This window comes from Diadema setosum, chromosome 17 (genome assembly GCF_964275005.1).
Source record: "Diadema setosum chromosome 17, eeDiaSeto1, whole genome shotgun sequence".
Lineage (NCBI taxonomy): Eukaryota > Metazoa > Echinodermata > Echinoidea > Diadematoida > Diadematidae > Diadema > Diadema setosum.
Window position 1 is genome coordinate 117,801 of NC_092701.1, and position 144,179 is coordinate 261,979.

Here is a 144,179-nt window from a genome sequence, read left to right on the forward strand (position 1 = left end):
GGAGTGAGGATTAAAGTATGGGATAGTGAAATGAGAGGTGAAAATATTGAGTTTCTGTAAATTGCGCGTAAAGTGGAGAAAGTGTTTAGCGGAAGAGCAATATTTCCACAGAAATGACGAATTTAGTTAAATCATCAGTTGTCTACCATTACGTACATGTTAAGAGTAAAAGCTTGATATTCTGCAATCACGTACACATGTCCCTTAAGATATTTCGTTAGGATTTTGAACTGAATCAGACCTTTGGAAACTATGTTAAATGGTATTCAAATGTATGTGCAGTACTATTCCTCACGGACGTTCGCTGCTCTGGACATGGTAAACTTCAGCGGTGAATAAAATCTTGTTCCTCTGGGAAAATCCTAGTATAATTGGGTTCATATTAAAGCTTGAGTTATACTCTTTCAGGTAAGATGAATGATTTGGAGAATTTCCTACTTTTTAAATTTTGCATTGTTTTGGCTCAATTGTATATCGTTCAAAATTCTGACCCATATATATATATATATATACATATATATATATATATACATATATGGGTACACTCAGCAAAAAAAGATAGTAAACATTTTTCGAATTTAAAATCTTTATGGAAAATTTTGATGAAAATCAATGTATTTTTAATCGTATTAAGGGTAATTGAATTGGCTATCAACCTACTAGATGAATACAAAAGGAAACCTTACAAATAAGTGAACACATTTGTTTTTGTCCTCCAAGGGACAAAAGTCAAAATTGAAAAAGACAAAAAACAAAAAACATATTGACTGTCATTTGCAAATGCCCTTTAAGATAAAAATGATAGCAGAAAAACAATTTAACACAATGATATACATTAATGAATAGCAAAATTGATTTTTTTTTTTATTCATAACCTAAAAAATAAAAGTGTTAAGATAAAGAACTTTCTGTCGACTCAAACTTCAAATGACATGCAGTATAGGGAGTAAGAACACAAAGTTGATTGAATGAACAGAATATCTTTATTCCATTCATTCAATTTATAGTAATTCAAGAATTGATAGAAAAATTCAAGAACCAGATATAATTTTCAATTTCAATAATTTGAGATATCAATTCAAAATCCCACCATTTTGTATACTACTTATTCTCTCATTTCATTTGAATTTGGATATGACGGAACATTTTTCATTTTCCTCTATTATTTTTGCCTTTATTGATCTTCTGGGCTTCGACGATATTGTAGACATCATAGGTATATTTTTGCAACTGAATTCGTGTTTTCATTGTGTTAAGTTTTTTTCTTTTTTAAATTGTAATATGGAGGAGCATATACGCATGAATGACTTGTTCATTTTGCACTTTTTCATTTTTGAGCCTTTGAAGAGAAAAACAAAGGTGTTCACTTATAAAAGTGCGTAAGGTTTTCCTTTTTCCCGATTGAATAATCTCTCATATGATATAAAGTAAATTACATTTTGCCAAAAGGTCTATGAGAAATATAAACTTGAAAAGTGTTTACTTTCTTCGCTTTTCTCATATATATATATATATATATATATATGACCGTGCACCTCAAAACGAACATAAAGTCGCACACACTGATTTTGCGTGAGGACTGAAAATAAGTGAAATGGGTCAACCTAGCCAAACTTGACTTTTTCATATTTTCTGAAAGAGCGGGTCTTCTTTTACATTATGCTAAAATTTGGTATCATAAAACGGGCAGGAAAGAGTGTTTTTTTACCAGTTTATCTCGAACATTTTTGGTAGAATAGTTTGATTAGGTGTGTCTTTAGAATCCCTTTTTCATTTCTGAAAAACCTTGTCCACACTCTTCACTTTCAACTCTAATAACTTTAAAAAAGATAGTGCTACTGCTTTGAAAGTTGGCATCAATTATGGACAGAATGTGTTAATGAGGCATGCTTAATTTCAGTTTAATCTGATAATCCCTTCATTGTTGTTACTCTGGTGGTTTACTTCCTGTTTTTTGTCCCATTCATCGCACAGGCAGCACGGTTTGGTAAAGATTAAGCGCTTGAATAGACACTGTACTTCAGAACCTCTTTTCTCAGTTCACACTTTTCCTGAGTTTGTGTTTTCTTTCCAATATTAAGATAGGTTAGGAGAGTCCATTTGATTTGAGTTATACATCATTTTAAAACTTAAAGCCTGCTCTTTCAGAATATGGTCTTAACTAAAAATTCATGTCTGGCGACTTGTAGTTTGTTTTGAGGTGCAGGGTCACATATATATATATATATATATATATATATATATATATATATAATTCAATCGCTGTGGTTATTATATGCAGCAACTACAAGTAGGAAGCAGAAGCTACCTCTGACAGAAATTGGCTAATTTTGGTATAATTATACCTTTACATGTATTGGATTTGCCACCACAAGTGAAAGTCAAAATACAGTAACAGATTTCCAAGCCTTTTGAATACACAAACTCGTTGTTCGGAATAACTCATTGTATGAAAGAAAGTCATTGTATAAATGTACTTAACATTATATCAGGCAGATTCATTTTCATCAATACATATCTATCTTTTCTGAAAAAAAGCACACATTTGAACGTGTAAAATTATGTTTACAATGAGGTTGTTTGTATGTGTCTGTGCACATTTTGTATCTATTTTGTGATTGAGGGGTTTAACAAACGAACGAACCAACAAAGACAAATTTTTAAAACAATCAATTTCGGTGCGAATTGCTGATTTTATCTGAATTTCATTTGTACATTAAAATAGGACTCGTGACCTAAACATATGTAGGAACACTGGGTTTTCATTTGTAAGTATTTTGAGTTTAAATTTAATTTCAACAAGGCACTATAAAAATAAATTTCTGCTGTCTCATTTCAATGATACGACTTTACTGTGACTGTGAAATATATATGAAATATTTACTTCTTTACACTTGTTCTGAAAGTGATCAAGTCTACTTGTATGAAATTCATCATCGGTGATTAGTACAACGAAGTTATGTTATGATAAACACATATCTAACTCACCAGAACTGAGTGTGATGCAGTAACAAAACAGATTAACACATAAAGTATGTTTGTTATTTCCCTCTACGATGTAATAACAATTCAGTAAAGCTGTCTTAAGAAAAAACAAATCGTAAACAATCAAGGTAAAAGAATGGTGATAAACCTAATGCTATATTGTTTATAATTATACATTGTAAGCTGGAAAACAACTTTGCTGTAAATATAGATATTTCGTGAGAAAACTTATCGCCCACGATTACTTATTTGGTACATGAAAGTTGAAATGCACCAACATTCACCAAATAAGGCCAAAGGTGAAATTTACAGTTCATTGTATAAAGTTAAAAGAAGCAAAAGAGAAGCAACCTTTATTGCTAATACACGATGATATAATCATAATGTTCTACAACTTCACAAGAATTATAATCCAAAATGCTCTAAAAAATACAGATATCTATACACTACTGTAATATAACACGGAAAGACAAAATCACAATTGTCGAGGTCGTTTTATTCTCCAAATTTTCCTACTTTTTACATATAAAGCGAATTCTTTACTTATAGTTTGCATGTTAAACATTGTAATTACTTAATTCTGTTGGAATCTTTATTGAAATCAAGCTAAATAAATCTACTTCTTGTAGACATCAAGCTTATGAGATTAAAAAAAAAAAAAAACTTAGCCATGGTTGACTTCGGAGACGATGTTTATGCACAAATGCAAGCAGAGAGTATTTAACACTTTCACGTAGGTCCTATTCTACAAGTTGAATGGAAAGAAGAGACACGTTTGGTTAGTACATATTGTAGTTATACTCATCACCATTCGAAAGCACACACAATGCACCGCGCATCAAATGCAACCTCAAAGTTGATCCACAGTTTCTTGTATATGTATTACATCCCGTAAGGAAATGAAAAGATGAAATGGGACGTTTCTAAACCACTTTTGACATGTGTAAGCACATACTTATTACAATGATAGTAAATTTATTGGCATATAAACATCAGTAAAGCATTGTCATAATGATGACACATTGCATTTACTAAAATGTTGCGCTGTAAAAAACAAATACATTTTTTACGTGGCTATTCCGTAACAAGTCATTTTTGGAGCTTTTGATGTATCAGCTCACTTCCTTTGCATCACATCCCATGGAAAGTCTAAGATTTGATTTAAATAAAGAGCTGTTTTTCGAACCAGCCATGACACAGAGTACAATATTCAAACGAAAATACATTACAAGGTGAAGAATAAAATTTTACATTAACATTACCTGGTTAGAACCGGTTCATTGTTGTAAATGCATTTCAAACAATAATGTTGCCTATTTACAATTCGTATTTATGTCATTAACAACTTTGCAAAAGATAACGCATACAATACGCAACAAGACTTGAACATAATTGAGATATACAAGCATGAAATGTTCAGTAAAATAAAGTACCAAAATATCCAAACAGTAATAATAACAAATTACTCTACTTTATTTTCTGTCAATACAGGACTTTCGTTATTATGATGTGCATGTAATTGCGTTCGCAAAACGCATGCAACAAACGCATTTCAAAATTGCGGGATAAGCACTCACGCGTCTCTCCACCGCTTTTACTTCAAAGTCTTCTACGTTGTTTTTTTTTTTTTTTTTTTGTCCTTTCTTTAGTAAGACAAAGAACATTTTGAGAAAGATATCAATAATGCTGTAATGATCCTTGGGAATCGTGATTCAAATGAGTAAAGGTCAAAATAAATGTATGACCTTAGCACAAAGAATTCGTAAATGTTGTCATAAAAGAGTACTTTAGGTGATATTTTTAATGTGCAGTTAGTGTGTAGTTGATCCACAATTTCAATCAACGATCAGATCTGGAATATCCCTTCGTTATATATGAAGAAGAAAAATGTAATGTTAGCTTTGCTACTGTTAATTCTAAGCGACTTCGCTCTATAAGCACGGATCGTTGTAATCGAATTCATCTTAAATGGATTACTTTACAAGGCAAGTGCTAAGGGGTAGCATGTATTGACAGTCGAGACAGCCAAATTCACCTGATCAAAACGGTACCTCATTACATTGTGGGGCTTCCGAGTAACATCAAAAACATTAGACATGTTAGACATGTTTAGTAACAAAATCTATTTTCCATGACAAAATAAATACCCTGGGCATCTAATAGATATTACAGTCTACGAAACAAAGAAATCAACTAGCAAAGAGGAATCAATAAGAATAAAGTGCATTGCATGACACGTGTGCGTAAACTGCACGTTTGCTTTCATGATTTTTTTTTTTTTTACTAGAACACAATTTAGAATGTATCTGTTCAAGTATCTTTCGTCATGTCCGTCTGTCAGCAAAAATGAAGTACATGGGAAACAACGGTAGGCCCGGCTATTTCGCCAGTAAAGAAAAGGGAAAAGGATTATGGTTACGGCAAGGACTACGAATCGTGCAGAGTAAAAGAGAAAAAAGAAGAGTTCCATTTTGTAAGTGCTCACCTGTTTTTCACTTAAGACTACATCTTTGCAATAAATAGCGTACGTACAGGGAAGTATATTTGACTAAAATGTTCCTTTAAAATATGCGAAAAAAAGGCGAAGACGCACCAACACACTTACATTCATTTACTTACAGCATTCGCACGTAAATGGACAAGAAATGAAATGAAATTTACAATACAAAACCACTTAGAAACATTCAAACATTCAGCGATATCAAAACAACTAATGGGCTACATGTATGCTTTAAAATACAACATATTTCTTGCTTTTCATTTTGTACCTTATCCCGTTGAGGACGAGTCGCGAGTATACTCGGGCAAGTGTCTATGGGAAATGCGTGTTGTAGCAAAATCAAACCGTCCTCATTGTCGTGTTTTACTTTATCACACATTTTCGATATTTTTCGCAAGCTGCTTTCTTACGAGACAATGTTATATCAGATTTAAACACATATTCTGATTTCTTGAGATTGTGGTTTTTGACGTAAACCAAGTTAACATTTAGGCAATAAAAGCAAAGTGACATGAACAATTTGAGATCGCATCTCCATTCATTACGATGAATCCGTTAACCATCGTATACACAGAAAAAGCGGGTTGCCTTTACACGTGGAAATTTCCGATCATCCCTCCGTATCTTGCATAAAGATAAAGTAGAAGGGAAAAACTCTCCCACACAGACACCGCATCACATTGACTGGGCTAAATGACAAATAATACCCAGAAATGAGCGTATGTACATAACATAATATCAGCATATTATGCTATTATACGAATTGAATAAGGTAAAAAAAAAACCCTGCAAATTAGAGTAACTTTTTTATTAGTGCACCAATGTATTCGATAACACGTATAAAGTCTGTTTGAAAACAAATTTACAGAAGAAGGATAGACCACCCTTTCAAACACCCTTTCAATAACATCGTGAGTTATGCTTATTTGTGTAATATTGAGAGTTTCACTGTGCATATCAAGGACATAATTGTTGACAAATTTAAGTTTTTACAAGGTTTGACAGATGTTTGGCCTCATATGGTCCAACGCTGATTGTGATATTACAGGAAGCGTTGTACATCCCAGCTATAGTGTTGAATACTTTACATTCAAAGGGGAAAGATGAGCCAGGAATATTCATTTGGACTGTTTTGAAAGAGAAAAGTTCACATCCTCTTCTCATGAAAGAAATAATCTTTAAAGTTTCAGTGGAAGACTATTCAAAAAAGGCTCAGTAATGACAATATTGTTCGTGTTAGACTGCATTTTCATTTCAGAACATTTTATGTCTGACTGGTAAAAAGTATTACCGGCAGTGACCGGTAGTCAAAATTAAGACAAAATCAGTGATATTGATATTCATAACATGTTTAGACATATGCTGCAAACTTAACAGTAGAAAACAGTTGTTATACGTTTAATCAATATCATTATTATGAGACACCACTTCATGGAGAAACGTCAATGAGCAGTGTGCTCAGTTGCAGAAGAAAATGAGAAAAAAATGTGAAGTTCTTTTGTTGTGTGTGTGCATTTTCAGGTATATTCCTGGTTCAATGTCTCTCTTCCAGTGCCTTTGTGATCTCGCTTGCCAACGTTTCCTCTCTTGCTTCTCCTCTACCTCTTCCAGATTCTTTTTATTTTGTTCTTGTTTCGCTTTTCTCGTTCGTCGGTCCTGGTTTATCAGTGTCCACATAACGTTTGTGACGTTCCAGATCTCCTGACCTGATTTCGTTCTCTTGCTTGTCTCTGTCATGAATATCCATGGTGCATGTCCTCTTAATACCTTCCTAGCTGGTCCTGGTGAGAAAGTACTTATCCGAACATTTGAGTATATGAATATAAGAACGACCCAAGTCCATGGAGGATCATTTCGAGTAAACTAAAAAAAACCTTATATATTTTTTATTTGTCCAATAATATTCTATTTAACTGTGATGGGAAGGCAACATTGTTTATGCAAACTAGAACATATATTATTATGACAATTAACATTTACATTAATTGTGGAGAGGCCATTTTGTGTGGTGGACTTGGGTCGTTCTTTGATTCATATGGACTTGGGTCGTTCTTTGATTCATATACATGATATTCTGCTATAGAGATGGGAGAAGGATGAGAGAGGGCGCTATTATATGAATGTAAGAATGACCCAAGTCCTTCATTCTTACATTAATATAAGATTTAACTCATTCATTTCAGGCACTTCCGGGGGTAATTAGGATTTATCATTTACACACAAGATGAGTCTATGCATAAGCTACAATTTCCCATGAAAAACTGAATTTGGCCAAAAATTGGACTTGGGTCGTTCTTATATTCATATACTCATTTCCATCTCTGGTCTTTCCAAGTTAGTAAAAAAGCTGGTAAATTTCCATGCCAAGTACCATTGTCTGTTACGCGTCTTTCCTGGTACTCTTAGTAGCTGCTTTTGCTGCGTCTCTGTTTGAGAGTGAGAAGCAATGATAAGAATGGTGAACAATACCACTAAAAACATCATGATCATGATCTTGTAAGATACAGGTTGCTATTGTCGATATAAAGGAAGACCTCTCTCTTAATGTTATGCTTGATATATTGTGTATCTGCGTATCGCACATATCGTGTATTTGCACAAGGCTGCGCAAGGCTTATATGTAACAAACCCAGGTTTTCAAGGAGTATTCCTCTTCTGAAAGACTTACACTGGCTTCCGATTCGTAAACGAATATTGTTCAAGATTTTGTTGATTGTGTATAAGTCACTCATTGGTCAAGCCCCCAGGTATATATCCGAATTATTAATAATCAAATCTCATAGACACAGTGACAATTTGCGCAGTTCTAAGGACACTCTCCTTTTACAAATTCCAACATGTAAAACAAAAGTAACACTGGGAGACAGAGCATTTGCCTGTGCTGCTCCCAAACTTTGGAATGATCTACCATTAGAAGTCCGGAAATCCCCAACCGTAGCAGTTTTTAAATCACGGCTAAAAACACATCTTTTCATTTAATTGTTTATTATTATCAAGCACATCAGAAGCTTTTGCAGCGCAGAATATATGTTTATAGGTTTTGCGCTTTAAAAATTGATATATTAGTATTATTATTATTATTATTATTATTATTTCAAGGAAAATGTATTTCACTGTAGAAATGTTTATAGGCTTTCATACGGCCCATGTGATTTTTTTTTTCTATCAGGAGCTACTTTCACTTAGAAATAGAATGCCTTTTCAAGGATCCTTTTGCACATGACTGAGTGAATCAAACCTTAAGTTTTAATAATTATTTCCAATGGTTCTATATCTAACTGTCATCTCATTTCAATTACTTTTTAATAGGCTTCGATTATCTTATTTTACAAGTTATTTTTTCTCTTTATCTGCCACTTTCGCACATCCGACTCAAGCGACGGCATGCGAACTTCGCATATTCCGCTGAAACGCAGAAACCCGCCGAAACCGATCGATAATCGCGAACTGCTGCAGTAAAATAAATACGTTTCTCGCGAATTTGTTCCTCTCACATATAGCTTGAATTTGATGTCGTGATTGACTAACAAGCACATTTTTTTCTATCACTGTTTTTTGTGCAAAAGTCACACCTTTACAATAATTTAGCTACTATAATCATTTGAAAGAACAAGGATCACATATTTGTTGTACAATTTACATCAAAGAAAAGCTTGGCATCTTTTCTTCAACTTTACACTAGTAATGTCCAACTTAACAGATATAAATAAAAGTAACACATATTTGAAATACAGAATGTTTTCTCAAAGCAAGACAACATTTGTGTCTCAGGGTTTCCACCATAGCATATGAATACATAAATAAATATATAAATATATATATATATACATATATATCTGTACATACATAAATATACTGTACAATTATATACATGTATATTATACCCTATGTGACCGTGCACCACAAAACGAACAAAAGGTCGCACACACTGATTTTGTGTGAGGATTTAAAATAAGTGAAATGGGTCAACCGATCCGATGTTGACTTTTTCATATTTTCTCAAAGGGCAAGTCTTCTTCTACATTATGCTAAAATTTGGGATCATAAAACAGGCAGGAAAGTGTGCTTTCTAGCCGTGTTTCTGGAGCATTATTTGGCAGAATAGTGTGATTGAGTGAGCCTTTAGAGTCCCGTTTTCATTTCATAAAAACCTTGTACACACTCTTCACTTTCAAGTCCTATAACTTTTCAAAGGATGGCGCTACTGCTTTGAAAGTTGGCATTGATTAAGAACAAAATAGGGTAATAAGGCATGATCAATTTCAATTCAATCTCTTCATTGTTGTTACTCCGGTGGTTTACATCCTGTTTTCTGTCCCATTCATTGCACACCCAGCACGGATTGGTAAAGATTTAAAAGCGCTTGAATAGACACTGTACTTCATAGCCTCTTTTCTCAGTTTTCTAGAATGTGTACCTTCTTTCCAACATTTAGATAGATTAGGAGAGTCCATTTGATTTGAGTTATACATAATTTTAAAGCTAAAAGTCTGCTCTTTCAGAATATGCTCTTAACTAAAATTTCATGTCTGGCCACTTTTTGTTTGTTTTGTGGTGTAGGGTCACATATACTATACAATATTGTGAGTTTTGAGCTGGAAAGTCACAAGTACTGTAGTTACGCGTATGTATTAAATACCTGAAACGGTTTGAACGAAACGTGAAAATTAAATACACGGTCACTGATAACAACCATTATCATTTCCAATATTTCCTGTAACAGTAGCACAGAACGTCACTCTAATTCAAACCTACACAATTACGTGCAACAACAAAATTCAGCCCCATTACAGAAATTTATAGTTGGTTTCGGAAGTTAACCGCTACATATTATCATTTATATTATTATATCCTTAACATGAAGATCTTGAAACACGTTGTGGAATTCACCATAACTGTGAATTTTAACAGAAAGCACTCCTCTATACTCCGTATATAAGTGATATGCACTGTAGTGTATAATAGTGTGAAGCAAGAGCATAGATGTCTTCAAAAAGGGTTTATAATTGATCGCCACAAAGGATGACTTGCTATTAAAGAAACATGTTAAACCCATGGACAAACACGTCAAATGTCGGCGGTCGATGTCAAAAAGTAATGGTGTCATTCTTTGGTTTTGGATATCATCTAAGATTATCCTGTTGGTTGTGATTTTTGTTAGGGAAAGAAATATTCTTAATTTTTACAGTCCCGTACATTTGGATAAAAACGTGGATGACTACATTAAATTTGATTCTTCCAAATAATGTATTATAACGAAACTGACCATTTTTCTAAGTGACGGTGGTCAATTAGAGAAAGGGGAAATAAAAAAAAAAAAACTTTGATAAACGGAATAGCATAAAAAGGTACAAGCCCAGACTGGTAAATTATATATATAAAATATATATGACGTGCATCACAAAACCAACAAAAAGTCACATCCTTGGATTTTCCCCTGATGACTCAAAAGAGGTGAAATAGTTCAACCAAGTCAATATTGAGTTCACATTTACTATGGACAGAATGTTATAACAGAGCATGCTCAGTTCCAGCTTAATCTGAAATTCCTCCATTGTTCTTGCTACGATGGTTTACATCCTCTGTTTTGTCCCATTCATCGGACAGACAGCACGGCTTGGTAAGGGTTAAGCTCTGGAATACACCGTATAGGCCTACTTAGGAGCCGTTTGTTTTTTTTTTTTCTCAGTTCACACTTTTCCATGGTGTGTGCTTTTTTTCCCAAAAAAAGATAGGTTAGGAGAGTCCGTATGAATTGAGTAATATACAGTATCATTAAAAGCTTAGAGTCTGCTCTTTCGGAATCTGTCTAAAAAAATATGTTTTTGTGGTGCAGGGTATTATTATATATAAATATAAATATATATATATATATATATATATACAATCAAGCCATCATGTTTAAAGTACTGCAAACGATGATTAGTATATTTTGAAGGTATGGTACACAAACTGAACCTATTTTTTAGTTTTGAAGCATACCCAACACGTTTCTGTCGATGAGACGATCATTTAGATTGCATTTTTATGTTGAGGTAATTGATTAATTTCAGCGAAGGTAATACAGTGTATTTCAGAAGATTTATGTTTTTATCACATCACAATTATCGTATGTATGGCACTGTATGATAGTGTACTTATTATATTATGGCACATTATGCCCCTTTATAGATAAATGTTGCAATGTCTTTTCCTTGTAGATCATGATAAAGATAACGACAGGCCGAAAGCGTGATCAAAGAGAAAAGTAGAGAGCAGCGTCCGCCTCAAATGCGCTTTAGACAGTATTACAATCAAAGTCATACCGTCATCCAAATAATATATATATGAGACATTACAATTTCTCTCCCGTTCTAATAATCTGTTGAATGGAAAAATATGTCATCGAAAATGCGTGAAATTTGTTCACGGTGTTTAGTTTATTCAATTATAGTACGTGCATTGTTTACAACCGAGGGTTTAATTTTTTACTTTCCTGTTGTTTCTAACTGGCTGTCCCAATAAAATATCTATCTAATCTTCAGGATATGATACACGACAAACGAAATACAATCTTCTCAATAATGTAAAAACATTAATAGACATAATTCAGTCTGATTAAGACTACATTTCACAATTGATGAGATAACATCAAAGCACCAAAGAACGGCATTTACCTGTGTGCCTTCCTTCCTTGCTAGTCAGCGAGCAACTCTCTTAACGGTATTCCGCCGATACTTATGCCCTTTATCTGTAGCATAATGAACAAAAACACAATAGATCTTTTAAGTTTCCCGTGGCAATTCAAACCAACTTTTATTTTGCTCTTAATGATCTCTTTTTTTAATCAACAACTAAGCAACACAGTCTAGCAATTACACTTTGCGTTCATGCTAATAAGAAATGATAAATCAAATTTACTGAAATGAAATAAATAAATCGGTAAAAATACCTATATATTTCGAAACATATTCTCCTAGTTAACACAAGCTTCAATGGATTATGGACGAATGACAGGAAGCCCACTCCATGTGATTATGATTTCAAGGTTTGTAAGATTTAACATGGTTCAATATTATCGTTGCAACGAAATTCTCGGGATTTCCTAGCGTTTTACAAAAGTTTCGTTATAGCTGAGCTGTAAAGTATATAAGGAAGAGATCACAGATTATGATTTGGGGACTCGAATTTGTCTTTTGCTGTAATGAAAATTCCGGCATAAACTTGTTCGACGTAGTGACGTACACCAGCTCCACTACTATTTCAGACAATAACATGGAACTACTATCAAATTGCATCGACCTGAACAGACGGATATCGGAAAATACAAAAATTAATCTTGTGTAATAAATGTTAATGTTTTGCGAACAGGTTACTGAGTACGTACATTATTCATCAATAAACACAATATACTATGTCTAATACTTGCTTTATTGTGTGTGTCATGTGAGTCCATAGTCGCGAAAAATATGTCAGGTAGGTTCTGGAAGTTGAGATCGGCACTTTCGAGATCAGGCAGACGACAAAGAAATTCAGCCAGGTTTGCTGATGCTGCTGGCATTGATTCCCAACTTTGGTGTGACATCATTTTAAGCGTGCGGATCTGCAAAAGGAGAAAAATAACAACAAACACGTAGATGTCTGAGGATGTTAATCTTTTAAGAATCAGTATCACTAATCTAAAATGCTTGCCTAAAAGAAACACATAAAGAGGTAATAATATCAAAAATATAACAGTTTAGTGCCGGGTGTATGGAAGTTCTAATTCTCCTGTTTTTGGTTTCTTTTCATTGTACTATTCAACATTCAATTGTTCAATATTTGTTTTAAATTAAAAGGGGAATAGGAACCAAAGAGAGAAAAAACAGCAGAAGTTGATATTTGTATTTTTAAAACCAAAGATAAAACAAACAAAGTCGTAATTTAATATACAATGGTTGTGGAGTCAAATATTTTGCCACATTACATTTTTTTCCAGTATCATCCCATATTGTAATTGTAATTCAACTTGCCGTCTTTTTGCATGTAAGGTACTTATAACAAGGACTAAAGGACTATCTGAACGATACATCAGAAGTCGACTCAATCCTTCTCGTCGTTTCAATGTATTCGGCACCTGCAATTCCCAGCATTATGACAATTCGTCAAATTTAGGGCAGAAAGTCCTTTCCGTAACAAATTTAAGAATACTTCGCGACATGGGTAATTTTTATACAGACTCCAACCCAAATAATTTCTGTAACTACTTGCTCCCACCTTGTCCACGTCGAACTTCATTTGAAAACAAAAGAAAAACAAACCAACACGGCCAAAAAAAAAAAACGCAAAAAAAGGAATGTCAAATTCGTCAAACAACAAGACAGGAAAAAAAAAGACGCATTTCTTATAACGTTGGTCGTGCGAAACGTGCATCCCAAATGGTAACCTTCCACGAGAAACATACATTTTCCTTACATTTTGGGGTATCGAATTTAATATAATGATGTTCACAAATCCTTCAGCGCAATTGTAAACTCGTAAGATAAGTAAGATCCCATTTTCTCCTCATCCAAAGGCCCGCCTAATCACATGAAGATGATTACGCTAATAACGTCATACATGACGTATCTAAAAACTGTCCCTTTTCTCCCTCTGAGTGCCCCGTTCTCTTGATAAAATAAAAAAAGTTGTGTTCTCATTCTGCTGATGGTCTCGCTTTCTTTGTGATGAGTATCATTTTTCTTCTGTGAGCAATGTCATTTCTCCAATTAAAACCCCCTTCCTATTTTCTAGGTGTCTTTTAAATTAATATTCCCTGTTACTGTTACTGATAAATACAATTTTCATCACGCATTCTCTAATAATCATAATTGTCATTTCTCTATGTATCATTTTCTTCACTGAAAGGGCTCCTAGTTACATCAATAAATTTTGTTCACTCCTTTACAAGTGACTTATTGTATGATGTTTAGAGAATTTTCTTGCATTATCCACAACTTATCAATTTTATTAAGATGAATGTTAACATACGTCATATTATGACTGTGCTAAAGTGAAAAAAATAACGACAAATACATCGCACATGCGAATCCCTGTTGCGATAAAGTTTTGCAGTATGTGTGTGTGGTATTTTTTTTTTATTAAAAAAAAATATTGATTACGGAAGCAGAAGAAAACTGACCAGAAATACATATAATACATCAGTGGAAAAAAATGAGGGAAGAACCATCGGGGTTCCAACCCGAGACCTATGGATTTCTAGCCCGTTGCTCTCCCGATTGAGCTATAGAAAGCCCTAGTTCGTCCCAGCAACCCTTAATTCTCATTGCTCAAATGGTCAGAAGCCATAGCTGTGTGCATGTGTGTGGCACACACGCAAACAGAAGGAAAGTGACCTAACTTATTATGGGAAAATGAGCAAAATGAGCATATCCTTCGAGATGCGAATTAAGGGTTTCTGGGACGAACACTGTACTAGGGCTTTCTAAGGCTCAGCTGGAGAATCGGGGCAGCAATCTTGACGTCTCGGGTTCGAAACAGAAAATAAACAAAAAATCGCGTAACAACAATATTTACACTCAGCAAAAGAAAGTAAACAAGTTTTGGAGTTCATAATTTTCATAGAAGATTTTGTTGAAAACTAATGTGTGATATACCATATAAAGGGTAATTATAAAATTGGCTATTACCTAGTAGGTCAATATAAAAAGAATATTGACATATGAGTAAGCATATGTGTTTGTATCCATCAAGGCACAAAAGATAGAATTGGAAAAAAAATAACATTAGAGATTGTCTTTCAATTACAAATGCCCTTCAGGATAACACTGATAACAAAAGACCAGTTTAACTATGAGAAACGTGAGTTAGTTTTCGTTCTCTTCGTCTCCTTATAACTTTTAACAAAATCAAAGTTGGGAACTTAAGAGAGAAAATCACAATTTTCTGTCAACTCAAACTTCAAATGACATGGGGAGTAAGGACACAAAGATGATTAAATAAACAAAGAATCGTTATATCCATCATTCAATATAATTATTTAAGAATTCATAAGAGAAATACAAAAACAAAATATAATTTACAATTCTCCTAATTCAAGTAATCCATTAACAATTCTACCATTTTTGCTACTATTATTCTCATTTCATTTTAATTAGGATTTGACAGAGAAAATTACTTATTTTCATATTATTTTAGCCTTCATTGATCTTTTGTTCTTGCAACTGAATTCATGTTTTGTTATTGTGTTTGATTTGGCTTTTGTTGTTAATGTTACATGAACGATCATGCATGCCTGACTGGTGTGGCTTGGAGGAAAAGAAAAGCAAAGGTGTTCACTCACACATGAAGCTTTCTTTTATATTGACTTGCCACATTGTTAGGGAATTAGATTTCTTTTTATTGGGTATAATGATTCATAAAAAGTTAACCAAACATTCTATGAGAAATATCAACTTGAAAAAGTGTTTACTTTCTTTTTTTGCGGAGTATAAATTGGTTTTGCAAAATTAAAGCATTTCCCTATTTCTGAGTAGTAAAAGTTCAAAAATCTTTGAACGATGTAAACACAAAACAAAAAGTAAATTCCCCCTTAAAACAAACCTTTGCAATTTATGAATCAGGAATCTTTCAGGAAATCTGAGTACAGGATCATGTAGCAATAATTCTCGGCTACCTTTCATTTCAGTTGATGGCAGTGCGCAAAGTCATCGGATTTCTTACTGCAGAATTTAAATTTATATTTTTCTTTTTTTTAATTCGCTCATCATTCAACCGTGAAATTACGTGAATTGTGTATAAAAACTATTCAACACACGAATTCAATCTGAATTAAAAGAAATTATCACGCTACACATGTCAAATTGGCCCTTTTGGTAATTTTCACCCCGTGTTCACTCAACCATGAAATTTTGTGCACAAGTCACATGATACGATAAGAAGCACATTAATTGCACGTTGCATGCCTTTCAATCCTGGAAAAATGAAATGTTTTCTCAACATCACCAAATCACAGATGCACAGTTGAGCTTGTTAACTTCAAGATTTGACCATTTTGACTTTCAAATGCATGCTCACTAAAGTGTGAAGAAATGATATCCACTTAATTTCACATAAATGGTAGCCGCATTCAGATTTCCTGAAAGGTTCCTGAATCATACATACAGAGGTTTGTTTTAGGGGGAACTCACTTTTTGGATGAAAGTTTCTTCACTTTGTCTCCCTCTACAAATTAAGTTTGTTAAGATCGCAACTGCTGATCTGTGAATTAACAAACATAATTGGAAAAAAAGGAACCAGTGGGACTCGAACCTGTCATACACTGCTTTCCGGGCAGCGACACTACCACCAGGCTGTCCCTGGTTGCCGGCAGTGACACGATAAACATGGAACAAAATACATACTCAAAAAATACTCCGAAATTCCGACATTGTTACAATGTTACCATAACAATGTCGGAATTTCGGAGCTTGGGTATTTGTTCCATGTTCATCGTGTCACTGCCGGCAACCAGGAACAGCCTGGTGGTAGTGTCGCTGCCCGGAAAGCAGTAGATGACAGGTTCAAGTCCCACTGGTTCCTTTTTTCTGACATGTTTGTTAACTTACAGATCAGCAGTTGCGATCTTAACAAATTTAATTTGTATTAGGAGACAAAGGGAAGAAACTCGCATCTGAACCTTCACCACTCTGAATGATATCTTTCTTTCCTTCAACTTACTTTTTGTTAAGTGTTTATTCACAATTGATTTCGTGAAATTTTCAAGTATAATGGAAAATGTTTTTTTTTCACAAACAGATATGGAATTAGTCATGGCCACTCCATATCTTCAGCAATGATAGATTTGAACTACACATTTGAAATAAGAGAAACCCTAAAAATAAGCATGAACTGATTGCACTTCATGAGTTCTCAAGGCTTTTTAACATTATGGAGGATTTCAATTCATTCAGCGAATAAAATCATTGCGGTATAATTAAAAAAAAAGGTATTTAGCAATCGAAACAATACACTACTACGATCACAACGATTCTATGATTCACTACGTATCACGACGGTCCGTAAATTTTCAGCTAAAAACACCCTGAAAAGAGCATTTCAGCATATTGAATTAGCTCTGGTGGGAGATCTTGGCGTAGTCTATCCCTGAATAATGGTTGGCTTACTGCTTTTATGAATTAATCCGAAAAAGAAAAAAAAATTCTCATGCACAAGTCTCTAAGCTTTCAAAACACAGCACAATTCAGCTGCTGTGAACCGGGTGCACGTCACGAGACCGACACCCACGAGTCATACAGCCCACAAGTTATACAGCCCACGAGTCATACAGCTCACAAGTCATACAGCCCACCAGTTATACAACCCACGAGTTCGACACTGAGTAAATAAAGCCCACGAGTTCGACATCAAGTAAAATAAGCCCAGGAGTTATACGGCTCACGAGACCGACACTACGCACAAAAGGCTCATGAGACCGACAGTAAGCAAACAAAGCCCACGAGACCGACATTACACTTAAAAGGTCCACGAGACCGACGCTACGCAAACAAGGCTCACGAGACCGACATTACGCAAAAGAGGTTCACCAGACCGACACTGAGCAATGAAGAAGGCCCACGAGACCGACAGGATGAACAGCGCCACCTATAGACCAATAAATTGTATGGGGTGTCCTGATAACAGCATACGAAGATATGAGAGATGGAAAAGAAGAGTTGCCATCTCCAGCAGGGTGTTACCCAATCAGTTGCCCCCCCCCCAAATTATCAGGATCTTTAATTGTTTATGCATGGGTGGGTGTTTGTGAAAAAAAAAGTACAGGGATAAAAGTGAGTAACAGATCTTTGCACAATAAACCTGCGAGGGTGTTGATTTAGTATTAATAAAAAATGAAAAATAACGTAATCGTCTATTAAAGTAGCATCAGGGATTCAGATAAAAACCAGATGCATCCATGAAAACAGCTATTGTATTTCACAATAAAATGTACTGTTCGGAGGAGAATAACACAAGCCACAAAATTGAGGTTAATCCCTGCGATATAAAACGTTTTAATCAGTAGAATTACATATAGTTACAGAGAAAATTATAAATGGATCTTACTGCAAAACGTCAAAGCAGGAGGGTAGAATATCTCAAATAGAATAAGCAACTAGTGAATCGGGAAAGAGAAGAGGTCTTGTCCACCTTCTAGCTAAAAACTGGGAAAGCTTATTAAAAATAGCACGATGACATTATCAAAGCTCTATAATTAAAGGGATAGTACAGTATTGGTGGAGATGAGAATTAGGCTATTAACTTTTTGGGAGATACCAAGAAAACACTTATGAAATAGTACAGAGCATACCATTTTAAGAGGAATTCAAAGTTTATTTAACGAAAATCGGGTTTGGAATGACTGAAACATCCAAAAACAAAGTGAAAAAAAAGCGATTGTAATAAAGCGTGGGTCCCACACTTATCAGAATTGCTCTATTTTGGATATCTCAGCCATTTCAAAACCAATTTTCATCAAATAAACGTTAAATTACTCATGGAATTACATGCTTTTTCATATTTCATAAGAGGTTTCTCATTATCTCGCCAAAAAATGTTAGAAACCCAAAATTTGGTCTCAACCAAAACTATACGATCCCTTTAATCCATACATCGTTATTGTCCTCTTTTAAATTCATTTGTGTGTGTGTGTGTGTGTTTTTTTTTTTTTGTTTTTTTTTGGGGGGGTCTCTTTTTGGGGGATGAAGAATACTAATTCTTCTTTTTTTTTTGGGGGGGGGGCATGAAGAATACAAGTCAATTTTCTACTTGATAACAATGTCGCTCCCTGACACACGTGCCCCCCTCCCCAGAAGTATGTAGAAATACATATTTGATGACGTTCATAATTATGTAGATGGTCACCCGCCAGTATGTTATTTTTCCGTTCATGGAACACACTGTACAGGTGATTGACATGTAGATGGCGCTGTTTATCCTGTCGGTCTCGTGGGCCTTCTTTGCCTACTGTTGGTCTCGTGGGCTTTCTTTGCTTAGTGTCGGTCTCGTGAGCCTTTTTAGCTTAGTGTCGGTTTCGTGGGCCTTTTTTGCTTATTGTAGGTCTCGTGGGCGTTCCTTGCTTAGTGTCGGTCTCATGAGCCCTTATTGCATAAGGGCTTTTTACACTTGTAAATTTTTGCTTAGCCCCGGACCAACGGTGGGGCTAAGGGGGGGCCTTAGCCCCACCGTTGGTACGAGACTATCCTTAGCCCACTTTCTGTTTACACTCGTTTTTGCCAAAGTGGGCTAGCCCCACCGATAGTACGGTACTATCTGGCCCTGCAAAATAGCAGGGGTTAGCACCGCAATTGCGGTGCCAAGCAAGTGAGTGTAAACAGAACGAAAAAATAATCCTGGGCTAAGCGACGGAGACGAAGTCCGACCCTCACTGACCAATCAGAAACGAGGTAATCAAGTGCTGCCGGTGCGTGCGTGTACGTGTACAGTACACAGCGTAATTATAAATATTCATGTGGTTTGGAAAGTCCGGGGCTAAGAAATACGAGTGTAAAAAGGTCAGTTTTCTCCTTAGCCCCGGACAAGAGATAGTACGGGACTAATTGGCGAGTGTAAAAAGCTGAAAAAATTGGTACGGGACTAACGATAGTCCTGGGTCAGAGAAAGTCCGGGGTTAAGAAACACAAGTGTAAAAAGCCCTTTAGTGTCGGTCTCGTGGGCTATGTTTGCTTAGTGTCGGTCTCATGAGCCTTTGGTGCGCAGTGTCGAACTCTTTGGCTGTATGTTTCATGGACCTAATATTGATGTCGGTCTCGTGGACAGTATGACTCGTGGGTGTCGGTCTCGTGGGATGCCCCCCTGTGAACCTGCCTGTGAACGTAGTGTTGATGCTATCAGCTGTGCGTAAGCGTCCCCATACCACGGCGCGCAACTGATAGGAGCTAACAGCTGAAATGAACGTCGCTGTGAGTAACGTCCTTGTTAAGGCACATTTTGGTAAATGTGCAGTTAAATACGACACGTTACGACACATTTTGATAAATTTACCAAAATGTGCAGGACATTGACGGCACATTTTTGTAACTTTCTGCTGCTCCTCAATCATCACAAAAACAAATTAAAACTGTATCGCAACCTATGACCCAGTATTATGAGTGTCATGGCAGCACAGAGACTGAATACGTTGACGTATTTATCCTAGAAAAATGCCCCCCCCCCTCAAAAAATTACTAGCACTGAACACTAGTGCTGCATTGAACAATTATTGATCACTTTGAATGAATGTTTACTCCTGGAATGCTAAATTTCCTACCAATGCACTTGACATACAATTACTTACAACTTTGGGACTATACCCCCTAAGAATGATCCTCACCAAGCTTGATTGTCTGAAATCCGCCCACTTGTTCTGAAGAAGATGAAAATGTATCCCCCCCCCCCCTCCCTTCCCGGTCTCCAAGGTTGATACCCTAGGTGTTCCCATAAACAAATAACAATTAACAAATTAATTCTTCAGCTGTAAAGATATCCACGTTCGATATAATCTTGTGTGTAATGTTTTTTGGCCTGGAACACAAATATCTTTTTTATTTCACGGGGGGGGGGGGAGGGGAGGGATCCCCATGGGGGCAATATGCCCAAGAGGAACAATCTTATTACCCATCCCCTTTCAGATGATCCCCCATAAAAACAAAAAGTGATCAAAATGTGAGCTAAAAAGTGTATTGTCTACCTTTACTGCAGGAACGTATCACATTAATTCCTTGATCGAACCGTATTTACTCTCAAGCCAATCCATGGATTTTCAGTTCACATTTTGGTAACAAATTTCATTTACCAAAATATGAAAAAGTCAAGTTCGGCTAGGTTGACCCATTTCACTTATTTTCAGTCCTTACGCAAAATCAGTGTGTGTGACTTTATGTTCGTTTTGAGGTGCACGGTCACATTTTTTTTTTCATTTCATTTCATTTCATTTCATTTATTTCCACATCCTGATAAAAAGCATTAATACAAAGGGTACTACGAACGATACATACACAGTATAACATTGGAACAAAGGAGGAAATGTTAAACCTATTACAATTACACAATAGACAAACACAACATAAAGCAATCATTTCAGTTTGTGGGGGGATCAACATAGACCATTGGTCTTTCTACGGCTGATCCCAAATATTGCAGCTAAAATAGATTACATTGATGCAATAACAACAGAAAAACTATACAACACAGAGAACACTATACATATAAGAAGGCAGGAGTCATCAAAGTGTGGTGCTTATACAATGAATAAAACTTGAAATGTATCTAATATCTTTATGAACAAGAAAGAATTTATAACTTCTTTTAAATATTGAAAGTCTATTAGACAACTTTATTGCATTTGGTAAATCATTCCATAAAACAGGTCCCATATATTTGAAAGTGTACCTTGAAATACAGTACTTAAGATTTGGGATATACAACCTATCAACCTGTCTACTATTATATTTATTCTAGTTTTGAATAAAAGAAGTATCAAGAAACCTTGGCAAAATGTTATTCATATATGAGTACATGAAGACAGCGAGAAAAAATTTATTCATATTACAAAAATCGTCAATAATTTATATTCTTTGAATAAAAGACCTGTGTGGCTTAAAAATGGCCTATTACTTATCATACGGATTGCACGCTTTTGTAAAACAAAAATACGCTTTAAAAGATACTTTGCACAATTTCCCCAAACTATGTTACAGTAAGATAAATGAGGCATAATCAAAGTGTGATATAACTTTAAAAGAATTTCAGAGGGCATGATTGCACGTATACTATTGATTGCACCTATTGCTCTGGAGACTTTACAGCATACTTCATTGACATGATATCTCAACGTTAAATGATCATCAATGATAACCCCAAGAAATTTGGTAGAACGAACAACTGGAATTTTAAAATCAGCAATCTTAACATCAAAATCATCCGTATTTACTACTTTATTTCTTGGTCTAAATATCATGCATGATGTTTTGTCAGCATTTAATTTCAATTTATTGGCTATGAGCCACTGATTAACTTTCTCTAATTCACAGTTTAAGATTGCACTGATACTTTGTGTATCTTTACATGAAATTACAAAAAAAAAAAAAATGGTATCATCTGCATATGAGATCAACTCCAAATATTTGCTAGCATACTGTAAGTCATTTATATAAAGAATAAAAAGTAATGGACCTAAAACCGACCCCTGAGATACACCAATATCTACATTCACACGGGGAGAATAAAACCATTATATGTTACATACTACTCACGATTTAAAAGATAACTCTTAAGCCAATTGAAGGCTGTACCTCTTATACCATAAAACTGCAGTTTACTCAACAACGGTGTGGTCAACGCAATCAAAAGCCTTCGACAAATCAAAGAAAAGTCCTACTAACAGATTTTTGTTCTCAATAGAAATTGTTATTTTGTCAATAAAGTCTAATAATGCCATATAAGTGGAGTATTTTTGTCGAAATCCAAATTGTTTGTTGAATAATATATTATTTTGGAAAAGATAAGACATAAGACGTGCATGAACAAGTTTCTCAAATATTTTAGAAAACACAGAGAGAATAGAAGTTGGTCTATAATTTGATAAAATTCTTTTCTCTCCTTTTTTATTATATTGTTATTATTACTATTTTTCATTATCTTAGATTTGCCCTATCTCCGCAACAAATACGTGTACATAATGGGAGATTTTAATTTAGACTTACTTGATTATGGTTAGCCACAAACACGTGATTTTCTTGATACTATGGTATCATCCTCTTTCACTCCTTGTATCACCAAGCCTACAAGATTATTTGGAGCCTCCGCAACACTGATTGATAATATATTTTTAAACAGCCATGATTATGATGATCAATGTATCGCTGTTATGGACATATCAGATCATTTTCCCGTTATAGTTTCTTCCATTTCAACTATACCTGAATCGCATAAACAAAAGGTGTGTAAAAATTTATCGCAATCACGAGTGTTCTCCGATCATGATATCTAGCTGTTCAAACAAAGTATATCCGAAATTGATTGGAATGAGGTTTTAATCCACTGATCCGAATGATGCGTACGACAGCTTTATGAATATTTTGGAACCTTTATATCAGTTGCATTTCCCTTTGAGAAATCAAAAAGGAAACTACAAAACAGTTCCGCGCTCACCCTGGATAACAAAAGCTTTACTTAGATCCATAAACAGAAAACATACTTTATTTTACAGATATATATCATGTAATACAGCTTTGAATAAATCAAAGTACATTAAATATCGGAATGCTCTCACGTCCCTGTTACGTAAAGCAAAGAAAGATTATTTTTTTCTCTGTTTGAACAGCACAAGTCAGATGCAAAATCTGCCTGGCATGTGATAAATAGTGTTATTCATAAACGTGTAAATAAGGGTAGTATTGGTAATATCTGTTGCGACACGGATTGTCGCCCCTACACGGATTGTCGCCTCCTGCTCGGGGCGACAATCCGTGACGGGCGCTGGCGGCACGGATTGTCGCCCCCGTCACGGATTGTCGCCTGGCGACAATCCGTGACGCTTGTGCAGTTCCCAGTTTTTGACCTCGAAGGCGACAATCCGTGTTGGTAAAAAATTTGTTGCGACACGGATTGTCGCCCCGTCACGGATTGTCGCCCCGGGCTCGGGGTGGTTACTCCGGTGTTAAGCTTTGATGGGATGGGTATGACTGGTAAGTTATGCGTATGTGTGTGTGTGTGTGTGTGTGTGTGTATTGTGAGCTGCATGATATGTGATGTGTATGATTTGTTGTGTGTGTGTGTGTGTGTGTTTGTGTGTGTGTTTGGAGTATAATAATACAATATGTAGAAACTGTGCATGTGTGGTGGTTACATAGTGGTAGTGGTTTGTTTGTGTGTATACGTGTGCCTGTATGCTTCCGTGTGTATGTGGAATATAGTGGCGCTACTGTGGCAATACATACGCCTTCAGAGTGTATGAGCACGTGTTTAAAGAATTCACACCAGCGTTGATCTAAAAATAGTATGGGTGTGTCAACCAAATGTCAGCGGTGAGGCGGGCTAGGCGAGAGAGAGACAGAGAGAAAATACATACGAGGGAGGTACCCTCCCCAAATGTTATTTGTCTTTGTTCATTTTTCCCTGCAGTCATTTTCTTCCATCAGTCTTATAAACTAGAACGTCCATACCACTATTCTTTTTCCCAGAATAGGTTTGGCATTCTTTATGCATGAGCGAATAATTTCCACACGGCGTTAAAAAATTTGTCAATCGTTACTTGATTTTAGCACAAACGAACTGCCATTGCACACCGCTAATACATACGTAATACAAACAAACACCAGCAAACACTCAAACAAACCTCATAATGCAAAGAAACCAACTCAACACTTTTTTCCTTGATATTTATTGATTTCGTTCAAATCATTCATAAATCGGCCCATTCTGGGTGCAACATGAACAAAGAAAGTTACAAATGGCAATTCGAAACAAAAGCAAATCCATTTGTCAATTTATACCACAAATAATCTCACTTCAACATAGATAACTCGATTAGACCAACCCTACTAATAATTTCTTCACGAGAAAGTTTTGACATGTATAGGGCCCTACCAAACCTATATCCCTTGAATGTATTGGTTTGGATCATGAAACACCTTCTTACTTACAAGGGCATATACATAAAAAAACACACAAATACATTACACAAATCTAGAATGAAATCAGTCATAAAAAACCCCACCACCCCCTCCCCTCCTAAACCGAAACAAATCTAGGGCCTACATCTATCCTAAATATTAAATCCTACCAACATCCGTCGTACCATTCATAACTATCCTTCTTCAAATCCAATCCCCAACCCACCAACCCCTGATTAAACAAAACCTAAATCATCCCACACCCACATTCACCGACCCAAATACATACACACACACACACACACACACACACACACGAAGGTTCGTTATTCCGAAGTTTCGTTTTTTCCGAGGCTTCATTTATCCGAAACACACAATTCCCTATACCTAGTGGTTCGTTGATCCAAAAATGAAATTCGGAATAACGAACCTTCGGAATAATGACCCTTCGGACGAATGAGCCTTCGGACGAATGAGCCTTCAGAATAACAAACTTTTGCAATAACGAAATGTAACCCCCTTCCCATATACCGACGCACAGCCGAACCGATACCACATCCTTCCTGATGAAACGATTTCCCAATGTTGATAAATAAGACATAATGGACCGTATGCAGAAAAGCAGCATCCGCCCGCACGCAAGCTCCACTCCGAATTCATATACAAATCTGCCAAACAAACTCATCAAATTCAAAGCTGCTGATAAAATCAATATCAATGTTTATGCCAGCAACAGCTTACTAGGTATCCCTCCCCACACGCAGCTAAAAAACACATACGCAAAAAACTGACATAATAAACACATTCTTCCATCACACACACACACACACACACACACGCACACGCACAAACGGACACTAAATTATCATGTGCACGCGCACATACACACTCCCTTGAAACCTCACCATGACTTTTTACATGGCATGTTTGCATGGATGTAGCCATGTAAGTTATGTGTTAGTATTTCAATGATTATGTCCAGAACGATTTTACCCAGCAAAATGTGCTTCGAGGGCGGGCGACAATCCGCGCCGCCAGCCCCCTACACGGATTGTCGCCAGGCGACAATCCGTGTAGGGGGCGACAATCCGTGTAGGGGCGACAATCCGTGTCGCAACAATATCCTTTGTGAAGGGAAGAATTGAACAGATGATGTGGAAATTGCGGAAGCATTCAACTCATTTTTTGTTAATATTGGTCCGAATCTGGCCCGCAATATTTCATCTGTACACAGACCCTTTCATTCTTACCTTTTAAATTCCAATCCACAGTCCTTATTTTTTCTCCCAGTACTTGAAACAGAGGTCGTAGATATTGTCAATTCTTTTAGCCCCAAGAAGAGTACAGGTCATGATGGGATTTCTAATCACCTCATGAAATGTATTGTAAACGAATTACTATCATCCTTAGTTCACATTTTGAATTTGTGACCGTGCACCTCAAAACGAACATAAAGTCGCACACACTGAATTTGCGTGAGGACTGAAAATAAGTGAAGTGGGTCAACCTAGCCAAACTTGACTTTTTCATATTTTCTGAAAGAGAGGGTCTTCTTCTACATTATGCTAAAATTTGGTATTATAAAACGGGCAGGAAAGTGTGTTTTTTTAGCAGTTTATCTCGAACATTTTTGGTAGAATAGTGTGATTAGGTGTGTCTTTAGAATCCCTTTTTCATTTCTGAAAAACCTAGTCCACACTCTTCACTTTCAACTCTAATAACTTTTGAAAGGATAGAGCTACTGCTTTAAAAGTTGGCGTTAATTATGGACAGAATGTGTTAATGACGCATGCCTAATTTCAGTTTAATCTGATAATCCCTTCATTGTTGTTACTCTGGTGGTTTACTTCCTGTTTTTTGTCCCATTCATCGCACAGCCAGCACCGTTTGGTAAAGATTAAGCGCTTGAATAGACACTGTACTTCAGAGCCTCTTTTCTCAGTTTACACTTTTCCTGAGTTTGTGCTCTCTTTCCAATATTTAGATAGGTTATGAGAGTCCATTTGATTTGAGTTATACGTCATTTTCAAGCTTAGAGTCTGCTCTTTCAGAATATGGTCTTAACTAAAAATTCATGTCTGGCGACCTTTTGTTTGTTTTGAGGTGCAGGGTCACATTTATCTTTATTGACTGGTATTGTGCCCATTAAAATGAAAATTGCTAAAGTTATCCCGATCTATAAGAAAGGCAGAGAGGATGAGTTAGGAAATTATCGACCAATATCGCTTCTGTCATCCTTTTCTAAATTACTTGAGAAGGTGATTTATAATTGTTTAATCAAATTTGTAAACGATTGTGATATTTTAGCTAATAATCAATTCGGGTTCCGGAAAAAACATGCAACCACCCATGCTATATTACTACAGGTTGAGAAAGTTGTAAGAGCTATAGACACAAAGTCGCATACAGTCGGTCTGTTTCTGGACTACTTCAAGGCCTTTGACACAATAGATCACGAAATTCTTTTGTATAAACTAAATCATTACGGTATTCGTGGAAAGGCCTTGGAGTGGTTCAGAAGTTATCTTACCGGTCGATCTCAATTTGTTTCCGTAAATAATCATGAATCTGATATAAACTCGATTTGTTGTGGTGTTCCACAGGGCTCCCTCTTAGGTCCTGTTTTATTCATTTTATACATCAATGACTTCCGTAACTCATCCTCTCTGCTGTCTTTTCTTCTGTTCGCAGATGATCTTGTCTCTTTTAATCTCACTCAGATCCTTATGTTTTGCTCGATTCTCTGAATAATGAACTTAAGTTGGTGTTTGAGTGGATTCAGGCAAATAAATTGTCGCTTAACATAAATAAGATCAATTATATGGTTTTCAGTAACACAATAAAATCTATGAAGTTCTCCCGTCGAGATGTTTTTGCCCTACATCGACGTAAATAAGCACTGAATTGATCAGTGTTTTAGAAGTAGCCATGATAAAAAATCATGGGCGTATATACTCGAGCAGGATTCGAACCCACGACCTCCTGATCACCGGACAGGCGTCATCTCCACTAGACCACCGAGCTTTCGCCCGATAGCAAGTGTTAGTTCTAATCCTTATAGCATGCAGCAGGTACTGCTTTGTTATTCAAATTTATGAAGTTCTCCCGTCGATATGTTTTTCATTGCAACTGATTGACAAATTACCCTACATCGACGTAAATAAGCACTGAATTGATCAGTGTTTTAGAAGTAGCCATGATAAAAAATCATGGGCGTACATACTCGAGCAGGATTCGAACCCACGACCTCCTGATCACGTTATTCACAAAGTGAAATATCTCTTCCCAAAGCCAATATTGCATTCTCTTTATACAGCTTTATTATTACCTTACTTGAATTACGGAATATTAGCCTGGGGGAATTGTTCAAAGACTAAAATTGAATCGTTATTTTTGGTTCAGAAAAAGGCCTTGCAGATTATAAATCGAGCACAATTTTTTGATCATACTGATGAATTGTTTGTTTCAAGTAAATTGTTAAAAATTTCTGATTTGTATTTATATCATGTTGGACTTTTCATGTATAAGTTGAATACTGGTGACCTTCCTAGTATATTTTCCTCATTGTTTGTGAAAAACAGTGATATTCATACTTACCCTACAAGACACAGTGAATCCTATCAGTTTTCTCGTGTTCGTACATTTTTAGCCCTTAAGACAATTACATCTACCGGCCCTTCTTTCTGGAATGAGTTAGATTCGGTTCGGTTGCACTCAAGTTCTTTAAGCTCCTTTAAGAAAAATCTCAAAGCTAATTTTCTAAAATCCTATGTGTAATTATTTTGCCGTAATCGCTTTTTTTTTTGCATATACTTCAATGATGCCTCGCTCGGATGACCTCATCAGTTTGATTAACTTGCTACTTTTTTAAGCATTTATACCATAAGTTAATCATAAAACATTATATACTATACTTTGTACATCCCATAAACATTGTAATATTCTCGATATTTCGAATTTTGCATGTTACGTCACTTCTGACTTTGATGTACTGTACTAAAACCCTATGTTATATTTTTTGGAACCCACATCCTACAAGCTTTGCTTTTGAGTGGGTTCCTCATATTACACGTTAATTATATGTCCTTATACATTTGTGCATTATTGGTTCAAACTGACCATTGTGTGAAAAACATTTCTGCTTCAAATGAAATGGAATATAAAACGTGTAAGAAATGTGGAATATGGAACGTGAATAAAAAATATATATATTGGTATAACTTTAGTTACTTTTAGATTATCTGGAAATACACCCTTTTCTATAGAAAATTTCATATATGACACAATGGTGTTATAAAATAATGTATTACTTCTTTACAACCAAAGAATCGATGTCACCAAAACCGCACAATCTTAACTATTTCGTCTATATGGATAGGCTTCAAGAAAAAATAATTCAAGAATGATAAATGTGGCAAGAAATGCAAAGGATTTGTGTCAGGTTCAGGTAGGCTGTGTGCAAGTTTGGACCCTATATTACTGAAAAATATATTAAAGGTATTGACAACAGTTTGAGGGTCAGATATAACTTCACCATCATGTTTAATTTCCAGGTTTTGCACATCCGTCCTAGTTCTATTCAATACAGTATTAATCGCCATGTACCTTTCATATCATTACGTACATTCTCAAACATATTACTACAATACTCTTTTTTACGAAAACGAATTGCACTGTTGACCATATTTCTATATTTAACATAATCTGATCTTCTATACTGTGAGTTTGACTTTTTATGTATTTTCTGTACAACATATTTTTTCTTCCTACATAATTTCTTTATGTCATCAGTAAACCACGGATTCATATTACTTCTAGGGGGTCTTTGCTCTTTCAATGGAAAACACTGATTATATACATTAAGAAATTGCTGCATAAATAAGTCATACATACCATTCACATCATTTTTAGCGTACACTGCTTGCCAATTCATATCAATAAGCCTTGATTGAAATTGACTTATATTTTCATCAGTTATTATTCTCTTATATACTTTAGGGTTTACATTCAAACTTGGACAGTTGTGATGATCAATGATTGTAAATATACCAAAATGATCACTCACATCAGCCATAATAATACCCATTTTCATTACATTTTTGCATCATTTGTAAATGTATTATCGATCAATGTTGCAGTATTTGCGGTAATTCTAGTTAATAATAATAATAATAATACATACAATTTCTATAGCGCCGTTCTCCACTTTGATTAAATGCTCAAGGCGCTTTACAATAGGTACATCAAGGCAAACAGATTGAAAATACAAGTACATCACAGTAATAGAAGAAGATGAAGAAGCAGAAAAAAAGACATGAAAGATAGTTGATTTTTATTATCAGCGGAAGAAATGAAAAAGTAGCTAATAAATCTAAGAAATGATTTCAATGTGAGTTACAAGAGGAACTCAGTAGGTCGACATTAAAATCCCCGATTAAGTAACATATTTTTCTTTCACGTGTCACCTTGGCAAGAAATGCCTCCAATAAATACATAAATTCAATGACACTTTGTCCTGGAGGTCTATAAACTATGGCAAGAATTGCATTTAAGTTATGATTGCACTGTATTTCGGCTACAATTGTTTCAATATGATCATCAAAAATGTCCAGGTCCTCCCGTCTCTTATATCGAGTACTATTTTGTATCAGACATGCTACTCCTCCTCCTCGCTTGTTTTTCCTACCTGATCCAATAAATGTGTAGCCAGGTATAGTAATTGATTCATGATTGCACAGCCATGTCTCTGTTAATGCTATAAAAGAGAAAGAATTCGATATACTGGCAAGAACAGTGGTCAAATTGTCAAAACTTTTCTTAATACTTCGACAGTTGAAATGCACAATAGATAAAACGTTCGGATTGCTTGAATACACATCATTGACAGCATTATCATACTCATGGGGCAAGATGTAGTTTACGTCCTCAATAAGGAGCTTGTACCTGTCAAACATGGGATTGGCATTTTCAAAACTTTCTTATGAACAGTTGAAGGGGTCGGTGCATTATAGTGTTAACCCACACTTTGGAGAAAAATGAGTTACATGCATTTACACCATCCCGAATCGCTGCTCTATAATCCCTCAAAAATTGTATCTGAAATTCGAGCAACTAATTGGTTTTTAATGCAGGCATCTTTTTGCCCCGGAAATTAATCATATCTTATAAGCAGGAATATAGTGTTAAGCCACACTTTTCAAGATGGCGACCTCCATGGTAGCAGACAGAAACCTGAACAGTGAGGAAACTTTTTCATCTACAAAAATGAGTGATTCGGCTTCATAACATAACGTGTACTCTTCTGCCAGTTATGAAAATGGAGATGAGATAAACATTAATGAAATTTTAAGCATTTAATGAGTATATTTTGTTAATTTTTGTACTGTTGGGGTTAGCACTATTTTCATGCTAATTCTACTGATAATGACATTTTCGCCAGTTTTTTTATATTTTTGTTGAACTTATCAGGAAAATACCAGAATCACTGGTTTTAGGAGTATTTTAGCATTGTGCATTATGACCTATAAGAAAATTAATCAACATTCATGGTTTGTCCCAGCACCTTAAAGTTTCTAGCACTTTATTCATGCTGACATTTCGCTTCAAAAGGAAAGCTTCCTCGAAATTAATCAGTAGTTAAATAACTGATGAAATATATTAAAGATATAAATCTTCATTTGTTATGTGTGTTTTTTCATCGAAATGGCTTATTGTAATAAGTGTATTGTCTCTAGATTTATGATTTTTTTTTTCCCGATGCAAGTGTGATCTGAAAACATTCATATGGGTAAAAAAAGAAAGGTACGGATAGCTGGATGTTTGGACATGTGCCTTATATGATAGTAAGTCTAACAGAGTTAGATCCCTAGTGAAACAACATTTGAAATTGTCATTGATTAATTTGTAACTTCTTTTGAATAAAATTCAATTTTGCTTTGCTTTCACAGCCATATTTAGGGGGATTAGCTATAGACAGTAGAGAATGGATGAAAACAAAATGCATTTTTAATATCGATTAATTTACCTCAAATTTTCAAAAAAAAAATTCCTGCCGCTGTCAATACAGCTGCGCTTCCCTGTAGTTTCCTACATAACCGAGACACGATACTTACATGTTTAATATCCTTTGAAAGGATGTTACATTTATGATATAACTGCAAACATTATTTTTCAAATCTAACGCTGTCGTATAAAATTCATAGCTCCACGTTGTTGATACCTCTATACGGTTTCTCAATCTAAATCAATAAACGTTGAAATCAATCAAAGCGGAATTTAAAGCATCAATGCTGACATTTTTTTAACGTAATTCAATTGTGAGACAATGGCTCCCTTTTTTCCTCTACTGAATTTACCCTTTAAACTCGGTATTTATCATTCATCTTTATGAAGAAGTCTCCATGTTGGAAAGAAAATGTATTTGCTGTATTCTGTTACAAATTTCAGAGTTGTTCTTTTTTTCACAGGGTTGTTTTCAAGATTGATTTACAAAAAAGAAAGTTTCCTTCAAATTAATTTGGAGATTTGTGATTGATAAAACTATTGAAAGCATATAGATTTGTCACTTTTTCGAGTATGTTTTTGTCACCGTAACAGCTTTGACATGAGAACATTTTTTTCTTGTTCCTAAATGATCTTCATGATCCTTGTAGTCTGAAAACATGCATATGGGGTAAAATGTATGTGTATAAAGACACCAACTTGGTATAATATGTGGACTATTTTGGTCTTATTGGGCACATTGTATTTCAGCATGTATGGTCTGCCCGAATATACGAAATCTATAAGTGTTCAGACTTCCAAAGAGATTTTTTCCCAATTTTTAGAAATTATCTTTTCATGGATTTTTGACCATTAAGAGTTAGTCATTCATTTTGTGATAAGAACTTTCCTGCATAATTTCACACAGCCTGCATTTACCAATGAACATGGAGAAGGAGGATTCATTGAGGCATGTACAGTCATAATTCTCATGCAACACTATTTTTTGGGTAAATTCGTTGTCATACAAAGAAGGATTTTAGAGTACTATTGGTGATTTTGATACCCTAAACAAGAAAACCAATATAGCTAAACAAGGCCTTAATGTCTACTTTATGATATTTTATTCCCGTTAACAAAAGACATGATCTCTGGAATAATGTTGATATGTACCACGCATTTTACTTCATTTTCTCTGATCTAGATACTCTAAATTCAAAATGCGTTATATGCATAATGCTGAAGAAGGGACTCTATCCCTGCCTTTAGGTACATGGAAGATGTAAAATCCTCAATGAGATATACCCCCTCCCCCCCCCCACAAATCATATTATTATTTTGTATGACGCTGAATCCTTTGTTTTTTAAAACTTGAATTGTTGAAATTGTATAATATCCACATTTCAAGATGTCTTTATGCGTATATGATTGATTCTGTGCGCATGTCTGCGTCTGAAATATATTCAAAGTTTGTCTTCATAATTCACACAGATTATACAATACAGACAGTTAAAAACAAGTATATCTTATTTTAATTTCACGTCACAAAGGAGGGAAACCCAAATATTACATTAATTTTCCATTTTTAGTGGTGAGATATTGATATTTTGTGAGTTTTCAAAAAATAAAGAGTATTTGTATACACGACGGATTTGGCTGCAATAAAGTGCTAAGCCACAAATTCAAAATGTGTCTTGAAAAATCCTCTTGAATCCACCAAAATATCAGTGTAGTAAATTTCTTCAAGACACTATTCAATCTGGAGTATGTAAAGGTTTATAAACGAACAAATTGGCCTTCTCGAGTCATTAACCTGATTTATAGATTTTTTCAAACTTTCAAAAGCGATTATCTCAAAATGAACATTGTGTGGGTTAGCACTATAATGCACCGACCCCTTCAGTTTATATATTCTTGATTATGATCACCAGAAATTTGCCTTCTACAAGTTACACATAAGTGACGATGGGTTGACGTTGACATCAAACAAATCAAACACATATCCCGGGACTTAATCTGTATACATGCGGAAAAAAAACACAACAACAACACACAAATAAGGTAATACAAGTGATGTATAGATGAAGACACTCAAACAGAAGAGGCATATAAAGACAATGCGTCTGAAACCAGTCAGTGTGCAAACATTAGGGAAAAGGAAATATCATACAATCACGCAAAGCACTACTATTCAGGGTCAGATGTCCTTCCAAGGAAGTGTATAACTGCTAGGTGACTATAAAATAGGTTGTACAGTACATGTATCACTTGTCACAAAACATGTTAAACATATATATCATAAATTACAGTGACTTTATTTCTTTTTCATTGTGGATCACTTTTGTCACCTTCTTATTTCCTTTCAACAGCACAATTATCCGACCATCCTTGCTCCAGGCATTTTCAACATACTTGTTCGATCTTGCAGAGTTCAACAGTTCCTGATTCTTTTGCGTCAGATCCTCGACCAAAACCATCTTTTTTTCCCTTCGGGTTCCTACGGTGGGCAATCATCTCCTGTCTCTTCCTGTATGCCTTGAATTTCACTATAATTCCCCGCGGAGATTCTGTGCAGTCCTTTCGCATTTTCCGTGTCCCTACGCGATGACTTCTCTCGATGTCTGACTCCCGCAGATCCACTTTCAAGACGTCCTTTGCCAGCCCGACAATGATCTCATCTGTGTTTTCTCCTCTTTTCTCAGGGTAGCCAAACAGACGTAAACAGGTGCGCCTGGAGTATTGCTCTTGTTCGTTCAGAGAATTGTTGACCTTCTGGAGGTTATGTTCTTGTCTCTCCAGTCTCTCTTTCAGACGTGCGATCTCCATGTCCTTTTTCTCACTTGCAGCTTGAAGATCATGTATGTCACCCTTTTGTTTCTCTATCTCTTCCTCGAGCTCTGTCAGTCGTCTATTTACAGATTCCTCGATGACCGAGAGGAACTGTTTATTTGTGAGGAGGTCTTTCATGATATCCTGAATCAGGGGCGATTGCGTAACTTCTCTCCCCTCCTTTGTCTTTGATCTGGTTGAGGGTGGAACAGAGGCCATTGCTATGTACTGATCAGGTGTGACCGATGTACACGTATTGGATCAACGAACATGGAGTTTAGGAATTCACTCCGGCATTCACTGGAGAGGTTGTTGTGCTGAACATAAGATACTAACAGGTGTGGTTCCGCGTCCGTTGTTCGTGCAGACTCAGAAAGCTTTCAGCATGAAGGGTACTGCCCTTTATGAAAATGGTCTGCACTCTAAAATGTTGAAAATCCCTCATCGGAATGGAAGGGATTGGACTAAGGTACTTACAACAGCCATGAAGAGAGGTCCTCCTTCTCAGACATCTGCACGTATTCACCCAAGATTCGAGTCATATTTGCTGAAAGGCGCACTCAAAAGTTTTCCTGGAAGTACTCTGTAATACACTGCTACATGATAACTTTCAATGTCCGCAGCATCAATATAATCTGGATTTTGTAGCCACAATGCCCATGTATATCCTCTCCTGTCAGTCAAAGCACACCGACGTACATTGACAAATATTATGTTTTGTAGCTCAGAATTCAATACACACTCTATTTCATTTACACCTTTTCCCGAGCAATACAACACAATATCTGCATTCAAATTTACTTTAGATCGTTCAATATAGTAAACCAAATCATTGATATAAATGATAAACAGCAATGGCCCGAGAATTGAGCCCTGAGGCACGCCGTGATTGACTTGTAATCGTGATCTCGACGAGTATATCTGAGTGCAAATATGTGGTCTCTTCAAATAACTTTCGAACCATTTTAAACTTTCCTTCGACACCCCTATTTTTCAAGCGCTTTACGTAGGTCAATAAAGACTGCACTGACATAGCAGCCGTCATATATGGTCCGATACCAGTCATCCGTGACCTTTAACAATGATGTGACAGTTGAGTGTCTTGACCTAAATCCAGATTGTTCTTGGTTCAATATGCTATTCTGTTTTAAGTAGAGAGACAGTTGTGACTAGACGATCTTTTCCAGAACCTTTGAGAGAGGTGAAAGAATTGAAATCGGCCTGTAATTGTTAGGCAGGGATTTGTCTCCAGATTTAAAAACTGGTATCATTTTTTTCACATTTCCACCGATGAGGCACGATGCCCTCTAACAGTGACCGATTAATAAGGTAAGTACATGTAAGTGAATGCACTATGCCAGATCCAGATAATTGTACAATTTTAACTGATAGACCATCTAGACCAGCTGACTTTTTCGCTTTGAGTCCTTTGATGGCTTTAAATACCTCTTCCTCATTAACCACATGCAGAGTCAATCTTGATTGTGCTGAAACTTCATTTACAATACATCGTTGTACATGAGGAAATTGTGATGCTAGACTTACACCAATATTTTCTATAGTAATTCTTGTTTTCGATTTCGAAATCAGAGAAGGAGCTTTGTTTCTTGTCTTGTATTCTTCCCATAATTCATCATAATTAGCTTCTAAAATATGTTTATGATTTTCATCATTTCCATCAAAAATACGCATATGTACCTTTTTAGCTTTTCCTTTTAACTTATCTCTTTTTCTTATACAGTAATCTCCTTAGTCATCCAGGGTGAGTATTCATTCCTGACACGTGTCTTTCTCGCTAGCAAGTGTTTATTCAGTACCTCAAGGAAAAGCTCTTCCCACACTTTAACAGCATCATCAATGCCTGAAGTGTCTTCTACAATACTGCAGTTTCGGTTTCTTAAATCATCCAAATACAATATTCAGTATCTACATTTGTCATTTTTCTGTATATTATCGTACGCGGGTTATGTTTAGTAGTTTTGCATCTCCATAACAAATAAGACATTGAGTGGTCGCTCAGACCATTATGAATGACACCATACGTACTAATCATCTCTGGGTTGTTTGTAAGGATATGATCTATCAGACTCATTTAGTTACGCGTTATTCGTGAAGGTTCCGTAACATTGATCTCATGTAATGCAAAAATATCATGAATTTGTTTTAACATTCCAGTTTGTATTGACGGTGGCGTTCTTGATAGATCGCAGTTTAAGTCCCCCATGATATTAATATCAGTACTGAAAGAATCAACGGAAAAGTCAGAAATTGTTCATACAAATCAAATGTATCATTTCCAATGTTTGGCGGTCTATACCATGTAACAGATGTAATTGCCTTTTCATAATCAAATCTTATGTCAATTGGTATTACTTCAAGGTTTGCTATTTATGGATGATTTAGCAATTCATTATTGTCTCGTATATACACTGCAACGCCACCTCCATTTCTATTTGCGTCTTTGCGAATCGGATTATAGCCTTCAACTTTGAGCTCATTATCAGAGATAGAATCATCTAACCATGTTTCATTTAGAGCTAAGACTTCCACATAATTTTCGAGTAATAAGTAACCTTATCTCACTTAAGTTTCGTAGTAAGCTACGGATATTCACTTGTAAAATCTTGACACTTTTGCCCTTCAGTTCTGCAAAATGCAATGAATTTTTCATTGGAGAATGAATCATTCCATTTTCATAATTATCAGACAATCCATCATTATCAGATAGTTCATCATTGATACTCTGCTCTTCTACTGAAGTGTTCAACGGAAGTTGGTAAGTATACACTTTAAACATTTCCAGTTTCAGAACTCAACATCTGGATTATCATAATCTTTAACACATATATACCAGCACATTTTATGTGTAGCCACTGAGAGCATCGTGTACGCTGAATTCCTTTTTGATTACTTCGAACAGATTTTTTGACAACCAACACATGGGTACTTGGGTCCCATAAAAAATAACAAAGGGAGCTTCTTTTTTTTTACTGCTATAAAACTGCTTTACAGAAAAAAGGGGGGTCTCAGAGTCTATTTAGGTCTTCCTTGTCATGAACTTGTCGTATCATTGTTCCATCATTCGTAGTTGGGACCAACGCTAGGATGCGACCGTCTGACGACCACGCGGCTTTGACTCGTTGTACCCTTTTCGGAGATTGGAGAAGTTGGGAGTTTTGCTTCGTGAGGTTTTCGTCGATTCCGATCCCTGTCCCTTTCAAACGTCGTCGCTTTGGCATGACCTGGCTGCGTGTCAGGTACGTTATAAACTTCACCATGATCGGTCTCGTAGGTGTCTTGCGACGATTGTTGCCTCCGCTTTTTTCCAGCCCTTGTCGCGGTTGGATACGGTGCGACCTGTCGATGTCATCAGCCTTCAATTGAATGCCCAGGTGTTGAATGCCCAGGTGTCGGGAAAATATGTCGCGGACTACCTCGGTTGTGTTCTCCGACTTTGATTCCGGTACCTTAAATACCATCAAGCAATTGCGTCTGGAGTATTGTTCCAAAGTGTTCAGATTGTCCTGCAGTTTGTTGACGACAGAAGCCTGTGTTTCAAGATTTTTTTGTGAGAGAAGACACCTCCTTTGTCCTCTAATCGAGCTTGGACTCCAAATCTATTATCTACCCCTCGGTATTTTCAAGTGGATCAACGAACTCTCCAAGCTTCTTTTCAATGGCCTTACAAACCGCTGACTCAATTGCCTCTACGAAAGCCTTGCTCTGAAAAGATTTTTTGACTACGTCACGAGCAATCTGCTCTATTTGTTGGACCGTAGGCTTCGATATCTTAGACATTGTTCCAAGACAAGATGGCGTAGAAATAAAAACACACACAATGTCAAAACATATATCTCTGTGGATATATGAAACACTCAACCAAAACACGTTATGTATTCCATCATAACGACAAGAATCACAAACAAGAGTTGAAGTGTTAAATGCCACACGAAGTATATAGTAGACTTTATCGTATCATCCTTTTCTGCCCTTGAGGTGAACAGTGAATTCGTTAACTTTCTAGAGGAATATATGAACAATCACTAATATGGTAATAAGACAAAACTGGATTGTGTTAAAACAGACTGCGAGAAAGCAGAACGCACTCATTAGAGTCAGTAAGGCGTGGCAATGTGCACACCCATCGGGCCAAGTCTCCTCCCATCGAGGAGTGATATTTACAATGTTTGTCACTGCTCTGAAAATGCAACGCCAGATTGCGAATCTGTACAAACGCAGACAAATAAAGCAAAACATGTCATCAGAAATAACAATATCATGTAAATAAGGAATAACTAGGTAGTTTTATTTAAACATAGGGATGCAATACAAATGAAGAAGATAGAACGCGCCTTCCATATTCGTGAAATTAAAGCCATCGGTATATGAGATAAACCAATCACTCCCTTCAACTCTCAGCCGTTCGTCGTTCATAAATCTTGTGAGAGTTCCTTTTTCTTAGGCTCGTAGTTATGTTTTGAATTAAAGCTACTTAAAAGCCGCATTGGCAGAGAATGTGAATAAGTTTAGATAGTTAAATGCGTTCCATCATATGCCAATCAACAAACTGCAGAAGGTACGAACAAAGTTTGTGTATATTATGAATACAACAATACCGCTGTAAGATTATTCCTACAATTTTGTTGAGAACTAATGGAGGTAAATATTGTTCATTTAACCAAAGTTCATGATCCCAATATTCAAACCTTTTAATTGCGTCAAGATCATAAATCCACAATGTCATTTATGAAAGGTTTGTCGAACCCCATCGGTTACATAAGCAGATGAATTCGAAATTGTTCTATGACCATATCAGCTCCGAACCCCTAACCAACAAAAAACGAAATGATGAAATGAAATATAACACAAAACAACGTCATGACAAAATAATACGGGTTCTTTTTTTGTTTGTTTTCTTGTGTTTTGTTTTGTTTTTGTTTACATATTCTGAGACATAATTTCTGGGGGGTTTCATAAACTGTTCGTAAAGTTACGAACGACTAGCAAGCGACTGGTGATCAGTTCTTGTGCTGTAATTTCTGATAGGTATAGCACATCAGAAGATACCACCAGTCGCTCGTAGGTTTATGAATTATGCATACTTCTTTTTGATTATACCTGACATGATGATGCTGAGTCAGCGGCTGTTGAGAAGAACTTTTCAGGCCAGAAATCGCATGTCAGATTGAATGTCCAAAGGCGTGGCAATGTACACACCAATCGGGCCAAGTCTCCTCCCATCGAGGAGTGATATTCAGAATCCTTGTCACTGCTCTGAAAATGCAACGTCAGCCCGGAAATCTGTAGAAGCGCAGAGGAATAAAGCAAAACATGTCCTCAGAAATAAAAACATTATGTAAATAGGGAATAACAAAGTATTTTTTAAACATAAGAGTGCAATACAAATGAAGAAAATAGAACGCGTCTTCCATATTCTTGAAATTAAAGCCAGCGGTATATAAGTTAAAGCAATCACTCCCTTTAACTCTCTGACGGTCGTAGTTCATAAATTGTGTGAGAGTTCCTTTGCTTAGATTCGTAGTCATTTTTTTTTTAATTAACGCTACTTAAAAAGCCACATTAGCAGAGAATTCAAATAGGCCTAAGTTTAGATTGTTTTATCTAAACATTTGGGAATAATCCAAATGAAGAAAATAGAAAGTGCTTCAAATATATTCGCGAAATTAAAGCCATCGGCATAATATGAGATAAAGCAATCACTCTCTTCAAATCTCTGCCGTTCGTACAGGTCTGTAGTTCTTAAATATTCCTCTTTCTTAGGTTCGACGTCATATTTTGAATTAACGCTCCCTAATTGCCGTATTGGTAGAAAATTGAAATAATTTCACATAACAAAGATTGTCGATAATTATGCAAATGAACAAAGGCAGAAGGTACGAAGAAAGTCTGTGGGGATGTCTTATACGCTCCCTACGTACAGATTTAGTGCAGCCAACTCATTCGCGAGATGGGTGTTAGTATTAGTCATGTTTCATGACCGAGGCAATGGCAGATTCTCGTCGCTCTGAAAACAGAGGGAGGTGCTTTGCTGTGACAGACATGTTTTTCAATAACATAAAGCCTATATATGACCTTGCACCACAAAACCAACAAAAAAAGTTGGCAGACAGTGATTTTCAGTAAGGGCAGATTCTGAAAGAGTGGACTCTAAACTTTAAAAGGACGTATAACCCCATTCAAATAGACTCCCCTAACCTATCTAAATACTGGAAAGAGCGCACGCATTCTGCAACATTCTGGAAATGGTGAATAGAGATGTAAAAATAGAATTATAATGCGGTAAGATTAGTTCTTCAATTTTGTAAAGGATTATAATGAAGGTAAATATTGTTCATTTAGCCAACGTTCACGATCCCAGTTTTAAAACCTTTATAATTACGCCCACATCATAAATCCACAACGTCATTAATGATAGGTTTGTCGAATGCCATTGTACACATAAGCAGATGAATTCGAAATTGATCTATGAGCATAACAGGTCCGAACCCTCTTGAAAAACGAAATGATGTAAAAGAATAGGCATGTATATATATATATATATATATATATATATATATATATATATATATATATATATATATATATATTACTGCATAAAAAAACAACATGTTTTCACCACATCCTGAAACAAGAATCCTGGGGTTGTTTCACAAAGCTATTCGTAAAGTTACGAACGACTTACGAGCGACTGGTGATCAGTTTTTGTGTTGAATATAAGAAAATGTTTGATAAGTATAGCACATCAGAACTGATCACCAGTCTCGTAAGTTGTTCGTTACTTTACGAACGGCTTTATGAAACAGGGCCCAGGTATTGTTTTCACGAACGATAATGATAACAAACAACAACAAGTTATCTCGGGATCATGTTTTTGAGTACAAGATTACTGTTACTATTTTTGGTTAAAAACCAAGCGGACCGTCTCTTTCTTACAGCTCGTGTGATTTTAAATCTTCAAAGAATTCCGAGATCATCAATATCTGTAAAGCTCTTAATAGTGAAGTCTTGCAAGTGTTGTTACATTGTGAAAATATTTGAATAAGCGTGGGATATTATCTCTCGATGTTCTCTGCAAAAAGCGTTGTGCTCATGGGGGGGGGGGGAACCCGTAACAATTCAATTTTCAATCCAATTTTTATTTTCCACTCACGGGTTGGAACACTCTCGTCAGTAAAAGGCTGGTTTTCAGAGGGGTCAACAACAGTGTTTGATTGCAGTAGGCTGAGGATTATTTTTCAATGCATTACTATCATCAACAAGTCAATTCAATACCTATCGAACGTGCTTTGTTTTCAGGCAATCAGTACACTTTCCAATGACTAAAAATTGACGAATTATTGAACCGTTCGAGGCACTGCAGTCCAGTGATTAATGTAGCCATATTCTTTTCTTTGCTTATAGTTAACAGTGAATTTGTTATCATCATTATTATTATCATTATTTATTCGGCTTTCAATCACAAATACATTTTTCGAAACCAGAAAAATGTACATTGGAGTGGTAACATTTTGATGAAGTATATGATCAATCATTAATTTAAGAATACACATTATTTGTGTGAGAAAAAAAAAAACATAAAAAGGAAGGTAAAGTCAGTGGAAGACGGTGGGTATGAAGTATATCAACACACCATGACATAACCCTGTCATCGTAAACACTGCATATATGCGATGCTCACTCTTCCGCTTCATTATTCAAACTCTAACAAGCATTTACCTATCGAAAACTTTTAATTTTCTGTTTTTGCTTTTGCTTGAGGTCTATCTTGAATGACCGTACAAATAATATTCAGATGAATCAAATACGGATCATAGGCATGGAAAATTTAAATTAAGCATACTTCTTGTTGATTATACCTGACATGATGCTAAGTTAGCGGCTGTTGAGAAGAACTTTTCAGGCCAGAAATCGCATGTCAGAGTGAAGTTCGAAAGAAGTGGCAATGTACACACCCATCGGGCCAAGTCTCCTCCCATCGAGGAGTGATATTTACATTCTTTCTCACTGCTCTGAAAATGCAACGTCAGATTCCAAATCTGTAGAAACACAGAAAAATAAAGCAAAACATGTCATCAGAAACAACAATATTGTAACACAACCGGGACCGTTGTGATCGAGGTCGGGACTCTCCTGTCTTGGCATACTTGAAGAATTCAACTCTCTCTCATACATCACCGCATTCGTACGTAAAAGATATCACAAATAAACACACCGGTTATTGTCGCGATAATTGAATTGTATATGGCACAAGCACTTTACTTGCCTTTATTTTCGGAGATGGGCGAATAACACATAGGAAAGTATCTCGCGGGGTGGCCCACAGCCCTTTGCAATCTCACCAACTGCTTGTATACGGACGACCCAAACACCGTCCTTACCCGGCCGTGGCTAGAACGCAACTGCTATTTGTCAATTGCCGTACAGACTCTTGTTCGTACCGCGCGCGTGTAAACGCACGCCCCGTCCGTACCCATATACTCTAAGAGAACGTGCGTACACGCACTATCATGACATCACTTTGTTACAATATCATGTAAATAAGGAATAACAAAGAAGTTTTATTTCAACATATGGATGCAATACAAATGAAACAAAATAGAACGCGCCTTCCATCCATCGGCATATGAGATAAAACAATCACTCTCTTCAACTCTCTGCCGTTTGCAGTTTATAAATTTTGTGGCTGTTAATTTTGTTAGTCTCGTAGTCATATTTTGAATTAAGGCTACTTAAAAGCCGCATTGTCAGAGAATTCAAATCAGTTTAGATAGTTATTACTCTCCATCATATGCCAATCAACAAGAGCAGAAGGTACGAACAAAGTCTGTGAAAATATAAATACATCCTGCAGCAACAATACTGCATGATTATTCTCAAAATCTCGTTAAGCATTAATGAAGGTAAATATTGCTGATTTAACCAAATTTCATGATCCCAATGTTCAAACCTTTTAATTGCGCCCAGATCATAAATCCACAATGTTATTAATGAAAGGTTTGTCGAATCTCATCGACATGAACCATAATTCCTGGAGTTGTTTCAGAAAGTTGTTCGTTAAGTTACGAACGACTAGCGAGCGACTGGTGATCAGTTCTTGTGCTGAATTATGTAAATTCTGATAGGTATAGCACATCAGAAGATATCACCAGTCGCTCGTAAGTTTTTCGTAACTTTACGAACAGCTCTATGAAACAGGGCCCAGGTACTGTTTTCACATAGGATAATGATAACAAACAAAAACAAGTTTTCTCGGGATCATGTAGTACGAATTGCTGTCACTATTTTTGGATACATACTATGGGATAAAAACCAAGCGGGCCTTCTTTTTTTTTTTGTCGCAGCTCGTGTGATTTTAAATCTTCAAAGGATCCCGTGATCGTCAAGACCTGAAACGCTTTCAATAGTGAAGTTCTGATAGTGTTGTTACATTGTGAAAACTATGTGTCGATAAATTGTTTATCATAAATGTCGTGTACAAAATCATATTTGATGCAACGGAATTAAGCAGAAATAAATCAAATCAAATCAAAATATTTGAATAACCGTAGGGAATTAACACATTTTCTACGCAAAGAGCGTTGTGCTCATGGGGTGAGGGGAACCATAACAGTGTTTGATTGCAGTAAGTTGAGGATTATTTGTCAATGAATTACTATCACCAACAAGTCTAATGACACAAGTCATTATTCAATTCAATACCTATCGAGCGTGCTTTATTCTCAGGCAGTCAGTACACTTTGCAATGACAAAAATAGACGAATTTTTGAATCGTTCGAGGCACTGCAGTCCGGTGATTAATGTAGCCACATTCTTTTCTGTGCTTTTTGTAAACGGTGAATATTCGTTAACATTCTATAATGAAGTAAATGACCAATCACTTATTCATGAACACAAATAATTTGTGTTAAAAAAAAAAACAGACTACGAATGACCAGAACCCAGTCAATTGAGTCTGTAATCTAACTTGTGCATTTCTCAAGATTATTGTCGCTTGTTATTCGTCTTTCCCCGTCTGTCGTCTCCCTTCCTTCTCTTTGACAGTTTCATCTTCTTTTCTTGAGAGTTAAGACGAATTACGGTAGTCGGCAAACTCTGACATATTATCCATACCAGTGTATACAGTAAGAGCAAGGACGTTTACATAAAAAGAAAGATTAAGTCAATGGAGGACGATGGGTATAAAGTATATTCATTGTATTGTCAAATTACCATGAAGTAACCATGTCATCGAAAACACTGCATACATGCGATGTTCACTCTTCCCGCACATTATTCCAATTGTAAGAAGCATTTAAGTAACGAAAATTTTTTGCCTTTCTGTTTGCTTTTACTTGAGGTATATCTTGAATGACCGTACAAATAATATTCTGATTGTAAATATTGTGATAAAAAGTCTTAAGAGTAGTGAGAAAAAAAAATGAATCAAATACGGATCATACGCATGGAAAATTTGAATTATGCATACTTCTTGTGGATCATACCTGACATGATGATGCTAAGTAAGCGGCTGTTGAGAAGAACTTTTCAGGCCAGAAATCGCATGTCAGACTGAACAACCAAAGGCGTGGCAATGTACACACCCATCGGGCCATGTCTCCTCCCATCGAGGAGTGATATTTACAATCTTTGTCACTGTTCTGAAAATGCAACGTCAGATCGTAAATCTGTAGAAACGCAGAGAAATAAAGCAAAACCTGTCATCAGAAACAACAATATCATGTAAATAAGGAATAACAAAGAAGTTTTATTTCAACATATGGATGCAATACAAATGAAACAAAATAGAACGCGCCTTCCATCCATCGGCATATGAGATAAAACAATCACTCTCTTCAACTCTGTGCCGTTTGTAGTTTATACATTTTGTGGCTGTTAATTTTGTTAGTCTCGTAGTCATATTTTGAATTAAGGCTAATTAAAAGCCGCATTGTCAGAGAATTCAAATTAGGTTAGATAGTTATTTACTCTCCATCATATGCCAATCAACAAGAGCAGAAGGTACGAACAAAGTCTGTGAAAATATAAATACATTGTACAGCAATAATACTGTATGATTATTCTTAAAATCTCGTTAAGCATTAATGAAGGTAAAGATTGCTCAATAACCAAATTTCATGATCCCAATGTTCAAACCTTTTTAATTGCGCCCAGATCATAAATCCACAATGTCATTAATGAAAGGTTTGTCGAATCTCATCGACAAGAACCATAATTCCTGGGGTTGTTTCATAAAGTTGTTCGTTAAGTTACGAACGACTAGCGAGCGACTGGTGATCAGTTCTTGTGCTGAATTATGTAATTCTGATAGGTATAGCACATCAGAAGATATCACCAGTCGCTCGTAAGTTTTTCGTAACTTTACGAACAGCTCTATGAAACAGGGCCCAGGTATTGTTTTCACATACGATAATAATAACAAACAACAACAAGTTATATCGGGATCATGTAGTACGATTTGCTGTCACTATTTTTGGATATATATGGGATAAAAACCAAGCGGGCCTTCTTTTTTGTCGCAGCTCGTGTGATTTTAAATCTTCAAAAGATTCCGTGATCGTCAAGGCCTGTAATGCTTTCAATAGTTAAGTTCTTATAGTGTTGTTACATTGTGAAAACTATGTGTCGTTAAACCGTTTGTCATAAATATCGTGTACATAATCATATTTGATGTAAGGGAATTAAGCAGAAATAAATCAAATCAAATCAAAATATTTGAATGACCTTCGGGGATTAACAAATTTTCTTCGCAAAGAGCGTTGTACTCATGGGGTGAGGGGAACCATAACAGTGTTTGATTGCAGGAAGCTGAGGATTATTTGTCAATTAATTACTATCACCAACAAGTCTAATGACACAAGTCATGATTCGATTCAATACCTATCGAGACTGCTTTATTCTCAGGCAGTCAGTACACTTTGCAATGACAAAAATAGACGATTTTTTGAATTGTTCGAGGCACTGCAGTCCGGTGATTAATGTAGCCACATTCTTTTCTGTGCTTTTTGTAAAACGGTGAATATTCGTTGACATTCTGATGAAGTAAATGACCAATCACTTATTTATGAATACACATAGTTTGTGTCTCCCTTCCTTCACTTTGACAGTTTCATCTTCTTTTCTTGAGAGTTAAGACTAATTACGGTAGTCGGCAAACTCTGACATATCATCCATACCAGTGTATACAACAAGAGCAAGGACGTTTACATAAAAAGAAAGATTAAGTCAATGGAGGACGATGGGTATAAAGTATATCCATTGTATTGTCAAAATACCATGAAGTTACCCTGTCATCGAAAACACTGCATACACGCGATGTTCACTCTTCCCGCACATTATTCCAATTCTAAGAAGCATTTAACTAACGAATATTTTTTTGCTCTTCTGTTTGCTTTTACTTGAGCTCTACCTTGAATGACCGTACAAATAATATTCAGATTTTACATAACGTGATCAAAAGTGTTAAGAGTGACGAGAAAAAAAAAATGAATCAAATAAGGTTCATAGGCATGGAAAATTTGAATTATGCACACTTCATGTTGATTATACCGGACATGATGATGCTGTGTCAGCGGCTGTTGAGAAGATTGTTTCAGGCCAGAAATCGCACGTCAGACTGAATGTCAAAAGGTGTTTCAATGTACACATCCATCGAGCCATGTCTCCTCCCATCGAGGAGTGATATTTAAAATTTTTGTCACTGCTCTGAAAATGCAACGTCAGATAGCAAATCTGTACAAAAACAGAAAAATAAAGCAAAACATGTCATCAGAAACAACAATATCATGTAAATAAGGAATAACAAAGAAGTTTTATTTCAACATATGGATGCAATACAAATGAAACAAAATAGAACGCGCCTTCCATCCTTCGGCATATGAGATAAAACAATCACTCTCTTCAACTCTCTGCCGTTTGTAGTTTATAAATTTTGTGACTGTTAATTCTGTTAGTCTCGTAGTCATATTTTGAATTAAGGCTACTAAAAAGCCGCATTGTCAGAGAATTCAAATTAGTTTAGATAGTTAATTACTCTCCATCATATGCCAATCAGCAAGAGCAGAAGGTACGAACCAAACTGTGAAAATATAAATACATTGTACAACAACAATACTGCATGATTATTCTCAAAATCTCGTTAAGCATTAATGAAGGTAAATATCGCTCATTCAACCAAATTTCATGATCCAAATGTTCAAACCTTTTTAATTGCGCCCAGATCATAAATCCACAAAGTCATTAATGAAAGGTTTGTCGAATCTCATCGACATGAACCATAATTCCTGGGGTTGTTTCATAAAGTTATTCGTTAAGTTACGAACGACTAGCGAGCGACTGGTGATCAGTTCTTGTGCTGAATTATGTAAATTCCGATAGGTATAGCACATCAGAAGATAACACCAGTCGCTCGTAAGTTTTTCGTAACTTTAGGAACAGCTCTATGAAACAGGGCCCAGGTACTTTTTTCACATAGGATAATAATAAGAAACAAAAACAAGTTTTCTCGGGATCATGTAGTACGATTTGCTGTCACTATTTTTGGATACATATGGGATAAAAACCAAGCGGGCCTTCTTTTTTTTTCTCAGCTCGTGTGATAATCAATAGTGAAGTTCTGAAAGTGTTGTTACATTGTGAAAACTATGTGTCGATAAACTGTTTGTCATAAATGTCGTGTACATAATCATATTTGATGTAACGGAATTAAGCAGAAATAAATCAAATCAAATCAAAATATTTGAATAACCATGGGGGATTAACAAATTTTCTACGCATAGAGCGTTGTACTCATGGGGTGAGGGGAACCATAACAGTGTTTGATTGCAGTAAGCTGAGGATTATTTGTCTATGAATTACTATCACCAACAAGTCTAATGACACAAGTCATAATTCAATTCAATACCTATCGAGCGTACTTTATTCTCAGGCAGTCAGTACACTTTGCAATGACAAAAATAGACGAATTATTGAATCGTTCGAGGCACTGCAGTCCGGTGATTAATGTGGCCACATTCTTTTCTGTGCTTATAGTTAACAGTGAATTCGTTAACATTTTGATGAAGTGTTTGAAAATCACTAATCTAAGAATACACATAATTTGTGTTATAAAAGCAGACTGTCAATCGAGTCATTAATTTAATTTTATGCATTTCTAAAGATTATTGTCGCTTGTTATTCGTCTTTCCCTGTCTGTTGTTGTTGTTGTTGTTGTTGTTCATTTTCCATCTGTGAAGATGGCTGGATAGCCCATATTCAGCTACACTAAGCTGGTCTTCCATGGGGTCCAGTTGGATGTGGGGTGGGACCACTTCACCGGGTTAGACACCCTGCTCTTTGCGATGAATGAATGAAGCGGGATCTTTTACGTGCATGAGCTGTGACTCTCTCATACACGGGACCTCCATTTTATGTCCTATCCGAGGGACAGAGTGTTTTGCCTCTTGCTAGAGGGGACGGTATGTTTACACCACATTGCTCAGTCCAGACTCGGGTTCGAACCCGGACCGCGTGATCGTGAGGCAGACGCGCTACCGACTGAGCCAACTCACCGTCTGTCGTCTCCCTTCCTTCTGTTTGACAGTTTCATCTTCTTTTCTTGAGAGTTAAGATGCACTTACGGTACTCGGCAAACTTTGACATCATCTATACCAGTGTATGCAGCAAGAGCAAGGACATTTTACATAAACAGGAAGGTTACGTCCGTGGAGGACGATGGGTATGAAGTATAATAATATCAACACCGTATGAGATAACCCTGTCATCGTAAACATTGCATGCATGCAATGTTCACTCTTCCGCTACATTATTCCAACTCTAACAAGCTTTGAATATTTAATATTTTTGCTTTCCTGTTTGCTTTTATTTGAGGTCTCTCTTGAATGACCGTACAAATAATATTCTGATTGATCAAAAATCTAAAGAGTGACGAGAAAAAAAATATGAATGAAATAAGGATCAAAGGCATGGAAAATATAAATTATGCATACTTCTTGTTGATTATACCTGACATGATGATGCTGAGTCAGCGGCTGTTGAGAAAAACTTTTCAGGCCAGAGATCGCATGTCAGATTGAATGTCCAAAGGCGTGGCAATGTACACACCCATCGGGCCAAGTCTCCTCCCATCGAGGAGTGATATTCAGAATCCTTGTCACTGCTCTGAAAATGCAACGTCAGCTCGGAAATCTGTAGAAGCGCAGAGAAATAAAGCAAAACATGTCATCAGAAATAACAACATCATGTAAATAAGGAATAACAAAGTATTTTTTAACATATGGGTGCAATACAAATGAAGAAAATAGAACGCGCCTTTCATATTCTTGAAATTAAAGCCAGCGGTATATAAGTTAAAGCAATCACTCCCTTTAACTCTCTGACGGTCGTAGTTCATAAATTGTGTGAGAGTTCCTTTTCTTAGGCTCGTAGTCATTTTCTTTTAATTAAGCTACTTAAAAGCCACATTGGCAGAGAATTCAAATAAGTTTAGATAGTTAAATACTGGACATCATATGCCAAACAACTAAAGCAGAAGGTATGAAGTCTGTGTTAATATAAATACAACAATAATGCTGTAAGATTATTCCCACAATTTCGTTAAGGATTAATGAAGGTATATATTGCCTCTTTAACCAACGTTCATGATCCCAATATTCAAACCTTTTTAATTGCGCCCAGATCATGTAAGACCATATTCTAAAAGAAAAGACTTTAAGCTTTAAAATGATGTATAACTCAAATCAAATGGACTCTCCTAACCTATCTAAATATTGGAAAGAACGCACAAACTCAGGAAAAGTGTAAACTGAGAAGAGAGGATCCTACTGAAGTGCAGTGTCTATTCAAGCGCTTAATCTTTTAACACCAAACCGTTCTGGCTGTGCGATGAATGGGACAAAAAACTGGAAGTTAACTACCAGAGTAACAACAATGAAGAGATTGTCAGATTAAACTGAGATTAACCATGCCTCATTAACACATTCTGTCTATAATTAATACCAATTTTCTAAGCAGTAACACTATCCTTTCAAAAGTTATTAGAGTTGAAATTGAGGAGTGTGGACAAGGTTTTTCAGAAATGAAACAGGGATTCTAAAGACACACCTAATCACACTATTCTACCAAAAATGTTCGAGATAAACTTCTAAAAAACACACGTTCCTGCCCGTTTTATGATACCAAATTTTAGCATAATGTAAAAGAAGACCCGCTCTTTTAGAAGATATGAAAAAGTGAAGTTCGGCTAGGTTAACCCATTTCACTTATATTCAGGCAAAATCAGTGTGTGCGACTTTATATTCGTCGGTGCACGGTCACATACAGAAACAAAAGCAAGAGATATCTGACTGGTTGGTACCGTAGAATCAGTCTTTCCACCCTGGAACTCAAAGTAGCCACATTTCACCCGGAAGCTTGAAAGACGTGGCATACTGGAAATCCATTTGGTCAAGTCTCCTTCCATTGAGGAATGACACTGAGAATCTTCAGTTGACAAGGTCAGGTTCTGAATCTATTAAAGAAAAATAATAATAATAAAGTGACATATTGAGGGAAAATACAGATTAGATACTGTCATCACGAATTCACGATCTTTTTTGTGAATAAAAAAAAAATATTCGTCACGATACAGTCTTCACAATCGAGATGTAATAACCGAAGATTGGAATACATGTTGAAATATATCTCCACGCTTTTTTCTCGTCACAGATATGCTAACTCATTTCTAAAAACAAAAAATAAAATCAATAAATCCAAATAATATATAACAAATATCTTCCAGGGTGTTTATGCATTACAAAAGAAAAAGATAGCCATGTTGTGAAGAAATCATGAGGTTCATATCGACTATTGTAATGGTTCAAAGCACTATAGTGTGGTTTCCTAAGTATTCTAGCATGTGTATTCGTCAAACTTGTGTTACAGTATGTGACCAGTCACTAGTGACAGAATACAAGAAAATAGTTTGAATTCAAATGCAAAATGCGAGAGAGCAAAACCCAGTGGTTAATGAGTCAGCTCGTTAAGTTCGGCATTTCGAATAACGTTTTTCTCAATTCCCGTTCTCTCATAAACAACTGGATAGATACAACATTCACCTAGAATGTATCGTTAAGTCCGAGGAGGACAAAGAGCATTCAGTATCCGCACAACATCGAATAAAATAATTCTACCATCGTCAACACCACGTCATTCTCACCCTAATACCCCTTTTACAGTCATTTTTTTTTTTTTGGAGTTCGTAGAGATTCGTAGATGGGGCACATATTCTTACGGCCTTCTTTCGTACGAACTCTCTTTAATTCGCAAGAACAACTAAAAACCTTTTAGAGAAACAAAATGATTTTCAGTTATACAATGACCATAGAATTCGTGCGTTTTTCATAAGAATGCTTTGAGTAAAGGCTCGGTCACAAATGCATTTACGAACTGCTACGAACGCCGTACGAACGATTTTTTAGACAATTTCGCAAGATCTTCTTAAGTCCGTAAGAATCCAGAGTTCGTAGACCGTTCTTAGACCGTTCGTAAATTCGTAGCCTGGTCGATGGTCTTGTCCATGATTTTTTTTTTTTTTAACTTCGTACGAAACCCTCTCTTCGTATATAAGACGACCGTATGAACGTCGTACGAACATTGTAAGAACTACGCAAGATTTTGTAGGGTCGAGAGACAATTCAAGAAGCCTTAAATTCTTACGATGATTGTAAGAACGCCTTAAAGCCCCAGTCACATAATGCTCTGCGTCCGCGGTTACGTCCAAAAAAGTCATTTTTGCCGCGGACCCCAGCGGATCCTTTGCCGTCACCAGAAATTTGTACAAAACATGCGGGCAAAAAATGCGGGCGATACGGACAGATATGACCAGATGCGAATACTTGCGTCCACTTGCGGATATTCTTACGAATTGGCACATAATAGTTCTGAACACTTGCGGAGAGTTGCGCATTTTTCGGATAGTTACGGATAGTTACAGATTGCTATGAATAATTATGGACAATTTGGTTTTCTCTTACGATCTCTGCTAACTCAGTGTATTATGACAGCAAGGTTATCACATTTTGAACTGTCTTATGCCCCAGTCACACAGTGCTTTGCGATGGGTTACGTCCGCCGCGGATAGATACGGATGAGTGAACGCAGGGGGACGCAGCGTGGACGCAGGCATCCGCAGGGACGTATGTAAACGTATCTGTCCGTAACTCATCCGTAAAGAAACGCACAATGACGGCGCCAAGCCTGCGAAATTTTGAAATGTTCAAAATTTCGCAGAGGGATTCTACGGATTCAGACTTACGCAAGTAACCGTAACCAAACGTAATTATCCGTAACTGAACGTAACTATCCGTAGTCTGGACGCAGACCATCCGCAAGAAATTTTACCTCCCGTCCGTTTGCGTTCGTTTACGTCCACCGTAAGAATCCGAAAGTAACCGCAAGTTAACGTATCTCAACACTTTCGTCCGCTTACGGATATTTGCGGACAGTTACGGATGCTGCGGACGATTACGTCCGTTGACGGTTTCCGTTTCCCAATCGCGTGTTAACACAGAGACTCATGGGAAGCCACACAACTCGTGTTGCCAAGCTGCAGCGCATTTACCTGAAGGAATGCTACAACACAGTCGGAGCAGTGGAGAGGCAGAACCGCCAGGTCAAATTATGACATTTCTCCCACAAAATGGTCATTTTAGGTTGCACCCATATACTCATGACATCGGTTGACCTTTGGTGCTAAACTTTTTTTTTCTTGCACTCTTTGAATGTATATTGTTTTCGAAAAGGCAATATTTTGGGTAGGGGATAGGATGACAGCATTTCACTCACTTTTTTGGCCGGGAAAGGTGTGTGACAGCGATAACTATATAGAATTCTCTATGTCAATGATATGTCAAAATTCTCTATGTCAATGATATGTCAAAATTCTCTATGCCAATGATATGTCAAATTCTTCAAACATCCTCTCTTTCTTATCATTTGCGGATGATAATAATGTGTTTTATTTGATTCTGATTCTGATCGATTATTGATACTTTAAACGGTGAATTAACGAAGTTACTCCATTGGATAAGAGCGAACAAACTGTCAATAAATTTGCAAAAAACTGCCAAAAAAAAAAATGCATGCTGTTCAGTAATTCGCCAGAAAATTTACCGAGAAATGTTTTCCTGGAAGACACGGTCATAGAAGAAGTCTCTTCCATCAATGTTTTAGGTTTGATTCTGGATAATAAATTTACCTGGGTTTGCATATTGATTCTGTATGTCGTGTTATTTCAAGGAATACAGGTATTATAAATAAAGTTAAATTGTATATTCCAAAAATGTACTTTTTATTATTGTTATATTATACTTTTATATTACCTTACTTAAACTATGGCATACTCCCATGGGGAAACAGTTTTTCTACTTATACAGACAGAATATTATTGTTACAGAAAAAAAAAAGCTCTTCGTATCATTTGTCACGAATCGCGGAGAAGTCATACTAATAATCTATTTCACGAAAATAATATTTTGAAAATTTTTGACCTTTATCGTTTGCAATTAGGACAATTCATGTATAAACTCACTAACCATTCTCTCCCACTTGTGTTTGATTCCATGTTCTTAAAGAATGAAACTGTTCATGCATTTCCAACCCGTCAATCCCATGAATATCATTTGCCTTTGACTCGGACGGTTTTTGCAAAATCTTTATTCTCCTTTTCTGGACCAAAATTCTGGAATTCTCTTGACAATAATATAAAAGAAGCTTTAAGTTTTAATACATTTTCTTTAAAGTTTAAGAATTATTTGAAAACTTCGTATGCAGCAAAATAATTCATTCTTTCTTTTTTTTTTACTTTTAATTTTCAAAATCGTTGCTGCGTCGGTAACCTCACTACTCTTTAAGTTTATCAGCGAGCCCGTGCTTCTGTGCCTCCAGTGCCCTGGTTATGACCCACCATTTCCCTCTCCTCCCCCCCCCCTCCTTTCCACCTCGGACTTTCTACATTCCTTACTATCTTTCTATCCTCTCATCAATCTTTCCTTATAAGAGAGCCGCTTTGTGTTTGTTAGTGTGTATTGGTATGTGTGCGTGTACAATTATGTGTGTATTACTCTGTCTGTCTTTTTTTTTTACTACCGTTTAGGGAAATTGTTGCTGTTGTAGTTGTTTTTTGCACTATTTTTTTTTTCTGTATGAGGGGACTGCATTCTACAAGCCCTGCTTTTTAGCAGTCCCCTCCATTTCCAGCAATATTGTTTATGCATTCACAGCAGTGACGTAACAGTTATTTGTATCTCTGTTGATAATGTACCTGTATCTCTTTTACAATGTTGTTCTGTTCATCGCATTGTGGTACTGATTTCCTGACATCTGTGTATTTCAGTGTTTCATTGTATTTCTAATTATTTTGTTTGTTGGAAGTGAAATAAATCAACATGAAAACTGAGAACGAATTTAGTATTTCTCTATAGTCTTACCCACTTTACGCTCCATGGAATGTGCATTACATGTTTTGTATATATATTGTACTTGGGTGTGGGAGGGTGTTTGAAAGTCTTGATGTCTTTGTTTTTTTCTCTGGAAATTTGATAAGCATTGTTTTATTATAAAAATCCCCTTAACATAACTCAATAAGTCATGAATATCGCTGCACAACGACAACGTAACCACAGTTTGTTTATTCCATGACTGTGAGTAATAATTTTCTTACTCTAATGCTTAACTTATCGATCTATATTGTATTACATTTGTGGTTTAATTACGTTTTATATTCTTTACATTTATGAATTTTATTCATATTTTAGTTGCACAAATAGAATTTAAACCTTAAGTTCAAAATTTCATATATCTTTTATCACTGTAAAGCAAATTAAAGGATTACGAATTTGTTCACATCTTGTACGTAATTCAATTTCAGTTTTCCCCAGTCATGCCAGTGTACAATGTAAGACAGTCCAATATGTGATAACCTTGCTGTCATAATATAATACATTGACGAAGCAGGGATCGTCACAGAAAACAATACTGTCCATAATTATTTATAACAATCTGTAACTATCCGTAACTATCCGAAAATATCCGCAACTCTCCGCAAGTGTTCAGAACTATTATATGCCAATTCGTAAGAATATCCGCAAGTGGACGCAAGTATTCGCATCTGGTCATATCTGTCCGTATCGCCCGCATTTTTCCCGGTATGTTTTTGAATAAATTTTCTAGTGACGGCAAAGGATCCGCGGGAGTCCGCAGAAAAAATGACTTTTTTGGACGTAACGCCGGACGCAGAGCATTATGTGACTGGGGCATTACATTTCACACCGGGGAAAACTGAAATTGAATTACGTACAAGCTGTGAAAAAATCGTAATCCTTTAATTTACTTTACAATAATAAAAGATATATGAAAATTTGAACTTGAAGTTTGAATTTTGTTTGTGCAACTCAAATATGAATAAACATCATAAATGTAAAGAATGTATGTGACCGTGCATCACAAAACGAACAAAAAGTCGCACACACTGATTTGGTGTGAGGACTGAAAATAGGTGAAATGGGTCAACCGAGCGGATCTTGACTTGGCTACCCTGGGTAAATAAGGCCTTATCATCATTATAATCATTATTGTTATTATCATTACTATTATCATTATTATTATTATTATTACCATTATTATCATTATTGTTATTGTTAATAATATCATTATTAGTAATGTTATTATCATCATCACTATTACTATTATTATCATTATTATTATTATTATTATTATTATTATTATTATTGTTGTTATCATTATCATAATTATTATCATTAATTTCAGTTTAATCTGATAATCCCCTCATTGTCGTTACTCCGGTGGTTTCCATCCTCTTTTTTGTCCCATTCATCACACAACCAGCACGGCTTGAATAGACACTCTACTTCAGAGCCTCTTTTCTCAGTTTACACTTTTTCTGAGTGTGTGCATTCTTTCCAATATTTAGATAGGTTAGGAGAGTCCAATTGATTTGAGTAATACATCATTTAAAAGCTTAAAGTCTGTTCTTTCAGAACATGCTCCCAACTAAAATTTCACGTGTGGCGACTTTTTGTGTGTTTTGTGGTGCAGGGTCACATATAACATCACTATTCTACAAATAAAATACAATATAGATCGAAAAGTTAAACATTAGAGTAAGAAAATATTACTTGCAGTCATGGAATAGACAAATTGTGGTTACGCTGTCGTTTTTTATTTCAGCGATGTTCATGACTTACTGGGTTATGTCAAGGAGATATTTATGATAAAGCAATGCTTATAAAATTTACAGAAAAAAAAAAAGACATTAAAACCTTCAAACACCCCTCCCACACCCAAGTACACTATCAGGTCATCTCTTGAAGTAATGTATTTTCTGTTTGAATTTCTTGTATGCATGTCATTTTGTAATGCGCACATAGTAGCTGCGCAATATATTATAATGTCCTTTATTATTATTAGTAGTAGTAGTACTAGTAGTAGTAGTAGTAGGTAGTATTGTAAAAAAAAGATGTAATACACATTCGATGGAGCGTAAAGTGCATGGGTAAGACTACCGAGAAATACTAAATTCGTTCTCATTTTATATAGTATGGATACATGTGCATTGTATTATCATTTCTGGGCACTTTATCGTTCCGCGGAGGAATATGAAAATAAAAGAGTTCGACAAGATGACCGAGATCGACCAAACACCTTGTTTGAGAGTCTGGGTATTTTTGGTGGTTATGATGGTTCGTTAGGCCAAAGTTAACCTCCCGTAACAAATTGGGGGCACGTTACGAGAGTTCGGCAGGGTTTCTGCGGACATGGGTGATTTGGTCGGGTTTGATATGATCCCAGGAGGGTTTTTTCTTTCTCGCTGGGCCGATGAATTTCGGTAAGTAGCGTGTGTAGCACTCTATGCTATGTCGTGGACATGGGCGATCGCGATACAGTTTACGTCGCGCAACTACGTATGTCGTTTGCATCATGATTGTTACAGTGTACTGTATGTGAGGTCTTACGATTTGAGAAAGCATGGTGCGTTTACGGCGTAGTGTGTGTGTGTCATAGAGATGTATACTAATAAATACATCTCTATGGTGTGTGTACACGGAGATGGACGCGGAGTGATATGTTTTACATTTTGATGTAAATCTGTCGTCTTTCTGTGTCTGCGTGAGGGAAACTCACGTTCGTATTTCTTTCGGGATCGAAAGGGTTAATTTGGCATGTGCGTAGTGTTGAGGATGGTTTAATCTGGGTACTAGTATACGCTGCGTGTGTGTAGTGTCTGCGTGGAAACGTTGGTCAAACGTTGGTCGTTGGTCCCGTACGTGGTGGTTCGTGTGTGGTTCAGCATACGGGTTATTCTACGGCGGTTTGTATGTGGTTTAGCACACAGGTGATTTCACGGTGGTTCGTGTGTGGTTTAGCACACGGGTTATTCCACGGTGGTTTGTATGTGGTTTAGCATACAGGTGATTTCATGGTTTTTCGTGTGTGGTATAGCACACGGGTTATTCCACGGTGGTTTGTGTGTGGTTTATCACACGGGTTATGCCATTGTTGTTCGTGTGTGGTTTAGCACACGGGTTATTCCAAGTCGGTTCGTATGTGGTGTAGCATACGGGTTATTCCCAGTCGGATCGTGTGTGGTATAGCATACGGGTTATTGCTTGTAGTGCGACTGGTTTTCTTCAGTTGGAAAGATTTTTTTTTTTTTTTTCAGCTGGCTGGCTGATGAGAAGTCAGGTTTTCTTGTTGCACTATTAACTGTACATTATTGGTGCATACTGGAGAAAGATCAAGATGTTTCCATTGAGAAGTTTGCGGATTCACCCACAGTTGAAGAGTTGCTAACCTTGAAAAAGATTGATTTGTTGCGTGTTGCAGAAAACTACAAGGTTCCTGCTGTGAAGAGCACAATGAAAAAGTCAGAGATTACACAACAAACAATCAAATTTCTTGTAGATGAAGAAGTATTTCCCCTCCAGGCATTGAGTAGCATATCAGGTAGTCCCCCCTGGTGATGTGCAAGGGAGTGTATAAGTACGTATGAAAGAGCTTGAACTTGAGAAAGCGAGAATTGAGTTAGAGAGACAGAGGGTTTCTCTTGAAAGGGCTCGTCAAGTCGGTGAGAGAGAGTATGGTGTAAGCGTCAGTGGTGGGCATTTTGATATCGCCAAAAATGTCAGAATGGTCCCTGAGTTCGATGAAGGAGATGTGGATAGATATTTCCTGCATTTCGAACAGGTGGCGGATAGCATGGAGTGGCCGAAAGAAAAATGGCCTCATCTTTTGCAGACGAAGTTAAAGGGAAAGGCATGTGATGCTTATGCTTCACTGTCACGCGAAGAAGCTCAGGATGATGCAACAGTAAAAAAGGCAATTCTGAACGTGTACGCCTTGGTTCCTGAAGCGTACAGACAAAAATTCAGGAATAGTAGAAAACTGGAGTCACAGTCATTCAGAGAATTTGCAAAAGTGAAGGAAATTGCCTTCACTCGTTGGCTGCAATCAGTAGGCGTGGATACTGTTGATGATTTGCGGGAACTTGTGCTACTAGAGGAGTTTAAGAGTTCGCTACCTCAAGAGGTGCATTCGCATATTGAGGAACGGAAAATGAAAACTTTGTTGGTAGCTAGTAGGCCACTACAGTGGCTGATGAGTATACTTTGTCCCATAGTCATGGAAACAGGTATGTAGGAAGCAAATATCCAGCTCCTAATCGTCTAAATGTTGGCAAGACAAATTCTAGCAGTAAGACAGAGGGGAAAGCTGGTCTAGTGGTAGAAAATGAGACTGACAAGAAAGGTAGGAACACTGAGAAGCCTATTTTGTGTTTCCATTGTAGGCAACCAGGGCATGTGAAGTCTAATTGTCCCATTCTGAACAAGAAAAAAAGAGGAAAAAGACAAAGAAAAGAAGTCTCATCCCAATGGATTGGTGAGTCGTTCCGTGGAATCGACAGGTGATTGGTGTGAACAAGTTCAGAGTGTGATTAAGTCAGCTGATCAAGACAAGATTAAGTCTCAGTATGAACCATTCACTTCTGTAGGCTATGTGTCATTGGTAGGGTGTGATGAAGCCAAAAAGATTACCATCCTGCGAGATACTGGTGCATCCCAGTCATTGATTCTTGACAGTGTCCTTCCTTTTGGGCAAACGTCGTCCACAGGCACAAGTGTACTGTTACAAGGAGTAGAAGGAGGTTGCGTTGAAGCAACTCTTCACACAGTCAATTTGCAGTCAGGCCTAGTTTCAGGAAGGGTGAGCCTTGGTGTTAGGAAGTCACTTCCTATGGATGGTGTAGCATTGATATTAGGCAATGATCTTGCAGGAGATAAAGTGACTATTCCAGTGGTCAGTGCAGTCCCTTTGGATAAAGAAGGAAATGAGACAGCTGCATTGGTTCAGGAATTCCCTAAAGTTTTCCCAACGTGTGTAGTCACACGTTCCATGTCTAGAAAATCAGAAAAGTCTGAAATGAAGGCTAGTCCAGAGGATATCGGTCTAGAAGGGAGTTTCTTCTGTCGGTTGGATGACGTAGATGTAAGCAAAACGGCAGCATCAAAATCACGTCAGATAGGAGATGAATCTCAGCCTGTAGATGAAACGGAGATAGGGTTGAACAAGAGCGCTTTGATTGATGCACAAAAGAATGATCCACAGTATGTTGAGAGAAGTGCAGGTGAGAGTGTGAAGCCAGTCATGTGTGTGGTAGGAGAAGAGTTGAATCACACAAGAGATGACCAATGTGCTGAACTAGAAAGGAAGTGTTTAAATGTGAAGCTTAAGAACTCGGATGCACTTTGTGATCTTGACAGGAAAATGGTTCATTTGTCCCATGGTGAGAGAGATGATGTGAAACAGATCATTGCAGATTTTCCTGAGTTGTTTCTAGATGTTCCAGGTCGCACAAGTGTGGTGCAACATGATGTGGATGTGGGGGAGTCAGATCCCATCAAGCAGCACCCTTATCGTGCTAACCCAGAGAAGATGCAACATTTGCAGAGTGAGGTGGAGTACATGTTAGAACATAACATTGTAGAGCCAAGCACTAGTGCATGGAGTTCACCATGTGTAATAGTTCCCAAGCCGGATGGCTCATATCGCTTTTGCACAGATTATAGGAAGGTGAATTCATGTACCAAATCGGACTGCTTCCCTATTCCAAGAGTCGATGACTGCATCGATCGTATTGGAAAAGCGAGCTATGTAAGCAAGTTTGACCTACTGAAAGGGTATTGGCAGATACCTTTAACACAGAGAGCAAATGGGATTTCTGCGTTTGTAACTCCACAGGGCCTTTTTCAGTATACCGTGATGCCGTTTGGCATGAAAAACGCCCCGGCTACATTCCAACATTGATGAATGAGTTGATTTGTGGATTGGATGGCTGTGAGGTATACATCGATGATGTGGTGGTTTACAGCGATTCTTGGGATGACCATGTGAGAACGGTGACGGAGTTGTTCAAGCGGTTGTCAGCGGCCAGTCTCACAGTTAACCTGGTGAAAAGTGAGTTTGGACATAGTGAAGTGCAGTTTCTTGGTCACGTCGTTGGTCATGGTTGAGTTCGTCCCGCAGCGGCTAAAGTCCAAGCAGTCCAAGATGTCCCTGTTCCCAAGACGAGGAAGGAGCTGATGAGATTCATCGGCATGGCTGGATACTACCGTCGCTTCTGCCATAACTTCTCGGATGTTGTGGCACCCTTGACTGATCTCCTGCGGAAGAACGTGAGGGCGCTGTTCAGCAGCTGCAGATGTGTTTTTAACATGCTCCACTTTCTTTGCACTTTTTTGCATTAAAATTTCATGTGTGGATTCGTCTTTCAACTTGAAATGTATATCAATGATGTATTTGGTGTTCATGGACCAATGTGAGTGATTTTGTGAATCATCTCGTGTCTTCGTTTACCGGAATTCTGTGTAAGTATTACCATGACTCGTCATCATTCTCTGCACACATGTCCGTGCACCGCACTCGGGCTTTGCTACAGCTCGCTGTCCAAGCTCAGACTGTCTGTCCTACTGACCCTTGCTGCCTTTGTAATGTCGACAATTGGCATGACCATGATCACAGCCTCGGACAAATCTTCGTTCCCGCATTCCAACTCTACAATACCCATGACTCTGGGAAGGGCTCCGTTCGATGAGACGTTTCGCTATTCAAGTTCGGAACTTTTGGAGTTAAGTAACAAGATCTCTGCCAGCAACGTCCGGATACCCCAAGATGTATTCACCAGCATACGCAGTCTTGGTATATCTCGTCAAAGAGGGCGTCGAGCAGGTAGAAAAACGCGACGCCGGATTTCAGTTGTTCAGCAAGAACTCCCGCAAGGACCATCACAAACTAAAAGAACAAGGACTTTACGCTAAATTGACGTCGAGTCCTCATACAGACCGAATGTCACACGGAGTGCCTGGCCTTCGCTTTTACTCCTGAATGCTAGATCACTGTGTAATAAATTTGATGACTTTGAAGCAACGATATCAACTCTGCACGACGACGTCCAAGTAATCTCAGTAACGGAGACATGGTTTTCTCCTGACAAACCATCGGCGTGCTTCAACCTGTCTGCATTCACACTTCATCGTAAGGACCGTCACGGACAGACTGGGGGCGGTGTAGCAATCTATGTAAGTGATACACTCAATTCAAACCTTGTGTTCACTGAACTTGTTCCCCAGCAACTTGAGATATTATGGATCAGAGTTACATCGTCGGGCATTGTTCATCTGCCTAAGCCAATGTATGTGTGTGTTGTCTACGCACCACCTCGGACTCCTCACCATCAGGCAATCACTGAGAACATCATCTAAACTGTCGACATTATCAATTCTATAGACAATGCAGCAATTTTTGTCCTCGGTGATTTCAATGACCTGAAAACTGATGTTATCGAAATAAATACTCGGCTCTGTCAAACAGTGCATGTTCCTACTCGCGACAACGCAGTTTTAGACAAAGTGTTGACCAATGTCGCAGAACGATACGCGGAACCCTGTACTCATTCTCCGATTGCAACGAGTGACCATCGTGTTGTGAAAGTTCGAGCAATCAACATGATCAAACCGGAAAGGGCGAAGACACGCTCGTTGAGACCATTTCGGGATTCTTCCGTGAGGGAATGTGGTCGTTGGATCACTCAGTTTCAGTGGCATGAACTACAACAAAGCGATGCTTTGTGGAAATCAATGTCAAGGTGAAATCTGCTGATAAACCTTGGTTCAATGACTCGATCCGTCGTATGATAGCAGATCGAAACTCCGCACATGACTGTGGCAACACTAGTCTGTTTCACCAGTTACGTAACAAAGTCCAGCGCACCATCCGACAAACCAAGAAAAAGTAAAGTCGAACATTTAAAGACAACTGAACCGGGTAAATGGCATCGACAGATTAAGGATCTAATAGGAGATAAGCCCCAATCACTCCGACTGGCAAATGACATGACACCTCGCGAAATGGCGGACGATTTGAACACCTACTTCACAGACGTCTGCACGCAGTTGCCCCCGTTAGACCCTCAGGCTCTCACGTCGTACCTCCCAGCACCAACTCCTCCTCCTCCTAAGATCAAGCAGTATGACGCGTACAAATGCCTGAAACATCTTCATGCATCGAAGGCATCACATCCCAGAGATGTACCTACGCGTCTCCTGAAAGAGTTTGCCCTGGAGATATCTGGTCCACTTACGACAATATCCAATGTGTGCTTGGATCAGGGACACTTTCCTAGGAGATGGGAGAATGCCTCTGTGTGTGCTGTGCCGAAAATTCCCAAAGCAACTACATATGATCAACTCGATCCGTCCGATATCTGTCACGTCCGTTCTGGCAAGGGTGTTTGAGAGCTTCATTGCGGAGTGGTTGACAGCTGACCTGAAACCAAACATCGATCCTTCACAATACGGAAATATGAGAGGAAGCTCCATCAACCACTACCTCGTTCATAATATGCTTGACACGATTCATCGAAATCTCGACAAACAGGGTCATTATGCCAACATTTGTACCGTGGATTTCAAGAAGGCCTTTGACCTCGTCAACCATACGAAGGTCATTGAAAAACTCATCCATTTAGGCGCCAATATCTCCACCATACCCACTGTGTGCAGTTTCTTGGCCGGTAGAACTCAAACCGTACGCTACCTAGGGCAGAGTTCCGGACCCCTCGACATAACATGTGGAGTACCACGGGGAACAAAGCTCGGCCCGATCCTATTCCTAGTTCTTGTAAATGATGCTGCCCTTACTACTGACCTGCGTTGGAAGTATGTGGACGATCTCAGTTTGGTTGAAGTACTCCACAAGTCACAACAGAGCTCCTTGCAGACACATGTGGATTCGCTCAGCGAGTGGTGTCAAGCCAATGACGTCACATCCAAACCGGAGAAATATAAAGTTCTACATGTCTCCTTCCTCAGGAATGCCCCGCACCCGCTTAACATAATCATCGGAAATGTCTCCTTGGAGAAAGTGTCATCACTGACCCTGCTGGGTATCACCATCCGTTCCGATCTCAAGTGGGATGACCAGGTCAGCCAAATGGTCTCACGTGCTTCTAGACGCTTGTACATACTCTGCACCTTGCGAAGCAATGGTGTCTGTGTCTCCGACCTCGTCCTCATCTACAAAATGTACATAAGGCCATTGCTAGAATTCGGGGTGCCTGTGTGGGGATCTAGCATAACTGCAGCCCAGAGCGAAGCTATCGAGAGGGTACAAAAAAGCTCCCTCCGGTGTATAACGTACCCAAACACCACTTCTTACAGCCAACAGTTGAATCACTTTGACATTCCTACCTTGAAGGACAGGAGGCAGGAATTACTATGTCGCTTCGGCGCTGCCCTTCTTAAGTCTGAGCGGCACCGCAACATGCTCCCACCAACTCGTAGATCTGTCTCTCGCTACAACTTACCTCTAAGAAACGCTGAACACTTGAACTTATCTTTCTGTAGAACTCGGAGGTATAAACAGTCATCTATACCTCATCTTGCTGCATTACTTAACTCCAATCTGTAATGTAACGTGAATATGAATGAGTCTCATACTGCTGGATATCAATATAATTCCATATCTCATACTTCTGGCAATTACAACAGAACCTAATGATGTTTACTCTGATTTGTCATATTATGTGATTGCTGTCTGCTCGGTTTTGATGTTTATACTTGATTACTGATAACTGGATATTCATGATACCCCAAGCAATGTGTATAAAGAGTGTACCGAGTATGTTGGTCATGAAGTGCTAATTATAAGCATTACACGAGGCGTGCTTCAGGTACTGTGCTACAATTTTTAATTCACTGTGCTGTCACTCACTGGTGTTAATACTCGCTTGGCCCTTATTCGTTTTTGATATATGGAATGACCGAGATGCCCCTTTTCCTTGGTTTTTTCTTAATAGAATGACCGAGATTTTTTTTTCCCTCCCCCGGTTTCAGTTCACGTATAATGGTTTTAGATGAAACTAGGCTTTTTGGCTGTAATAATTTTGCTGCTGGACAGTGTGACGTAGTTTTCTTTGTGAATGACTCGGTTTTTTTTTTTTTCATTGTTTCTTTTTTTTCACAAAAAAATAACAACCAAAAAGCAAAACTGGTATTAGATGATAGATATAATTATATGAAGAAATGATTTGAAGATATTTTTGTAATGTATTAATTTGAATTGCTATGGAGTTTTGCCTGTGGTGTTTGTCAGATATCATGGCTCTAATGCATTTGTGTGTGTGTGTGTGTGTGTGTAATTTGTAATGAATAGCGCCCCCATAGGGGAAAGTCCGAGGACTGGAGATCATCTGGAGTTATGAGTTGTTTTATCTGATATGTATAGCAAACTATGACAGTGATATGTGAAATGCATATGTAATATGAAATTGCAGAGGGAAATTATGATTTTAATGTATTTGATATGCATTTTTTTTCGTGTTGGGGTTGGTGGCGTCGTCTGTGGTTGACATTGAGAAGGTTAAAGTGTAGGGTTATTTAGATTTTGAGTTGTTTTATGTATGATTTAAAGAGATAGTTGTATAAATAACAATGTTTAAATAGTGAGGTTTTGAAGGTCTGAAATAGTTGGATGTTTCTAAAGTCAACGTGGTTAAGGGAAGACATTTGTATATGTGTGATATATGAAGTATTTGTTGGTTTGTTTTACTTTTTTGTTGTTTTATGGTATGATTCTGTATGCGTTTGTGATGCCATCTGTGTCATATTTCATGCCACCTCAATCGGTTATTTTCCCCTTTCATTAACCATGGGAAACACATCCTCACGTTTTGAATGGTATTGAAATTTTGATATGTCAACCGGCAATAATTTTTAGGTTTTCCTTTTCAATTTTATATCAAAATTTCGTCTCCTTTTTTCTATTATTTGAATATATTTCCCTTTTCTATCCTTTTTTTAAAAAATAATTTACGGATTTTGTATGATAACTAATATGTATTTCCATTTGATGTTGTGTCGATATCACAATCTTTATTTGTAGTTCTCATGCTTCGGTGCATTGACATTTTTCACCCACTTCAACATTTTACTTCCTTGCCCGCTCGTCTCCATCTTGCCATATTTGTTATTCTCTATGTATCTCTTTACCTGTTGTGCAATACTCTCACCTATATCCCATTTTCTGATGCCCGGTCTGATGTGTATTATGTCTTCTTCTTTTTTTTTAACATATTGCACGCATGCTTATCCTATCAATGTCATTTTTTTTTTAATGATTCCAATGTAAAGCAACCGTATCAGCCTTCGAGCTGCTGCATTGGTTTTTTTTTATACTTGCACAATAAACCATATTGAATTGAATTGAATTGAATAGTTATACATGTACATAGCTTTTGCTCATTGTTATAGTTCAATCATTGCCTTGGCGAAGGTGTCCAGTATTTCACAGTTGATCCAATATACCAACAGGCATGTATTTAAGCGAACTGTGTTATACAGGGATGCATACAGGTATACACACAGGTTATCATCGGGGATATCTCATTCAGGTTCATTTGATGCTTTGTTAGGTAGGTCATACTCTTGGTGTTTTGTATGTTGACGGGCAAGTTTTCAGAAACATAATTAGGGTATATGACATTTGTTGATATCTTGACATTTCAATAGATGCTGACACAACGTCTACAGGTATATGCAAGTCACATATCATGGAATATGATGTTTTGGTTTTAGGTTGTAATATGATTACAACAGTTGGAATATATGCAGTTACTTGTGGAAGAGATGACGTGTTTTATAATCGTTGTACACAGGTTAATCATTTGATAATGACAGTGTAAAAATTGACTTATGTTGCATGTGTGTTCTAACGAGGAAACCACATGATTTTGGTACAAGTGTATTGTTTGTACTGTATGCATGACATGATTGCATAAAGGTTAAGGTGTTGAGAAAGTTAACATTGCAGTATTCAGTGTTGCACAACTACATGCAATTCCAGTATGCTGTAACTCACAAGCAGCAGTAACTCACGAGAATGTAAGATTGGAACATGTTGAATGCTACTAAAGTCGTACATGTTTTATCACAGGTTTTGATGATGATATAGCCATAGCATACTTTGTTTATGTGTTCTTATAATGATGCAACCATGGTAAACTCATGGAGTTATAAGAGTGAATTGGAAGAGGAATGTACAATGCTGTTCCAAAATATTGTGCCAACGTAGGCCTACATAGAGTCAATTTGTGTTAAAACGTTACATGCACTCTTTTAGGGGGGAAGTGTTATGGATACATGTGCATTGTATTATCATTTCTGGGCACTTTATCGTTCCGCGGAGGAATATGAAAATAAAAGAGTTCGACAAGATGACCGAGATCGACCAAACACCTTGTTTGAGAGTCTGGGTATTTTTGGTGGTTATGATGGTTCGTTAAGCCAAAGTTAACCTCCCGTTACAATAGTTGCCCCTGTCCCACACCTTCCCCGGCCAGAAAAAATAATAAAATGCCGTCACCCCATCCCCTACTCAAAATATTGGGTTTTTTTTTCGAAAAATATACATTCGAAAAGAGTACAAGAAAAAAAGTTCAGCACCAAGAGTCAACCGATGTCATGAGTAAACATGGTATATGGGTGCCACTTAAAAAGACCATTAATTGTGGGATAAATTTCATAATTTGACCATGCAGTTCTGCCTCTCCACCGCTCCGACTGTGTTGTAGCATTCCTTCAGGTAAAGGCGCTGCAGCTTGGCAACACGAGTTGTGTGGCTTCCCACGAGTGGAAAACGGAAAACGTCGAAGGATAATTGTCCGCAACACCCGTAGCAGTCCGTAAATATCCGTAAGCGGACGAACTGTTGTGATACGTTAACTTGCGATTAATTTCGGATACTTACGGTGGACGTAAGCGAACGCAAACGGACGGGCGGTAAAGTTTTTTGTGGATGGTCTGCGTCCAAGCCACGGGTAGTTACGTTCAGTTACGGATAGTTACGTGTGGTTACGGTTACTTACGTAAGTTTGCGTCCGTGGCGTCCCTCTGCGAAATTTTGAACATTTCAAAATTTCGCAGGTTCGGCGACGTCATTTTGCGTTTCTTTACGGATGAGTTACGGTCAGTTACGTCTACATACGTCCCTGCGGATGCCTGCGTCCATCCTGTGTCCCCCTGCGTTCACTCATTCGTATCTATCCGCGGCGGACGTAATCCATCGTAAAACACTGTGTGACTGGGGCATAAGTCGTTTAAAGAGGGCTCTTACGTCTTTCGTAAGAACGCCTTACGGACGGATATTCGTACGGCGTACTTACTAACAACTCTTCGAGTTTGTAAGGCGTTCGTAAGGGACTCGTACGGAGTAGATACATAATTTGTGCAACTGTTAAGTTTTAGTAGTAGAGCCGATAAGCCCTCAAAATCACGTGAATTGTGCAAAATTTGACTAAAGCATGAAACTTTCACCAGTGTTAGTACATACCATAAGATTCATTTTAAGATCGGGAGGTAAGTCTGATTTGACCTCTGATGACCTCCAGAGGTCAATGTACTTTAGATATCAGAAAATCGATGTTTTTAGACATTTGCAAATGATATATGTGTTATGTTGCACTAAACATGCATTTATACCACAGAGAAATTATTTCCAGATTCAACAGAGCACTGACAGGTTTTTACCTCTGACCTCTGATGACCTTCAGAGGTCAATGAACTTTAAATATCAAAATATCGATGTTTGTAGACATTTGTGAATGATATATGTGGTTATGATTCACTAAACAGGCATCTATACTTCAGGGAAACCATTTTCTGATTTCACAGAGCATTGACAGGTTTTAACCTTTGACCTATGATGACCTTTGGAGATCAATGACCTCAAAATATTATATTGATCTGTGATGTCATTGGTTAATGGTAACCATTGTTAAGATGTACAAAACAAGCATATCTGTCTTACAATGAAATTGTCTTCATATTCTAAAGAGCAGACAGGCTTCTACCTTTCACCTCTGATGACCTTGAGAGGTCAATGACCTCAGAATATCAGAATATTGAAGTATGACATCATTGGTGAAAGGTCAAACATGGTAAAGATGTACAAAACAAGCATATCTGTGTACAATGACATCGTCTTCATATTCCAAGGCACACAGACGTGTTTCTGCCTTTGACCTCTGATGATCTCGAGAGGTCAATGACCTCAAAGTATCAGAATAGTTTGGCATCATCAATGGTAAACATGATGATGTTTTAGAGAGCACTCGTAGGCCCTGTTTATTAACGAGCCATTACCGTTCACCTATGAAAATCACACAAGGTCAAATACCTCGAATGAAATGTGAGGATGTTAATATTGATATTGCGATAGTTAATAGTAAATAATTGTTTATAATATAGGGCTTACAACCCATGCATTTCTGTTACCAAAAAAGTGGCTACTCATTCCGCAGAACTTTTCAGGTAATTATCTAAGTCGGGTATGTGCACAGAGCAAAGGGTGTCGATCTGTTTTCACGCGGGGGGGGGGGACTTGGAAGATATGTAAAAGCATAAGTTCATGGTGCAAAGGAATGAAGCGGAGGGGGAGGATGTGGGTGGGGGATTAGATTTTTGCTGTTTAGACCTGAAATCAGTGATTCAGTGTAGCTCTTGTTTAATGTATACGGAAGTTGATGGGGTGTGGGCGCATCTCACCTATACCCTCCTCCCAAAGACGATTTTTTTTTTTTTTAAGAATCTGATGCATACGTTTTGGGGAATATTTGGAAAATTATGGATCACCAAAGTGTACCAAATCTATATGGATGGGAACCCAGCAAGCGCAGCAGCGTTGGCGAGGGTAGGGTATTCCACTCCCATTCGACAGAGCTATTGTATTTTGAGAAATGAGATTCAACGACCTGGCACACAGGCACTTTTGAAGGAATACCTCGAAATTTGTATCAAAAAGGTGTAGTAAGTCAGCCATCTATGGAGGAAGACCAATCGACAGAAGGATGTGGGTGGAGGTCTCCCACATTATGGAGCTTTTGCATTCTTTTGTTTGCAATTCAATGATCTCGTGCCACTCTTGGTTGAACTACCATTTTGAAAAAAAAAAAAGTCCATGCCCAAATGTGTAGCCATAATCAATGCATGGAGGAGAGGTTGATACAGCGAGAGAAGGGTATGAAAGGGGCTGTCCCCCAATCGTTCCCATGCGAGGGAGCCTTTGCAGTAAGAATAGAAATGTAAAAAAAAAAAAAAAAAAAATCTAGTATACAAATCTATGATGGAATATTTGGTAAATTATCAGTAAAAGGAGTGTACCAAATCTAAGGGTACAAACAGAGGAGGGATTGTTAATTGAAAGATACACTACCCCCTCCAACAAGAGGGATTTTCTTTTTTATGTCGGAACTGAAATTAAAGATCTAGTACATACTTTGTGATGATATAGAACAAAAATGGGACAAAAGCACTGAGCGTATATGGAAGGGGACATAATGAAAGATAGTGTGGGGGAGGGGGTATGCAAAGGAGATTCTGCCTTTTAATCTGGTGCATACTATAGCTGAAATGTTCAGTGACATTTCATTTTCTGTCAAAAAAGTGAAGAAAAAAAATCTCAATCTCAGGAAATACTTGGAGGCAAAGTTTTATGTCCCCACCATTCCCCCTCCCATATTTTCTCGGGAGGCGGGACAAGTGCCTCTTGCCGTCCAAAATGAACAATCGTGCATATATAGAAAAGCCTTTTCATCTTTGGAATTCAAATAAAAATATATCTTAAAAACATTTTTCATAGAATAAGGGAAATTATCATTCCCCAAAGTATGTTATATCTGTGGAAGGAACCAAGCAGGGGGAAGGAGTCTATCGAAAGAAGATATCACCTCTCACAGAAGGGAGATTTTGCATTTCAGAATTAAATTTTAACAATCCGATGCACACTTAAAGTGAAAAACTTGGGCAGTTTTCTGTCTAAAAATCAAACAAACAAAAAACAAAAAAAAAACTAACAACAACAAAACATAGTCCATATCTCAGAATTTAAATGGGTGGGGGTCAACTATCCCTGCCACCATCCCACCCCTCCTCCAAACTGATGCCCCGGTATGTGCATGTGTTTCCACTTGTTGAAAAGAAGAGAGAGTTTTAAGAAACAATATTGTTCAGTGGTCGCTATCCCAGTCAAGTAAATTGTTTATCAATAAGGTGATTTCCTTCACCTGTATACTTTAAGATGATGTAGGCCTGGTATTTGCCTTGCACGTTATTACATCTATTTCTTTTTTAGTATTCTCGTTTATATTTTGATGTGAAAGTTGTTTACTTTGCCACGATTTTATTTGTACATAGAAAAAAATAATCAAAGACTGAAAATGAAACTGATAAAATATTTAATGATTGACATGATGCACATATTGTCTATTTCTATAGCAATAAAAGTGAGCAATTCTAAAGGCGTGTACTCATTTCACATGAACATTAGCGATGATCCTCTGACCACTGGAGGATATTGAAAGATATGCATCAAAATGTAAGAATATTGACGTGTGGTCTCATTGGTTTGTAATGGCCAGCTGCTTATGACATAATAATTATATCTAAAAAAAATGCATTTTGTGTGTGTGTGTGTGTGTGTGTGTGTGTTTGTGTGTCCAAAATTGTATGCAGAGTATTCCACACACAGTTCAATTTTGATTTCCATCTATTACAATGAGCGGTTACTTTTTTCTCACCTACACTGTAATATCAAAATCTATTGAAAAAAAAACATGGTGGCGGCTGGGTCTAACACATTATCATTCCTTTTCGTTGGAGATCCATGCGGGATTATCAAAACAAACATAAAAAACAGATATCTCAGACCTAATTGTTATAACAAAGCATCATATCCTCATATACCCAACCCAACCCTCTATGCCCAGACAATGTAAACCACCCCACGTACTTACTTGGAGCTTTAGAATATCCTTTGTCAACAGAGAGAGACATCCAAACCTTTGCAGTGCCGACTAAGATCTGCCATGGAACTGATTGGTATTGGCTCTGCATCATTGACAGCAGATTTCGTTTCCTATTCTCCTTCTTCTTCTTCTTCTCCTTCTTCTTCTTCTCCTTCTTCTTCTTCTTCTTCTTCTTCTTCTTCATTATACTGTGTAATCTTGTAATATTCTGCCATGGAGCCTTTTCTTAATTGGTTAAAGAAAGTATCCAAAGAGCTATATGAAGCAAAAAACAACAAATGCAAAAACAAAAAGAGAGACATACGTATCTTTAATAACAGAGCTGAATATTGAGTATCTCTCTCCTGAAGTGTTTCAAAGAGATACAAGAGACAGTGGCCGAGAGTAGCCGAGTAACTATGCAAATATTGCCCATGAGCTTGACACTTAGGCAAACCAGTCCCATAATGAGTCCGACAAATGGGGGAAAAGATCTATGAGACTTACACTGAATAGATTAAACACTCTGTATATCAGTCTCGTGGGCCTTGTTTTCCTCGGGTGTCGAGATAATGGCCATATTTGCCTATATTTGCTAGTCTACATAACTAACCCAAACATAACAGTTGTATTTGAGGTCACTGCCATCACTCAAGAAACCTAAGCTTATTTCTGAAGTAATTGTGACCGTGCACCTCAAAACAAACATAAAGTCGCACATACTGATTTTGCGTGAGGACTGAAAATAAGTGAAATGGGTCAACCTAGCCGAACTTTTTTATATTTTCTCAAAGAGCGGGTCGTCTTTTACATTAAGCTAAAATTTGGTATCAAAAAACGGGCAGGAAAGTGTGTTTTTTAGCAGTTTATCTCTAACATTTTTGGTAGAATAGTGTGATTAGGTGTGTTTTTAGAATCCCTTTTTCATTTCTGAAAAACCTTGTCCACACTCTTCACTTTCAACTCTAATAACTTTTGAAAGGATAGTGCTACTGCTTTGAAAATTGGCATTACTTATGGACAGAATGTGTTAATGAGGCATATTTAATTTCAGTCTAATCTAATAATCCCTTCATTGTTGTTACTCTGGTGGTTTACTTCCTGTTTTTTGTCCCATTCATCGCACAGCCAGCACGATTTGGTAAAGATTAAGCGCTTGAATAGACACTGTACTTCAGAGCCTCTTTTCTCAGTTTACACTTTTCCTGAGTTTGTGCTTTCTTTCCAATATCTAGATAGGTTAGGAGAGTCCATTTGATTTGAGTTAGACATCATTTTAAAGCTTAAAGTCTGCTCTTTCAGAATATGGTCTTAACTAAAAATTCATGTCTGGCGACTTTTTGTTTGTTTTGAGGTGCAGGGTCACAATTGACCTCTCACATTTCAGAGACATGTTACTATAAACCAATGCTCTGTGGAATATGCATACATACTTTGATCAAAACATCAGTGCGTGATTTGTACATGATTAAGCATTTACGATTACACCAATGAAGCCAAACATCAATACAGGTAAGCCTACACATGTGACCTCAGTGACCTCTCATTGTCCTGAGAGGTCAAAGTTGGATATAATGCACAGGCTAATGACCAATGTTCCATGGAATGACAAGATTCTTCTATTATAGCATAAATGATTGTACATCGGGTATTACAAAGTTGACCATTGACTATACATAGAATATCAATATTCTGATATTTTGAGGTCATTGACCTGTCACCTTCCTCAGAGGTCAAAGGTAGAGACACGTGAGTAATTTCTCTTGCTCTGTGGAATAGGAAAACAATTCAATTGTAATACAAATGAATATAACATCTAAATCATGTTTGTCATCAACAAATTGCAACAAATATCAATGTTCTGACATTTTGAAGTCATTGGCCTCATCATAGGTCATCTGAGGTCATCAGAGGTCAAAGGTAGGAATCTGACTAGAAAGGCTCAGTGGAATATTGAGGCAATTCCTCTTACAAAAATTAGTTTTTAGTACATAATTATCGTGTTTCAGTTATGACTGACGCATTAAAATATCAATTTTCTGACATTTTGAAGCCATTGACATCTGAAGGTCATCAGAGGTCAAAGATAGAAACCTGTCAGGGCTCTGTGGAATATAAAGACAATTTCACTGTGACAAAAATTAAGTTTTAGTACATCATTACTGTGTTTTATCATTAACCAATGATGCAAAATATCAATTTTCTGACATTTTGAGGTCATTGACCTCTGGAGGTCATCAGAGGTCAAAGGTAGAAACCTGTCAGGGCTCTGTGGAACATAAAGACAATTTCACTGTGACAAATATTAAGTTTTAGTACATCATTACTGTGTTTATCATTAACCAATGACGCAAAATATAAATTTTCTTAGATTTTGAGGTCATTGACCTCCAGAGGTCATTAGAGGTCAATTCAGACTTACCTCCCGATCTTAAAATTAATCCTATAGCATGTACTAACAATGGTGAAAGTTTCATGCTTTAGGCAAATTTTGCACAATTCTTCGGCTTATCTGCTCTACTATAGGGGGTACAAAGCGCGAAGTTCAAATCCTCACTCTGTTCTAGGCGTTCGACCAGAAAGCATCTCTGCTAAATATGGGACCAAAAGGGAAGGCAAATCAAAGGGAAAAGGGGAAGTTGAAGAAAAAAAGGAGGGGAATGAGGGGAAGGAGCGAGAAGAGGAGAGTTGGAGCAAAAACCTTCTCCTCCTCTATTTCTAGATGCACTTGCAGTTATAGTCTTCTTGGCACTTCTCCCATCTTGAAGTATAAAACTTTCAACTGTTACATAATTTTCGACAGCGTCTTTTTAACAACCCGACAAAATTGGCGATACAAAAAAAAAAAAGAATGGTGAAATCATCTTACGAATGACTTGAGAGGGACGTGAGTTGCAGGTACGCCCAATTTACGACAAAAAGAAATCATGAGATGCCCGTAAGTCTGACGAAAGAGTAACTCAAGGCATTCTTACGAAAAACGTACTAATTCTACGACCATTATATAACTGAAAATCATCTCGTTTCTATAAAGGGCCGTTCACATTGGAGCGGTTTCGCGGCAGCGGCAGCGGCAGCGGCAACGGTTTGCCACTACTCTCCGGCGCAGCGGCACGCTGTTCACACTGGAGCGGTTTGCCGCGCGTAATATGCAAATTAAATTGTCCCCTTGGACACCTGCAGTTAACTAGTAATCAATTGCATAATATGCACATGTATATCGTGAATACCTTCCCCTGGGTCTGAGACTTAACAAAATCACTTTTCCAAAATGAAACTTACAATCAAGGATATCAAGGATTCGTAACATGCAAGAAGACTATTGGACAATCAGTACCGGAATCTCAGCTTTTCAACTTTTTGCTTGAAAAAAAAAAAATCAACACAGACTGTTCAAGGAAGCTGCAAAATATTCCTTTTGTTACTGGTATGCACGCAGAAATCAGAGCTGCCAAGTGTCCCGCATTCTGAGTGAGACTCAAGCATTTAGGGGTTGTCTCACGATCTCACGCATGGCACCCATTTTTCTCACGCATCGGGCAAAGTTTGCAATTTGGGCCCATAATAAGAAGCATAACTCAAAGGATTCAAGTGATAGTTACAATTGAAGGTATATTTTCCTTTTGTCTTTCAAAATAAGTAAAAAATAGTCACTTAAGTATGCACCTGATCGACACGTTAAGAGGTAAAAATTGAAAAAGCTCCCTACCGTGGGAGGCCATGGGGGAGGGGACTCATAATTTTTTTTTTTTTTTTGAACTTGGCATCCCTGAGTATTGTGTTGGAAGACTGTTTTACACGTATAGTGAATTGCACATACATAAAAGGTGCGCATCCAACGCCACAATATCTCGAATGTAAACTGCGAAGGTGACCTTGTATGTATTTTTTTTTTTGGGGGGGGTTGTGTGTGTGTGTTTGTTTTGTTGTTGTTGTTGTTTTTTATCTTTTTTTAATTACTCAGCATCCAAAGTAATACTAGAAATGTCTTATCTTACTTCGTGCTGATGTGAATACACAGTACTACTTTTTTTTTTTCTGGTGTCGGCGAAGTAGCCAACTGTATGAAAGATGAGCTCTTTACCAACAACCCTCCCCCCTAAAAAAAAAAACAACAACAACAAGAAACAAGCAACAACAATAAACAGCAACATACTTCTTTACTTGTCATTCCAATCTTTACCGATAAACTCTACAGATGAAATGTCATGTTTGATTTGATGTCTGTCACACTTCATATTCCTTCTGGAAAGGTGAGGGGAAGTCACCGTCAATAGGATATTCTGCCACGGATAAGTATTAGATAATATGCCTACCATTCACACTCCTACTCAAACCTACTTTAGACCTACGTGTGTAGAGTATAATGTGGTTCACAACTGGACCATCATAAAGTCGCCCACATACTCCTAGCTATGGGAAAACCAGGAAAGCATTTTTCACTCTCCAAATTATTAGTGTTATGCATGGGGGAGAAAGTCACGGTGGTTTTGCGTCCCCTTAGACAAAAACAAAAAAAAAAAACATTAAACACACACACACAAACAAACAGTCTTTCATAATCACAGTTTGGATTTCAAATTCACACATCTGTACTAAGCCATCAAATGACGGCTCTCAGAAATCTGGAAAGAATTTTAACAGACAGTCGATTTCCAAGGTATACACACAACTGTTAGAATATACGTTCTCATTTGATGTGATCTAATATGGCAGCCTGTTTCTGAAATAAAATACAGTGTATATGCATACTGTTCACATTTGCGAAGGGAAGTAACATTATTCTGTGTTTCAACACAGCTAGCACATTGACATGTAAAAGGAAAATTCTGACACTGTATGAGCAACTATGTAAATCTGAATGGATACGCATGAGGTGTCAAAACAATATAGTAATGGTAAGGGATTTTGTGAATGATGAAAGTATGATAATTAACACCAATGTAATTTGCATCTTGGACCTAATTTCTATAAACATAGATATTCTCATCTCTTACAACTGAAAAATAATTCAATTCAGTGCAAATTCCTGGCAGAAATGCATACATCACAACATAAGACAAATCAGTTGTTTACATTCAATCTTTCAAACCTCAGAAAGTATTAGGGCCCACATGTACTTTCGTAGAACAGGAATAATGAAAGAGAGAATAGGATTGAGAGAAGAGAGCAGTACAGAGTTCATGAAATAAAGTGAGCAGGAAAGAGTGGATACTTGGAGGTGGATGAGGCTTGAGATTTACAATGATTTGGACACATACTGTTGTTACAAAGACAAACACAAAAAAATCAGGATAAGCAAAGGAATATATGTACAACAAAAATGGTCACCTCAGTGCTTACATGGTTCAATTTAACATCTAGTCAGATTAACAAAATCAGGTAACAAACAGAACAGCAACTTATTAAGCATTTAATGCCATGATCTGATATGAGTTATCTGACATCATGTACTAACAGACTAACTTAATGCAAGCACAGTACAAACTGAGTGCTCAAGATTATACAATACATGTAATGTAATACACACTACATATATTCGATGCCATGTCAATATTTATAGATTTGGGTTTCAAGGTAAACTTGCAGCTTTCAAAAATTGTAGTGACATGCATCAGGTACACTATAAAGTGCTTGCTCTACTGCCAATTATTTTACTCATTGCCCTGCAGCATAGTACAATATTGCATCCATATTCCAATGTGAAATACACACATGTAACAGGTACTATGTAGGTAAGTGTGCACAGTAAACAGGTGGAATTTTATCACATGTTTGAACAGTGTGTAAGCTACTGGCAATGCAATGAAGTCTTGTGTTGTGGGCCTGTATATGCAACCAGATTTCGAGTTTTCCATAGAATTTGTTTCATTACCATGGCAGCACATTAATTACACATTTACCTGCGACATATGCCAAATTCTAGATCGACTGCTAAAAAATCAAGAGAGTTGTTGTAACTTGGGTTGGAAACAGGTGCAAGCATGGTTAACAATAGTGTTGACAGATATTTGGGCCAGGTGAGGTCATTTAGAACTAGTTTCTATGGCAATGTCACCGTTTGGTGCTCTATACATCCCTTGTCAACTTGTACACACTATGTGAGGGCGTGGTGTGTAATAATGGAATTAGCAGCTTATCAAGTCATAGGTAATTGTCTACATAATCATTTAAGTGAAACTAACTCCTTGAAAAGTGAATAAATGTTTCAAAGAAGCACTGATCACTAACAGTATCAATATAAACATAATGTACCTCATCATTCATACCTGGTACAGGTGTATAGTCAAAATGCAACAATATACGAATGGCAAATGACTTGTGAAAGAACATGGTCACTGTTATATGAGGAGACCACAATCAAAGGTCAGTGCCTATTTCCTTATAACATTGTAAATACTTCTCAAACAACTGCTTTTTTATTCATGCAGACTTGATATGGGGAAGGTGCAGACGAATAAATTGTTACACTATGGTTGACTTGGCAAATTTAGAAACTAAGGGATGAATACCAAAGTTACAAATCCTCCTTGTTTGTACAGGAGTCCCTCTAAAAAATGGTCTCACTGCCATGCAATGTGGCCAGTAGTTTAGATATAGAACGAATATCAACTTGAAGGCAAGATCAGCTGCAGCCACAATGCCTTGACAAGACTGTGCCCTGTGCTCCACAACTGCAGATACATGTACCTGAAGAGGGTTTATTTTGCTTTCTCCAATAAGAACGATGAAGTGCTCTGACTGCGGATGTTCTGTGTCGACCACATGTGAACAGTTTGAACAGTCCTACTTGGAAGAACGAAAAAAGCAAGCATTATTATGAACACAGTGTAAACATTTTGAAGACATATTGATGAGCATTATGTTACGCTTTGAAACACATGATATATCCAGTAATTTTGTATTATATATTCATTAGCAACTCCAGCAAACTAGGAGCAAGAGTGACCAAGATTAAAAGGTCATGCTTTAAAGCTGAAAATCTTCAAGGTACATACAGGAGTGAGTCAAACATGATACCTGGAAACAGGGGGCAAAATTGTTTCAGAAGGGGGAGGGGAGGTAGTACAGGCCTGTTAGAAAGCTACAGATCACAACAAAACAATCTACACCTTTGGCCTTAGTCATAGTGCTATTTTTTTCATGTTTAACTGAATTAAAAACCAGAACTGTTTTTTTGCAAAGAAGTGTAACTTTGTCTAAAGTCAGATCTTTTGGGACCACTCCCCCCCCAAAAAAAAAAAAAATAAATAAATACATAAAGTGACAGGCAACTTTACATTCAAAGTTACATATGACTTGCATTATTCATGTCCTCCGAAACTGATTATATTGGCATGGGCCAAGTACTTGACCTTGTCATCTATGGCACACTATAATATACACTAAAATAATGATTGATTGGTCCACGCAGCAGAAACGTCATGAACGTATGGGATGTTGCCATAATAGAGAAGAAAAAGAAGAATCTATATTTCCTTGGAATGAAGGGCAGGGTAGAGATTTAAAAATGTGCATTCACAGAAATTTCACTCTTAAGTAAAGTTCACTCTTAAGTTCTAGGTGACATACAAAATATGTACCTGTGTTGTAATTAGAATTATCAGGTACAGTACATGTACCATCACTTCCCAAATAAAGGGTTGGTTTTTTTTCCTCCCACAGGAGTAAGGTCAAGTTCTGAGCAATGGTTATGGAATACATGTACCTAGAATGTCAATCTTTTGAACAATGCACTTTCAGTTAAAAACAACACTGAAACTCACAACTTTCCAGTCAATGAGTGAGCTCGCATATCAAAGCCTGGTCAGGGATGCAGCCTCCTTTGCATGGTCTTTCCGCATCCGCTGAATAGGAGGGCAGCAGACTCAATCACTGTTTACCTGAGGGTAAATAATATTTATACAAGTGATGTGTTATAAAAGTGATGTGTTATACAATGCATTATAACGTTCTTTCCTTACATGATTAGGGGGAATTTTTACTCAGCACAAAGAAAATGTAGTATATACAGGTCTGTTTTAAAAAGGACCTTAGTCCTTCACTCCCATAACAATCGCCATCTCCAGGAATAAATTGCCTGAACTTTTGGTATCTGATTTTTGCTCTTAAATTGCTCATTTTGCAGTATAATGTAAGTGCCACTAATATGCCAGTGCTTATCTCAATGAAAATATCAATGAAAATATACATTAGGTATTGTTACCAACATGATTTAATGCACTGAATTACCTGCGGAACACAATACAGAGGTTAATCTTTCCTACTGAAGAACACAAAGGACTAGCACAGCCTTCCAGAAGAAGTAGTGGCTGCTTCAACCCTTGATAAACATTATGTCAAGGGTCAGCAACTAACCAACCACTGCATCACTAGGCATTTTTTTCCCTTAAGAAGGAACTCTCCAAGTCTATTGATTGTGGAAAATTTGGGCATCTTTGGAAAGGCAAGACAAGAAAATGCACATGCTTACCAGCTACAGTTACAGTTAAAGTGATTTGAAAACAATACCTGTTACTTGGTCAGACTCAGTATGAGGGAATTTAATTTGCTTTCTCACAAAATAAATCAGTCCTACTTCACTGCCTGTCTGATGATGCATGACTGAGCGCGAATAATTTTAAGTAAATTTAGTCGATCATTGTCATGCCAACGGACATAGTTGTGGTCGTGTGTACATGCATTTATATCACTGTGCGGTGGCAGTATGGCAATACAAAAACACCTACATCTAGACCTATCTATAGAGGCAGAGTCAATACCTCGAACATAATACCTATTAGGGCCTAGAAACTCTAGACTAGAGTCCAGAACTACGTCTAATGTTAACAGTACTATCACAGAATCAGGCCTCACCTTGTTAGCTGTTGTTGTTTTTGTTGTTATGATTATTATTATTATTTGAATTCATTTGTCATTTATCATTCCCCTACCGCTATTACGGGGCCTAAGCCCTAAGAATATTTGTGCCAAATCTTTACTTATAAATTACTTCAATTCCAAAATTTTCCCTGCATCATTTTCATTTTATCAGAAATAATTGAAAGAAATATTGAATGAAACCAAACATATCTAACCAGTAACGGTAGAATGTCTAGTCTACTAAAGCCTTATCATTATAAATAGGTTGACCATGGTAACTTTTCGTTTGATATGAATAGAAGGTCTAGATCTATACCGGTATACAGTCGACCGTACAGAGATATGTGGTCCATTTATGGGAAGCCCTTCCCATCTATGGACCCCATGCATTAGTAGGTGTGGGACTAGTAGGACAGTAGGAGTGCTCCTATCAATGGACCTAGTAGTTCTAGATCTACTCTAGTTCTAGACTTCAAGTCTTCAGTATCATGTCGGCAGAATACCAGAGCATATCAGACACAGATAGGCGTATATGGGACTGTGATATTGATTGACTGCTTTCTTTCGCTGGCGAGTCTGCGTCTATGGCAAAACACGTGGAAAGTTACAATCTGCAATGTAGTCTCTGAAAGAGAGTGACTGCTGTCATGCGTCGAAACAAATTTATACAAAATCTCGAGATAACCAAACGAGTAACTTACCACCGCTAGCCAGATTTTATTACCAATGGTCTCTAACTTGATATTTTCCTCACGAGTGTTTTTGTGAGCATAATTACGTTTATTGTATAAACGTTATCCTTTCCAGACCTCGTCGTTCAGCTCTACGATCGACGTGTTGTACCTTCGCGAGACTCTTTTCAAGCTAAAGTTTATGACCCCATCCACATTATAACGTCACAAATTATGCTCTATTATGATTGGTCAACAGAAACCTCGCCTCAGCGGCAGACTAGAAAAATCGCTCAGCGGAGCGATTCGAGAAAACCGCTTCCGGTTGCCGCTCTAAAAAGTCGCCGATACCGCTCCAGTGTGAACGGTTGTACATACACAATACGCGAGGGATTTTTGCGGCACACTGCTGCCACTGCCGCTGCCGCAAAACCGCTCCAGTGTGAACGGCCCTTGAAGGTGTTAAGTTGTTCTTGCGAATTAAACAGCGTTCGTACGAAATTCGTAAGAAGACCGTAAGAATCTGTGTCCGATCTACGAATCTGTACGAATTCCAGAATTCGTACAAACAGTAACATCGTTCGTACAAAGCTTTGTGACCGTAGCTTTATTCTTTCGTCAGACTTACGGCCATCTTACGAAAGACGGAAGAGCCGTGGTCACAACTAGCCGTACTTGCAAGTGCATGCTGTCTACTTGCAAAAACGTGAACAAAACTTTGGGATCCGTACGTAGTAAGTACCGCCTCAGTACGGATTTTGAAGCACGCAGACACACCGTAGCACTTTTATGTCACAAGGAACTTTCGCTGAGTTCGGGCTACGGATTTACCCTAAGTACGTGCAACGTACGTGCCCTCTACAGTAAACGTGCGTACAACGCACTGACTCCGTGCGTCTTCATGCCGTCACTTGCTCGACGGACAGCGCACGTAGCATTTGCGTGTTGAGCACGTGATAAGTGCGTAGTCCGTGCTTATTCGGCACTTCGTGAGTTCAACTCTTCAACAGAGCACGCAGATCGTACCAAATAAGCACCTGCTTCGCACTTTCAACGCAAGTTGTGCGCACTGATTTCTGAAAGGCACGCAAGCCCAGCCGACGGACGAGTGTCATTAATTTTCCTCTCCAAAATGTTGGCAATTACGTATTCGTACTGTTCTTCTTCACCTAGGGGGCAGAAATTACCTATAAGAATTGTTGCCTTGAAAAAAAAAAATCTCATACACAGACAGATGATTGTTACATTACATGAAAGAGCTTTCAAAACTCTGTCGAATTGTCATCACGAACTAAAATCCACCTCTCTGCCTGGCAGGCGATGAGTAACGATTATGGTTATTAAAAATATGTTATATATTATTTTTTGCAGAACATAAGAGACAGTCAAAAACTGCTTGAAGAAGAGAAATCCTGAATTTTGAGTGGTCAGTGCATGAAGTGACCAGCTTTTTGGAGTTCTGAAAAACTGTTACATTCAAGAGTTGCACAAGCTTGGTTAAAAGGCATTAGTCATCATTGTTTTTGTAGAGCAGGGATAAAGTCAGTACAATTTGAGTTAAGCTAAAATTGAGAATGTGTATATTTTGAAATTAAGCACGGAAGAAATTACTATGATGGCAGTATTACCTTGAATAAATTGCAAACGTGACGCCTTCAGACTCAGAGAAAATGAAGAAAAAACAACAACAACATAGGCCTACATTCATCGTTCCAGCAATATGCTATTAATCTTGCTCAAAATGATTATGCTGGATGGCTGAAATTAACCACTACCTACCTCTGAAACTGCGTGTAAAGATAGCGGACTTCATAACATCAAATCATAATGCATCTGAAATAACAAACGTATATTCTCAGCTCATTTTCAGTGCCAATGTGTTAGGCTGTTTAAACCAAAATAATGTTTTACAATATTATTGTATATACGATAATAGGTTCATACGTGTACCTGGGCCCCATTTCATAAGATAAGTTTGGATGGCTACTCTTGCTGGAATGACAACTTCCAATATGGCAACAGCCAATCAGGAAGCTGGATTCTTTTCGTTACTATGACAATTGCATAAGCCATTGAAATCACCTTTTCTTCCTATTTTGGAAAGACCCCCAGTCATGGCTGACATAAGTTACAGTGCTTTAAAACCAAGTAGGTCTATAGCTGAAAAATGGATTGGACATGTGCGTGCAACTGGCCATTTCTTGACGGGAGCTTGATGTGCCATGTGCAAACCCTGCAGAGAAATTGCAATTCCAGCAAGAGTTGCTATCATATCGACTTTTTATGAACATAGGGCCCAAATGTATTAACCCTTTCCCTGTCAGTGAGTCATGTATTCACACATTTCACATATAAACCTATGGACATGAAATAAGTAGTTATGGTACACAGAGGGTTAAACTGCCATGTACACGTATGGAGAAGACGTATGGTCATATAAGCCTACCCCCCCCCCCCACATCTGACGGAAAAAAAAAAACACCGCACTTGCACGCGCTTACAACATGCGAGAAAGTAGTGATACTGTTCGTGAGTAGCACGTGTAATTAGAGTTTCCGCAAGAGAACGTGGCAATCGCACGGAGATTGTACGTTGTAAGCACGTACAACTCACTTACCACGTGCTCAACGTACGATGCACGTAACCCCTCACGGCCAGGCGTGGCGTGCGGGCCACGTACTTACACCCTGCGCAACCATGCAAGTGTCGTGCGTAGACGTACTTCCTCCCTGCTCTAGTCACTCCCTCCCCACGTTTTCAGAAAAAACAAAACAAAACAAAAACGTGAATGCCGTGGCCTCCGCCAAAAACGTACGGACGAAAAGCACGCACGGCTAGTTGTGACCAGGGCTTTATAGCAGTATATTTTGATGTCGATTATCATTGAACAATGTACCTATAAAATAGTATTATCCAAAAACGTCACGTTTTGATATTTACACTGAAAATCATGAACGCAACCAAGCAAGAGCGAGCGGAGTGAGCGAGGGAGAGGTGGGAGTGGGTTCCCACGATGAGAACGGTTTTTTTTTTTTTTTTTCATTTTGATGTTGTAAATGTTGCAATTTGATGCAGGTTTTTCCGTGTTCTATCGACTTGTAGCTGTCCCACTTGTTTAAGGTAGCAGTACATTTGGCTGTAAATTGTTAATAACAAATTTGCAAATAGAATGGTATCATTTCAATAAAATTCCTGTATTAATTCTTACACTGAGATGTCGTGAACGCGACCGAGAAGGGAATGGTGCAATATGATGCAAGTGTTTGCCTGTTTTATTGACTTGAGACAGTCCCCCTTGTTTATGGTAGCAGTATTTTTGATGTAGATTGCTAATGAACAATTTGCCTATAGAATGGTATCATTTAGATATAAACTTCTTGTATTAGTTCTTACAGTGTTGTCATGAACGCGACCGAACCAAGCAAGCGGAGCGAACGAGGGTTTGGGGTGTGGGAGGGGGCTGTTTCCTTCTCACAGTGAGAACTTTTGCATTTTGATGATGTAAATGGCTGAATATTATGAACGCTGTCTGTTGAGCAATCAAAAAAAAAAAAAAAAACCCGTGCACACGAGGGTGTACATAAGGGGCATTTCTCTTCCCAAACGATAATGATTTTTGTATTCTAAGACCTGAAAATCAGCGATCTGGTGCAAACGTTTGGTGCAAAACAAGTGCATTTTTTTGCAGTCCCCTCCCAAAAATTCATAATGAATTCAAACAAAATGCGATGTAAAGCGGGTTTGTGCTGCAACATTGACCATTTTTTTTTTTGTGGAATATTTTCCTGTCAATGTATTTTACAGCTGGATATTTTTCTAGTTGGCTTATCTAAATGTCCACTCCTTTTTTATTTCTTTTTCTAAGTATAGGTGTATACCGTTTAATGTTTTGTGTAAATGAAAACAAGGCTGCTTTGACAATTTTTTTTTTAGATTAATGAAGAAGGATCTCATGCACCCTTTATCTGAAATTTGTTTATTTTTCACAAATACACACGCAAATGCAATTAAAAATCCTGCATAGTTCAGGGGTGAGGGAGGGCAACTGACGGTGTAATATCCTAGCAACTCTCCTTTTCCATCTCTCATTTCTCCCTTTTCCATTATCTGGACAACCTACACAATTAACTGGTCTAAAGGTGGATTTGGGCTTTCTTTGCCCAGTGTCGGTCTCGTGAGCCTTTTAAGAGTAGTGTCGGGCTTGTTGAATTTGTTTGCGTAGTGTCGGATCGTGACAATTCTCGCTATCGCCAATGACGTAAAAAGTACCCGGATGTTGATTTAAGCGTCATTTACGGTGCATTATGGGATAGTCCGGTAGCAAAGTCACTTCCGTTTGTACACGCGTGATACGTGACTAATGCTATTTACACACACAACCGACTGTATTCTACGTGTACTTCCGGTTTTCTCGACTTGAATTACAGATTTAATATGATTTGAAATTTCTCCATTCTTACGAAATTGCTGTTAATACGACTTTTGGTTGTTGCTGCGAAGCTGCCATGTGTTGTTCGCACGACAATAAATGAAAAAAATCTGCAGAAATAGGACCCTTACTGGCATGCGAGACGTGACGTGGCCGCGTGGGTGAAGTGTGCGGGTGACTCCACAGCGCAGTACGTGCACGCGCGACTTACTAGTAGTGGTAGTATGTACTCAGTAGTAGGCCTAGTGCCTACGTACATTGTACGTACTTGGAAGAAGTTGCTTCGGAGACAGGATAAGTTCGAGATCACTGTTCGTTCCCGATTGTGTTCGCGACATTTCGACAGAGAACAAATTAAAAAAAAAAAAAAAAAGATGGGCATTCCATGACGATATACTGTATATCCAGGTGGGTGAATATTTTCCAGCGGGAACCTTTTCCAGCATATTTTCAATGTATGCAGAGATGACTGATCTGTGATGTGCACATCGATCGCATGATCAAGCAGTACGCTACCGGTATGTGTTAGCTTATGCACTGCGTGCAGAGTGGTGCATGCAAAGAGATTTTCCGCAGTGCATGGTGGGGAGGAGAAAAATCTCTTTGGGTGCATGCTAACTGCAAGGCCGGCCGGCCGCCGGAGGGGACTACAGTGTATGACAGCGAGTATGACAGGCCTGGCCACTCGCTGGCTCGGGCGGTAAAGGGGCCTACTGTACTAGTATGGTTGGGTGTTCATAATACCGGACACCTAACGTTTTTCTATCAATAGAAACGTGAAAAATCTCACAATTTGACTGAAATTTTACTCACGTGAGGAGAAAATACTCCGGATTCACAAGCGCGCACTGAAAATGCAATCTGAGGTACGCGCTCTATGGCGGCTTCGAACGCGTGGGATGTCATTTTTTCCGCACTCAGTTGCCCTGCTCATTTCAACCGACCACCCTGACAATGCGTATAAAGGGCACTTAAATGCGTTTTTTCGACAGGCCGCTGTTTTTTTCTAGCCGTCATTTTTTCCCCAAATAGTATTTGAATATATTTTGAATTCTTTGATATTACTTTTGAAGGACTGTTTGATTAATTTGACTTGATTTTCATTAGGAAACTTTTCATCGTAATTGAAATAAATTAGATGAGCGGTTTGTTGTTTCACATTCATTTCTCGTTTCTGCATCAACTCGTACGGTCGTAGCGGGCGACAAAATGTTTATGTCATGTATATGTGTAACGTGTGTGCACGATTGTACAAGCGGCGGTGACAATTTTGCGGTCAAAATCGTCAAATTTATTACGGAAGGATACTCTACATCTAACAACGAGTCAGCAAAGGTAGGTCTAGTTATATGTAGTTACACGATAAACCTTACTCGATTTTGCTAAATTTCGGTTCTTTAGAGGGAATACTTAGTTGTTTTCGCCACATTTTACTCGGTAGCGTAGCCCAGTGAAGAATCGAACACCGTTGCGCGTAGTCCCATGCGTACATTTTCTTTCTGTACGCGCAATGCCATTATAATGCGCGGCCGGTCGTTATGGACCCGGTCGGTAGGTTGGACACCTACCATACCCGTGGTCGGCGCTGCGCTATAGGTAAGGTACACGTACGCGCACGCTAGCGTTGTGCAAATTATGTTCCGTGCCGGAAGTGCCCTTGCTACCAAGTGTACTACATCTTGACGAAAAAGCCACATCCGGGTTCTTTTTACGTCATTGGCGATAGCGAGAATTTTGTGCGTAGTGCCGAACTCATGGGTTGTGCAACTCGTGGGTATTTTTTTTTTTTTCACTTGATGTCCAAATCGTGGGCATTTTTGCTTAGTGCCCAACTCGTGGGCTGTTTAAGTAATGGGCTATATGACTTGTGGGCTGTTTGACTCTTGGGTATCGGTCTCGTGATGTGCACCCATTTTTCGTGGTAGCGGGAAAACTACCCTACAGCAAAATAAACTCTTCCAGTCTCCCTCCAAACCAACCAATTTCTCTAAGGCTCCCACATTAGTCTGGTAGGAATGGGGGTCCCCATGCACCCCCCGAACACATTTTTTTAACTTACTTTTTTGTAACCCTTAGGGTGTCTGGTAAATGAATTTTTTTGTTCCCAAGAAAAAATCGTGTCCCATGGGGGTCATTGGCGGCCATCTTGGCAGCCATCTTGGATTTTCAGGGAAAATCATTATCTTCCATAACTTTTGAACTACACAGCATAAAATTATAAATAAAGCATTTCTTCAGGGTAAACATGACACGAGGAATCGATTGCAATGGTTATTTACATGATTAAAGCAAGTTTGAAACAAGAAAAGCCTAAAAATATGCAAATTTCGGTGTCATTTTCACCGAAAAATACCTAAATAGTTTAACTTTTGAATTACACAACATACAGGGACAAATAAAACAGTAATTCAGAGTTAATATGGCATGAGGAATCGTTTAAGAGAGTTATTTACATGATTAAAGCAAGTTACATACAAGAAAAGTCCAAACATGTGAGGAAAACCAGTGTCGTTTACTCTGGAAATATTCCCAAGTAGTCTATATACATATATACATGACAATCTCATATCTCCTAAGAGTAAACTAACCTCTTTTTCTTAACAGTCTGGTAGGAATGGGGGGTGGGGGGTCCCGTGCACCCTCATTTTTGTATCCCTTAGGGTGTCTATTTGATTCTTTTTGTCTCCAAGTGAAAATCGTGTCACATGGGGGGGGGGGTCATTGGCAACCATCTTGGATTTGCGAGGAAAATCATTAATTTCTATAACTTTTGAAGTTTCCAACATACAAGGACAAATGAATAATTTCTCCAGGGTAAATTTGGCATGAGGAATCGATTCACATCGTTATTTACATGATTAAAACAATTATGATACATGAAAAATCCAAACATGCGAATAAAAAAACAGTGTCGTTTGCTCTGCCCAAATAGTCCATATACATACATGACAATTATATACCTCATATGATTGACTAACCACTTAAGTCTAGAAATGGGGGATTCTCATACACACTAAATTTTTGTATCCCTTCAAAGTGTCTATTAGATGATGATTTTTTTTTTTTGTTTCCAAGAAATAATCGTGTGTGGGGGGGGGGGGAGTCATTGGAGGCCATTTTTGATTTGAGAGGAAAATCAGTAAATTCTGTAACTTTTGAATTTCACAACATACAGGGATAAATATAACATTTCCTTCAGGGTAACTGTGTCATGAGGAATCAATTGAGATGATTATTTTTATGATTAAAGCAAGTTTGATACAAAAAGTCCAAAATACGAAAAATTTGGTGTCATTTACACCGTAGAGTACCCAAAATCCGTATACATACATGACAAACTACTTCACAAAAGTGACTTGGCACTTTGTCTTTAGATCATAGCTCAAATATGGTGTTTTGTTTATTAAAAAAAAAATATGCAACATGCAACTCCAAGCATTTTGACGCCTCACTTGTTGAAATCAAATGAAAAATGTAAGCACGATGGCAATTGATATGCAGATACACCTAAAAAAGCAGATCGAAAGAGGTCAACATACAAATTTTTACCACATGTGAAAGTGACTAATCGACAAAATTCAAACCTAAAATGTAATTGAACACTTTTTGAGTGCATCTTCTATTTCATATAATTTTGTATTTGAAGAGTTTGAGTAAGTGTATTTTCATAAAGGAAATCACTGTACCAAAATGCTCTGTCGGTTTCACCAATTTAGGTGTCATATTGTTATCATTAAACTTATTTAAGATTAAGTTAAAAATGGTTCATTCAAACGTATTTGTTTAAAGCCTTCCTGTCTGAAAATAAACATATGAAAATCACTTGGCAGTCAGAAATCCACTCTCTCTCTATGACTTTAATTTGTCTAACATATTGTATTCTCTCATCCTATGCAATTATACAAACCACAGATTCGGTAAGCGATAATATGTTAGCTTTGGGTTTTACACTTCTGGTAATTTACAGTCATCATCAAAACGATCATTGTAATCAATATCTGGCTCCTCCTCTTCATCCTCCTCCGTCTACGGAGTAACTTTCTGAAGCAAGTCAATGAGGGAAGTGGGAAGGATAGGGCCACTTGACCACACCGGATCCATGATACCGAAGGCTGTCTTATGCCACCTTTGTCCAGGATTAAAGCGGTAGCGCACCAGAAGATTGGCTAGTCAGATCGCTTGAAGATGGCAAGGTGGTACCCATGGTTCACACATTGAAAGTGTGAAATAAGGTTGCCTCTGCCAGGTGGGAGCAAGGAGAAATCCACCTTGGATTTGGTCATCAGTTGCTCGCCCTCTCCCACCATCTGTTTCAGCATGATGCTGCGAACGCCATTATGATAGACTTCTCCCGGACCTCGCTATACATTTTAGGCATGTGAATGCTTCAATGTCATCTGTCACCTCTGGCTCCACAGACCACCCATCACCAAGATTTGTGAATAAAAAACACTCAACTTGGCATATTGTATAGTAATATTCTAATATTTTAGTAGTGTTTATTATGATATAATACTGAGCAACTTATTAGATTTCAGTAAAATACTTCTGAAATCACGAAATCAAACAGCTCTCACCTGAATGCTATGTGGTATATGGGATGGCTTTTGTTGATTCTTTAGGGGTCCAACTTTTCCCAACCCATTAAGGCACTGTAATTGTTACATCTTCCCCGGTAGTCCAGGTATTTTGGTATACAGTATATGAGCTCCCGTTGATTCTATATAAATGCAAATTAATTGACATTGACAACCTGGCAATACGTGACAGTCCGTTTATTAAGAAAGTTACTACATTGTAGAATGGATTAAGCAAGGACCAAGGGGATCAAGGAAATGTGTGTCTGGATCCCTCACCAAAGCTACCTTGTACCTAAGTTTAGCAGCGCACTTGAGGTAGAGCACGACCCTGGTGTCCGTCTTCTTATACTGGTTAGACAGTCACTCATGGATATCGCGCCATTGTCTCTTGGAACATATCATTGTGTAAACAAAAGGAATGTATCAACAGAAATCACATTCTCTGAAGCTTAAGTGATTCCTGTTACATTCTTTTTGTTCACCTAATTATTCATCCCAGGAGACAATAAGCTCTATCCATGAGCTGCCGTCTAACCAGGAGAAGGACACCAGGGTAGCGCTCTACCTCGAGTATTCCACTATTAAGCTTGGGTACAAAGCAGCTGTGGTAAGGACACCAGACACAGACATTTTCTTGATCTTCTTGCACCATGCTCACTCCGTCACCCTCACTATCCTCCTTGATAAATGGACTGTCGAGCATTGCCAGATTGTGAATGTCGTTGAACTGGCATACTGAATCAAAGGGAGCGGGCTACTGTACCACAATACTTGGACGACATGTGTTTAAGGCGACAGGGGAAGATGTAACAAGTGCCTTCAAGAGTAGGGGCAAAGTCGGACCCCTAAAGAATCTACAAAGCCACCCCATGTACCATACAGCATTCAGGAGAGAGTAGTATGACATTATAATCTCTGCAATATTTTACTGAAATGTGGTAAATTGTTCAATATTACATTATAATGAACACTGCAGAAATCTTACAACATGACTTTGAAATGTGCCAATGTTTTTTGTCCCCCACTTAAACCTTGGAGATGGGTGGTCTGTAGAGCCAATAAGAGGTGACAGAAGATATTGGAGCATTCACATGCCTAATGTATGACCATAAGAGGTGGAGAAGTCTATTTACAGCAGCATCATCCAAAGCAGATGATGGGAGAGGGTGAACAAATGACGACAAACTCCAATGTGGATATCTTCATGCTCATATACACCTTGCAGAGACAACCTTATCCCACACATTAAATGTGTGACCCATCGCCTTGCCATCTTAAAGAGAGCTGACCAACCAATCTTCTGGTGCTCTGTATATGACTCCTTTGATTCTGGACAAGGATGGCAGAAGGTAGCCTTTGTTATGATGGAGCCAGTGTGGTCTGGTGGCCCTATCTTTCCGACTTCCCTCATTGACTTGCTTCAGAAAATTACTGAGGAAATGAAGGAGGATGAAGAAGAGGACCCAGACATTGATTACAATGATCGTTTTGATGATGATTACCGGTATAGAAATTAAAGAAGTGTGAAATGAAAACCTAATATATCGCATAACCGCTTCTGTGGTTTGTACAGTTTTACACAGGGTGAGCATTCAGAATACTTTTGAAGAAAAGTGAAGTCATATTGTGTTACTTTATATTTTTTCAATATACGTTAATTCAATACTTCATGAAAAGCATGTACACATGCAACAAACGTTGAAATATATAGATGATGACTGGCGGCGGAGGGAACATACCCAATGTTCCACCCGAAGGGTTTGAAATGCTATTGAGGGAGGTTATAAGTGCGCTGCGGTCCTAGGCCTTAATTCTGTCATTTGTCACGTGGAAATGTTTTCCCATGGGAGAACATTACAAGAATGTTCGCCCATGGGCCAACATAACGAATGTACTTATATCACGTGACTGTGTTCAGCCAATCACTAATCGGTATGTGACTAACCCTTTCAAAATATCATTATGTCTTTTGATAATAGCTTGAATATTGCGTCTTATATCAGACAACTTTTAACAGAATTCGAAAGGAAACTTAATTCCAATCAATGTGAACTTGAATTGAATGCATACAGGATGTAAGCACAAAAGCGATTCACATGCAAATATTTCTAAATTAAAGTAGCAGCAATCCACATTGATATACAGTCCCTATTCACAGGCTAGATTTCCGGCTGTCAAATGAAATGTTTCTCTTTTTGTTTTCGGACAATAAACTTTAAACAAATACATTTGAATGAACTGCTTTTTTAACTTGAGAATGAATGAAACCATTTTGGCATCTAAATTTTTTAAATCGGCTCGACATTTTGACACAGTGATTGTTTCCTTGAATATATCCCAACTCAAACTCGCTTTAAATATAAAATGAAACGAAATTGAACGCGCACGAAGAGTGTTAAATTTCAGTTCAAGTTTTATCTTTGTCCATTAGTCACTTTTAGGTGTTGTGATCAACATTATTATCATGTGTCACCTCTTTTCAAGGGTATTTGCATATGAATTACCACAGTGCTTACATTCTTATTCTATTTCACCAAGTGAGGGGTGACAATGCTTGAAATTAATTTTCTCTTCAGATTCTATTTAATGTTTTTGATACAAAACAAAATAGGCCTATTTGGGCAATGATCTAAAGATAGAGTTGTTAGTCACTTTAGTGAGGTATGCAATTTGTCATGTATGTAGCATGAAATATTTGGGCCATTTCCAGAGTAGCAGCACTTAATTTTTCAGTTTTAGGACATTTCTTCTGTCAAATTTGCTTTCATTATGTAAATGACAATCTTAATTGATTCCTCATGCTGTGTTTCGTCTGAAGAAATGTTGTATTTGTCCCTGTATGTCGTGTATAGTTCAAAAGTTGAACTATTTGGGTACTTTTCAGTGTAATCGATACAGAATTTATCATATTTGGGACTTTTCTTGTATCAAGCATTTTTTAATCATGTAAATAACCATCTCAATCGATTTCTCATGTCACATATACCCTGAAAAAATGTTTTATTTTTCCTTGTATGTTGGAAACTTCAAAAGTTATAGAAACTAATGATTTTCCTCGCAAATCCAAGATGGCTGCCAATGACCCCCATGTGACACGATTTTCACTTGGAGACAAAAAAAAAATCAAGTAGACACCCTAAGGGATACAAAAATGAGGGTGCACGGGACCCCCCCCCCCCCTTTCCTACCAGACTGTTAAGAAAAAGAGTTAAGTTTACTCTTAGGAGGTATGAGATTGTCACGTATTATAGACTACTTGGGAATATTTCTAGAGTAAACGACACTGGTTTTCCTCGCATGTTTGGACTTTTCTTCTATGTAACTTGCTTTAATCATGTAAATAACTCTATCAAACGATTCCTCATGCCGTATCAACTCTGAATTACTGTTTTATTTGTCCCTGTATGTTGTGTAATTCAAAAGTTAAACTATTTGGGTAGTTTTCGGTGAAAATGACACCGAAATTAGCATGTTTTTAGGCTTTTCTTGTTTCAGACTTGCTTTAATCATGTAAATAACCATTGCAATCGATTCCTCGTGTCATGTTTACCCTGCAGATATGCTTTATTTATAATTCTATGCTGTGTAGTTCAAAAGTTATGGAAGATAATGATTTTCCCTGAAAATCCAAGATGGCTACCAAGATGGCCGCCAATGACCCCCATGGGACACGATTTTTTACCAGACACCCTAAGGGTTACAAAAAAGTAAGTTAAAAAAATGTGTTCGGGGGGTGCATGGGGTGCATGGGGTGCATGGGGACCCCCCATTCCTACCAGACTACATCAGATAATCGAGTAAAGTTGCAATTTCATTATAACGGAATTCCTAATCTTTTTTCGTCATTTCAGCGAGTTCATTGGTGATCGTGACGCATGCACGTACCTGCGTATTGAATCTCTAACGTTTCCCTTGCAAACCATTCTTTGCGTTGAATTGTCTGGAATGGAATTCTTTACTGTTGTCGGGATCTTCAACATACAGCGGCTCCGTTTGTGTTTACATCATCCACCTTTCATTGTTATTCTTCAGCACTCGGAAATCGTATTTATCATTTATGATGATTACCTAGATAATAGCCATTACATTAATGTCTTATTCCTTGTTTTCTTGCATCTCCTCATCTATACTATCCACACATACCGACGCAATCCATCAAAAACTGTGCACCATATCTATGACTTTAACTCTAATAAATTCCAAAGTTCCCCATCCTCTTTCAATTTACCTTACCCATTGGGTTCTTATCCTTTGATTTTGACTCTTCACACTCTGGGAATTATTTTCCGAATATTCACAACAGTGTACATCTGATTGTTTTATGTTAATCCTAAAAATGCAAAATAGTATTTGTGGAGAAGGTGGCTACCCCCTCCCACACCCTCCATTTCCACCTGACAACTTCCTTGCATCAATAAGTAGGCCTACACATTGGATGTCGCTCACACTGGAAACGACCCACAGTTCGTCTTTCAATTATCTGTGAATGTCTATTTTCTGACTCTTTTTAATTAAAAAACAACAACAACAATTTGCCAAAGAGGTGCATCAGTTCAGGTCTCAAATTTGCAAAATCGCCCTTGTGTCAGAGGGGGATCCTCCTCCCTCCTACCCCCACACTTGGTTGATCCGCTCCCTCGCACAGTTATTCCAACTCCTAGTCTCCCTCCCCAATCGTGAAACGGATCGACGCCCCTGCCCTTCTCATAGAATGAACGGGAAAGGGGATTTCCAGCGGATTTCCCACATTATTTTTTTTTGTAGAGTATACCCTGAAATCAGTTATGATTTAGAGGTCCCTTTTCATTTCTTGAAAATCCTTTGCACACGCTTCACTTTCAGCTCTAATGACGTTTGAAGGATGATGGTATTGAGTTGGTACTGAAAGTTGACATCATGGGTAGAATGTTTTAATAGATCGTGCTCAACTTCGACTTAATCCGATAATCTCCCCATTGTTGTCGCTCCGTCGGTTTACAATTTGTTTTTTTTTTGTTTGTTTGTTTTATGTCCCCCCCCCCCCTTCATTGCACAGCCACCACTGTGCAGTATAAAAAGATTGAGCGCTTGAATAGACCCTGTTCTTCAACGCCTATTTTCTCGGTTCACACTTTACAGAGTGATGCTTTCGTCAAAATATTCAGATGTTTTAAGTGTGTCAATCTGAATTGAGTTATATATCATTTTTAAGCTTAGAACCTGCTCTTTCAGCATGTTGAGGAGCTGCCCTTAAGTAAAAATATATATCTGACATTTTTTTTTTGGTTCCTTTTGTGATGCAGGGACTCATATAGCAACAAGTTTGAGTTATCTTAATCACTTATGGAATCCTGTTCAAGAACAAGACCCTAGAATTACTATTTACAAATATCATATAACACTTGAACTTGAGCTGCATAGAATACCTTTACAAATGAAGCTATTGCATAAAGGTCTTACCTCGCATTTTGAATCACTTGCGCCAAGGATTTTGAAGAAATCCACGTGAAATTGTGAGTGGATTATCCTGAGGTGCTTCAACACACGGCTTGAGCAGATACTCTCCGCCAGTTCATGCGACGTACTTCTTCCACAGGTCATATCTTGAATTGACAGTGATTGCTGCCGGGAATAAACAGAAATTGTTGCAAAATAAAAATTGATTATAAACCAAACCTTTTGCAAAAGATGACATACAGTTGCTTTGGAGTTGAAGCAATAAATAACTAAATGGAAGACGTAACACACTGAATAAATTTCGATATTTACACTTCACAATAGTTGCTAGCTAACATTAGAAATAGCTTCCTTAACTTGCGAAAGGACTGCGAAATACAACGGATGAACGTCACTTTGGAAGTGTTTGAAATATTGTCATCGTGATACGAAAAATATCTATTTTTTTTTCAATGATGCTGCACTCGATACATAGCAGTCACGTCTATTTGCAAAATTTTGCGTATTTATTTGTGTTGTTTTTGGGCAGATTTTATCTATTCAATTTGATTCGATTCAAATTAGATTTCACTTCCAAAGGCACATTTTTTGTTGATATAAGTTCAAGGAAAAAGAAAAGTTCAATGTATTACAACAATATATGGAATTAATGTTCCAAATGATTGTGTCATTAGAAAAGAGAGGCCCACGTGAAAGACAAGTTTGTAAAAATATGGGTCACTCAAAAATAGAACTTGTAATGCAGAAAAAAAGGACAGAATCACTACACAGGCTCAAAACGCTTACTGTTAAAAAGGAGAAAGGACAAACAACAAAAGAAAATAGGAAGGGAGGTGTAGATGAAGAAAGGACGTAGTCCAGTCAAAATAGAGCTTCATCCACCACTGTAATTGCAACAGTAGGAATTCCACTGCAGTGCATCTTGTTATGGGCTCCTAAACACCATTCTAAAAGTCCCAAGTAATCCAGTGGGGCAATTTGACTAAATTTGTATGATATGCAAATTAGCTCCCACAATTATAAAAATGCAGTGTTTCCATGAAAACTAGGCTTGTAGGTTTCAGATTGGAACACCGAAAGTGTGGAAACCTATGTTTACAATATCAGTTAGTGAGATGCAAACATTTCCATGCACATAGTCTGGACCTCATTAGCATAATATGTAAATTAGCTCCCACAATGATAAAAATACAGTGTTTCCACGAAAATTAGGCTTCTAGGTTTCAGAACGGAACAACGAAAGTGTTGAAACATATGTTAAGCCCCCGTTCCACTATCACGATTTGGACCCCCGATCTGTCCCAATCTAGCAGACCGGGAGAGAGCGGCAAAAGCGTACAGGGATCGGAAGCATCGTAGCAGCAGCGTTTGGAGGTCGGGGTTGGAGCGGGCATTTTTTCAGATCGGGAAGAAATTTTGAATCGGTTCAAAATTTCTTCCCGATCTCCCCGATCAAAATTGACATATTTCTAATCGTACGGCAAGCGTACGGCAATCGTACGGAGAGAGCGTAATGACAGCGTAAACTCAGCGGGGAGAGCGTAGTGACGGCGTAAACGCAGCGGGATGAGCGTAACAAGGTCTTTCTGAGCGTAGTAACACCGGCACAAGAACGGGAAGTAATTTTAGCTGTAATTTTCGAAGAAGAAGAAGAGATGAAGAAAAAGAAGAGAAGAAAGCAGCGAAGCAGCTACCCAAAAGGCGAAGAAAGAGAGACTGCACGTGATGCTGAAAGAGGAGGAAGAGGACATAGCAGAATTTTGAAGAATATGAAATCATCTACAACTGGAGGAAGACGGAATATAAAAGCAACGACATCAAGAAAAAGCCTTGGAAAATCAACGCGTCTTTGTTTATACAATGCATTGCTGCAAAACAACTGTGAGTTGAGGAGCCTCTTCGTGGTCCACAGTATATTTCTTCGGTTTTGCATGCTAATAAGTTGACTGACTGCAGACCGACAGTCGAATCGGGGTACATCGGGGCACATCGGGCACTTTTCAGCTCTCTGAACGGGGTAACAGCGTGATAAGATCGTATAGATCGTTCAGAGCCCAGATACAGCGTGCACCGATCGGATAACATCGGCAACATCGCACTGACAGCGTAGCTACATCGTTCTAACGCGTACCGGCAGCGGCAGAGATCGTAATGTCTCATTCCCGATCATCGTAGTAAGAGCGTAGCAAGCACTTGATAGTCGTAACTGCAGCGTACTTAGAGCGTTCTAACATCCAGATCGGCTCAGGTTTTACCCGATCCTTCCCGACCTGAGAAAATTGTCAAATCGTAGCGAGAACGGCATAGTGGAACGGGGGCTTTAACAATGTCAATTAGTGCGATGCAAACATTTCCATGTACACAATCTGGCCCTCATTTGCATAATATGCAAATTAGCTTCCATAGCGACAAAAATGGTGTTTTCATGAAAACTATGCTACTTGGTGTCACAATTGAACACCGAAAGTATTGAAATTTATGTTTACAATGTCAGTTAGTGAAATGCAAACACTTTTATGTACATAATCTGGACCTCATTTGCATAGTATGCGAATTAGCTCCCATAATGATAAAAATACAGTGTTTCCATGAAAACTACGCTTCTAGGTTTCAGATTGGAACACCGAATGTGTTGAAACCTATGTTTGCAATGTCCGTTAGTGCGATGAGAACATTTCCATGTACGCAATCTGGGCCTCATTTGCATGATATGGAATATTCAAATGCTTCAAAGCGCCCGATATGAGCATATTAATAGTGTTCAAATAGTTCATTATGATATTTCAGTTTTCTTCACCAAAAACAAACTCTACAGCGTTAGTCTAGCATGAATGATATTATGCAAATTAGAGTTATCAGACAGATAATGATGGCTTATCCCTCAATTACGTAGAATCAAATTTCGAAATTAAACAAGTGTCAACATCTACAACTTGTCCAATTGTGTAACGAATGAACTCTATTTGAAGGGTGGTTTATTCGAATCTGGATGATTCAGCTCTTGCACCCTTGAGGGTTTTGAGATATAAAAGATGGCCAGTCAACTTTAGGAAACCCTGTGGGTAGTGCCTAAAGTTACCCCTATCGATCATATTATCCCCACGACCATTTACAGAACATGCATCAACCAACGCGATTTCCGTTGTTCTAAGCGTACAAGATTTTTTTTTTTTTTAAGTCGTTCGGCCGTCTAGCAAAGACTCTTTTATTTCCATGAAATAAAATTTGCACTGACAGCGGAGACATTTTTTCTAAAATGTGTATATCTTTTTGAATAAAAGGTCGTGCACAGTCAAAGCGCCTTGCAGGAAGGTACCCGAATTTATCCCTATACCCTCACGGCCCGGTACAAAACATAATCATACGTACGTGAATACAGCTGTTTAAAGCGAAAAAACCCTATAACGTCCTTTTCGTTTCATTTCTATTAAATTCAGTGAAAGTTATAGAAGAATCATTGTTTCACAATATCTATTACGTGAAAATACATGTAGTTCTCATACGAAGGCAACCACGTGGAGGGCACCCAAAGTTACCCCTTCCAAATGCAGTCTAAGACATGCAATAATCATGTACCGACGCAAATACATAATTATGTTCTATGGGTACATACCTTTAAACAGTCCTTCTGGTCCTCTAGCAAAGAAACTTTTATTTAATGAAATTCAACGAGGTTGACAAAGGTAATCTTGGGGAGGTGTCTGAATTTTCACCTATGCACACGCCCTATATTACAAAATACAGACATTAGCAACCCAAATACAGTTGTTCTAGCGTGAGTGGTTTTAAAGTAGGTCCGGCAATACAGCAAATACACTCTTAATGAAAAGTCACGAAAATGATAGACAAAGATTTGCTTGATAAGATCTAAAAGATAAAGAGGGTGCTTCTTGAAGGGACTTCCTGTGGCGTGTGCCCCCAAAATGCCCTTTATTCATTTCGCAATAGAGAAAACATATAACGTATGATTATATATGTTCTAAACGTACATGCTGTCAAAATTCGATCGTGCCTTATAGCAAGGGTACTTTTGTTTCCAAGAAATGCAATGTAATCAATACAGGATACATTGCTTTACAACTCTTATATAGTAAAAAGGGGTGCACATTTAAAGCGGCCCCTTGGGAGGCGCCCAAAGTTACCCCCTCAACCCCGCGTCCCCATATGCAATACGTGCGTTATGCCAATGTGAGCACTGTTGTTATGAATGTACTCTAACAGCTACCGCTAATTTGCATTTTATGTGAATCATTTTTTATGACCAATTCGATTAGGCATCCATCGTGTTCATTGACCTACAAAATATAATTTTTTCACATTTAAATCTTTCTAACTGGATAGCGGGAAGCTATTAAAGATCTGTCAATTTTTCTCCCATTACAGATGCTAATTTGCATAGTATGCAAATTTTACTATTTTGCCCCACTGGATTTTGGGGGACTTTTAGTATGGTGTTCAGGAGGCCTCAACGACTTGCACTGCAGTGAAATAACTGTTGTAATTAGTGGTGGGTTACCCCCTAAAAAGCGCCAGATTGACTGGACTAACGGGAAAACGAAGAAGAAGGGAAGAAAAGAAGGACTACTTATGGGTAGCAGGGATCCTCAGTGCAAGTAGGGCTATTGCCAGACACTATGTAATAAACATCAAATAATGATTATGCAAATGAAATGAAAAATGTGTAGGCCTTCTTCAAGTGTTATCTTCAAGTGTTATCTAAGAACCAACCAAACAAAATGACATCATTTGACCACATATCTTTGACCAACAGTGCAATTTTATGTAGCATTGAATCCCTGAGTTTTACCTTGAACATCATAAACTATTTTGTACATTCCGTAGAGTTTATTAGAATCTCGACATACCGATTATCGCTTGTGTTTCGTCATCTTTCGTAATTAGCATGTAGTACTAAACGCTTATATCATTTCTTTGGAACCTACATCCTACAAGCATTGCTTTTTAGTAGGTTCCTCATATTTACACATGATTTTATTACATGTCCTTATACATTTGTAAAATTATGTCTAAAATTGGATGTTGTGTTATACATATTTTACTCCGAAATCAAATGGAATATGAAACCTGAATATGGAATGTGGAATATGGAACTTGAATTTAAAAAAAAAAAGCTTTGTCCTGTATAAATCAAAATTGAGATGGCTGGATAGCCAATATTCAGCTACGCTAAGCTGGTCTTCTATGGGGTCGAGTTGGATGTGAGGTGGGACCACTGCACCGGGTTAAACACCCTGCTCTTTGCGATGAATGAATGAATGAAGCAGGATCTTTTACGTGTATGAGTTGCGACTCTCTCATACACAGGACCTCCATTTTATGTCCTATCCGAGGGACAGAGTGTTTTGTCTCTTGCTGGAGGGGACGGTATGATTACACAGCATTGCTAAGTCAAGACTCGGGTTTGAACCCGGGTGCTTAGGATCGTAAGGCAGACGCTCTACCGACTGTGCCAACTCACCAGAATAACAAAAGGTAAATTATTTTAATTGAATTTCCTTAATTGTTGGAAACATTGTGATAATTAGCATTTTCAAGAAAAACACATCAATCATAATATACCTAGGCTTTTTTTTTTCTTAAATGAAACATAAATTGCCGTAATTGATATAAATATAAATCTTTAACTTTTAGAATATAACCATTCGAAAACAATTTGCTAATGTGGCGACATGGTTGTAAGTGGTAAGTAATTCTCAAAACCTTTTTTTTTTGTAGCAAAGACGATTTTTCAATCAAATGCAGATGAGTATTTATTTACCCAAACAAGATAATCAAATTCAAGAGTGTGATATAGATTAAGTAGAGTATGAGTGGAGATAAAAAATACTTCAACTTATTGATATACCAATATTGCTGGATACGATCCTACAACAATAATAAACATGATAATTTCAAGATAACTTACTGTCAGCATAAACACCAAAGAATTCAATGGATAAAACCACTCCTATAAGGGGTGCCATCTAACAAAACATTGCCTGGAAGCGTTTCAAGTGAATTACTAACAGGCATAAACTTAATCTTTTGAAAATTGAGAAATAATGTACTCGTTTCCGCTTGTCAACTTTCCTTTGATAGTTTGGAAAAGAAATTCGTTCAGATGAGGAAATTTAAGACTGCGATATTAAATTACGTAAAGTATGAATGGGAAAGAAAAACCTCAACTTATGGATTATACTAATATTCGAGGATACAATCATACAACAATAATTAACATGATATTTTCAAGATACTGTCAACATACACACCAAAGAATTCAGTGGACTAAACCTCTCCCAGGGGGTGCCATCTAACGTAACATTGCCTGGAAGCGTTTCAAGTGAATAACTTAAAGGCATAAACTTTTTTTTTTTTTTTTTTTTTTTTTGCTGCAAATTGAGGGATAATTTGCCAGTATCCTTTTTTTCAACTCTCCTTTGACAGTTTGTAAAAGAATTTCGGGGTCTCCTGGAAAAAAAAAAAGATAAGAAAGATTGGAGTCTTCACCAAATAGGAAAAAAAGAGCGTAGCAGAAGATAGATGAAAATCATTGATATATCTAACTAGTTGGGCCAAAGTACGCCTTACTAGATATCTTATTCGTCTGCTTATACAGTTCAATTTGTAATTTTCTCTGTAACTCTAATGTGTGAGATTCAACAGATGAAAACGTTTTCAAATCTCAGCGATTCACCTTGTGGCTTAAAGTGGTAGAATTATTCTCCTCAAAACGGTACATTTTTCATTTTAAAGAAATACCTGTTTTCATTGATGCATCTTCTTTTTCCGAATCCTATCTTGTTGTTATAGACGATTTCATTATTTTCTGTGAATTCATATTATTTCAATACCTTTGCAGATAGCAATCCCCCTCCATATCATGTAAAGCAGGCGCGCACTGGGACATTGACCATTTCTGAATTATTTTCTTGTAAACTTCATTGCACAGATGGGTGTTTTTCTAGGTTGTTGATCTGAGCGTCCACATTTTATTTCTCTTAAGTAGGTGTATACCGATTTGTGTTTTGCTGAATGGGAAATGAGGGTGTTTGGGCATTTTCAAAGTTAATGCGGAAAGATCTTAGGCAAATTTTACTAAATGATTATTTTGTTTATTTTTTCATGAACACTCACACAAGCAAACACAATTAAAGATCTTGAACAGTTCAATGGGGTGAGGGAGGGCAACTGATGGGGAAACACCAGAGCAACTTTCCTTTTCCATATCATATCTTCCTTACGTCATTATATGGACACGCTACACAATTAATTAGTCTATTGGTGGCGCTGTTCACCCTGTCGGTCTCTTTGGCCTTCTTTGTCTAGTGTTGGTCTCGTTAGCCCCGTTTGCCTTACGTCGGTCTCGTGAGCTTTATTTACGTTGTGTCGGTTCCTTGAGCCTTTTAAGCGTAGTGTCGGTCTCGTGGGCTTGTTGGCTTATAGTGTCGGTCTCGTGAGCCCTTTGTGCCTAGTGTCGAACTCATGGGCTTTACATCTCGTGGGCTTATTTTACTTGATGTCGAACTTGTGGGCTTCATTGACTAAGTGTTGAACTCGTGGGCTGTATAACTAGGAAGTGGGCTGTATGACTTAGTGAGTTGTATGACTCGTGGGTGACGATCTCATGGCGTGCATCCTTGTCGACAGATAAAAATGGGGTCATCCCATTAGACCGACACCCACGAGTCATACAGCTCACGAGTTCGACATTAGGTCCATGAGTCATACCGCTCACGAGTCATACAGTCCATGAGTTCAACAATACGAAAATAAAGCCCATGGGACCGACACTAAGTGAAAACAGCCCACGAATTCAACAGAAATAGGGCGCGTAATGTGTCGGTCTCGTGGGCCATGTTGGTTTAGTGTCGAACTGATGGGCTGTATGGCTAGTGAGCTGTATAACTCATGGGCTGTATGACTTGTGAGCTGAATGACTCTTGGGTGTCAGTCTCGTGACGTGCACCCACAAAAAATGTTGCTTGTCGGTTAGTTAACTTCATTTCATTTTCATTTTCATCTTATTTCAACACGGTAATAAAAAGGAAACTTGCTGAGCCATCGGCTGTTATTCTGCAAGTCCGTGCATGTATACAATATAACATAATGAGAATGAAAACAGAGATTTAGTAACAGCATAACAATGATTGAAATAAGAACAAAAAAGAGAAAAAAAAAACACAAAGAAAGAGAAAAGTATATCTACATAATTATAACAGCACATGAAAAAAATACAGACGTTGACAAGATACTGACATAAAACAAAATGTCAATATTAGTCATCGCGTAACATAAAAGGAAACGTTATGATAATTGATATGATGTTATAATATATACAATGAAATGGATATCAAACTACAACTGCTGTTTCAAATGAAACGTAAAGCGTCATAATCTTGATATCATAATTATGGGAGATCATTCCACACCTTACATCCCCTGTATTGTAAACTCATACGTTTTTAAATTGGTTGAAAATCTACATACCTCAAATTTGAACATATTCCATGTGAAAAAATAATTTATATAATATCTAAATGAAAACAACTCACACAGACTTTAGGGGGTAAACGCCATGAGCAATGTTATGCATTGCATGTAACATTCTGTGTTTTTGTCTTTTTTTTTCAATAGTAGAAATACTTAATTAATCATAACAATATCAATTGTGTGGAATACCTTCAATTGACTTTCAGAACTTCTGAATTACCTAAAGTCCTTTCAACAGAAACCTTTAATGCTGTAATTTTTAAGAGTAACATTTCGTGATTAATCGTGAAAAAGGCCTTGGAGACATCCAGGACTATACCAATTATTGTATATGAAAAAAAAATCTAATGAGGTGGTGACCTTTTTTATAAATGACAAAAAAGCATGGCTAATATGATATTTACCTCGTAATCAAAACTGAAACTCAGCCCATTCAAAACAACGATTTAAAACTATATATCTTTTTTGGAAACATTTTTTTTTCTAAATAATAGAGAAACCACTGGGAACAGTGAAATCGGCCGTTCAAGATTCAAGATTCAAGATTCAAATTTATTTTCACTTCCATAAAAAAAAATGAAATAATATAAAATACATATGTACAGAATATTTGTAATAATTGCAGAATGTGATTTAACAAAGTACATTATGAAAATGAATAGCAGATGAAAAAAACGCAATTATGTCTTTCTTTACATATACATAGAGCGTATAACACAAATTAACTATTAAGGAAGGGGATGATAATAGAGGATCCCACTAACATCCAAAGCTTGTACGATATGGGATCCTCAGAAAATACACAAGACAGCAATACAAAACAAAATAAAACGAACCGATGTCAACTGACATGAACTCAAAATAATTGGGAAGGGAAATAGAAAGGAATAAGAAAAAAACTACAGCACGTGTCATTGTGGACGCAAGCAAGCTGGATTCCATGATGTACAATTAAACAAAAAAAAAAACAGGATGTTAATCACCAGAGTAAAAAAATGAAGAGATTATCAGATAAAAGTGAAGTTGGGAGTGCCCCACCAACAAATTCTGTCTATAATTGATGCCAACTTTCAAAGCAGTAACATCATCCTTTCAAAAGTTATTTGAGTTTAAAGTGAAGAGTGTGTTCAAAGTTTTTAAGAAATTAAAAGGGGACACACATCTAATCACACTATTTTACCAAAAAAGTTCAAGATAAACTGCTAAAAAACACACATTTTATAATGCCAAATTGTAACATGATGTAGAAGAAGACTTACTCCTTCAGAAAATATGAAAAAGTCAAGATGGGTTGGTTTGACCCATTTCACCTATTTTCAGTCTCCACACAAAATCAATGTGTGCGACTTTTTCTTCAATTTGTGGTGCACGGTCACATATGATACGGTGTGATTTCTTTTGTAAGGTATTGATCTAAACGTGTTTTATATGAATTTCCCCAGGCGAGAATGTCGTAATTCAAATATGGAAGTATTAAAGATGAATATAATGTAAGCAGGGACGATAAAAGAAAACAAAATGTAAGTTTATTAATCAGACAAATATTACTTGAAATAATTTTACATAATATACCGTCAATATGGAATTTCCATGAAAGGTTATTATCAACTGTTATTCCTAGAAAATTTACATTGAAAACATTTTCGAGTGGAGTACCATCTGAAACAACGTCAGCAAGAATGCCTCAGTAGAATTGCTAAAAAGCATGTATTTTGTTATTTGAAGATCAAGAGATACCTTTCTTGCTTTTATCCACTAGGCGACATTTTCTTACTCTGAATTAATTGTATTTATTATGCTTATTGTACTTACAAGGATTATTGTGCGAAATAAAAAAAAACAAATTTGAGTCATCTGCAAAGAATAATCTTAGGAGAGAGTAAAAATAATAATATTATATATTTTTTATATTTTGTTACTATTTTTTTCAAAATAACATTGGTCATAGAGGTGTGAGTCGCACCTACTACTTATGTCGTTTAAAAATTGATCACATACACTAAACTACAGTAGAACGCGTTAATCATTGCTGTACACACCAAAACATGAGCTATACATGGGGACGGGCAGTGATTTGTCCAACATAAAAGTGAATCCTCTGACTAATTAGGCTTCTTTTCAAAACTTCAGTTTTCCATGCATTGTTATTCATTGTGAAAACTACCGTGTTAATTGACGCACGGATGGAAGCATGCATGCACATTTGACAAGTAAGTGATGGGCTAAATGTGATATCCGTGCAGATAAGCGTCAAGCTAACGAGAGCATGGTAGTATACATTTGGAATGGCAAAATTGGTGGGGGCGTGTAATGACATAAAAAAGTAATGACATTAAAAAAAAAAAAAAACTTGAGCTTAGAGGTAACACTTATGCCTGCTAACAAGGTGAATTTTTCGAGCAAAATTTGGGAGTCTAGAGGCAAAGTGCAAGAATGTTGGAATTATTCACAAACTGAAATATCTCTTCCCAAAGCCAATATTGCATTCTCTTTATACAACTTTATTATTACCTTACTTGAATTACGGAATATTAGCCTGGGGGAGTTGCTCAAAGACTAAAATTGATTCGTTATTTTTGGTTCAGAAAAAGGTCTTGCGGATTATAAATCGAGCACAATGTTTTGATCATACTGATGAATTGTTTGTTTCAAGTAAATTGTTTAAAATTTCTAATTTGTAATTATATTATGTTGGAATGTTCATGTATAGGTTGAATGCTGGTGACCTTCCTAGTATATTTTCCTCAATGTTTGTGAAAAACAGTGATATTCACACTTACCCTACAAGACACAGTGAATCCTATCATTTTTCTCCTGTTCGTACAGTTTTAGCCCTTAAGACAATTACATCTACCGGCCCTTCTTTCTGGAATGAGTTAGATTCGGTTCGGTTGCACTCAAGTTCTTTAAGCTCCTTTAAGAAAAATCTCAAAGCCAATTTTCAAAAATCCTATGAGTAATTATTTTGCCGTAATCGCTTATTTTTTTTTTCTTTTTTGCATATACTTAAATGATGCCTTGCTGGGATGACCTCACCAGTTTGATTAACTTGCTACTTTTTTTGCTACATTTATGCCATAAGTTAATCATAAAACATTATATGTGACCCTCCACCTCAAAACAAACAAAAAGTCGCCAGACATGAATTTTTAGTTAAGACCATGTTCTGAAAGAGCAGACTTTAAGCTTTAAAATGATGTATAACTCAAATCAAATGGACTCTCTTAACCTATCTAAATATTGGAAAGAAAGCACACACTCTGGAAAAGTGTGAACTGAGAAAAGAGGCTCTGAAGTACAGTGTCTATTCAAGCGCTTAATCTTTACCAAACCGTGCTGGCTGTGCGATGAATGGGACAAAAAACAGGACGTAAACTAAAAGAGTAACAACAATGAAGGGATTATCAGATTAAATTGAAATCAAGCATGCCTCATTAACACATTCTGTCCATAATTAATGCCAATTTTCAAAGCAGTAGCCCTATCCTTTCAAAAGTTATTAGAGTTGAAAGTGAAGAGTGTGGACAAGGTTTTTCAGAAATGAGAAAGGGATTCTAAAGACCCACCTAATCACACTTTTCTACCAAAAATGTTCGAGATAAACTGCTAAAAAAACACACTTTCCTGCCCGTTTTATGATACCAAATTTTAGCATAATGTAAAAGAAGACCCGCTCTTTCAGAAAATATGAAACTGTCAAGTTCGGCTAGGTTGACCCATTTCACTTATCTTCAGTCCTCACGCAAAATCAGTGTGTGCGACTTTATGTTCGTTTTGAGGTGCACGGTCACATATACTATACTTTGTATATCCCGTAAACACTGTAACATTCTCGATATTTTGAATTTTGCATGTAACGTCACTTCTGACCTTGATATACTGTACTAAAACCCTATGTTATATTTTTGGAACCCACATCCTACAAGCTTTGCTTTTTAGTGGGTTCCTCATATTACACGTTAATCATATGTCCTTATACATTTGTGCATTATTGGTTCAAACTGACCATTGTGTGAAAAACATCTCTGCTTCAAATCAAATGGAATATAAAACTTGTACGAAATGTGGAATATGGAACGTGAATAATAAAACAAAAAATGTTCTTGTATTTTTTTTTCTAATTACGGGAGGATGGATTCTCTGGAAATGTTTGGTGGGCATGGTTTCTGTGAGTTACGTTCTTCCAGTAGTTGCTTATTTCAACTTACTTGCCGTTGTACGTGTGGGACTGTGTTTCATTTAAATAAAAAAAGAGAGTCTCTGGCAAACTACGGACCTGAATGTGCCACGATTCTGGATCCCCGTCAAAGTTCGCGCAACATCGACATTTACGGCATACTACAAGGGGGGTGCTCCTCTTTTGTGGAACCCCATATTACTTGCAACTCGTGTTGTGCATTGTGTACAGTACATACACCGAAAAGGAATGTTTTAACTAGCCAAACCAGCGCTTGTGTCGTCTCTTAGTACAAGTATCTGTAGGCGTACGGATAACACAAGCAGGATGACGTGCAATGTGCACTATCACATATGGTGAAATGTCCTGCAGCAAAGTATGCGCCCTAATTTCAGATTTTTGATTTTTTTTTCTGAGATTTGAAACTAATCTCTTTTTCGTTGTACCCCTATTTCAGGATTGTTTGAGATTAATTCGGAAACTACGCGTTATAGACTTACTGCGGGGAAAAAAGGTAAAATATCTCCTATTTCAAGAATTTTCTGGGATTTTTGCCGAGAACTGAGAACCCAAAATATACAACTTTCCCGACAATTGGGAACTTGCACGCCGTACCAATGACCACTTGAGTAGGGGCGACCTGGGTCATGTCAGTACACTGTTTTTCCTGCCAGTGTCGACTTTGTAGAATATAATGGAATTAATACAAAACGTAAGCGTTTATGCAATATCACGCTGTAACTAATGTAATGAAATTTATATATTATACTGTACGTAAAGAGACCCAATAACAGGCATTCCATTAACCTGTTTCTGATGACGAAAATTAAACAGATCTATTGTACAATGAACTTTAAGAATATTGATGGTTGATAACGGTGAACCCCTCCCCGTTAGCGGGAGCACCACTTTCAAAACAGAGCTTACATTTCCCACATTTCCCAGAAATTTTAGTAGCAAAAAAAATGTTTCATTTCACTTGCCAAATGTGTGAGCATAACATCAAGAGGGCTAAGTACTGACCTGAATAGGTCCAAATTCCGCTCACCATGACCCTCAAACTGATAACCTCATATTCTTGAAGTTGAGTGCAATTATTTCACATATGCTTGGTCATTGACGACTTTGAGTGACAGAAGGAACGGAAATGTTAGGCATGGACGAATTTGAATGACTATTGACGAACACCGGGATCGATCTGATTTTAGTCGAGTGTAAAGCATACTCTTTCCTTATCTCCTCTTGAAATGATAATATAAATAGATATTTTCACACGTAAAAAAACACAGCAAAAAAAAAACTCTTGTCAATCTTTTTTTTTTTAAATCCTCCTTATAAATCTTATACGCGATAGCGTTGAAAACAACACATTGGATGACATCTTTGTATACCACCACATTTCTCTTAACCTTGCGACTGCACAATGAGGGAAAATTATTAGTATCTTGACGAAATGATCTACAACTCGATAATTAAGTGAAATTTTCAGTTTGTTTATTAGAAAACACTAATGAAGAGTTGACGATGTGCATCTGATCAACAGTAAAAGGCATGCAGACACAATCAGAATTACATTACCCTTTTAAAACTATTTGTGGCTATTGGAATCAAGTTGTATCACTCACCACTTCGTCACAGTGCACCATGAACGCAACTCCTAAGTTTGTATGCTCTGACGAGTTAGGTGATAAAGTGTATTCTTGCCATCGTTCTCCCACTGCTTTGGTCACCTCCCTAGTATGACATTCAAACGCAACGTCAATGCATATATCCTGGTTACCTTTCTCTATCAAGCCGTGAATGATATCAAGGCCAAGTTTGTTTTCTAACGATGAGGCAAAGTAGAGTAGGTTACAGAACTCCTTAGATCGAGGAAGAAGTTTGTACTTCAAATGTTCATACTTTGGACGATCATTGGAGAATAGATTCTTGATGTATACCCCTGCGGTATATTCCTGGAACAATTTGTGTGGAAACGAGACCTTTGACTCGACAAAAGATGAAGTGTTGTCACGTTGCCGACGCTCCCTGTCCATTACTTTTTCTTCTGTTGTCAAAACTCCGACCATTAAACATGTTTGCATGGCATCCCCACACTCTCTGAATTGTTCTTCAGGAAATGAAAATTTTTTGTCCAATAAACCGTTGAGTGCTATCTCACTTACGTCTTGAATTGCCCTACCAGCTTCCCTTATTTTTTCAACGCCGTCCTTTTTTTTCAAACTTTCACACGATTTTGATGCGTAATGTTCTTTCAGAAAAGAGATCATTGCTCCAAAAATCTCCGAGAAGGTTTGCATTTTCATCATTTTTCGTCGCATCTCTTTACTGAACTCCTCCCACATAAGGCAAAGCATTGCGCAGTAAATTGGAAACGGGGCCATGTTCGATCGGATGACATCATTTTCCTCAATAAAGCTGATCAAGCTTTCAGCAAGAGCGCCCTTCTTTCTAATCGAGAAGTACCTCCTGATATATGTCGATAAGTCCTCTTTCGTAAATCCTTCGACGTTAATGAAGGTGTAGGTGTCAGCAAGACTCTTGGTCAGTGTGAATTCATGTATCCGCCATGGCCTTGAGGTCACAATTACCTTGCAAGACTGATATTGTTCCGATACAAGAATGCGAATGACGTCACTGCTGCTTCCGTGTTCTAGGTTCCCGCTGAACTCGTCAAACCCATCAAACAACAGGAGAACGTTATGTAGATTTTTTGAAATGTAGTCGTCTATCAGGTTAGGTGTTGTTTCATTTGAATCAGACAGATATCTTTCCACAATACTACCAATACTTTTGTTGACATCAATAACATCTCGAAGAGGAACTAGAATCACCATATCAAGATCCCGGAGAATTTTTCCCTGGCACCAGTCCCAGGCAATCTTGGCACAAAGTGTTGTTTTGCCAGCACCTCCGTCGCCTTTAATCAGAAGACGCTTTGAAAGATTTGCATTTCCCTCATTGGTCAAAAGATCCTTGTATGATAATGGCCTTTTCTGATTACTACTTAAGTCGATCAGACTCAGATTGGTATAGATATCATCCAAGTTTACACGTTCCATAAAGTTAAGGGGATCAACAGTGACCTTGCGTCGCGTCTTACGGTAATACGCCTTCAGATCTTCTTTGCATCGTTTCACTTGTTTCTTTGTCAAAGCCGTGTTTACTGATCCTTGAATGCAAAAAAAAAAAGGACAGACAAAGGTAAATCCTTTAGCCATGTAAGTTAGTTAAGGTTCATCCACCCTATGCTCTCAATTACTTATAACGACCAAAAACAAAATAATTTCGTGACTTTATATGTAATAAAAAAAAAGATGTCGATAAAGCGTAATTGATTTGTAAATCACATGCTCTGCAAATATCTTAGGCCAGTTACCGTTTCGCGAAACCACAAAAGTTGATTTGAATGGAAGGCACAGTCACTATTCTTTTTATCAAAAGAAAATAACGGAAACGAATATCTTTTTCTTTATGACACTGAGAAAAAAATAATATGTTGTTGACAAGTTTCTGGTCATTTTTCAAAGTCAAACTTAATCCAAGAAAATATGTTATACCGATATTTTCATACAAAACGTGGATGACTTTATAACACAAAAGAACAGAGAGGATATTAAAAAAAATGTTATTTTTTTAACCCACTCTTTCCCAGATTATGAAGTCCCTAAAGACTGTAATAAAATTGGTAGGATTCATTGTAACCACTTTTGTGTGGCACTGGGAATACTTTGTCACTTTTCAAGTGGGTTTGAACTGTGAAATATATATCTAGATCGTTATGCAGCTTTACAAGACGCTTCAGAACATAATTTATCATACTTTGGAGAAAAAGAGCGTTTCAATATAAAATGTAGAACTCAAGCATAAGAAGGCCTCCTCCAAGTATGCTGAGTTAAGGACGATCTAACGTTGTTTGCTAGATAACATGAGTCGAAAAATATGGAATACACTACCACCCTTTCCAAACAGAAACACACATACAGAAGTAGTACAATTGTTCTCGATTCGTGCATTCAATGATTGATATTTTTTTATACACTGTATGGTTGATACCGGAAATTCTAAAGCCAAGTTCCAATTCCTCCCTTCTCTTTTGTTTTCAATCAAAAATTAGATTACAAAATTAGAACAATCGTGTTGAAGTATCTCATACCCATCATCAATCCTGCCACGTCATATCGCTGTGTTGTGGGTAGTCTCAGGCAGGGATTCCAGCTACATCCTGTGAGACATAACAACACCAACAACGACGAGAGCATTAACAGAATCCAAACCCAGTGTTTATGGGCAGGGGCGAATCCAGGAATTCGGAGTTGGGGGGGGGGGGCGCAAAGCAAGGTGCCACTTCATTAGCAAACAAAATGGGCTTTACCGCAATTCTCTTGTGTACACTTTAATAAAAACTAATATATTTAATATATACATGAAAGGGGACGTGCCCTCCCCCCTCCCCCCTTCCTTCATCTTCCACTGATGGGGTTAGACGATACGCACATTGTGTGATAATAGCTTTGTGCATTCGTTCAATCAAAATCACATTATTTAAGTCGATTGTTGTCTCCCGTACTCACGTACTAGATAGTATCTGTCGAGCGCCTCAAAATTTACCACTGTAATGTTAGCGTAACATTTATTTATTTATTTATTTATTTGTTTGCTTTGTTTCAGTAGGGTAGCTCTGTCAGTGGCTAAACACTGTTATTCTCAGAGGCCCTACACATACAATAACGTACATCACGAAATACATACATTGTAGACACATTAAAAGAAAATTAACATAATCTACAATTGCGGAACACTTACAACATGGCCATCATCAGTTACATTCTATTCTAATGTTACAATTTATGTTTTTTTTTATTCACCACCGTAATGTTAGCGTAACATTAACAGTTACTTTCTGTTTGTATGTTTCATTTTATGTTTTCCTAATTAAGATTGAATTTATTTCATGATGTGGGTATACTATAATGCTACACGTGTATGATACAGATCTGATTGACTAGCATTATTTGTATTGAAAAGGGGCGAATATCAATAACAATAAGGAGATGATACAGTAATTACAACCCACTCTTTTCAGTTGGTCTTGAAAGGATCGTTTTTGGTTGAGACCTAAATTCAGGCTTCTAGCATTCGTTTATGAGATAATGAGAAACCTCTAATGAAATATGAACAAGCATGTAATTCTAGGAGGTATTCAACGTTTATTTGATGAAAATTGGTTTTTAAATGGCTGAATATCCCAAAGAGAGCAATCCCAATAAAAGTTTGGACCAACCTTTTATTAGGATCGCTTTTTTTTTTACTTTTTTTTTTACTTCGTTTTGGGACGTCCCAGTTATTTCAAAATTTATTTTTATCTAATAAACTTTGAATTCCTCTTAGAATGGTGTGTTCTGTACTATGTTATCAATTTCATTAGTGGTTTCTTGGTACCTTGTGAAAAGATAAAAGTCCCATTCCCATCTCCACCAACACTACACAATCCCTTAAACCTAACGCAGATCAAGTGTCATTCACTTCGATTTTACCAAACTGGTTACCAAGTCTGTCAATATCCACACCTTTCCGCGGTAGGTACTCAGGATGATATTTTTGCAGAAAGATTCCAACGAGGAGAAATAGGATGGCTAGAGCGACAGGAACACCGATGGCTAGACCAATGACAAGACCCATATTACCATGTTTTTCTGAAATTCGAAATAGGTATACATATTATTTGAAACACCTTTCTTCCATTACATTGTACTAGAATTTGAAGGCATTAAAATTTCACGTCTTTTATATTGCCAAAGAAGTACTCGATGGTATGGATCCAACCGTCATACGTATTTTGGCATTTTATTAAGAAAAATCACTCTGAAAAGGAGTGAGCTCACTCTTTATCTCACTTTGTGAAAGCTATTTCTATGTATTTGTGTGCAATATTGAAAAAGATACTTCCATGATTGATTGCCTAAACAAATGTTTGCTCAAAATTATGCAATCAGATTGATCTTCCCCAAAACGATTTATGATAAAAATGCTTGTTACAAGTGATATTTTTAGTACTTTTATAATCATTTTATGACATGACTGTTTATCAATACCAAACTCTGTATTCATGATCATGACTTCATGAGGAAACACAAACTATTGGTAACTTTTCACCCAACCTGATGGAGACAGAACGGTGATTTTAGCTGTCGAGATTCCATTTAGAGGGTCACCGGTAGCCACGCAGATGAAGGTTTCTTCTGTCCCGTGTTGAACTGAAACAGTGATTGCCTCGACCCTCTCGTATGTATTGTCAGATAGTGCTGTCTGGTACGAAACTGTCGAGTTAAGTATCTCCCCCGTCTCCTCGGACCAAAGCATTGATATGTTAGGCTTGAATCCACTGACGACACATGTTAGGTTTACAGAAGGAGTGTTGGAGAGAGTTTGATATGTGCACCGGCTTTTATTGGATTGGCTCTTATCGACGCATTCCTCGATAACATGTTTTGACGCCATCGCTTTGAAAATAATAAATAGTATTGGAACGATATGATTTTGCCATCTTACTAGTGAATCCAGAACATACACTAGGACAAAAAATATAACAAATATAAAAAAAAATAGAATATTAAAATGTATACGCATGACAGAACTTTCACAGGGTGTACCATGTATAACGATCGCCCTCGGTACCCATCCCAAATTTCCTTCAGTCTGCTTGTCATAATCATACACTGCTGCAGTTTCACATGTCTTGCAAAAGGCGAGAATTGTATTGAGGCTAAAGGGATGGTATAGTTCTTGTTGAGATCAGAACTAAGGTATTGCTGTTCAATGCAGATCTAAACAATTAGCTCACTCTCTCTTTTGAGCTGTCAGGCAGATTGGTCCCTTATGCATCAGTGAACTCTTTATTCCTCGTGGCACAAGTTGTAATACACGTTCTGGGCATTCTCAGCTGAAGCTTCCTAGACCGAAAACCAATTAGTGTAAGCGTAAGTTCGTATACATATATAGAGGCACTAGACTGCGGAACAAGATTAAAAGATTGGATTGTAACTCCACCCATGTCATTTGAGGCATTTAAGCAATATGTAAATACACTGACTGAAGATGTTCTATTGCTTCATAACTACAGTGTTTGATTCAGTGTATCTGTATTTTATTACTGTTCCGCTGTTAATCTATATTTTTTAGTATTTTGTTTTACTTTGTTTACATTAATTTAGTATCTTGCTTTTTGTAAGTTTGTTTTCTGTAAAGAATGATCGGACTAACTCCATCCATGTCATTTGAGACATTTAAGGGATATGTACATACCCTGACTGAAGATGTTTTATTGCTTCATAACTGCATTGTTTGATTCATTGTATCTGTGTTTTATTACTGCTACGTTGTTAAACTGTATTTTTTTATTATTTTGTTTCAGTTTATTTACATTGATTTTGTATCTTGCTTTTTGTAAGTTTGTTTTCTGTAGATGTGTAATCTTTGCGTGGCATTCACATATTGTTGTTTGATGTACTTTTGAATCTCATTCATGTAATTGACATAATGATATGCAATTTATTTGTCTTTTATTTATCTTAAGGGTTGTAATGGAATCAATAATTTCTGTTATCTATTTTTAGGTATTGTTACCAAAACAAGTTGTTATACCTTTTATCACATTTATTTTACTTTTGAATCTAAACTTGTTCTATGTGTCATGTATCGTTCTTTATGCATTGTCGTGTATACATGATTTTTATTTTTGCTCAAGATTTATGCTTTTTTGTTTTGTTTTCTCTTTTTTTGTCTGCATTTTACTATCATTTATTAATGTATGTATGTGGATCCCTATTGAAACCAGCTCTGCTGATCAGGATGTTCCACCCCATGAAATGGTAATAAATTCAATCAATCAATCAATTTTAATTGGAAATATGAAATATTAACCAGCATAATCATAATAGGAATTAAATGTTTAAATTCCTGAACCGAGAACAATGCAAAATAAAGTCGTCTTCACAAAAGGCGTGTCAAAAATAAAATTTCAACTCCTTTTAGTTGTATCCTCTTTAACATCTCATCTTTTCATCTAAAGGTAAAAACTGAATCCTGATCTTACCCAAAACTGTAGCACCCCTTTAACACCCTTGTACTCCTTAGTGGACATCGAAATCATGAATCTTTTTTTTTTTGACCTACACTCGACACATGGCGTACGATTGCTCTCTTCGATGTAACATATTATTGTGTGTGTGGCAGTCGTGTATAAAATGGAATATTGGAAAGAATATATGTATCTCGTATCATTCTAACGTGTTAATTTCTTTTCTGCTTTGAGGACCGCATCAGTCATTCATGCCTTCCATTGTCGATGGAGAGGAGAGAAAAACAAGACAGTAAACATAAAACAAATTTTGCGTTTTCCAAAAGAACATACCACTAGTCCGCATGTTCCGTTATTGGTTCATGAAATTTACTCACCGGTCACTTCTTTCTCTGACCTGCTCCCTTCCATATTACTATACCATAAGAACAAATTTAGCGACCGTAATTACGAATAAAGAACCACAGTAAATAGTGCATCAGCGTTTTACACTAAAATCATTTCATTGCCCATATGTCTAACCGAAATCTTCATAATCATTGTTCAGACAGGCAAGAGTGAGATGGATTGAGGGGAGGGGGGGAGTGGGTATATTTGTTGAAATTCTATTTGCAAGTATTGGATGACGGTTATATTTTTGGCTTGAAACTTCAATTCAACTACTTCCCTTAAAAATCCAGTGCTTCTGCAAAGAGTGTTATAATAACAATGCATTTCTTACAGTCAACTGTCAAGAAAGTTGAATTCGTTAGGTCATCGCGATTCGTCAGCACCACGTCACAATGATAGAGACCCTCATCAGCAACCTCTAAGGTAGTAATGACGAGACTGAAGTTCCTGTCGATGTCGAACCGTTCCTCCCTGCTCTCAAAGTTTCCATCAAAGAATTCAGCCTTGATCGTCGGCGGCTGCTGATCTGAGTCGCTCTCCTTGGACCAGAATACAGCGAGAGGCTCCTCCGGAATGTTACATGGCAGTCGGATGGCCTCCTCTTTCCATCCCCGAACGTTGGGTGCAGTGCCTACCACTGAGGCTAGACGATTAAAAATGTGAGTAAAGGCGACTCGTAAATGACTGACAATGACAGATGAATGAATACGTATATCATACCGAAATTTGTAAAATGATAATAATAGTACGTAATGAAATAAATGGATATTAAATCATATAATGGATAATTTTCATAAAGATGAACAATCCTAAATCTTAAATGAAATGCTTTGTCACATCGCTTTGTCACTTTCTTCGCGTGCATCGTTTACCTTGGGCGTCAGTCTTACATGTCTTGTTAATTTTGATATCAAAAAAGTCAGTAATCGTCGGTCTAATAACAAAAACTTGCTTACAGCTTATCGTCATGAGGGTGTAATTCGAGAAACTCTCATAGTTCCTCAGTGTAACATCACAATAATAGAGACCCGTATCTGCCACCTCCAAGTTGGTGATGACGAGGCTGAAGTTCTTGTCGATGTGGAACCGGTTATCCTTGCTTTCAGCCTTTCCATCGAAGAATGTAGCCTTTGTCGTCCACGGCATTTGATCTGAGATGTCCTCCTTAACCCAGACCATAGCGAGAGGCTCCCCGTGGACATTACATGGCAGTCGGACATCTTTCCCTTTCCTTCCGTGAACGAAGGGGACACTGTTTACATCTGAGGCTAGACAATAATTGGAGTGTGGTAAACGCAAGGTATCGTCATTATACAATTATACACGCTTATAGGTAAATTACGCCAAAGTAAACTCTTTTGAAGGCGTGCTACATGGATGTCGTAGTGTGACAAAGCAATTTTGAGCAGCGGATAGATTAGATATATGTACAATATTTGCATAAATGACGAGCATATTTGCATTGAAGGGTTTATTTATGAACACCGATCAACAACGTCTTACAAGAACGTTACATTAATGTCAGTTTTTTTCCAAAGTTCTGCCGTTGTTAGTATGATAACTTGTAATCCGAGCGAAGTGGCAATGGCAGGTAATTGCAATCACTTGACGCCATCCCTGTAATAAGAAACACCACATCGACTGCTAATCTTAAACCTTATCTCTCTCCTCTTGTCTACATTCACAGATCATGTTATACAAGTATCATAGCCAACTGATAGCGGCAAAAGCTTGAAGAAACTTGAAAATTACCTCTGTTCCTACCGAAGGTGATCACAACATATCCCCACAGCTGAAAGTATTATTATTATCATTGTTATTATTATCATTGTTATTATTATTATTATTATTATTATTATTATTATTATTATTATTATTATTATAATTGTAATTATTATCATCATCATTATTATTATTTTTTTTTTATTTTTTTTTTTATTGAGGATTAGGGCTATTCAGTGTCATTCCATCAGATAGAAGTCGGGGCACGTGGCCTAATAGACCGGGGTAACAAATGTCGTTTTAAGGGAACATAAACCCAAAGAGCAATGTGGGATTGAGTGAAAGCAGTAACATTAGTACAACATATCAGTGAAGGTTTGAGGAAAATCGGACAATCGACGCAAAAGTTATAAATTTTTTAAGTTTTTGGTGTTGGAACCGCTGGATGAATAGACTACTAGAGGTGATGACGTATGAGTGGACAACAATATAAAGAAAATAAAAAGAACATTCTCACAAAAATTTCTCATGAAAGATAATCATACCTATGCTGTTGTTATTGTAACGCAGAATTAGTATATTTATTGATATTTGATTGATTGATCAACGGTAATATTTGATATCTTATGGTTGATATGATCATGGGCGTAAATCCCGGGGGGGGGGGGGATGGGGGGATATATCCCCCCCCCCCTGAAATGGAGGAGGGGGGGATGGCCTGTACAATCATCCCCCCCTGAATTTTGAGGGGAAAAAATGGAGGAAGCAGAAATGTGATTGTATCAATTTTGGCATATTGCATGACGTTTGTACGCCGGCCTTCAGACAGGTAACAGAGCTGAACAGTATTCTATCTTGTAGGAAAATGTATAATTTTCTCAAGCGCTCGCTCGCTTCGCTCGCTCGCGAAGAAAGTAACATCGACATACACTGTAAGGTATGGCTCAGGCGTTGACAACGTCAAATAGTATAGGTCTACATATTAACATGCTATGACGCGAGTAACTGGGGACCATCTGCAAAATATGTACGAAAACATACAAACAAACAAACAATAACAACAACTTTATCGCCATAATTGAACCCTCTCCATTTCCTGAATCATTCCTGAGAAACGACAGTGACTGATGACTCAGTCAGGATTTATCTATAGGCATACCAAGGGAAGATCAGGGACATCGAATCTATGGGGGCAAAGGGGCATTTGCCCCGCCCCAAAGGAAGTGTTTAGACAGACAAATCATTTATCCCCCAAGCAATTCCCGAGATGAGGACAAATCTCGAACTTTCTTAATGGAAAATTGTCCAAATATCGCCAGTACTATGCACCAGATCGTTGTATTGCAATCATGAACATGCAAAAGGTCCGCTATACAGGATAAGGGATAAACTTTGTACACTTTTGAAATAGACGTATATTCCCTAATTTATCAAAGAGTGTGCAGCAGATCTTTCACTTAACCTAATATGTATAGAGGCGTCGATGGGGGGGGGGATGGTTCTCAAATAAAAGTGGGACAAACAAAAGCGAAAAAAAAAAGCTACAAACGGCAGTTTTTGGAGTGTAAAATGTTAAAATTTTAAAGCTCGCTCGCTCCGCTCGCTCGCATCTAACCGCTATGCCATTCTCCTGATGTTGCTGCCAGTGATTGACAGCAGGTGCACCCGGTGCGCCCCTCTTAATTTTCAAAGCGCAAATATAGCTACAAACGACAGTTTTTAGAACTGGAAAATGTCAAAATTTTCAAGCTCACTCGCTTCGCTCGCCAGCATTTAACCGCTATGCCATTCTCCTGATGTTGCTGCCAGTAATTGCCGGCAGTTGCACTCGGTGTGCCCCCTAAATTTCCAAAGCGAAAAAGTATAGCTACAAACGGCAGTTTTTAGACTGTAAAATGTCAAAATTTTCAAGCTCGCTCACTCCGCTCGCTCGCATTTAATCGCTATGCCATTCTCCTGATGTTGCTGCCAGTGATTGTGAGCAGGTGCGCCCCCTTTAATTTCCAAATAAAGCGAAAAATATAGCTACAAACGGCAGTTTGGGGACTGTAAAATGTCAAATTTTTCAAGCTCGCTTGCTTCGCTCGCTCGCATTTAATTATTATTCCATTCTCCTGATGTTGCTGCCAGTAATTGCCAGCAGTTTTCGCCCGGTGCGCCCCCTTAATTTCCAAAGCGAAAAATATAGCTACAAACGGCAGTTTGGGGACTGTATACAATGTCAAATTTTTGAAGCTCGCTCGCTTCGCTCGCTCGCATTTAATTGTCATTCCATTCTCCCGATGTTGCTGCCAGTAATTGCCAGCAGTTTTCGCCCGGTGTATCCCCTGACTTTCCAAAGCGAAAAATATAGCTACAAACGGCAGTTTTTGGACTGTATGTCAAAATTTTGAAGCTCGCTCGCTTCGCTCGCTCCCATTTAACCATTATGCCATTCTCCTGATGTTGCTGCCAGTAATTGCCAACAGTTTTTGCCCGGTGCGCCCCCTTAATTTCCAAAGCGAAAAAATACAGCCACAAACGACAGTTTTTGGGACTGGAAAATGTCAAAATTTTCAAGCTCATTCGCTTCGCTCGCTCGCATTTAATCATTATGCCATTCTCCTGATGTTGCTGCCAGTAATTGCCAGCAGTTTTCGCCCGGTGCGCCCCCCCCCCCTTAATTTCCAAAGCGAAAAATTACTAGTACAGCCACAAAGGACATGTGGGACTGTAAAATATCAAAATTTTCAAGCTCACTCGCTTCGCTCGCTCGCATTTAATCGTTATGCCATTCTGATGTTGCTGCCCGATTGCCGGCAGTTGCGCCCGGTGTGCCCCCATAATTTCCAAAAGCGAAAAAATACAGCCACAAACGGCAGTCTTTGGACTGTAAAATGTCAACATTTTCAAGCTCGCTCGCCCCGCTCGCTCGCATTTAACTGCTATGCCATTCTCCTGATGTTGCTGCCAGTAATTGCCAGCAGTTGCGCCTGATGCGGCCCCCCTTAATTTCCAAAGCGAAAAAGTATATAAACGGCAGTTTTTAGACTGTAAAATATTACAATTTTCATGCTCGCTCGCTCCGCTCGCTCGCATTTAATCGCTATGCCATTCTCGTGATGTTGCTGCCAGTGATTGACAGCAGTTGCGCCTGGTGTGCCCCCCTTAATTTCCAAAGCGAAGAATATAGCTACAAACGGCAGTTTTTTGACTGAAAAATGTCAAAATTTTCAACGCAAAGAGATTTCACCGTAGGAGGGGAAAACCCCCCTACCATACCCTCCCCCCTCGCTTGATTCGTTCCCTCACATAACCGCTCCTCCTAAGATCAAATCCTGCCTACGCCGATGATAGGCCCCATTATTTAGTACGCCTTCACAGTGATGTCGCACAGCAAGAGCTGAAATACCACGATTTTGTCATTCAATAATATATTGTGAATATTTCATTTTCTTAGTGTTTTTTTAAAGAAAAGAAAACAAAATTTTCACCACAAGTGAGCACCAGATCGCTGAATTTCAGGTCTGAAAATGCAAAATCTTCCTCGTGTTGGAGAAGGATACCCCCCTCCCATACACACCCTTCCCCCGTTCGGTCGTTCCGCTCCCTCTCACAGATATTTCCAAAAAAAAAAAAATGTTTTCATACTTTTAAGGTCTGATTTTCCGCCGAAAGTCGTCTGACAAGCAAAAAAAAAAAAGCAACAAGAACAAAAAGTCTTTATGTTGTTGCTGCCACTTTTCTCCCACTTTATATTTCATGCAAAAGAGTGGGGCATCCGATCCCTGTAAAGTGTGTGTGTGTGTGTGGGGGGGGGGGCACAAAGCTTCTCTCCCCCCCACCCCCCCCCCCCAAAAAAAAAAGGCTGCGCCGGTCCGGTTATGGGCTTGTAATCGTGGTGATGGTGACCATCCCCCCCACTCCTCAGTATGCATTTACGCCGTTGGATATGATACGCATATTTTGGGTTGCAGTAGTGTAAACTCTAATATTGTTGTTTTGTGCCCCATGTACGTGTCTTAACCTGACATTCGTTTTGAATGAAACGGTGACCTGGTTTCTTTGTATACATGTCATTCTATTTCACTTCCTTGAACTTAAATGAAGTCATGATTAAATAACAACATATTATTATCAGGACATGTAATAGGTCCTAGCAGTGAGTCTCGTTGTATTGATCAATTTATTAAATGTGAATAACTGTAATTCATCAGTTTATGTTCCAAGGCATCATCATGGGTGATTCCTGAGAAGGCGTGATATGGAAGGAATCTATATACTTGATGTTCAGGTACAAACACATAAATCGAGAACTTAAGAAATGTTACACAGTCGTGTATGGAATATAAAATGCAATTGATCATGTTATGTCCTCTCTACTAAAAAAGTGCACACGGCTTATAAAAATGGTGTTATTAGTCGCAACCAAATTAGATGCCTCCCGTTGACCCACTAGCCAGTCTTCTCAAATGAATGTTACCAGAACAAATTTAGATAGTTTCATGAAATATCACTACGAGTGAGTGTGGATGATAAGTTTTAGCCATCTGTTTCACAAATTCATATATGATAAAACTTTGTTGAATATATGTGTATATATGCCTGAGCCTGTTTTTGTAATGTTGTGTGTGTGCTTGTCTTGTTTTTGTTTTTTGTTTGTTTGTGTGTTTTCTTGTTTTTGTTTGTTGTCGTTGTTGGTGGTGGTGGTGGTGTTGTTGTTTTGCTGTAGAAAACACCTGGCAATGGCAATGGAAATAAATTCTTGGTGACAAATACCAGTACTGCGATGTCTTGCATGTACGTTGCTTCTAACCGTGGGGCCCAAAAGCTAAAAACAGAGGTCGAGTTCCACTCTTTCTACAAACTAAGTAGACCATGCTTATTTTCAAGTTTTTATTGTAACAAACAACATTCCACTGGTCTAAATGAAAAAAAAATTGTTGCGAAAGCCTCCAAATCCAAGATGGCTTCCAAGATGGCCGCCATATTTACTGAATTTGTTATTTGAAAGACAAAATTTGATAGAAACATCAGATTTCAACAATTGTGATGTCATATAAAAGAGAATAAAATTTTTTACAAGTTGATACCATTTTTGTTGGTTATTGTGATACCTTGATTGAGATTTTAAGGAAAAACACTCATTTTTTAATATTTTTTATGAGAAAATGAAAATTATGAAAATGCTTGATTCAGCATAAATCAGAGAAAGACTCAAGGATTATCTTGAAACGTTTCAAGAATTTTGTTTGACATATAATTCATATTTGGAGAAAATTAGGGGTCAGTACCATTTTTGGTTCAGGAGTTATAATGCCTCAAACTTGAAAACTGACTGTGTAAAAATGGCCACTTTAGTTGCGACAAGTCCTTGTTGGTCGTAAAAGGAGTCTGCGCACGCTAAGACTATTATACGCACAACTGGCAGTGGCGCTTGTAGCAGTACCAGTGGTGCGTGTAGTAGTCTCGGCAAACGCAGATTTTTTCTTTGGCAAACAAGGGTTTGTGCCTGCAAACTAACTTTTCATACCAAGTGGTAGCTCAGATGACGCTGATCGCTATTATTTCAAAGTAGATTGTTCTGAAGCAGATGAGATGAAGCAAAAATTATGTCTCAAATAGCGGTAGTAGCTTGAAACTTGGCACCAGTTTGATGTTAATCATTACATAGTTTTCATAAACATTTTTAAATTTGATTTTTTTTTTACTATTTAGAGAAATATTCACTCAAAATTCAAGATGGCAGTAATTAATGCTACAAGCGCCACTGCCAGTTGTGCGTATAGTAGTCTTAGCGTGCGCAGACTCCTTTTACGACCAACAAGGACTTGTCACAACCAAAGTGGCCATTTTTACACAGTGAGTTTTCAAGTTTGAGACATTATAACTCCTGAACCGAAAATGGTACTGACCCCCAATTTACTCAAAATATGAATTATATGTCAAACAAAATTCTTGAAACGTTTCAAGATAATCCTTGAGTCTTTCTCTGATTTATGCTGAATCAAGCATTTTCATAATTTTCATTTTCTCAAAAAATATCAAAAAATGAGTGTTTTTTTCTTAAAATCTCAATTCAGCTAACACAATAACCAACAAAAATGATATCAACTTGTAGAAAATTTTATTTTCTTTCATATGACATCACATTTGTTGAAATCTGACGTTTCTATCAAATTCTATCTTTCAAATAACAAATTCAGTAAATATGGCGGCCATCATGGACGCCATCTTGATTTTGGAGGCTTTCGCAACAAATTTTTTGAGGTAGACCAGTGGAATGTTGTTTGTTACAATAAAGACTTGAAAATAAGCATGGTCTACTTAGTTTGTAGAGAGATTGGAACTCACTCGTTAAGTAAGCGAGTTTTTAGGGTTTGGCCCTCCGGTTATTCCTTGATGCATAGGGATTACCGAGAAACTTCCCCTTACGTTCTCCTGAATGAAATAATTTATTTTGTGTTAAAAAAAAAAAAAATTACTACGCTACCCGTCAGACAACCAAATTCGACCACCTTTAGAAAAAGGAAACATACATCCATTCAAAATCGATTCACTGTCTTGTTCCTTTCATTTGGAATTCACTGATTCGCAGCATTTAAGGCGATTCTCTTATGCTTTTCGCAGTTAAAGTGAATGGGTCCCAAAAGCTATTAAAAACACAGCAGAGAGAGAGAGAGAGAGAGGGAGGGAGAGAGAATGAGAGAGAGAGAATCTGACTTCCGGGATTTCTTAAGGCAAACATTGATTTTTTTTTTCATACATGTATTTCTCAACAATGAATTCATATTCCAAAACAAGCCCTCAAAAAACCGACTGAAGGCGCATTGATCCTAACTTGAAACGCACTTCGGCTTCCCAGAATGGTCGGACGCTGTTCATAATCAAAGCAAGACAATGGAGAACCCTGCTAAACTTTTGTTAATGCAATTCTCTAGACAGGACGATGATTTCACTTTCAAAATTACTCACCAAAAACTGCCAGAAAAAAACAAACAAACAAACAATAATCCCCTAGGAAAACGTGGTTACTTTTCTAGTTGTATCACTAGTAGATTATCAAGTCATTTGTACAGAAATAACCCAATTGTATCAAAAAGGAATTAGGAATAGGCCCTATAAACGAAATTGCAAGAAATACACAAACATGCATTCGGTAAGAAACAAGAGGAGAATAATTTGAATATTGCATAAAGTCCATTTTCATAGGGAAATATTGCAAAATGTGCATTGGAAAAGTTATATATCATTTATGGGTGCAGACTCTAGAACGTGCCTATGTGAATAGCTATATTGAATATAATAATGCCATCAGTTTCTACTCGGATTTGCCGATTATTTTGAACATACCATTCAGTGATATCAATCAGCGGGACCATGCAACCGTAAACTGACCGAAGTGAAAGTTCAAAGAAGTAATATAGTCACATAGTAACACTTACCAGCGGAGCCACAGAACACAAATGCGGTCAATGTTAGGAGCAAGGCGAAATCGTATATTCTGTCCCAGCTTCTATCCATCGTAGGTAGTCTATGATAGAGACATTATACAACATCATAGAGTGAATTTTACATGTTTTGAGCCCAACGTCCTGGAAGCCTGTCCAATAATCACAACAATCACAGTCCAGAAAGGGGGAGATAGTCGAGCATGTCCCATGCAGTGAACCCCTATAGAGAAAAACGGAATTCCTTTAGCAAGAATAGTGTAAGAAAGTTAATGTCCCGCTCCAAAGCTTAAGCGCTATCTAGTTTGTCCAAGTGCCTGTGTCTCGAACATTACTTGATATGTGACATAGCACGTACTGTTGACATTTTGATATTACTGGAGACATGGTTCGAAATTTAATGAGGCTTACTTGTATATTGATAGCGTTTGATAATGCTCTCGAGTGATGCACAGCACGACAAAGTGTTACAATACTCTAACGTTGTTTACTTTGTTCCCGACCAAAGGCCAATTTCAAATATATTTGTATTTTGGAGCTGGTGTATGCGTGCAGTCTAGCAAATTGCATGATAAAGTGTCCACCATTAACTTGATATTGGGTTTAAAGAGGTTACACTTCAACCTTTCGCGATAATGTCATAGATTACTCCGCGAAATAAATGCAAACTCAGATTCATATATGTACATGTAACTGGTATAATGTTCCACCTGAAATTAGACAACGCTTTGCAACACTAACCATGTCGCCCATATCAGTGAATACTGAATTGACATTTTTCTATGGATAATAAGATATCGAATTTTATCAACACGCAATCAAAAGTGTCTAGAGAGTCTCAATAAACTTAACAATTATTCCAGTGAACATACGTCCTGATGAAATGATAAGCATTAATTTGTTGTGAACATCATAATTTCCGTCACCGTATTGAACTCGGTCAATGTCAATTTGCTACAGGTTTACCATATCAAAATTATCATTTTGTATAATACGTAACACATACACACACACACACACACACACACACATATATATATATACATATATATATATATATATATATATATATATATATATATATATATGTGTGTGTGTGTGTGTGTATGTGTGTGTGTGTGTGTGTGTATTTCATATACGATAAGAATAACCTGAAACTGAATAAGATCATAATGTCCTTTGTCCTCACTTGCAAACGCTCATACTGTTATCTTTGGGATACAGGCTCAACAAAGTAAGTAAATCAAATCATGGAGTGAAAACAGCAAAGCTTTCATGATTCTAGCATGTTGTTTTTCCGATAGAGGGAATCACAGCAACAAAATCACAAAAAACGAAGACATGCTGTATTCTAAAATTGATTCAAGTGAGATGAGTTGAAATCTTACAGAAGAATTAATAAAAGTATTGTTTGTGTTCGTGTGTGTGTCTTGTTTTTGTTCTTGCTTTTTATGTCTTTGTTTTTTGTAGATATTTCCATGCAAAAATGCCAAAGAAATAACGTCATTGTGGGGACAAAAATGAAGTAAAGAAGCACTTACGCAGGCCACTATAGAGGACTTCAATAGTATACATGAAGTATTAAGGATTGTGATGTAGCAAGAAATGTGTTGAAGGTAGATAACGTAGGTCGTCATGATGCAGTTTTGTTTTTACTTGATAGCATAGTCTTTGTATGGTAACTGTATATAAAGAGCTTTAGAAGTTAGTTGAGATGAGCTGGTCCTAATGATAAATACTTTTAATGAGCTGTCCTTCTTTCAGTCACATAGGTGATCTTAAATTGATATTATTTTACTATCAGTCGGATGAAAACAAAAATCAGAGTGTTTTGCCAATTCTAAAGTCTCTTCACTGGCTTCTAGTAGACACACAGACACAGACACAGACACACACACACACACACACACACACACACGCACACACACACACACACACACACATAATTCCTTTTCACAATCATTTTGCTGATTTATCATGCTGTCTGATCTTCTTCCCCTGATTACATAATTGTGTAAATCATTCACTTTGTACAAACAACTCGAGATCTACAATGTTACGCAGGTGCACTGTATTTCATGCACCAAAACTCAAACATTCCTATCGTCATCGAGCATTTATTTTTCTATCACAGGTCAAAAACTTTGCAATACTTAGCCCCAAGGTTCTTTGCTAAACTCGTTAATGTCAACATTAACAACGTAGATACTTGTCTAACTTGTGATTATTTATTATTTCTTGTTGTTTGATTGCTCCACTGTTCCGGTGTATCATGTCATTTAGTTTAATTGCCTACATCAAAGTAGCCTTTAAACAAGGCGACTCGCTCTGCGTGCCCCCGTATAGCGCGTTTACCCCACAAACCTGTTGGCCGGCGAGTGGAGCGAGCCGCCTTTATCCACTCGTTCAGGGATATGTACTTTTGTCGTTGTTGTTGCTTTATATTCTTTGACAAATTTGCGTACAAATTTGACGCAGAAAATACAGACGGCACCAAGGCAAGCCTCGTTAATATTAAGTAGAATAAGAATAGTTACTTAATATTAACGAGGCTTTAATATTAACGAGGCTTGCCTTGGTGCCGTGTGTATTTTCTGCGTAAATTTCTGCGTAAATACGCAAATTTGTCAAAGAATATAAAGCAACAACAACGACAAAAGTACACATCCCTGAACGAGTGGATAAAGGCGGCTCGCTCCACTCGCCGGCCAACAGGTTTGTGGGGTAAACGCGCTATACGGGGGCACGCAGGGGCACGCAGGGGGCACGCAGAGCGAGTCGCCTTGTTTAAAGGCTAACATCAAAGGGGCATGACCGTCGAATGGTGGACCTGTTCGCTGTACAGTTAAACCATCATTATTATGGGTTAACCCCTACCAATAACCTTCTATCACATTTGCATTCCGAGTCAAGAAAAGGTGTTCAAGTTCAAACGATTTTGGTCAACACTCTACTTAGGGCCCACATGGTTTTTTTTCAATTTTAAGCATTCAATTTCATTTCATGTCGGTGATATTCTTTATTTCGAGGGCTTGTTAATCGAAAACGAAATAAGTTTTGTTCATCTGCACTTTTTGCGTTTTCGGAGTAACGAACCATTCATTTTTATTTTTCCATTATCGGATTAACGAATCATCGGAATAACAAACCTTCGCAAAAATGAACCTTATTTCATATTCGGATTGACAAACCTTGAGAATAAAGAATTTTATTTTATTTTAGATCATGTGACTCCTCGGAACAATTTTTGGTAATCATTCCTATCAAAGTCTATTTTATACAATCAAATGAGAAATTCGTTCAATTAAGCGACGAGAAGTTGGCATTTAGCTTCGCAATTTCAATTCATTCACTGACAGTATGGATATAACACTTAACGCTTAAGATGGATTAATGGTCATAGCCCATAACTTTTATCTCATATTTAAGTCCACATGTCCACGTCAATGTTTACATTTTGGGTCCCATTTTATAGCTTTTGAAACCTCCCTGTATCAGAAATATCCGTTGCCGCAATCGACCTTGCCGCAGACCCATGAATGTGTTTTTTTTTTTCTGAAAATGTTTTACTAGTTACAAAGTGCCCACGCCAACCTATATCGGACGTAGTTGAGATATTTTGGTACATTCTCTGAGCCACCGTCATAGCCTTGTATGAATGAATGTCTGTGTATCATAATTGTCATTATTATCATCATCATGTTGTATTGTTATTATTATTAGTTGTAGTGTTATCATCACCATTATCATCATCATCATCATCATCATCATCATCATCATCATCATCATCGTCATCATCATTATGGCGTAGAAAGGATCAACACAATAATACATGACTACCGATGCTATATAACCATTGACAGCCACAGAACGACGTTAGGCTGCAAATCATTTACGAGTAGAACATGTTATAGAAAATGTCTGCAATGATTTTTTTTTTTTGTGTGTGTGTGTAATGAAACAGTCCTTTGGTAGATATGAAAACTAAGTCAAATAAAGGCAACTCCCATCAGAGACCAGAGTATTTCATTGCTCTATTTTCAGTGGCTCAAATATTTGTTAACCTTTGATCATTCTTGCATGGCAGAATGCCAGTACATGAAATATCATCGTAATGTAAATGTATAGGCTTGTCAAAATCTAGAAAATAATTTTGGGTCACATCTGGGATTCTGAGGAAGCGACATTTACATGATTTATGCGAAAAAAGAATGCACATTAACATAATTGATATGCCATGCTTAACGTTGTTGCATTTATAACTTTGGTAAAAAAAAAAAAAAAAAAAAAAAAAAAAAAAAAAAAAAAAAAGCTTTACTAGTGTACAGCAAGTCAGCAAGGTTAATGATTAATGCTTTGTTGTCAATATCGTTTATATGTATATATAAACACTAAACTTTGATATTCAAACATGGTTATTACATGATAATTGCGCCAATTGTGTACTTTGTGACCGGCACATGGTTTGAGGAGACATAATCAGTCACGTCTCCTTAGTGTGCACTTTAGAACCTTTGTTCTCAACAGAACTTTGAGAATTGTTTTGGTGTCCACGTAAGCACAGGAGATGCGCGTTGTCACTGTTGTTTTCGGGAGTAGGCGGACTTCAATTCATGATAAAGTTGACTAACACTTCAATGTATATAGAATATTATGTCGATCAGATTTGCATTTCTTATCTTTATTGAACAGTTAGGATAAAACAGCTTCTACTGGGTAAATCTGTTAACGTTCTGTCTAACGACGGTGTCATGAATTTGAAGAGTAAGGAAGGGCAAAGTTACGTATATGATGAAACATAATAAACCGAAAATGAACTCCGCAATCTGTCGAGAAAGCAAATGCGAAATCTTTTTAAAAGTAATGAGGAAAAGTTGTATTTTTGTCCATCCCGTGCTTCTTTTTTGTATACTGTTTCTTACGTTAACCTTAATTTCAGCCATAACTGATGGGCTTCAGTATGCCTAACTGTGCATGATTTTATTCACTGGCATAGCAATTTGAATCATTATTTTTTAGAAGACCTCACCCATACCCTTACGGACAACATTACTTAGAGTGCTTTATAACCAAATAGGTTTATACTGTACTGCCAAGGGAAACTTGAACACAGTGTTAGCAGGTGTTAAGTGCATAAAAAACAAACAGAGGACCGATATAATTTCAAGAACTATCACTTCGTGTATCCGTATTATGTTGCTTATTTCTCTCTCTTTTTTTTTGGGGGGGGGGGCGGGGGGGTGGGGAATCATTTTTCCATCTGATAGGATGTCTGGATAGTCCATGTTCAGCTGCTCTGGCTGGTCCTCCATGGGTCTACCTGTGAGTGCTTGGGGTGGACCAGTTAAACGAGTTAAAGTGCACTGTTTAACATCTGGAGAGAACGGAATGACAACACGCAACATTGCTCGGTTAAACTGGGATTCGAATCCGTGCCCAAACTCGAGCCTTTCGATTCAAAGGCATGAAGAAACTTTGCCTAATGAGACTCCCCGCCGCCCATCTGACGATATGAGGTAGCGCCCTCTTCCGAAACTTGTCAACAAGTCTGTACATTTGTAATATGCATCTGATACATCTCTTTTCCCAAGACGTGACGTATATAATTATATTCGTAGCACCTAACTCAACTTGTGTCAGAAAGAAATGATTTTGGTCACGAGGCCCTTAATACAGAAATCCAACTTGAGAACAGAGGAGTCACCAGTAAACTAAAGACCTTCCAACACTTTCAGATTCATCCCCTACAAGTCACCGATGACTGTATGATTGTATTAAAATTACAATAACAACCACAACAACAACAATGGGGGATGAGGTGCGAGTTTTCTTCGATTTGTCTCCCTCTACAGATGAGCTTTGTAAGATCGCGGCTGCTGATCATAGTTGGGCCACTCACTGCAGTCTAACTGATCATAGACATAATTAGCAATTATATATCAATGCATTATGTGCGCAAGTGAGGCATCACGTTGGAACAGCACACACAATGAGGTATAAGAAACATGAAATGCATTTCTTACTGAATTCATATTTCTCAATAAAGCATTTTAAGCTAGTTTGCACTATCATGATAAATATTGCATTAAAAATAATGGAACTTCTGAGCACTCACGATTTAGTCCAGCCCTGTTGGGTGTAAAATTCTAAAAGAGACCGATGACGAGGTATAATGTTTATGGGTTTGGTATTACATGGCCCTGTCTTCCCATGTTTTTTATGAAAAGCGTGCGTGCCTTCGACTTGTTACCGGTATATTATGTTTAGGGTAATTTGATTCCCCCTACTTTCTAAAAAGAATGAGAAGAAAAAGCATTAATGAGCAGAGTTGAGGTACGGATGCCATGCACGAAGCGAACAAAAAAAAAAAAAAAAAAACTGACACGAGCACACTTAAGAAACACGTACATATTATTAACATTCGCACATGTGCTCATATTATGAGAACACAATTTTATGTATGACACTCTTCACAATATTAAGTAATATATGTGCAGTTTAAATTGTGAATGTATAATTGTATTATATTAAAATTATAAAAGGAAATATAGTAAACAAACGCATATTTGCAAAGACTGGCATCGTATGTTGTTTTGTGTAAGTGTTTAGTAGGGGATTACATCGCTCATATGAACGTGTTGAGAGCATAACATATAGGTCAGCGCTAAAACTTCAAAGCATCTTTTTTTTGTATGATTGGTATGTTTGTTTTTTGTTTTGTTTTTTACTGGTGTGTAAATCGTTTTCAAGTCTAGATCATATTAAAAGACACCCTATTAGTTCATTCTAGATTATACCAAATGCACCTCTCCATCTCTTTATAGTCTTGTTCTGTCTGCTGTACTCGTTTGTTTAATGCAGTAGCATATGTTTCAAAGATTTCACTTGTTTGTGTATTCCATCTGTTACTTTCATTAGGTATTCTGGATTCGACTCTGAATCGATGTTTGTTTATATTGGACTCTACAAGGGGGATCATATCTGTCTCAAGCCTTTGCATTTCTCTGTGAACTTCCAGTCAGATTTTACACAGTACTTATTACTGCTGTTATGATTATCAATAAAATTGATTTTAATAAACTATCTTTCTCGCTGTATCAAATTCAAAAAATTACTAATCTTTCTTCTTTCTTCGTTGTTCATGTATATGAGATTAAGTTGTTTGTGGGAGTTATTCCCTTACAGCCGATTTCGTTGTTTAAGACTTTTTACTTTTACTTTTGAAAAGTCAGATTAGCAGTAACGTCTTCATGACACCCGATAATTCGTTATAATCGGTGTTTGTTAGAAGTTTGCCTTGTTTTGAATAGTAATGTAGTGTCTTAAAAAATGAATGTGTACACGAGTAAACTCCTTAGATGGGGTTGATATAAAGGAGACATTCCTCGTAGGCAACCACACGTAATCATTTCCTACCATGATGACATTCCTTAATCAATGCTAATCTGTTTATGCGAATGATCTTTTCCCCCGTATTACTTCAATGATTTTGGTACGACGGAAAAAGAAGACTCAAAAGGGGCCCTTGAGAGTGAGACCAATAAGGTCCAACAGACCGTGGAGAGTGTCAGGCAGGGATATCAATAGGGCGTCTTTAAAGGTGAATCAACATAGGGATTTCATTGGCCAAATCATTGAACTGAAGGATATCGAGCAATTGATCCGGAACGAACTACTAGGCAAGGCTCACGCAACCCTTTTGGGTAGACTGTAAAGAAACGCACTTCAATGAGTGCATCGGAATAATGAATGTACCACATCGTTGAGTCGGCAGCTCCCCCTTGTTGTGGCGCTACAGCTGGGGTGGAACTTCAAGTTGCTTTTTTATTTTCATCGAAGTAGGTGTAGATCTCCCGGCGTACAGTCAACGTGCCAGTGGCGATGACCCCAAGAAGTGGCGCCTACCACGGACAAGCTAATTCGAGAACTACTCGCACAGGACAGATGTTTTGTTGACACGCTTTTCAATCGCGCTTTACGAACGTAGGACTGAAGAAATGGATGATCATTAGTGAATCGGGAGGCAAATGAAAACTTTTGTAGATCACACTGATCCAGAAACGATTCTTCGACCAGCTGAGCGTGGCTGTCGATACAATGGGTACTACAACTGGGTACAAACACAAAAATCGCGGGCAGGTGAAAACGTCAGCGTACTTGTGTGACCTCGGGGTCATGTGAGCTATTCTGTTGTTAACCCTCCTTCATCAATGCATGGGATTATCACATGAAGGCCTTCTCGAAGGGAAGTGTTTTACTCCGCCTGTAGATTATGACCAGGTGAGTGTATGGACTATAATCGTGGTCCTTGTGTGACAGCTTTCGTCGTCATCTTCTAGCTTTTTTTCCCGTTATTTTTCAAGACTCAAGACTCATCAATTCTCCTTCGTTAGAATATCAAAGCAAATATTTAGCAATTTAGAGCCATGTAAATACAACAAAGTGATACTGCAATCGCAGCTATATATATATATATATATATATATATATATATATATATATATAGTCGAGACAATGTAGATGACAAAAGATGTCGCATGAAGCCGGCTGTTACGAAGCTTTCGACCTTGGTCTTCCTCAGCTTTATTATCTGTTTATGAAATGAAATAATAGTTATTGATTTTGTATATTGATAGAAACAGAATTCAATGGTTGTGCACTTTTTCAGGCACGCATATTTTGATACATATGATATTCCCATATTTATTATAGAAGGTTCATTTTTTTTTAGAAACCCAGTCAGTATCTTTTTTTCATTCTGGTTGCAAATTGATGCATTTAGTCTCATTCTTTATTTTCTCATTTTTATGAACAGTTCTGGTCTGTATGATGTAGACCTATTGTGTTATGTTAATGTTATTTTTTGTGATTGTTACCTTGTATGTATGTGTTTACAGGGCCCCCTGGAAAACAGTACTTGATTACTGACGGGGCCACCCTGTATAAATAAAACGAAATAATAATAATGATAATAAATATATGTTTTTTAGCATAGCAAATCTGGAGTCATGAACACAATATAATTATCAAATACAAGTTCAGCATGAGTTAATAGCTTCATAGCATACTTGGCAACATTTTTGGCAATTTGCAATACATTCAACAATGTATAACTGTAAATGAATATAAAATTATAGTGAGTATATGTGGCATACAAACATATCATACAATAAATATAAAACTTACATCATAAATAAACTAAGTAATATAATTACCTGCTAAGCAGACGTGTGAGTTACTTGGGTGTCTTGTGGCTGTCTTGTGGCGGGGTGTGAGTGATCATGTGATATTGGAGGGAAGGTTTGTGTGCGGTGTTGCATGTCAGGCAGGAGTGGGGTAATATAAAGAATTAGGTTCAGTGTTACAAGTGTGTCAGTGCAGATGGAGGGTTGTTAACAATTACGATACAATGAGCATTCTCGTGGTCATTAACCCCTACAGCTGGTTTACAACAATCAAAAGAGCAGGCATGGAAACCGGGTACAGACAAAGAGTGGATGGTCTGTTGCTACTTGTCCCTAGGCACATAACACAGAAATATACAATGTACACATAAATTGTATATACCAAAATTATTACTGACAAAATCGTCATGCTCTTACCACTTAGTATAACAAATATATATATATATATGTATATATATATATATATATATATATATGTAGGAAGTGATGATTATAGATAAATAGACAGATGGATAGAGATGTACACAGGAAAAACAATCATACTGTGCGATACAGTTTTGTTATACTATATATATATATATATATATATATATATATATATATATGAAGGGTTTGTTTGCAAAAACCGATAAGTCCATTTTTGAAGATTTTGTAGTACGATCTCTGTCATAAAGTACAAAATAATACCTTTTAAATGATATATTGGTCACTACATATAAAGGTATATTTTTGAGGTTATGGTCAAAAGAAGCAAACATTTTCTTATTATTCTCTTTATTTTTCTTGACCTTTAATCGCAAATATCTCCATTTGGCAAATATGGACTTATCCGTTTTTGCAAACAAACTCTTCATATATATATATATATATATATATATATGTATATATATATTGAAACAAGGAAGGAAAAAAAAGGAAGGAAAAACTGACCAGAAACAATTGTAATAACAAATAGCGAAAACTTTGAGCAAAAAAAAATTCTTTGCTCAAAGTTTTCGCTATATATACATATATATATATATATATATATATATATATATATATATATATATATTCATATTACAATAATGATACCTTTTAATATATATGAATATTCAAAAAAAATATAAACAAAATAATTCATTCATCATTCTAGCCATCTGTCAGGAGCTTATTACAAGTATTAGGAATATTGTTCAGTCATGAACTCCCTTCTAAAGTGTAAAAGGAACAATTTAGAATCCAATACATATAACAGATACTCCATTTTTAAAGCCACAATTGACAATGATTAATAAAGATGATGCGGGTTACTTTAGTAGTTTGTTTGTTTTGTTTTGCTTTGTCTTGTTGTTGTCGTCGTCGTCGTCGTTGTTGTTGTTGTTGTTGTTGTTGTTGTTGTTGTTGTTGTTGTTGTTGTTGTCGTCGTCGTTGTTTTGGGGGTCTTCCTTCACTCGAGTGATACCACAGTGTACTGCAAATATGATGGCTTTGTCTGGCGCTTACTGCGTGAACCCACGTGAGATGTCTTACTGACTGTGTCATGATTCGATGTTAATTGATCTCCTTCTATAGCCTGCAGTTTTTACAGCTCTATATTTACTTAGTTTCTCTGAGAACGATGTTTCCTCTTCATAAATCGAAATTAGGTTTCTGTGTAACTAAGCCTACTCAAACAAGTTACCCAGGCCAAATATAGTTACTAGAATACGGTACGTTAACTGGAGAAATGGCATTTTTATCCACATCTCTGAGGAATATGCTCACAAAATGTACAATGTAAAGAAAAGCGTGTATTCATGCATCCCTTGGACCTAAAATAATAACATTGCGTAGTATATAATGTGTGTCTTTGACATTGCCGTAATTTTGTTTCGCCTGCATAGCTCATCGACCACGCACACACCCATCCCTCCTCCTCGCCTCGCGTGTCCCGTCGCAGCGTCGATGCTGAGAGGATGGCTGTACACGTCGAGTACCACCAGAGTGTACTGGAAAGCACGTACAATGAAACCATACAGGTAAAGTCAAAGGGCCATGTGGGACCAGATAAAAGTTAGTGTGGAAACGAAAGAGTAAAAAGAATAGACAAAAAGAGTAAAATGAGTTAGAGGAAGAAAAATGAAATTAAATTCGAAACAGAAAAATTAAGAGGTTATGAGACTGGAAGTTTTTCCTGATTCGGCCATACATCTCTTTCATTTCTGTATCAACTGTATATTATATTGACTGCTAAAGAACTGTTTTGAGAAAATTTGCAACGCTTCACAATTGAAAATCTCCCGAAGTTTATTGCTTTTTTTTCTGTTTCTTTTCGGACTTTCATTTTTGGTTGTCCAGATTACTCCTAACCTCCCTATTATATTCTTGTGTACAGTACTGGCGTATGACACTCAGTGTGGATGTATGTCTGTTCATAAATGCTTGTTTAGACAGTTTATGAGTGCATGAATGTGTGTTTGTGTGTAGTTATGAGTGTTTTAAATACTGTACTTTCTCATGATGTCATCTTAAAGGTCCAAATGTGTTGTGAAGCAGATATTGATAACAACCTCATTATACGAAAACTTCAAAATGAAGTGGCTATAATAACATCGCCTAATGAAAATCTTACGGACCTGAACACTTTTCTGACAACGGATATTTGCAGTTTTACGTGGGATTTCAGTAAAGCACTCAACATTTTGTGAGTCGCACTTTCACACCGTACATTGAAGTGGAATAGGACATGAGGTGTGATTGCATTTCTATGTCATATATATAACTACATTAGAATTCTTGTCCTTGATTTTGCATACTAAACAGAAGATTACCACTGAAACACTAAATCGGATATCCAATCTTCTTCAAGTAAAGGGAGAGAGAGCAGATATTGCTGTCGACTGGTAAGTCACACTCTGAATAATAATTCTGGTATCAATATTCACATGATTCACATGAACAATCAACCTTGCCTCGCCAGCTATGGAACACTGTCATTCAATATCGAGCTTTGTCACACGTGTTACTTTTTTTTTCAATTGCAACTCAAATTTTTACTGTCACAGTAGCTGAGCACAAATCAATTGCGTGAACTGACATTCGTTTCCGTCGAAGTTTTACTGAAATTTTCCCCGGATGAACAATGCTGGAACTATTGCCCTGATCGAATCGTTTACTCATCAAATTTACGGCGTTTAATCATACGTAAAACATTTTCAGTTTCTTTTCACAGTACTCACTTTAATATCATACCTACATGACCTATTCCCTCAAATGAGACATAGGAAAAGTTTTTATAAACTTGTTACACCACACGTACATTACATGATGCAACGTGGTTAACCCTCAATACATAAAGGTCTATAAATGTATAACATTTGATCAATTTGATCGACAGGAAAATGAATTTTGTTTGACAATAAAATGACGAATTTGATCATGACATTCCGAACTCGTTAAATACGCTATGCGAACATGCAAAGATCTAGCTACTGTCCCGCAGATACCACTTCATTCATGGCGTTATGCCAGAATTCCAAATGAGGTATCTTTCCAGACATTGATCAGTAAATTCATTTCGGGTCCTACAATCGACACATACATCGAACAATGTCAGAGAAATAGGACGGGGGTAACGGTGTTGTTGTTGTTGTTGTTGTTTTCTTAATCCGAACGTAAGTTGAATTTAATTGAATTTATTTCCACGTCACGGGGTAAAACATCCTGATCAGCAGAGCTACTTTTCAGATGGGTCTACATATTAATGAGCGTAACGTGTGTAAACTTGTATTGACGAATGTGTTTACTTGTGCGCGCATTGTAATGCTTTCGAAACCTTGACTCCATCGGATCATGGAGCTACGTATTTAATAGTAGCTCAATGGTCGGATGGAACCATAGTGACGTCTGGTATTAATCGAGAACACAAACGATATCAATCTTTTCTTTATGGTCTGTTTCATACATTAGCCTTGGATTCATATGAATAGCTTTTGAAATCAGATCAACACAAAAGAACAAGAGCGACACATCTCATGGGTGTTATCATTGCAACTCCATAGGTTTTTCGTTTTCTTTTTCAGGGAATCGACCTCCCTGTAGCTCGTAAATCGCAAACCCTTTCTTGGTTTTCTTGACGAGAAACTCGATGACTTATTCTTGCAACAAAACAAAAAAAAACGCAACAAAAAAAAATGATATGCACTCACACTCACGTTATTCAATAAATTCGTCGTGGTCGTAGGTCCCTAGGCACATAGCTGAAAAAAGTACGATTTCCTCTGTTAGGTAAGTAAGGACAAGATTGAATATTAGTCTAAAAATAAAGCGTCAAATTTTGTGAGCACAGCAGGGCAAACGTAATCTAAATCGGGTAAGAATGAAGAAAGTTATAACCTGAATTTTTGTAGTTATTAAACATTAATTATGTTATGACCATACAAAAATTAATGAGTGAGTTGATGATGTCAAAATCCCCTCACCCCTCACACTTGTCCATTATCGTGTTGAAAAAAAAAATCAAATTCAAATTTTCTAGTACTTAGTATGAAAGTACGATATTATTCCCCGGCTAATTTCGAAATAATGAGAAGGAGTAGATAGAGATACTAGTATCTTAGGCTTAGGTACAATTGCGTTCTAGCAAATCAAAAATGGAAAGTTTAGGAATTTTTGTGGACATAATACAGACTGCAGTACAAGTATGTCAGTAGGTGCCTGTATGGGCAACTGCCTATTTCATGCTAGCCGGATTCGGTTCAGAAAGTTGTCATTCCTTACATAAATCCCGGGTCCCGTTTTATATTTAAACTTGTTATCGGTAACAACTGCCACATTTCTATAACAAATTTCGTCTCAGCCAATCAGATGCAAGGATTCCAATACAACAACTATCGTAACTTGTTGATGATAAGAACTTTTATGAAACGGGGCCCTGATCGTATCTTTATTCTGCTGTCGTTGATGGCGTTGGTGTTGTTGTTGTTGTTGTTGTGTAGCGAAATGGGGATATTTTTAACTCTACCCTCGTTAATTGTGAAACACAGTTTTGATGATTCCCACCATGCAGGGCTTGTCCCCAAGGCACTGCTAAGATCGAAAACGGAACTAGATACTGCATCCACGAATGCGCTCGTCCGTATTGTCTGATTGAACTGCCTGAAAGTCACCTTGAGGTGAGTTTGGTGAAGCCGATCTCTCTTGAACTGTTTAGTTTGTTTAATTGTTAATTATATCAAGAATTGTATGTGTGAAATTATCGAATGAGACAAATCAAAGAAGAGGACCATTGTGAAATATTGGGAATCGACAACGACGCATTGCTTGCATTTAAGATGAAGTAGCACCTATACAGAAGTTACTTAGATTCTGTACTAAAAAGAATCATAACACTGTTTGTAGATTCCGTCTATTAAAATTCAAGAAATGAATTGTTTTCATCCTTACCTCAGTTATTTGAATATATAACAATATGAATGTAAAATAATATCTATATATCATGAATAACATTATATACCGTAGATATCATATATCAATAACCATAAAAATACATATGACAGTTGCATAATCATTTACCAAAATTATAAATTTTGTCAGCCTTAATGACCGATTTTATGAAGGGGCATCATAACTTCATAATATCAAATCCACTGATATCATTGCTTCGTGCAAAAAGGTTAAAAAATATACAATGTTTATAGTAACAATGGATTGTAACACTCATCATTCATTTGAAGGTTTAGAGAGGTTTTCATTAATTACGCACGAGGTACTTAAGGCCTACATACCCCGGAAATTACGGTAGTCATTTATCTATTCAGTCTTGTATTTCTTACCAACTTGTCGTTTGTTACGCTGTGTATTCATTTTACTTGTTTTTCATCATTTACACTACCCTTTTGTCCTGCCCTTCATAGCCATGTTACACTTGTGAAGTGGAGAATGGAACGGGGAGACTGTACGACTGCCGGGGACCTCAGGCAAATTATACGGCCAGCTACGGGGTCAAAGACGTCCACTACGTACTACACGTGGCTGCCTTGTCGGATTCCTGTGTCGGAGGCATCTTGGCTTTTGCTAGTCCGTGTTATTTGAGAACTGGTGATTACAGGTGTGCTGCAGTATTGTTGGTCACTTGAAGACTATTCAAATAAGAGCAACAACCTACATCAACTATTCTACTGCTTGTCGTATTCTTCATGGTGGCCTGCATTCATTTTGTCATCAACAGTTTTCATACAAAATTAGGAAACAAAATTCAAGTCAGCTGGTTAAGAAAAGTGCTTGGTATTTGAATGAGAGAAGCAAAATCCCTTATTTGATATAATTATATATTTGTATTATCATATTGTATAATCAGAGATATATTTATAAATGCACATTATGTGTTTGTGTAAATATGAAATACATTATACATACATCAGGCGCAGCAGATTCATCACTTCTATCACCTTCCTTGACCTGTGTACTATTCTATTAATGTCCCATTTATATTCTTAATTTAATTATAATTTAGATATGGCATATAAAGAAAAATGAATATCTATCTATTCTTATTCCAGTTGATGTAATTCTTAGATCTAGTTGTTTTCCTTGCACGTGATTATCTGTTCTCATAATCCAACCTCTAGACCGTTGATTGGTTTCATCAATATGTGTCCTCGATGGATAGACATCTTTGCTCAGTTTGATGAGGACATTTTCGACATCATCATTCAGCATGAAATATTCCACGCACTAGTAAGTGGTCGCAAGTCATTCCCTTGCCCCTTTTATCTCATATGTCAGGTCTTGAATAAACCAAACCTTGTAGAATTTTGTTGAGATTTTATAAATTTTCTCCGGCATATGCTCCATGGAAATCATTTTATCACCTGATTAGCACACAAAAAGGCATGTTCGGGCAATATGCCATTCATTTTGAGAAAGAAATAGACATGGTAGACCTTTATAACTATCATCAGTTTCAAAAATCATAATGAAGCTGAATTTTACATCCGGAACATCAGTTGTGGGGCTGAGTTATATCGAACTCGTTCCTTGTCAAGAAGTTACTACAAGAGAGGATTACTACGGGTGAAATGCATTTCACCAAAATCGTTTAACAACAGTAGACAGTGGGCGCCTCAAGCAATTTAAAGAAACAACAGTCATGTGGTTCGGTTACTTTCTACACTCATGCAAAATGCCGCGATAAAAAAAAAAAAAAAACAACACACACACACACACACACCAGCAAAATGGCTATTGATATGGCCCCAGATTTTAAAACTTCCTTTTCAAAAACCACGACAAGCTAGCCTGGGATCTAGTGACTCCAAGCAGTCTCTTGGTTTAACACCTTAACAGTGCCATAGAGCTGTATAATATGAGCACACTAGGTGGGCTCAGAGACATCATGCTATACAAAACCTTAGCCGTTGACTAGTGTTCACGCTTTCAGTCATTTTTATTTTGTTAGCTGTCAATACGAATAAATAATGGTACTGTATTTCATGCCATTGCCTATTTTCTCTCTTCCAGGGCTTCAGCCCCGCACTATATGCATTCTTTAGAGATGAAAACGGTGATCCGAGGACTCCCGTCAACGAAACAACAGGTCTACCCGAAATCAATTACGAGTAAGTTGTGTCCAGCATGTGGGCAGTCATTCCACTGTAAAAAGAGCATGGAATCATTGGAGAAAGTGATGCCTTTAATTGATCCTCTTAAACTGGAAACCTTTCACGAATATCGTATCATAATTGAGAGTATGTCTAATGAGCCATTCAGTAGGATTCAATGTGTGCTATAAAGATAACACGAGGTACAGTGAGTTGCAACTTCCACCTGAAGAAAGTCAGCTGTACGGGATGACATAATATATAGTCAACGACAGATCCTAAGCTGCACGTGGAAGATTAACTTAATTCATGAGTGTTCAGTCGGTTGTCCGCCAAGTTTGTTTTACGAAGTGCAGGTGAGGATGATTAGTCCACGACATATGCCTTAACCCTATTCTAACTGGGCTATTTGAGACCAGGTTTTTACTGGGGGGGTCAATTTGACCCCCCCCCCTTCAGATCTCGGTCAGATCTCGGTCATACAATAGAAAAATGTTGATTTCATATTTTTTAATAAATTAATTATGCAAATTAGCGCATGAAATCATATTTTCACCTATAACTCCATCAAAAAGACTGAAGGATTATTAAATTTTTGTGTCAGAGTTCCTCAAGACACATCAAACAATTTTCTTGTAAAAAAATAGCGTAATCAAAATCATTTTCTTTTGTTTTTTATTGTTTTGTTAATTTCTTATGTATTTTATTTTTTAATCTTTTGTTTTCTATTGTTTTTTGCCAAAATTTATTTGAGGCACTTTTTCAAGCTTATCTACATTAGAAATGATTAAAAGTTGAAATAATCTAATTTATATCAATTAAACAAAAAACACAGTTTGCATTGGATTTGCACACGAT

The 144,179-nt window shown here is 37.4% G+C and overlaps 1 protein-coding gene across 1 annotated transcript; it reads right to left on the reverse strand.

The window, feature by feature from the left end:
- Positions 1-37,928: 37,928 nt before the first annotated feature.
- Positions 37,929-111,336, reverse strand: LOC140241081 (uncharacterized). The gene is made up of 6 exons (XM_072320848.1): positions 110,578-111,336; positions 96,289-96,450; positions 51,275-51,427; positions 49,924-50,106; positions 40,021-40,203; positions 37,929-38,450 (listed from the first exon to the last, which is right to left on the reverse strand). The coding sequence occupies exons 1-6, from the start codon at positions 111,334-111,336 to the stop codon at positions 37,929-37,931; spliced, it is 1,962 nt and encodes a 653-aa protein (XP_072176949.1).
- Between the last annotated feature and the right edge of the window lie 32,843 nt (positions 111,337-144,179).

What these genes read in the sequence shown, in the direction of transcription:
- LOC140241081 (XM_072320848.1), bottom strand. Translation starts at nt 111,336, where the DNA reads ATGGCCCCGTTTCCAATTTACTGCGCAATGCTTTGCCTTATGTGGGAG. An exon ending in CAAGTGATTCAAAATGCGAG is followed by an intron (nt 51,428 to 96,288) that starts GTAAGACCTTTA and finishes TTTCTTTAATAG; the next exon opens with ATTCAGAACCTGACCTTGTC. An exon ending in GTGGAAAGACTGATTCTACG is followed by an intron (nt 50,107 to 51,274) that starts GTACCAACCAGT and finishes GCGCTTCTACAG; the next exon opens with ATTTCCGAGCTGACGTTGCA.